Source organism: Pseudophryne corroboree, chromosome 5 (genome assembly GCF_028390025.1).
Source record: "Pseudophryne corroboree isolate aPseCor3 chromosome 5, aPseCor3.hap2, whole genome shotgun sequence".
Classification (NCBI taxonomy): domain Eukaryota; kingdom Metazoa; phylum Chordata; class Amphibia; order Anura; family Myobatrachidae; genus Pseudophryne; species Pseudophryne corroboree.
In genome coordinates this window covers 130170819-130305569 of record NC_086448.1, presented here as the reverse complement: position 1 = coordinate 130305569, position 134751 = coordinate 130170819, and the positions used below count along the sequence as shown (strand labels likewise).

Here is a 134751-nt window from a genome sequence, read left to right as displayed (position 1 = left end):
TGGTGACCGTGGTCACTATATGCATAGATTGGAAGAAGGCGGCACTCAGTCAGACTATCAATGAAAAATGTGGGTCATTTATTTAGACCAAATGGGCCTTTTTTGGTCTAAATAAATGACCCACATTTTTCATTGATAGTCTGACTGAGTGCCGCCTTCTTCCAATCTATGTGTATATATATATATATATATATATATATATATATATATATATATATATACACACACACACACACACACACACACACACACACACATAGATATATATATATATATATATATATACACACACACACACATATACATTATATATATATACATACATATATATATATATATATACACATACATACATACATACATACATATATACACACACACATATATATATATATATATATGTGTGTGTATATATATGTGTGTGTGTGTATATATATGTATGTATGTATGTATGTGTATATATGTATGTATGTGTGTGTATATATATATATATATATATATATATATATATATATATATATACACACACACACACACACACACACACACACATATATATATATATATATATATACACATATATCTGTCCCTGAAGACGGGGCTTGTTCCCCGAAACGCCGTAGGACGTAATTAAACGCTGTTTCTTCATCTACGTCTGACTGCTGAGTGCCGCTGATTTTGCAACTTATTATATATACACACACACACATATATATATATATATATATATATATATATATATATATATATATATATATATATATATATATATATATATATATATAAGATTTTACTTACCGATAAATCTATTTCTCGTAGTCCGTAGTGGATGCTGGGACTCCGTAAGGACCATGGGGAATAGCGGCTCCGCAGGAGACAGGGCACAAAATAAAAGCTTAAGGATCAGGTGGTGTGCACTGGCTCCTCCCCCTATGACCCTCCTCCAAGCCTCAGTTAGGATACTGTGCCCGGACGAGCGTACATAATAAGGAAGGATATTGAATCCCGGGTAAGACTCATACCAGCCACACCAATCACACCGTACAACTTGTGATCTGAACCCAGTTAACAGTATGATAAACGCAAGGGAGCCTCTGAAAAGATGGCTCACAACAATAATAACCCGAATTTTTGTAACAATAACTATATACAAGTATTGCAGACAATCCGCACTAGGGATGGGCGCCCAGCATCCACTACGGACTACGAGAAATAGATTTATCGGTAAGTAAAATCTTATTTTCTCTGACGTCCTAGTGGATGCTGGGACTCCGTAAGGACCATGGGGATTATACCAAAGCTCCCAAACGGGCGGGAGAGTGCGGATGACTCTGCAGCACCGAATGAGAGAACTCCAGGTCCTCCTCAGCCAGGGTATCAAATTTGTAGAATTTAGCAAACGTGTTTGCCCCTGACCAAGTAGCTGCTCGGCAAAGTTGTAAAGCCGAGACCCCTCGGGCAGCCGCCCAAGATGAGCCCACTTTCCTTGTGGAATGGGCTTTTACTGATTTTGGCTGTGGCAATCCTGCCACAGAATGTGCAAGCTGAATTGTACTACAAATCCAACGAGCAATCGTCTGCTTAGAAGCAGGAGCACCCAGCTTGTTGGGTGCATACAGGATAAACAGCGAGTCAGATTTTCTGACTCCAGCCGTCCTGGAAACATATATTTTCAAGGCCCTGACAACGTCAAGCAACTTAGAGTCCTCTAAGTCCCTGGTAGCCGCAGGTACCACAATAGGTTGGTTCATGTGAAATGCAGAAACCACCTTAGGTAGAAATTGAGGACGAGTCCTCAATTCCGCCCTGTCAGAATGAAAAATTAAGTAAGGGCTTTTATATGATAAAGCCGCCAATTCTGACACACGCCTGGCTGAAGCCAAGGCTAACAGCATCGACACCTTCCATGTGAGATATTTTAAGTCCACAGTGGAAAGTGGTTCAACCAATGTGACTTTAGAAAACTCAACACCACATTGAGATCCCAAGGTGCCACTGGAGGCACAAAAGGAGGCTGTATGTGCAGCACCCCTTTTACAAATGTCTGAACTTCAGGTACTGAAGCCAGTTCTTTCTGGAAGAAAATCGACAGGGCCGAAATTTGAACCTTAATGGACCCTAATTTTAGGCCCATAGACAGTCCTGTTTGCAGGAAATGAAGGAAACGACCCAGTTGAAATTCCTCTGTAGGGGCCCTCTTGGCCTCACACCACGCAACATATTTACGCCAAATGCGGTGATAATGTTTTGCGGTTACGTCCTTCCTGGCTTTGACCAGAGTAGGAATGACTTCTTCTGGAATGCCTTTTTCCCTCAGGATCCGGCGTTCAACCGCCATGCCGTCAAACGCAGCCGCGGTAAGTCTTGGAACAGACAAGGCCCCTGCAGTAGCAGGTCCTTTCTTAGAGGTAGAGGCCACGGTTCGTCCGTGAGCATCTCTTGAAGTTCCGGGTACCAAGTCCTTCTTGGCCAATCCGGAACCACGAGTATAGTTCTTACTCATCTCCTTCTTATGATTCTCAGTACTTTTGGTATGAGAGGCAGAGGAGGGAACACATACACTGACTGGTACACCCACGGCGTTACCAGAGCGTCCACTGCTATTGCCTGAGGGTCCCTTGACCTGGCGCAATATCTGTCCAGTTTTTTGTTTAGACGTGACGCCATCATGTCCACCTTTGGTTTTTCCCAACGGTTTACAATCAGGTGGAAGACTTCTGGGTGAAGTCCCCACTCTCCCGGGTGAAGGTCGTGTCTGCTGAGGAAGTCTGCTTCCCAGTTGTCCACTCCCGGAATGAACACTGCTGACAGTGCTATCACATGATTTTCCGCCCAGCGAAGAATCCTTGCAGCTTCTGCCATTGCCCTCCTGCTTCTCGTGCCGCCCTGTCTGTTTACGTGGGCGACTGACGTGATGTTGTCCGATTGGATCAACACCGCCTGACCCTGAAGCAGAGGTTTTGCTTGACTTAGGGCATTGTAAATGGCCCTTAGTTCCAGAATGTTTATATGAAGAGATGTTTCCATGCTTGACCACAAGCCCTGGAAATTTTTTCCCTGTGTGACTGCTCCCCAGCCTCTCAGGCTGGCATCCGTGGTTACCAGGATCCAATCCTGAATGCCAAATCTGCGGCCCTCTAGTAGATGAGCACTCTGCAGCCACCACAGGAGAGACACCCTTGTCCTTGGCGACAGGGTTATCCGCTGATGCATCTGCAGATGCGATCCGGACCATTTGTCCAGTAGATCCCACTGAAACGTTCTTGCATGGAATCTTCCGAATGGAATCGCTTCGTAAGAAGCCACAATTTTTCCCAGGACCCTCGTGCACTGATGCACTGAGACCTGGCCTGGTTTTAGGAGGTTCCTGACTAGCTCAGATAACTCCCTGGCCTTCTCCTCCGGGAGAAACACCTTCTTCTGGACTGTGTCCAGAATCATTCCTAGGAACAGTAGACGTGTCGTTGGAATCAGCTGCGATTTTGGAATATTTAGAATCCACCCGTGCTGACGTAACACTACCTGAGATAGTGCTACTCCGACTTCTAACTGTTCCCTGGATCTTGCCCTTATCAGGAGATCGTCCAAGTAAGGGATAATTAAAATGCCTTTTCTTCGTAGAAGAATCATCATTTCGGCCATTACCTTGGTAAAGACCCGAGGTGCCATGGACAATCCAAACGGCAGCGTCTGAAACTGATAATGACAGTTTTGTACTACAAACCTGAGGTACCCTTGGTGAGAAGGGTATATTGGGACGTGGAGATAAGCATCTTTGATGTCCAGAGACACCATATAGTCCCCTTCTTCCAGGTTCGCTATCACTGCTCTGAGTGACTCCATCTTGAATTTGAACCTTTTTATGTAAGTGTTCAAGGATTTCAGATTTAAAATTGGTCTCACCGAGCCGTCCGGCTTCGGTACCACAAACAGCGTGGAATAATACCCCTTTCCTTGTTGCAGGAGGGGTACCTTGATTATCACCTGCTGGGAATACAGCTTGTGAATGGCTTCCAAAACTGCCTCCCTGTCGGAGGGAGACTTTGGTAAAGCAGACTTCAGGAAGCGACGAGGGGGAAACGCCTCGAATTCCAGTTTGTACCCCTGCGATACTACCTGTAGAATCCAGGGATCCACTTGCGAGTGAGCCCACTGCGCGTTGAAATTCTTGAGACGGGCCCCCACCATATCTGAGTCTGCTTGTAAAGCCCCAGCGTCATGCTGAAGACTTGGCAGAAGCAGGGGAGGGCTTCTGCTCCTGGGAAGCAGCTGCATGGTGCAGTCTTTTTCCTCTTCCTCTGCCCCGGGGCAGAAAAGAGTGGCCTTTTGCTCACTTGTACTTATGGGAACGAAAGGACTGAGTTTGAAAAGACGGTGTCTTTTTCTGCTGATGTGAAGTGACCTGGGGTAAAAAGGTGGATTTTCCAGCCGTTGCCACCAGGTCCGATAGACCAGCCCCAAATAACTCCTCCTCTTTATACGGCAATACTTCCATGTGCCGTTTGGAATCCGCATCCCCTGACCACTGTCGCGTCCATAACGCTCTTCTAGCAGAGATGGACATAGCACTTACTCTTGATGCCAGGGTGCAAATATCCCTCTGTGCATCACGCATATATAGTAATGCATCCTTTAAATGTTCTATAGTTAACAAAATATTGTCCCTATCCAGGGTATCAATATTCTCAGTCAGGGAATCCGACCATGCGACTCCAGCACTGCACATCCAGGCTGAGGCGATTGCTGGTCGCAGTATAACACCAGTATGTGTGTATATACTTTTTAGGATATTTTCCAGCCTTCTATCAGCTGGTTCTTTGAGGGTGGCCGTATCAGGAGACGGTAACGCTACTTGTTTAGATAAACGTGTGAGCGCCTTATCTACCCTAGGGGGTGTTTCCCAACGCGCCCTAACCTCTGGCGGGAAGGGATATAATGCTAATAATTTTTTAGAAATTAGCAGTTTTTTATCGGGGGAAACCCACGCTTTTTCACACACCTCATTTATTTCCTCTGACTCAGGAAAAACTATTGGTAGTTTTTTCACACCCCACATAATACCCTTCTTTGTGGTACTTGTAGTGTCAGAAAGGTTCAATGCCTCTTTCATTGCCGTGATCATGTAACGTGTGGCCCTACTGGACATTACGTTTGTCTCGTCACCGTCGACACTAGACTCAGTATCTGTGTCAGGGTCTGTGTCGACCCACTGAGGTAACGGGCGTTTTAGCGCCCCTGACGGTGTCTGAGACGCCTGGACAGGCACTAATTGATTTGCCGGCTGTCTCATGTCGTCAACAGTTTTTTGCAAATTGCTGACATTATCACTTAATTGTTTAAATACAATCATCCAGTCAGGTGTCGACTCCCTAGGGGGTGACATCACCAACACAGGCAACTGCTCCGCCTCCACATCATTTTCCTCCTCATACATGTCGACACACGCGTACCGACACACAGCACACACACCGGGAATGCTCTGATAGAGGACAGGACCCCACTTAGCCCTTTGGAGAGACAGAGGGAGAGTCTGCCAGCACACACCCAGCGCTATATATATATATACAGGGATAACCTTATATAAGTGTTATTCCCTTATAGCTGCTGTTATTATCGTTATTTGCTGCCAAAAATGCCCCCCCTTCTCTTTTTTACCCTGATTCTGAAGCAGGACTGCAGGGGAGAGTCAGGGAGCCGTCCTTCCAGCGGAGCTGTGAGGGAAAATGGCGCTTGTGTGCTGAGGAGATAGGCTCCGCCCCTTCACGACGTCCTTATCTCCCGCTTTTTTGTGTAAAAATGGCAGGGGTTAAAATACATCCATATAGCCCAGGAGCTATATGTGATGTATTCTTTTTGCCACCTAAGGTATATACTGTTATATTGCGTCTCAGGGCGCTCCCCCCCCAGCGCCCTGCACCCTCAGTGACCGGAGTGTGAAGTGTGCTGAGAGCAATGGCGCACAGCTGCGGTGCTGTGCGCTACCTTAGACTGAAGACAGGATGTCTTCTGCCGCCGATTTCACCGGACCTCTTCGTCTCTTCTGGCTCTGTAAGGGGGACGGCGGCGCGGCTCCGGTGACCCATCCAGGCTGAACCTGTGATCGTCCCTCTGGAGCTAATGTCCAGTAGCCTAAGAAACCCGATCCACTCTGCACTCAGGTGAGTCCGTTTCTTCTCCCCTTAGTCCCACGATGCAGTGAGCCTGTTGCCAGCAGGACTCACTGAAAATAAAAAAAACCTAAACTAAACTTTTATTCTAAGCAGCTCAGGAGAGCCACCTAGATTGCACCCTTCTCGGCCGGGCACAAAAATCTAACTGAGGCTTGGAGGAGGGTCATAGGGGGAGGAGCCAGTGCACACCACCTGATCCTAAAGCTTTTACTTTTGTGCCCTGTCTCCTGTGGAGCCGCTATTCCCCATGGTCCTTACGGAGTCCCAGCATCCACTAGGACGTCAGAGAAATATATATATATATATATATACACATACATATATACACATACATATATACATATATATACATACATATATATACATATATATACATACATATATATACATATATATATACATACATACATATACATACATATATATACATACATACATATACAGGTTGAGTATCCCTTATCCAAAATGCTTGGGACCAGAGTTATTTTGGATATCGGATTTTTCCGTATTTTGGAATAATTACATACCATAATGAGATATCATGGTGATGGGACCTAAATCTAAGCACAGAATGCATTTATGTTTCATATACACCTTATACACACAGCCTGAAGGTCATTTTAGCCAATATTTTTTATAACTTTGTGCATTAAACAAAGTGTGTCTACATTCACACAATTCATTTATGTTTCATATACACCTTATACACACAGCCTAAAGGTCATTTAATACAATATTTTTAATAACTTTGTGTATTAAACAAAGTTTGTGTACATTGAGCCATCAAAAAACAAAGGTTTCACTATCTCACTCTCACTCAAAAAAGTCCGTATTTCGGAATATTCCGTATTTCGGAATATTTGGATATGGGATACTCAACCTGTACATACATACATATATATACATACATACATATACATACATACATACATACATACATACATATATATATATATATCCTGCGCCTAAATTTAGTGCCCCCCCTCTCTTTTTTACCCTTCTGTAGCTTGTAGACTGCAGGGGAGAGCCAGGGAGCTTCCTTCCAGCGGAGCTGTGAGGGAAAAATGGCGCCAGTGTGCTGAGGGAGATGGCCCCGCCCCTTTTTCGGCGGACTTCTCCCGCGTTTTTGAAACTCTGGCAGGGGTATTAATTTACACCTATATAGCCTCTGGGACTATATATGGTGTATATTTGCCAGCCAAGGTGTGTAATATTGCCCTCAGGGCGCCCCCCCCCCCCCCCCCCAGCGCCCTGCACCCATCAGTGACCGGAGTGTGAGGTGTACATGAGGAGCAATGGCGCACAGCTGCAGTGCTGTGCGCTACCTTGGTGAAGACCGAAGTCTTCTGCCGCCGATTTTCCGGACCTCTTCATGCTTCTGGCTCTGTAAGGGGGACGGCGGCGCGGCTCCGGGAACGAACATCAAGGACGGGTCCTGCGGTCGATCCCTCTGGAGCTAATGGTGTCCAGTAGCCTAAGAAGCCCAAACTACCACCTGTTAGGTAGGTTCGCTTCTTCTCCCCTTAGTCCCTCGCTGCAGTGAGTCTGTTGCCAGCAGATCTCACTGTAAAATAAAAAACCTAAATTACTTTCTTTCTAGGAGCTCAGGAGAGCCCCTAATGTGCATCCAGCTCAGCCGGGCACAAGATTCTAACTGAAGTCTGGAGGAGGGTCATAGTGGGAGGAGCCAGTGCACACCAGTAGTCTAAAGCTTTCTTTATAGTTGTGCCCAGTCTCCTGCAGAGCCGCTATTCCCCATGGTCCTTACGGAGTCCCAGCATCCACTTAGGACGTCAGAGAAAGTTATATTTTAATTTATTCTTTGTGCACCTTACCAGTACAACCCCATTCTCTTTTTCCTATATTAAGTGTTGCTATTTGGTTGTCTTAGGTAGCACCCCCAAGATTGATGTACATTAAACCTTAAAGTATGTGTTGGGGTTATCATGAGTGATTTATCTCACTTTACTATTTCCTAATATGTAATTTGAGAGTGCAGATCTTTTTTCCAGTTCTTGTTGTCGGCCCTCAGCTTCCTCGCCAGTAGTCTACCAGCCCTGTTGCCATAGACATAAAATTTTTGGTTCAGTCTATGTAGGTTGCGTTGGACCTCCGCTAGATAGAAAACATTTACCGCCTCCCTTGCTTCTTTCAATGACTTAAGGAGAGCTTTATCGTGTGGATGTGCCTTGGGAGAACTCTCCAGGGAAGCGACTGTGAGCTCAGCTTGTTCAAATTTCTTACGATATGCCCTTTTAAGCTTAGCCGCAGTTTGAATCGCCGTCCCTCGTGTTTCTGCTTTGAGGGCGCACCAGAATGTGAAGATAGATGTCTCCTGAGGAGAGTTCTCATAGAGATAATAATCCAAGGTGGTTTGGATCGCCTGCGTGGTCTCTGGCTGAAGGAGACTGAGTTTACCTAAGCGCCAGGGGGCCGGGGTAACCTTTCTACTATTTATGTCCCATTCGATGTATAGTGGGGAGTGATCCGACCAGGACATGGGTAGAATGGAGATTTTACGGATGGACTGTAGAGTCCACTTGTCTGCTAATGCTAGATCTATTCTAGAATAGGATTCATGCACCGGGGAGAAGAACGTGTAATCTCTGTCCATTGGATGTTTGACGCGCCAGAGGTCTAAAAGATCATATTCCGCCAGTAGCTGGCTAAAGCCCTTGGCATTCCTATGGAGCTGACTGGAGATCGAGGGCCGCTTGCTAGAGTTATCAACTAAAGGGTCCAGGGTCAAGTTAAAGTCCCCCATTAGGAGTAAAGCACCCTTAGCCAATTGTTGCACCTTAGCGCAGAGTTTCCTGCAAAATGCTAGTTGCTTGGTGTTAGGAGCGTAGCAGGAAACTAATGTCACCTCTTTATTTTCAAGAGTACCAACCAGAATTAGAATTCTCCCCTCAGAGTCGCAGTATTGTGAAGTGAGGGAAAACTCGCAGTGTTGAGATATCAAGATTGCCACCCCCGCCTTCTTTGCTGGCCCGTTGGCCAGATAGCAGTGGGGGAATCTCCCATTAGTAAACCTTGGAGGGGCTGATTCAATAAAGTGAGTCTCTTGGACGGCTATGATTTGAGCTTTAAGTTTATGGAAATAATTAAGTGCTAATCTCCTCTTGTGTGGGGAATTAAGACCCTTTGCATTTATAGAAACAATGTTAACCATATTGTAAAACTGTCGGGGATTGCATAACTATCGACAACCAACTGGCAAGTAGAAAGTGTGTGTAACATTTCCGGACAAAAAGAGAGGAAAAAGGAAAGAAAGGACAAAAAAAGATGAAGGATAACAGAAAGAAGAAACAGAACAATAACCCCTCGCGGGGGCACATTTGGACGCCTAACCATGGTGACTCAGAGTTAAACTGTGGGGGGTAGTGGTCAATCTACCCTCACCCGAACCAAAATTAAACAGAATGTAGTTCCTCGGCTCTCCATCTCTGGTCCCCCGACAGCCACCGGGGATAAAGGAAACTCGGGTAGAGTTCCCAGCCGACAAAGAAATGCGGGCGGCAGTCGGGGCAGCAGAGACAGGCAGCAAACAGTAAATCAGCAGAGAGAGGGCATCACTGAAAAACAATCTAATAACACTCAGATATCACATAGACACCCTCATCAAACAATTGCCAAGGAACTGGTGCAACGTAAGAAATATGACACTATAAACCGATCAGGAGACATGAAATCAATGCAAGTGTAGTAAATCAAACAATACTCAAAGTTCTGCAGCCGAAGAGGCCCAGTCCCGCTGAAGGCCCCGCTCGGGCGAGGTGTGTGTAGAAGAGCTTGCAGAGTTCCATGATGCTAGGATCTTTTTACCCTCCTCGACATTCGTTATGACAACAGTAGAACCCTCTCGAGAAATTAGCAACTTAGTGGGATATCCCCATCTGTATAGAATGTTCTCTTTACGTAGCACTGATGTGATGGGGTAAAGAGAGCGCCGTTTCGCTAAAGTAGCAGGGGACAGGTCTCCGAAGATCTGGAGTGAGCCCAAAGCCTCCGATGCAGCATCCGAGGGTCTAGCAGCTTTCAAGATCGCCTCCTTCACACGGAAATAGTGTAACCTCATAAGGACATCCCGGGGGACACCATCAGGAGCGTTCCTGGCTTTACGGAGCCTATGGATACGGTCAAGTAGAAAGTCCACTGAACGGAACGAAGGAAGGAGTTTGCTGAAGAGGTCAACTGCAAAATCTTTTAAAGCGCCATTAGCGACAGCTTCCGGGACACCACGTAGCTTTATATTGTTACGTCTCGATCTGTCCTCAATATCCGAGAGTTTATCCCTGAGCGCCGTGACCTCATTTTGGAGTAGATCATGAGAAGAGATCAGGTCGTTGTGCGACGACACCACTTCACCCATTTTAATTTCTAGGTGATCGGTGCGGCCACCTATCTCGTCAATAGATCTCTGACATTCTTTCATAGTCGCTCTGAATTCTGCCGCGACCTCATCCTTAAATTGTGTTAGGAGATATTTCATAGCACCCACTGTAAGCGAGTCACAGTCATCGATGGAGCTGGGGTGTGCAGTGGCAGGAGCGGATATGTCTCTAGATGGCGAGGGCACAGGGACAGCAGGTTTAGAGGCACCACCCCGTGCATCTTTTGCTTTAGCGGCCTGAGGAGAAGGTTTAAAGAACGCCACCTGGGAGACAGTTTTAGCGGCCTTATATTTCTTGGGAGGCATGGCAGCGCTGAATGACAAAGGTAGAGGAACGGGAGGCACAAGGCTTCTGAGATATCAATCGAGGAGGGATCCACGCAAAAGTCAAGTTGTCATATCATATCATAGGAGCATTCGGGTGTAGGCAGAGTTATCTCAGAGCGATCACTTCATAATATCTTGGTTATTCAACCATGAGGACATCGCGGCCGATCGTCTCGGCAGGTGCCGGGATATCTGCGGTCCTACAAGTTCTGCAGAGCAATATGTATTATATATCCAGCACACTGTGAGAAATGTATGCTATTACATCCAGAGGCCACTAGATGGGGCAGTTGCAGTAGAAAATAATAGTGCCAAGTGTAAGGCTATTTCTCCCCACACAAAAATGCACCAATCTCACCCAGGGCAGGAGCAGGGAGGGGACAATGCAAGAGGGCCACCAAGCTTAAATAATCCCCAACCCAGAGACCCCCACAGCTGCAACTGCACCCTGCTACCTCAGTGCAAGCACACCAGAAGAGTTAAAGATGGCCGCCGAGTCTCACTGGCCGTCCGTTCCACCTCTGTCTCCCGCTGTCCTGCGTCCCTCCACCACAGTGGGGTGTCCGCTCCGGATGGGCCTCCCGGGTGGTCCGGAGTTGATATGTGGGGTCCGCGCCGCTCCCCGGCGCCGCGCTCCCGCCGTGGAGCTCAAGACGCGGGCGCCGGGAGTACGCGAGTCCCCGGCTTCGGCCTGTGTGGAGGCCGCAACCTGCAAGAGCGGTGAAAACTCACCCCCTGGATTTTCTCTCTGGGGGCTCCCTGTCCCTCCCTGTGTGTCCCCTGTGGTGTGTGCTGCGGAGCGCAGCACACACCACAGGGCACACACAGGGAGGGACAGGGAGCCCCCAGAGAGAAAATCCAGGGGGTGAGTGCCCTGAATTAATGCAGTTACGAGCACTGGAGAGAGGAGAGCAGCAGAGACACGTAGGCTAGGGATTGAGTACAGCGGCCGCAGCGGCTCCATTTAAAGTGTATCAAATGTCTTTTTTAAAGTGTTGCTTTTATTACGGATTGTAAATCAACGTTTACACATGGCAGTTAGGAGCCGATTGGCTAGTACTTTATCTCCATCCAAGGCTTAGTACATAGACCCCATAGGGGTATATGCAATTGCGGTCGAATTCCCGAAAATGTCGAAAAAAACATTTTCGCCCCCCAAAAAAATTCGACAATGCAATACAGTACTTTTCGTCAAAAAAACGGACTTTCCAAATTCGACTTTTTGAAATTCGACATTTGACAAATTCGACATTTCTGCAATGTTACAAATGCGGCATTTCGACAAAAGTATATTCAATTGAAGATTATAAATTCGACAACAGTGCTTTTAGACAGTAAATTCGTCATTTTCAATCCGCCACACTTTGCTGGCGGAATCTAATAAATGGACCTTCTGTGACAGGAGTCACGGGGGGTCTCTACATTCGGGGAAAGGGGTCCCATGTGTAAACATGGGACCCCTTTCAGTTCGTCTGGTTCGGGTAAATGCGTTTTTTTGTTTTGCCAAGTACGTGGATTATAATAAAAGAACTGGACACTGGATCAGGTATATAATTTTATTTTCAGGTACCCCGGACGTCGACATTGGAGACGTGGCCAGAGTCGGCGTGTCAACATAGGTAAGTATGTGTGTCGGCATGTGTGAAATAAAGTTGTATTTTCACGGTGTGCGTGTCCTGTTTTTATTTGGGTATTTTTTTTGCAGTAGAACTACAGGTACCAGCGGGCCCGTCCCCCCCCCCCCCCCCCGCATGCTGGTACTTGTGGTTCTCCAAGTACCGGCTTGCAGGGGAGGCTTGCTGGGACTTGTAGTTCTTCTGCAAAAAACAATATTCTTACATTTTCAACAAGGCTATCAGCCCCCCATCCGCAGCCCTTGGATGGGGGGGCAGCCTCGGGCTTCACCCCTGGCCCTTGGGTGGCTGGGGGACCCCTTGATTGAAGGGGTCCCCACTCCTCCAGGGTACCCCGGCCAGGGATGACTAGTTGGGTATTTAATGCCACGGCCGCAGGGCGCTGTATAAAAGTGACCCCCGTCTGTGGCATTATCTGTCCAGCTAGTGGAGCCCGGTGCTGGTACAAAAAATACGGGGGACCCCTACTCTTTTTGTCCCCCCTATTTTTTGCAACAGGACCAGGCGCAGAGCCCGGCTCTGGTTGTTAAAATACGGGGGATCCCCTGTCATTTTTTTCCCCGTATTTTGGCAACCAGGACCGGCTCAAAGAGCCCGAGGCTGGTTATGCTTAGGAGGGGGGACCCCACGCAAAAATTTTTGGGGTTTTTTAAACATTTTTAAAAATCTAATCAAAATCCGTCAAATCGGCCGTTTTTCGACAGCGGGACTGTCGAATTCGTTTTTTATTGAATATGTCGAATTCTGGCACCCACCTGCCGGAATTCGACGGTCGAATTGTGTCGAATTTAAAAACGGGCGAAAAAGTGCCGCAATTCGCCCGGAATTGCATATACCCCCTAGTCTTTAAATAGAAAGCTCAACATTTAGGAGAACCACATTTAAAGCTTGATATACTTACTAGAGGGTCAAATCTCTGTCGGTTTGCCTATCCTGGGCATAATCTTTGGTATGATCCTTGGGGGCCAGTGCAGAATAATGGTTCTGGGTTGAAAAGGATCCAGAAGAAGCACTGGGTTTAAGGTTTCTGTTTCTATCACCAGAAAATTGCCCAAATGACGTCTTGTCATTATCTCTGTTGGTCCATGTCGTAGACTTGGAGTAACCTGGTGAAGCCCATTTTGTTGAACCAGCTAAAAAACAAATGCATAATAAATTGTACATTTAAGAGCTTGTTAAATATACACATGATTACTAGAAAACGTGTGATGCAACATTTTTGCAGTCCAGGTATCATTCCATCGACAGAATCCTGAATTCAAGTTTTCAGTCCACAATTATTATTATTATTATTATTATTATTATTATTTACCTTATATAATAATAATAATAATAATAATAATAATAACCACCAAATTTAGAAAGGTTGTAAGCTGTCCATAGACTGTATATAGTCGTGCATACCAGCGGTCCAAACGACTGCTTTGAACAATGATTGTTTAGTTTATGGACCTGAACTGAAATTGTTCACAGCCTGGATACCAATGGAAAAAATGACCTGGATCGTTGGCTTTGGTTATTATAGTATGCAGTGTACAAAGGCAATCCCATTATTGGGCTGTCACTCTTCTCCTCAGCTGTGCACTTTGCGCTGATCATGCAGTGTATGGCCAGCTTAAACCACCATGGCCCATAAAACATTAACAGGTCTCAGAAGGGAGTAAATAAAACCTTTAATTTTCAAGTAATTATTGTGTAAGCAAGAACCTCGCAGAAAAATCAATGTTAAACAGCTCAGCTGATAGCACTGAAGGAAAAGAGGAAAAATTGTGTTCAATACATTCCTCACTCTTCTTAAACTCGATGACATTTTAGTTAAAATAATCTATATTTCAGCTTTGTTTAAACTCAACCCATATCCGCATTAGAAGTAGTTTCCCAATCACAGCTGAGATATCAAGAGTGGAGGACTATATGTAGAAGGTCACCTGACCACAGTTTTATAATGCAAAAGCTTTTATCTTGGCTTAAGACTTCTGGGGCCCGGTCAATAACCATTGAATTTGAGTGGTGTTTGCCCCAACACAGCACCTGTACCCCATCTGGTCTGCACATATACAGATCGGGTAAGCACTGCACAGACCGCCTTTAGGTAATGCTGGTCAGGGGATGACAGTGTCCCCCTCATTGCAAAGGGGACAATTAGTGGTGGTGCTCCCAAGGCTAGCAATAATATAATCCATCTCAGATCAATATTTTAGGGGATTGGTAAAAACCGGAAAACATTCCAGACCAGCTCCCAGCAGCAATCTCTGCCACCCTGGAACTTGTAGTGTGTGTCCCCGTCCTGAGTGGGGAGGGGGGGATTTGGTTCTGTGACAGGTGTCACAGTGGAGACGTAGAGGGAGAGCTTACAGCCTCCCCGTATGCTCCATGGATGTGGTAAAACTGGAAAGGTCTGGTCCATACGGAGAGGCTGTCACTCCCTCCGCCCCACTGACTGCCGTCACAGACATTCCACCTCCCCCCCAGATCGGACGGAACAGTTGAACACCCCCGGACAGGGACGTGCACTACAAGTTCCAGAGTGGCAGAATTTGCTGCAGGGTGCCGGTCCAGCCTGGCGTTCCAGGGTCCAATGCTTTCCAGTTTTTACCCAAAACCCAGTATTCTATACTGATGCACCAACCTTATAGCGAGAGATGATAGTATGCCTTCATTACACGCACACAAAGGACATAATAATAATAATAATAATAAAAATGACAGCTACATTTTAGGGAATTTATAAGCATAAATCTAACTGATTATAGAGCAGGGTGAGTGGGACCCCGGACATCTACAGCACACCCAGGCCAGCCACTAGTAGCAGGACACCTGGGAAACACTCCATTACACCAAGATTACTGACCTGGGGGGAGCTGCGGCGGAGGAGGCTGCTGGTACCGGCCCTGGCCATGGGGACGTCCGTCTCTCGGGTGCTCGTTCCAGCACCTCTCCCCATACCGGCAGCGACCCTGGAGGAAAAAGTGACATATCGCCATACTCAGTCCTGCGCTAGGGGCTCAGCAGACATGCCATGGGCGAAAGAGGTGACGTAGAAGCTTCGCGACGACCAGGCAACCGACATTTTTGGTTGGTCTAACGGCCGCAGTTAGTCACGTGATGTTGCGCACTTTTAGCCTGTCTGCCAGTCCGTGTCAGTGTTAGTAAACACCCAGTAGGTGGCGCGCTTTATCCCGTCCGTGTCAGTGTTAGTAAACACCCAGTAGGTGGCGCGCTTTAACCCGTCCGTGTCAGTGTTAGTAAATACCCAGTAGGTGGCGCGCTTTATCCCGTCCGTGTCAGTATTAGTAAACACCCAGTAGGTGGCGCGCTTTATCCCGTCCGTGTCAGTATTAGAAAACACCCAGTAGGAGCATACTTGCCTACCTGACCCTCTCCATGAGGGAGAAAATGCTCTGTTCCTGGACTTTCCTGGTAATGTATGATTGCCATCACCTGTGGTGAGCTAGTTAATTGATAAGAAAGGTATTTCACCACAGGTGATGGCAATCATACATTACCAGGAAAGTCCAGGAACAGAGCATTTTCTCCCTCATGGAGAGGGTCAGGTAGGCAAGTATGAGTAGGAGGCGTATCAGTACTATCAGAGTACTGTGTATTATTGGTACGGTTAGTGAACACTGACGTGCTGCCATCCTCCTGGCCGGACAGTTTACATCTAGTATCGGTGTTCCGCGTCCTCACTCCTCACAGTAATAAGGAGGTAATTCCAAGTTGATCGCAGCAGGAATTTAGCAATTGGGCAAAACCATGTGCACTGCAGGGGAGGCAGATATAACATGTGCAGAGAGAGATAGATTTGGGTGTGGTGTGTTCAATCTGCAATCTAATTTGCAGTGTAAAAATAAAGCAGCCAGTATTTACCCTGCACAGAAATAAAATAAGCCACCCAAATCTAACTCTCTCTGCAAATGTTATATCTGCCCCCCCCCCTGCAGTGCACATGGTTTTGCCCAATTGCTAAAAAAATCCTGCTGCGATCAACTTGGAATTACCCCCTAAGTACGGTAGAGCAGGCCTGCAGGTCAGAGCCGGATTAAGGTTATGGGGGGCCCCTAATAAAGAGGCAGGCAGATGAATTATACATATATATATATATATATATATATATATATATATATATACACTGCTCAAAAAAATAAAGGGAACACTAAAATAACACATCCTAGATCTGAATGAATGAAATATTCTTATTAAATACTTTGTACTTTACATAGTTGAATGTGCTGACAACAAAATCACAAAAAAATTATCACTGGAAATCAAATTTATTAACCCATGGAGGTCTGGATTTGGAGTCACCCTCAAAATTAAAGTGGAAAAACACACTACAGGATGATTCAACTTTGATGTAATGTCCTTAAAACAAGTAAAAATGAGGCTCAGTAGTGTGTGTGGCCTCCACGTGCCTGTATGACCTCCCTACAACGCCTGGGCATGCTCCTGATGAGGCTCAGATGGTCTCCTGAGGGATCTCCTCCCAGACCTGGACTAAAGCATCCGTCAACTCCTGGACAGTCTGTGGTGCAACGTGGCATTGGTGGATGGAGCGAGACATGATGTCCCAGATGTGCTCAATTGGATTCAGGTTTGGGGAACGGGCGGGCCAGTCCATAGCATCAATGCCTTTGTCTTGCAGGAACTGCTGACACATTCCAGCCACATGAGGTCTAGCATTGTCTTGCATTCGGAGGAACCCAGGGCCAACCGCACCAGCATAGGGTCTCACAAGGGGTCTGAGGATCTCATCTCGGTACCTAATGGCAGTCAGGCTACCTCTGGCGAGCACATCGAGGGCTGTGCGGCCCCCCAAAGAAATGCCACCCGACACCATTACTGACCTACTGCCAAACCGGTCATGCTGGAGGATGTTGCAGGCAGCAGAACGTTCTCCTTGGCATCTCCAGACTCTGTCACGTCTGTCACGTGCTCAGTGAGAACCTGCTTTCATCTGTGAAGAGCACAGGGTGCCAGTGGCGAATTTGCCAATCTTGGTGTTCTCTGGCAAATGCCAAACATCCTGCACGGTGTTGGGCTGTAAGCACAACCCCCACCTGTGGATGGGCCCTCATACCACCCTCATGGAGTCTGTTTCTGATCATTTGAGTAGACACATGCACATTTGTGGCTTGCTGGAGGTCATTTTGCAGGGCTCTGCCAGTGCTCCTCCTGTTCCTCCTTGCATAAAAGCGGAGGTAGCGGTCCTGCTGCTAGGTTGTTGCCCTCCTACAGCATCCTCCACGTCTCCTGATGTACTGGCCTGTCTCCTGATAGCGCCTCCATGCTCTGGACACTACGCTGACAGACACAGCAAACCTTCTTGTCACAGCTCGCATTGATGTGCCATCCTGGATGAGCTGCACTACCTGAGCCACTTGTGTGGGTTGTAGGGAGGTCATACAGGCACGTGGAGGCCACACACACTACTGAGCCTCATTTTGACTTGTTTTAAGGACATTACATCAAAGTTGGATCAGCCTGTAGTGTGTTTTTCCACTTTAATTTTGAGTGTGACTCCAAATCCAGACCTCCATGGGTTAATAAATTTGATTTCCATTGATAATTTTTGTGTGATTTTGTTGTCAGCACATTCAACTATGTAAAGAACAAAGTATTTAATAAGAATATTTCATTCATTCAGATCTAGGATGTGTTATTTTAGTGTTCCCTTTATTTTTTTGAGCAGTGTGTATATATATATATATATATATATATACACACATATATATATATATATATACATACTGTATATATATATATATATATATATACTGTATATATATATATATATATATATATACTGTATATATATATTTACTGTATATATATATATACACATACATATACACATACATATACAGTGGTCGAAGTGGGAATTTTGAAGTGAGGGTATGGAAACTTTTATGGGGTATAGTGTCCTTTCCAGGGTGTACTGTTGCGCACGTCAAAGGCGTGCGCGCTGAAAAAGGGGAGTATCCTTAAGAGGCACTGGATGAGTGGGAGGACACATGGCGGAGGAAGGACTGAGGGGGAATGGGGCATTGGCTTAGATGGGGGATACAGGGTGGGAGGAGGACATAATGGGGAGAGTGGCAGAGGAAGAGGGACATATTGGAGATTGGGACACTGGGTGGGAGAGTGTTGCAGAGTGGGAGAGGGGCACCAGGTGAGAGGGGGGATGCAGGGTGTGAATTGGACATATTGGGGAGAGGGAAAGAGGAAGAGAATGGGAGAGGGTGGGAGAGGGGCACCAGGTGAGAGGGGGTTGTGCAGGCTGAGAGAGGACACAGGGTGATAGAGGGGTGTGCAGGGTGGGAGAGGACGCATGGGGAGAGAGGGGGTGTGCAGGGTGAGAGAGGACGCAGGGTGAGAGGGGGGTGTGCAGGGTGGGAGAGGACGCAGGTGGAGAGAGGGGTGTGTGCAGGGTGGGAGAGGACGCAGGGGGAGAGAGGGGGTGTGCAGGGTGAGAGAGGACGCAGGGTGAGAGGGGGGGGTGCAGGGTGGGAGAGGACGCAGGGTGAGAGGGGGGTGTGCAGGGTGGGAGAGGACGCAGGGTGATAGAGGGGTGTGCAGGGTGGGAGAGGATGCAGGGTGAGAGGGGGTGTGTGCAAGGTGAGAGGGGGGTGTGCAGGGTGGGAGAGGACGCAGGGTGAGAGGGAGGTGTGCAGGGTGAGAGAGGACGCAGGGTGAGAGGGGGGTGTGCAGGGTGGGAGAGGACGCAGGTGGAGAGAGGGGTGTGTGCAGGGTGGGAGAGGACGCAGGGGGAGAGAGGGGGTGTGCAGGGTGAGAGAGGACGCAGGGTGAGAGGGGGGGGTGCAGGGTGGGAGAGGACGCAGGGTGAGAGGGGGGTGTGCAGGGTGGGAGAGGACGCAGGGTGATAGAGGGGTGTGCAGGGTGGGAGAGGATGCAGGGTGAGAGGGGGTGTGTGCAAGGTGAGAGGGGGGTGTGCAGGGTGGGAGAGGACGCAGGGTGAGAGGGAGGTGTGCAGGGTGGGAGAGGATGCAGGGTGATAGCGGGGTGTGCAGGGTGATAGTGGGGTGTGCAGTGTGAGATAGAACGCAGGGTGAGAGGGGGGTGTGCAGGGTGAGAGGGGGGTGTGCAGGGTGGGAGAAGACGCAGGGTGAGGGGGGGGTGCAGGTTGGGAGAAGACACAGGGTGAGGGGGGTGTGCAGGTTAAGAGAAGACGCAGGGTGAGGGGGGGTGCAGGTTAGGAGAAGACGCAGGGTGAGGGGGGGGGTGTGCAGGTTAGGAGAAGACGCAGGGTGAGGGGGGGGTGTGCAGGTTAGGAGAAGACGCAGGGTGAGGGAGGTGTGCAGGTTGAGAGAAGACGCAGGGTGAGGGGTGGGTGTGCAGGTTAGCAGAAGACGCAGGGTGAGGGAGGTGTGCAGGTTGAGAGAAGACGCAGGGTGAGGGGGGTGTGCAGGTTGGGAGAAGATGCAGGGTGATCGGTGGGGGGGGGGGTGCAGGGTGGGAGAGGAACATATATACAATGTTTTTGATTTAATACTAAAGCCTACCAGTAAGTTCACTGTGTGGCTCCAGCGGCGGCAGGACCCGGGTGCACTGTGCACCCCATGTGAGAGCCCGGCGGCGGCAGGAACCGGGTGCACCATGCACCCCATGTGAGAGCCCGGCGGCGGCAGGAAAAAGAACAAGGAGCACCGTGGGAGTCCGGCAGCAGCAGGGACGAGTGCCGGGCGCATCGCACGTGGGCGCCCGGCGGGGCTACAGCAGGGACAGGAGCAGCATCTATAAGTGCAGCAGGCTGGCCACTTCCTCCGCCTCCTGCTGCACTCAGCTGTCCTGTCCTGACTTCTGTGCGGCGCCGGCGGCTACGAGTATGCCTGCCAGTGCCGAGGGGATCCTGGAGCGCTGCAGATCGGATCGGTAAAGATCCGACCTGTGGCGAATGGCAGGGGGCCCTTTTAGAAAGGGGGGCCCGGGGTACTTACCCCCAGGAACCCCCCCTTAATCCGGCTCTGCTGCAGGTGCTTTAGTGTAGCTTATAAAGTCAATAACAGCAACATGGCATTTGCTGTATATTGCTGCGCAGTGTTTTTCTTTACTCATTGGTGCACATATGCTATGTCCCTTAGGGGCCCATTGATCAATAATCACATAGTGGTATCTGGGCATGGCAATAGCTCCCAGAATCGCATCTCCGTATGTGATTACTGTGGGGTAACACTCAGTGGGGCAAGTAGAAATTTTTTCTTAGTGGTACTTATAGTAAAAATGGGCGTGGTCACACAAAACTAGGGGAGTGGCCACATTTTGCCACACACTGTAATGCCTATTACACATTATGCCATACACCGTAACACCCATTACACATTATGCCACACACCGTAATGCTTATTACATATTATGCAACACACCGTTATGCCTATTACACATTATGCCACACACCGTAACACCCATTACACATTATGCCACACACCGTAATGCCCATTACACATTATGCCACACACCGTAATGCTTATTACATATTATGCAACACACCGTTATGCCTATTACACATTATGCCACACACCGTAACACCCATTACACATTATGCCAAACACTGTAACACCCATTACACATTATGCCACACACCGTAATGCCCATTAAACATTATGCCACAAACCGTAATGTCTATTACATATTATACCACACACCATAATGCCTATTACATATTATGTCACACACCGTAACACCCATTACACATTATGCCAAACACTGTAACACCCATTACACATTATGCCACACACCGTAATGCCCATTAAACATTATGCCACACACCGTAATGCCCATTACACATTATGCCAAACACTGTAACACCCATTACACATTATGCCACACACCTTAATGCCCATTAAACATTATGCCACACACCGTAATGCCCATTAAACATTATGCCACACACCGTAATGCCCATTAAACATTATGCCACACACCGTAACACCCATTACACATTATGCCAAACACTGTAACACCCATTACACATTATGCCACACACCGTAATGCCCATTAAACATTATGCCACACACCGTAATGCCCATTAAACATTATGCCACAAACCGTAATGTCTATTACATATTATACCACACACCATAATGCCTATTACATATTATGTCACACACCGTAACACCCATTACACATTATGCCAAACACTGTAACACCCATTACACATTATGCCACACACCGTAATGCCCATTAAACATTATGCCACACACCGTAATGCCCATTAAACATTATGCCACAAACCGTAATGTCTATTACATATTATGTCACATACAATTATGACACTGACACCATTTTACAAAAATGCCCCTTATAAATTATGCCCCAGCAGTGGGCAGGTGGTACTGCTTATCACCCTCATATTTGTTAATGGTACTCTGTACCACCCTACTTTCAGCACTGGTAACACTAGGCATCCGCAGGGACAGGGGCTCCCTGCAATGTGATCAGAGTAGTAGCGGGGCTCCTGTGAGGGTAGAAGGATTGCGGTAGATATCGGAGATATAACTGTGGTCACTCTGTGCAGGGGTGTCTCTAGAGAGGAGGAGGCCTTGTGTGCACACTTCGTCTGGGCCCCCTCCTTTCTAGCCAGCAGCGCTTAGCTCTGGGCACTAGCGTCCTTAGCGCTATCCCAGAGCCTTCAGCGCATGCACAGATCTCTGGGAAAATGGCGTGGCTGCCATTTTCCCAGTGATTTCTGCAGCACTGCTGAGGTGCCATGGGACTCCAGAGGGTAAGTATTACAAATAATGGGTGCAGGGTGTGCGGCGTGGGCCCCCCTGGACCCCGGGGGCCATGTGCACCGCATCCATTATAAATATGCCTGATACATGGGGGTGATACAAAATATATTGCGAATAAGCTGCAAATATTTTCTCTGTAAAGCGCTGCAGAATATGTGCCCTATATAAATAACTGGTAGTAATAATAATAATAATAATAAATATTTAATGGTAAATGGGCCCTTTAGGGCTCTATTTGGTAGAGAGTGATTGACAGGAAGGGACCATTTAGGGGAGATGACAGGGAGTTTTTGGGGCGCATATCTGATATTTTTGGGGCATGTATCTGTTTTCACATGCGATCATGTATGCAGAGAAACATGGCGCCAGCATCGCTAATGCCACAGCCAGTCTGCGTCACCATAGGATCACTCATTGAGACGCCTCATAAAGCATTTGAATGTTAGTTGGATGGTATTGCACAGCCTCTTCCATGCGTTGTGCAATAGTGTCCAGGTCAGAATCAGCCCCTGAGTCCCTGATCACTGGTAGCAAGACACGGTGTGACTGAATGTATGTATGAACTCCATTAGGTGGCAGTGATAATATAGGGAAGAACTTCGGAAGGGTGTGGTATGGTATGCCGGCGGCAGGGCTCCCGGCGACCAGCATACCGGCGTCAGGAGCCCGACCGCCGGCATACCGACAGCACGGCGAGCGCAAGTGAGCCTCTTGTGGGCACAGTGGCGCGCTACGCTATTTATTCTCCCTTCAGGGGGGTCGTGGACCCCCACGAGGGAGAATATGTGTTGGTATGCCGGCTGTCGGGATTCCGGCGCCGGTATACTGTGCGCCGGGATCCCAACATTCAGCAACCAGAAGACCACCCCTTCGGAATAGTGGCTATGATGCTGCCATTGCAAAATACCTTACAGGGGCATGCAGCCATCACAAGGTAAGCATTGATCATGGATATAATGATATCTGTGTTTGAATAAATGCACAGCAGAACAATGTTATTTAACACCATAAAAGTAATTAATTTATTAAAATAATAAGAAACTAGTGTAGGTGTTCATCCCCAAACAGGAATATGAAGCCTCGCCGCAAATGTCTGGGGAGTACCACGAATTTGACTTGTTCTCCTAGTTCTTTCTTGGATTTCTTGAGACTAGGCGCCAAATGTAATACAGTGAGTTTCAAAAAGTGAGAGATTTGGGGCGTGGCCAGGACACAGTGCTGACCAGACGTGCTGCAGTGGAGCTCCTCACATAAAACGCCTGCAGAGTGCATTAAAGGACCCCCTCTGGCCCCTGCTGTGACCCAGGCAGCTGCTAGCGGCGGTGGGCTAATTGGGGCAGCAAACTGCGCTGCTGTGGACCTTCTCCACGCCGCTACGAGATTGCGGCCTACTCTACCTCCGGAAGCCGGGGCCTCGAGTTTGGAGGCGCCCCGACGGTGGGCTCCGGGGCCTGATCGCGGCCGCGGCGGAACCCGGCTGGCTCCCTACGGGCGCCACTCACACTATAATCTCGGCGGGGACCCGCTCCAGACCCTCAGCTACCTCAGACAGCCGCGAATCACCCTCCTGAGCCCTGGAAAGCAGGTACAATAACTGACCTTCTGCATGTAAGGCTGGCGGCGGCCATCTTGGAAAATCTTTCACTGATAATATTGCTTCAAGCAGCACACATTGGAGACACTGCACAGTGGCTCTGCAGCTGTCTCTTAATCACACAAACCCTCTCTGTTGTGCTTCTGCAAGTGCTCTGAGTTCACTGAAGATACATTATACATTGCTGACTTCAACTGACACAGCCCACTCTGCCGTTTAATTGTACATTTTCTCACTGATTCACGACTGCTCTCCAGCTACGCCTGCGGTCTCCTCCTTCCACAACCACGGTCTGACACGGCCATCATCTCTACGCTTCTGCAGTCCGTCGGGATGTGATCCCTAATATGAGCCCTTTCCACCCGGGGTCCTAATACTAAACATGCTATTACGTTTTAATTCCAGCATCCTGTTTATCTTATAACGCACCGGCCTAGAAGTATCCGTCTGCCGCACCACTGTCCGGCCACTTCTCTTCCTCTTTTATTCTTCTCTCATTATGGCGCCTAAAAAAGCAAAAGACTCGCTACCCCCTCAGGTATCCCTCCCGATCCGAAAACAACAACAGACGTCTCCGACATCTCGAGGAGTGTCGGTTCCTCCAACGAAAAGCCCATACTCGAAGGACCTGATCGGCTCACTTTCAGTATCAGGCGTGGATCCTAACTCTGATGATCCTCTAACTGTGAAGACCCTTTGTCAGGTCCTGACGGCCTTCAAATCAGAACTGACCCACGACCTTACAGCTGCACTACGGGAAGTCAAGGTAGAGTTGACAGCTATCGGAGACAGAACCGACACTCTAGAGCGCAAAGTGGAAGAATTAGTGACGTCACACAACGAACTTATTACAGCGCACGACCAACAACAAAGCGACTTGGAAACGTTCAAAAGCAAAATGGCGGATATAGAGGACCGCTCCAGACGGAACAATATTAAAATACGTGGAATACCTGAATCAGTGGATAACGCAGACCTGTTGGACTATGCCATGTCCCTGTTCAGGAGACTTCTACCAGGTGTTCCCGATGCAGAACTGCTCATTGACCGGATCCATCGTCTCCCTAAACCTCGATTTCTCTCCAACACCTCACCTAGAGATACGTTACTTAGGGTACACTTCTTTACAATTAAAGAGCGCATTCTCCAAGCAACTCGAAACGCAAAAACTCCAGACACTTTGGGAGGATTACAACTGTTTCCGGACTTTTCCGCATTTACCCTTTCTAAACGACGCAGCTTGGCTCCGATTACCTCCGCCCTTCGGGCCCAAGATATTCGATACAGGTGGGGCTTCCCAGTGAAGCTGATTGTTTCCTACGATGGGTCCTCGTTTACAATATCGGAGCTTGAGGCCGGGGCGAAGCTGCTCGAGGACTGGGACATCTCGGTAAAATTTCCATCCCCTACTGAGAGGCGTCCTGCACCTCGTTCGGAATGGTCCACTACTTGAATGTGCTCCACAATTAATAATTGTTTCATTATGTTCTAATATGTTACTCTCTACTCCGTTAGAGATATTGGCCTTATTATGCATATGTTTATTGCTAACGGTCTGTTTATAATAGTATTCTAGGTGAGTTGCATTTGTACACAGCTGGTTTTTGTAGTGTACGCTCTCCTGTTTACATGTGGTTGCTATGATCGCAACCTAATTTATAGGTTAATTGGACTATCTTTTTGACACATGATGGCTTCAATATATGTATATTCCTCATGTGCCTTTTTTTTTGCTTGGATGGAGATGTGTTTGTATTCTCTCTACGCATAAGTTTTCTCTAGTTATCTAATTGACCCCGGGTGGGTGGATTGATGAGTCCGCCTGCCCCCCGTTCATCTACTGCATTCCCCCCCCCCCCCCTGCAGTAGCTATGCAGACCCGATGTACAGGGTCGTTTTGTTTCTTCTTCCCCTTTGTTACTATTTTTCTAATTTTGTTACCCCTTCCTGTTTTTTCCACCCCACCCTTTCCCCCCCTTTCCTGAAGGGATGCCGTCACCTACATGGCAATATAACTGAATAATTATGGTTGGTATTCTTTCATTGAATGTTAAAGGTTTAAACTCCCCCAATAAGCGCAGACTAGCATTGACTTCTTTCCAGAAGTATAAAGCAGATATAGTCGCCCTACAGGAAACTCATTTTTCTTCCCATAACCCCCCAGTATTGAAAGACCATAGATACCCCATAGGATATTTCACTAACGGTCCCTTTAAAAGAAATGGAGTAGCCCTGTTATTTAGAGATGGGGTTCCTTTTACCCTCCACTCCCAAATTGCAGACAAAGCAGGTCGCTACTTGATCCTCACGGGTCTTTTGGAAAATAAATCTGTCACTATAGTCTCATTATACGCGCCTAATTCGAACCAGGTAGCCTTTATTCGGAAGCTTTGCCTGATTATCCAAAAGGTCAGAGTCGGCTCCTTAATTCTCCTAGGAGATTTTAACTTGGTATTAGATCCCAAACTCGATGTTAGGGTCTCCTGCCCTGTGCTGCCACGTCGTCATGGCAACCGGGAGACAAGTGCTAGTGGAGTAACCTGAGCGCAGCTGATACTCCGGTTCGGGTCTTTTGCTGTGCAGTGGTTATAGGCTCTGTGCACGGCAGGGGATCCGGTGCTGGTTTTTGTGCTCACAGTCTGTGAGGTCTGAGTGGGGCGTGGACAGCACCTGCTTTATAAGGCCTCTTTTCAGGGTAAGCAGATGCTGCTGAATCTTTGTTGGTTAGTCAGTTCATGAAAGTTAGCCAGTACTGTGTAGCTTTGTATTTGTTTGTTGCTTACTGCAAATAGGCCTGGGGATTTGGTATTACACTCTGCCAATCCAGACCTAGCAGTAAGACTGGAGTCAGTCGTTTAGCTTGCTGGGGTTCTGTTACCACTCTGTGAACTTAGCAAGTTTGCGGCTGTATTCTAAGACTTGCCTGTCTAATCCTGTCTCACTGTGCTAGGTGTCAGGGGTCAGTTTAGTGGCAGTAAGCTAAAACCTGTGCACTGCAAGTGAGAAATAGGATTGTGGAGACTCTCCTTGTGTCTATCATTCCATCTCTGACCAAGGAGTTTACTGCCACACCCGTTGGTAACCCTTTAGGGTTTTGCTGTTGCCCTTAGCAACAGCATTTCGGGTTCTCTATGTATTAAAACACAACATCTTGCTTTTTCCATCTGTGCAGTTCTAATACAAAGGAGATACCCAGTTCCTTAGCCTCTGGGCTTCTCTGTTCACTTTGTGTGTATTTTGTTACCCTATTACCTTCTGTGTACGTTATGTCATATTCCCCAGTTTGTCTGTGAGTCCATTTGTTTTGCATAACAGTTCAAACACCAGTACATTCCTGCAGACACTGGAGTGCATAACAGTTCTGACACCAGTACTTTCCTGCAGGCACTGGTGTGCATAACATATTCAGCAGCCTAATACTCCTGTTGAAATTTTGTGGGAATATGGAGCATACCCCTCAAAATACGTTGCAACAGGTGGTCGATCAGGTGCAGGTCCTGACTCGACAATTTAATGATTTGTCCATTAAAATGCACACCTCCCAGGCTGCTGGTGGAGCTCCCGCAGCAGCAGCACCTGCAGGGGTTAAGGAGCCGAAAGTAAATCTCCCGGATCGTTTTTCTGGAGATCGCTCGCAGTTCTTTTGTTTCAAGGAGAGCTGCAAGCTATACTTCCGGCTTAGGCCTCAGTCTTCTGGGTCGGAGATTCAGCGGGTGGGCATAGTGATTTCCTTGCTACAAGGAGACCCACAGGTCTGGGCATATGGGTTGCAGCCTGACTGTCCGTCGCTTAAAAGTGTTGATGCTTTTTTTACGGCACTGGGCATGTTGTATGATGACCCTGACAAGACGGCCTCAGCCGAGGCTCAGATTTCGATCCTTAAGCAAGGGCGAAGGCCAGTTGAGGTTTACTGTACGGAGTTTCGGAGGTTGGCCCATGATACCCAGTGGAATGACCCAGCCCTGAGACACCAGTACCGAAGAGGTCTTTCTAACCAGATAAAGGACCAAATGGTACAATATCCCTTGCCTGATAGCTTGGATCAGCTCATGCAGTTATCCATCCGGGTGGATAGACGGCTGAGAGAGCGTAGGCTTGAAAGGGAGACTGAGATTTCCTTCCTTCCCAAGGGAACCTCAGACTCTGAGGAATTTTCTGAGGAGCCTATGCAGATTGGGGCTACCCGCCTCTCCTCGCGTGAGAAGACGCGGAGGAGACAGCAGGGGTTGTGTTTGTACTGTGGGAATAAAGGTCATGTGGTAGTATCATGCCCAGAAAAGCCGGAAAACTTCAGGGCCTGAGGGTGATGGGAAATATCCTGTCAGGCCAGAAGTCAGAATTTCCCAAGAAGACTTTTATCATTCCGGTGACCTTGAAGATCCTCGGTCAAACTGTCAAGACTGAGGCCTTTGTGGACAGTGGGGCCGACGGGGTTTTTATGGACCGCCAATTCGCCCTGAAACACTCTGTTCCCTTAGTACCCTTGGCATCGGAAATTGAGATTTGTGGGTTAAACGGGGAACCATTATCCCAAGGTAAAATTACCTCTTGCACTAGCCAGATTTCTTTGTTTATTGGAGCCACACACTCTGAAAAATTGTCCTTTTATGTGACTGTCTGTACTTTTGCCCCATTGGTGTTGGGGTTACCCTGGTTAAGGGCCCACAATCCTCAATTTGACTGGGTCTCTAGGGAGATTCTTAGTTGGGGTACTGATTGTTTCAGGAGTTGCTTGAGCCTTCCAGTCAGGCTCTCGCAGCTAAGTTTGCCAGGATTGCCAGGGTGTTATGCAGATTTTGCGGACGTGTTCTCCAAAAAAATTGCAGAGGTACTACCTCCCCATCGCCCCTATGACTGTGCCATTGATTTGTTGCCAAATGCTAAGCTTCCCAAGAGCAGGTTGTACTCCCTGTCACGTCCTGAGACTCAGGCTATGGCAGAGTACATTCAGGAGAACTTGGCTAAGGGATTTATCAGACCTTCACAGTCTCCAGTTGGGTCGGGGTTCTTCTTCGTGGGTAAAAAGGACGGTTCGTTGCGACCCTGCATCGACTTCAGGGAATTGAACCGTATCACGATTAAAAACTCATACCCACTGCCTCTCATTTCGGTCTTGTTTGACCAGCTTCGTACTGCCACCATTTTTTCTAAGATTGACCTACGCGGTGCGTACAATCTAATCCGAATAAGAGAGGGGGATGAATGGAAGACTGCCTTTAATACCCACTCAGGGCATTATGAATATTTGGTGATGCCTTTTGGGCTCTGTAATGCCCCGGCAGTCTTCCAGGATTTCATGAATGATGTGCTCAGGGAATATTTGGATAGATTCTTAGTTGTATACTTAGATGACATCCTAATCTTCTCCCATTCCCTGGAGGAACATCGGAAGCATGTACGCTTAGTCCTCCAGAAACTCAGAGACCACCAGCTTGGGGCGAAGCTGGAGAAGTGCGAATTTGAAGTTCAGCAAATTGCATTTCTAGGATATATTATCTCCCCAGAAGGTTTCCAAATGGAGGGTTCCAAGGTACAGGCAGTCCTGGATTGGGTGCAGCCCACTAGTTTGAAGGCGCTTCAGCGTTTCCTGGGCTTTGCGAATTTTTATAGACGATTTATCGCTGGATTTTCGTCTATAGTGGCGCCCTTGGTGGCACTCACTAAGAAAGGGGCGGATGTTGCTCACTGGTCTTGTGAGGCTAAAGCGGCTTTTGCCCGTCTCAAAAGGGCATTTGTTTCGGCCAAGGTGCTGCGACACCCAGATCCAGAGCGTCCTTTTGTGGTGGAGGTGGATGCCTCTGAGATGGGTATTGGGGCAGTGCTTTCTCAGATGGGAGTGTCTGATAATCGCCTTCATCCCTGTGCTTACTTTTCCCGTAAATTTTCGCCTGCCGAGATGAATTATGACGTGGGTAACCGGGAATTGTTGGCTATTAAGGATGCACTCGAGGAGTGGAGACACTGGCTTGAGGGGGCTAAGTTTGTGGTCTCAATTCTCACTGACCATAAGAATCTGGCATATTTAGAGTCAGCGAAGCGTCTCAATGCCAGGCAGGCACGATGGGCTTTGTTTTTTGCTCGCTTTAATTTTTTGATAACATATCGCCCTGGGTCAAAAAACATCAAGGCTGATGCGCTCTCGCGGAGTTTTGCTCCAATCCAGGAGACCACCGAGGAGCCGTTGCCCATTGTTTCCCCATCATGTATTAAAGTGGGCATTACCCAGGACCTCTAATCATTAGTCCTTAGAGCACAGGAGCAGGCTCCTCCAGACCTTCCGGTAGGTCTTTTGTTTGTGCCTCCTAGGTTAAGACAGCGAGTGTTCCTGGAATTCCATGCCAAGAAGTCGGCAGGTCACCCGGGTATTGCCAGAACTCGGGAGTTGCTATCTAGGGCGGTGTGGTGGCCCTCGGTGGCTAAGGATGTGGATCAGTGGGTTCGGGCATGTGACATCTGTGCCCGAAATAAGACTCCTAGAGGGGTTCCTGTTGGCCCATTACATCCACTCTCTATCCCATCTAAGCCATGGACCCACATTTCAATGGATTTTGTGGTGGACTTGCCCAAATCCTCGGGGATGACAGCCATCTGGGTTGTCGTTGACAGGTTTTCGAAGATGGCGCACTTCGTTCCACTGGTTGGGCTGCCATCAGCCAGACGCCTGTCTGAATTATTTATGCTGCATGTTGTGCGTCTCCACGGGTTGCCACTTGATGTGGTCTCTGACCGCGGATCCCAGTTTGTGGCCAAATTCTGGAGGGCATTTTGTTCCGATCTCCAGATTTCTGTCAGCTTGTCGTCAGGCTACCATCCGCAGTCTAATGGGCAGACTGAAAGGGTGAACCAGTCCTTGGAGCAGTTCCTCAGGTGTTATGTCTCCAAGTGTCAGACTGACTGGGTTGCTCATCTGTCCATGGCGGAGTTTGCCTATAACAACGCGGCTCACTCTGCTACAGGGATCTCTCCCTTCCTTTGTGTGTATGGGCATCATCCTAAGGCCAATTCTTTTGACCCCCTGGACTCCACGCCTGGTGGTTCCTCTGTGGTTTCGGTCCTTAGAGGTATTTGGCGGAAAGTGAAGAAAGCCCTTGTGTCTGTGTCATTAGTGACCAAAAGGGTTTTTGATAAGCGGAAAAGACCCTGCAGCTTCAAATTAGGAGACTTCGTCTGGTTGTCTACCAAGAATTTGAAGTTGAGACAGCCATCTCATAAGTTAGGGCCCCGGTTCATCGGCCCTTATAAGATCACCAGGGTTATCAATCCGGTGGCATTTCAGTTAGATCTGCCCCGTTCTTTGGGTATCAATAAAACATTTCATTGTTCCCTTTTAAAACGGGCGATTAGTAATCCTTCTTCCAGTGGAAGACCTTCCCCTCTTCTGATACGTGGCCAGAGGGAGTTTGTTGTTGAAAGGATTCTTGACTCCAAGGTGGTTCGGGGTCGGCTGTCATTTTTGGTGCACTGGAAGGGGTATGGCCCGGAGGAGCGGTCGTGGGTGCGCAGTTGTGATCTTCATGCCCCCAGACTGATACGCTCTTTCTTCTCGCAGTTCCCCGATAAACCCGGTGGTAGGGGTTCTTTGACCCCTCGTCAGAGGGGGGGTACTGTTAGGGTCTCCTGCCCTGTGCTGCCACGTCGTCATGGCAACCGGGAGACAAGTGCTAGTGGAGTAACCTGAGCGCAGCTGATACTCCGGTTCGGGTCTTTTGCTGTGCAGTGGTTATAGGCTCTGTGCACGGCAGGGGATCCGGTGCTGGTTTTTGTGCTCACAGTCTGAGTGGGGCGTGGACAGCACCTGCTTTATAAGGCCTCTTTTCAGGGTAAGCAGATGCTGCTGAATCTTTGTTGGTTAGTCAGTTCATGAAAGTTAGCCAGTACTGTGTAGCTTTGTATTTGTTTGTTGCTTACTGCAAATAGGCCTGGGGATTTGGTATTACACTCTGCCAATCCAGACCTAGCAGTAAGACTGGAGTCAGTCGTTTAGCTTGCTGGGGTTCTGTTACCACTCTGTGAACTTAGCAAGTTTGCGGCTGTATTCTAAGACTTGCCTGTCTAATCCTGTCTCACTGTGCTAGGTGTCAGGGGTCAGTTTAGTGGCAGTAAGCTAAAACCTGTGCACTGCAAGTGAGAAATAGGATTGTGGAGACTCTCCTTGTGTCTATCATTCCATCTCTGACCAAGGAGTTTACTGCCACACCCGTTGGTAACCCTTTAGGGTTTTGCTGTTGCCCTTAGCAACAGCATTTCGGGTTCTCTATGTATTAAAACACAACATCTTGCTTTTTCCATCTGTGCAGTTCTAATACAAAGGAGATACCCAGTTCCTTAGCCTCTGGGCTTCTCTGTTCACTTTGTGTGTATTTTGTTACCCTATTACCTTCTGTGTACGTTATCTCATATTCCCCAGTTTGTCTGTGAGTCCATTTGTTTTGCATAACAGTTCAAACACCAGTACATTCCTGCAGACACTGGAGTGCATAACAGTTCTGACACCAGTACTTTCCTGCAGGCACTGGTGTGCATAACACTCGATAAATCGTCCCAGACTCCCTCAGCCGCATCCAAGACCCGCCTTGGCCCTTCAGTAGCACTACGTAATGTGTTAGCGGAATATGATTTATATGACATCTGGCGCACGCACAACCCCACCGGAAGAGACTATACGTTCTTCTCATCGGTCCATAATTCATATTCACGAATTGACCTTGTGCTATGTGATAAATGGACCTTACAGGATTCTGGTACGATTGAAATCTTACCCATCACCTGGTCCGACCACGCACCGATATATTGGAAGTGGAGGGTAGGATCCGACACTAGACCTCCTAGACCGTGGAGATTATCTCCACATCTCTTGCATGACCCGTTAGCAACAAAGATTATCTCTGATTGCATCTCTCTCTACACAGACACTAATTCCCCTTCAGATACCTCTTTGCCAAACTATTGGTGCGCGTTTAAAGCGGTTGTCCGCGGCTCCGCCATTCAAGCTGGGGCTACGTTTAAAAAACAAGCCAAACAACTCCAACTTGATTTAGAACATAGACTTAAAATAGCCGAAGATAAAAATAAGAAACATCCCACCCGACTCCTCCGTAAGGAACTTTCGGACATTCGCAGCCAGTTGCAAAAACTTTTAGTTTTCAAAACTCAGGTGGCCCTTAATAGGCTACGACAGAAATTCTATTTAGTGGGTAATAGACCGGGTAAAATGCTAGCTCGCAGACTCCGTGTACAAAGAGCTCGCAACAGAATTAAATTTGTTCTTTCCTCTACAGGTACTAAGCTTGCAAATCCTCTAGACATTGCTAATCAATTCGCAGAATATTACACTAAATTGTATAATCTACACTCAGATCCCCTCACGTTTCAACCTACTTCTGATACTATACAGGAGTTCCTCTCCTCTGTTAACCTCCACTCTTTGACCCCCGATCAGTTAGATACCCTGAATGCCCCGTGGACCGCACTTGAGGTAGAATCAGTGATTAAGTCCCTCCCTAGGAATAAGGCCCCTGGCCCCGATGGGTTTATTAACGACTTCTATCTCACCTTTAAGGACCGTCTCTCTCCCATCTTAACTGACCTATTCAATGATATATCTAGTTCGGGTGCCTTTCGTGGGGAAATGTTGGAGGTCCAGGTGGTAGCTAACCCCAAACCTGGGAAAGATTCTGTTCACTGCCACAATTATCGCCCAATTGCACTGCTTAATAGCGATATTAAGATTTATGCCAAACTGATAGCATCCCGACTCAGCGTATACTTACCCTTGCTGGTCCACCCCGACCAAGTGGGATTTGTATCTGGCAGACAGGCCTCTGACAACACCCGCAGAGTCTTTAATCTGATAGACATGGCCCCCGACACAGAGGGATTTCTGTTGCTCTCGCTGGACGCTGAGAAGGCGTTCGACAGACTAAATTGGCTATATATGCGTACTGTATTGGTCAAGTTTGGTTTCTTGGACCGGATTTTGGAGTCAATATTAGCATTATATACTTTACCATCGGCAAGAGTGTTTAGCAATGGATTCCTGTCGGACGCCTTCCCAATTACTAATGGAACCCGCCAGCGTTGCCCTCTCTCGCCCTTGATATACGTGCTGGGCATTGAACCTTTAGCAGCTAAAATTAGATTGGATGCTGCATTCCCTGGAGTGTCACAAGGGGGACTCTCCCATAAGCTCTGCTTATTTGCAGATGACGTCCTCCTGTTTGTATCTCGCCCCTCCTCCTGCCTCCCTCATTTACACTCGATACTACACGACTCTAGCAAGGCCTCATATTATAAACTGAACACAACCAAAACTGATGCCCTACCTGTACACTTGCCAGATAAACTCACGGCTGCCCTACGAACTCAGTACTCATACAACTGGAAACTTAATTCACTAACATATTTAGGGATACATATTCCCCCTTCCTCCTCTAATGTTTTCGATTTGAATCTCCCTCCCCTAATACTAACTCTCCAAACCCTGACATCCTCTTGGCTTCTATATGAAATATCTTGGCTGGGACGACTATCAGCCTTTAAAATGTTCTTACTACCTAAACTCATGAATTTATTTCGCACCATACCTTACTCTTTTCCTAAAATTTATCTCGATAAATGCAGAGTTGTAATGGCAAAATACCTATGGAAATCGCATCCCCCAAAACTGGCACACACTAGAATGATACTCCCTCGACGCAAAGGAGGCCTCGCACTACCCGATTTAAATTTATATCAAGAAGCGTGCTTGCTTGCTCAACTTAAATCTTGGAATCTCTCCAACTCCACATCCCTATGGGCCCATATTGAAAATGCTGGTTGCATCGGTTACCCCTTAGCTGATCTGTTGTGGACACCTAGAGCCCTGCGCCCCAGCGATTTGGTCATGCTTCCCTCTACGGCCTCTTCCCTAAGAATGTGGGATAGTTTGACGAGTAAACTACCTGGCTTTAATGCCCCTTACACTGCCCTTTCACTTAAAGCTGTGAGTAAATGAATCCCAAATCTACATGTTTCTGTGTGGAGTGATTGCAATATCTATACCCTCGGGGACCTATTAGATGGAACTGCCTTTCTGTCATTCGCCCAGTTGCAAGATAGATTCTCCCTCCCGCATACTGAATTATTTCATTATTTTCAAATCAGACACTGGTTTAAGAGCTTACCCACTGTACGAATTCCCCCTAGCGCCATGGCTCAATCTGTTTTATCCTGTGTTGTACTGTTTACATCCACTAAAGATATCACCTATTGGTACAACACACTTGTCGCATTGACTCCATATCAGAAGTCTAATGCCCAGAGGCATTGGGAGAAAGATTTAGGCATCCCTATTGCAGAAGCACAATGGGAGAAACTATATCAGTTAACATTCCGCATGTCACGCTGTTTAAATCACTCAGAAATGCATGTTAAACTATTGAATAGACTGTACTTGACCCCAGATAGGCTCCACACATTTTGGCCCTCCTGCTCACGACTTTGTTGGAGGAACTGTGGTGAAATAGGGCACTTGTACCACATTTTCTGGACATGCCCCCTCCTTCAACCTTTTTGGGCAGATGTTTTTAAGCTGATAAATAAAGTTTTATGTTTGTCTTTGAGCCCATCCCCCGCTTTGGCTCTCCTCCATGTGTATCCCCTGGAGGTCTCGGCCTCCCGGGGGTACATATTGGACATATTTGTATAGCAGCAAGGGCAACTTTGGCCCAGGCCTGGAAACAGGCAACAGTACCTCCCGCCCTAAAAGTATTCCATAAGGTTCATCTCCATTATACCATGGAAACTGAGGCCATGCCTTATTCCTCCTCGGTGTCCTCGCCCATCATGCAATGGTTCCAATGGCATGAATACGTCACAGAGGGGGAGGGCGCAGCTCTCATCTCACATCCAGGGAAAACATCCCCATTACAGTTTAGCTTAAATGAGAAACTAACTACCCCTTAATTGTCCCATCCTACAATTTCCCTATCTCGGTTTAAACTGGTTGTTATGTCCGTAGTAATGTCAGTTCTCTCCCCCCTCCAATATGAGAGATGGAGTTGCTGATCCTTATTACCCTAACTGGGTATATTTTTACCTCATGGTATGAGGATGATACCTGAATACCTGTTCAGTCGCTATGTTACCTGTTTCAGATATATGTTTGATTTAATTGATGTGTACATCCCTCCCCACCCTACCTTTTTCTTTTTTCTGTACCCCCCCCCCTTTCATTTTCTGTATTCGATATAAAACCCAATAAAAACTATTGATGTTAAAAAAAAAAAAAGTGAGAGATTTGGTAAGGTTTTGCAGGTTTTTTTTTTAAAAGTGGCAATCATTTACACAGCAAGATCAACCTGGTTTTGCAGTGTAAATGATTGCCACTTTAAAAAAAACTGAAAAACCTTACCAAATCTCTCACTTTCTGAAAGTCTCACTCTATTATATTTGGCCCATGGAGTCAGGCCTCAGGGTGTCATACAGTATTTCTCCCACCCACTGCATTGTTGGCAAGGCCAGGAAGCTGCCATGCTTCCCAATGCGATCAGTAGATAGCAGCAATCATTCACCAATCAGTTCCTGGGAATCTAGGGTGACTGTCCCAATGATGTTCACTGTTCACTAATCTGAGTCTGGAGGCCATTTAGTTTGATGACTTTTGGATACTGCCAAAGAAGCGTATCCCAATGTGACAGTAAATAAAAAATGGTGCTTTCACCAGGGGATGTAGTTATGTGACAGGCAGTCAGGAAACCGCCGGTCACAATACCGGCACCTACATCCCGCCCCCTCACAATCCCTACAGTTAGCATGCTGACTATCAGGGACTATTCCCACTCATGGGTGTCCACAACACCCATAGAATAGAACCTGTGGCGATCGCAGCTCGCCACCGAGCCTGCGGCGTGGTGAGCGCAGCAAGCCTGCAAGGGGCTTTGTTGCGCTTGCCCCCCCCCCCCCCCCCCAGGATCCCGCCGTCATGCTATACCAACCCTTCACTAGATATATATGATGCACGGTGTCACCACTAAATGATCTGGGTCTGTAATGTACATTGTAGTGCCACTGGTCATTTGGAAGCTCTGCATTGTATATCCACTGGACATTTGGGTAACTTCAATGTAAAACCATCAGAAATCTGAAAATTTACATTGTACAGCCACCAGTGATTAAGTAATCGGCATTGTGCCACCAGATAATGGGCGGCCTACATTGTTTAGCCACCAAGAGTTAGGGGTTGGCATTGTAGTGCCTAACCTTGCTATAATGAATAGGAAATCACAGTTTGTTATAGATACTGTAGCACATAGTCACTGGCCCGTCTCCCACCACTAGATGTGATTATGCCCAGTGACTGGTCAACTCCAGATACAAGACGTGGCAGTGCCCAGTGACTGGCCCACCTGCAGATCCTAGAGGTACCCTAAGAAAAGTGCACAGAAGTAATTTCTAGTAGTCATTTCTAGTGGCCATTGACTGTCACTAGAAGTGACAAAGGGGCCAATGTACTGAGGCTAGCTGGGATATTCAATTTGGCCCGAAGAGACAGCGGGAGTAAAAACCCCCGATGTTTCTTCGGGTGCTGCGGTCGGGTTATTTAATTAGCTCGGCCGGTAACAAGTCCTTTTACACCCGTAAACACACAGGTTCAGTGAAACCTGTGTGTTTTCGGGTGAAATAGCCCCGTTTTCGGATGAAAACGAAGCAAAACCCCCGATAAGCCACAGCACGCGCCGGCTTATCCGGGCCAATTAAATAGCCCCCTGCGGCGATACTTATCACCCGCCAGCTTCGGCCCAAATTGATTATCCTTGTAGGAGAGAGATAAAGTACCAGCCTCCAACTCCTGTCATAAAACAGGCCGTGTTTTAAAAAATGACCGGAGCTGATTGGTTGTTAGTTTATCTCCATCCAATTTACCTCTCCCCAAGGCTTAGTACATAGACCCCCCATGCCCAGTGACCTGCCCACCTCCGGCCACTAGAGGTGACTATGCTGCTATGGCCGGTGATTGGCCCGCCACCTCCGGCCACCAGAGGTAGCTATCCCGCCAGCAGTGACCGGCTCGCCTCCGCTCCAGAACCCCGCCAGGTACCGGAGTCCGGACTTTGAGGTTCAGGCAGCGGCGGCGGTCGGACTCGGGCTGAGGTGATGATGTCATCCCCGGAGGGGCTGGGGCACAATTCTGCACCAATCGCAGCGGCTGTGTACTGAGGCCTCGTCATCGGTAGCCAATAGTGTCGCGGACCCGGCCTGCAGCCTGAGTTACCCCGGCCCAGTCACTTTCCGCACACCGCTGCCTTGTTGTTGTTGTTGTTGTTAGTGGCGGCCTGGGGCCGCTGTGTCTCTGGGTTGGGAGCCGTGACAGGGGCCGGAGGGGACCGGGGGACGGGGCGGGCGGCCCCGGAGAAGGATGGCTGCGCAGGGTGTGGAGAAAAACCCCAACAAGAAGAAAACCGAGAAGAAATTCGCTGCCCGGGAGGAAGCCAAACTGCTGGCGAGTTTCATGGGAGTGATGAACATCATGCGCAAACAGGTAACAGCCCCCTGCCAGGTATCCCGCTGTCTGTGCCAGGCTGTCTGACACCCCGCTGTGCCCGACTGCCTGACACCCCACTGTGCCCTGTGTGTGCCAGGCAGCCTGATGCCTCGCTGTACCCTGTGTGTGCCAGGCAGCCTGTCACCCTGCTGTGCCCTGTGTGTGCCAGGCTGCCTGACACCCCGCTGTGCCCTGTCTGTGCCAGGCTGCCTGATACCCTGCTGTGCCCTGTGACACCCCGCTGTGCCCGGCTGCCGGACACCCCGCTGTGCTCTGTGTGGTCCAGGCAGCCTGATGCCTCGCTGTACCCTGTGTGTGCCAGGCAGCCTGATGCCTCGCTGTACCCTGTGTGTGCCAGGCAGCCTGTCACCCCGCTGTGCCCTGTGTGTGCCAGGCAGCCTGTCACCCCGCTGTGCCCTGTGTGTGCCAGGCAGCCTGACACCCCGCCGTGCCCTGTGTGTGCCAGGCTACCTGACACCCCGCTGTGCCCTGTCTGTGCCAGGCTGCCTGACACCCTGCTGTGCCCTGTGACACCCCGCTGTGCCAGGCAGCCTGACACCCCGCTGTGCTCTGTGTGTGCCAGGCAGCCTGACACCCCGCCGTGCCCTGTGTGTGCCAGGCAGCCTGACACCCCGCCGTGCCCTGTGTGTGCCAGGCAGCCTGACACCCCGCCGTGCCCTGTGTGTGCCAGGCAGCCTGACACCCCGCCGTGCCCTGTGTGTGCCAGGCAGCTTGACACCCCGCCGTGCCCTGTGTGTGCCAGGCAGCTTGACACCCCGCCGTGCCCTGTGTGTGCCAGGCAGCTTGACATCCCGCCGTGCCTTGTCTGTGCCAGGCTGCTTGACACCCCGCCGTGCCCTGTGAGTGCCCGGCTGCCTGACACCCCACTGCCCAGCTGCCGGACACCCCGCTGTGCCCGGCTGCCAGACACTCCGCTGTGCCCGGCTGCCGGACACCCCGCTGTGCTCTGTGTGTCCAGGTAGCCTGATGCCTCGCTGTACCCTGTGTATGCCAGGCATCCTGTCACCCTGCTGTGCCCTGTGTGTGCCAGGCAGCCTGTCACCCTGCTGTGCCCTGTGTGTGCCAGGCTGCCTGACACCCTGCTGTGCCCTGTGTGTGCCAGGCAGCCTGACACCCTGCCGTGCCCTGTGTGTGCCAGGCAGCCTGACACCCTGCCGTGCCCTGTGTTTGCCAGGCAGCCTGACACCCCGCCGTGCCCTGTGTTTGCCAGGCAGCCTGACACCCCACCGTGCCCTGTGTGTGCCAGGCAGCCTGACACCCTGCTGTGCCTTGTCAGGCTGTTGGGCACCCCGTTTTGCATTATCTGTACCAGACTTGCATGCTGTGCCCTGTGTGTGCCAGGCTGCCTAACATTCTGCAGTGTCCTATCTGTACCATGATTCCTGACACCCTGCTGTTCCTTGTCTGTGCCAGGCTGACTGCCCTTTCAGTGCCATGCTGCCTGGCACATGATTGTCTAGTGTCACTCTAGTTTCAGGGTGCTGATCAGTGAAGAGGGCATAATTACATTTGGAGGCCAAAATGTTAGACGTGATGTAGCACTATAGCTGTAGCAATACATCACATCTAACATTTCGCCTTTTAAAATGTAAATATGCCCTCCTCACTAATCCTGCCCCTGCCCCTAGAGTGACACTCATGTCTGCTCTGTGACTAGGGAAATACCTCCTGTTTTCTCTAACGTCCTAGTGGATGCTGGGGACTCCATAAGGACCATGTGGAATAGACGGGCTCCGCAGGAGACAGGGCACTCTAAGAAAGAATTAGGACTACTGGTGTGCACTGGCTCCTCCCTCTATGTCCCTCCTCCAGACCTCAGTTAGAATCTGTGCCCGGTCAGAGCTGGGTGCACTTTAGTGAGCTCTCCTGAGCTTGCTAATAAGAAAGTATTTTATTAGGATTTTTTTTTATTTTCAGAGAGATCTGCTGGCAACAGACTCTCTGCTACGTGGGACTGAGGGGAGAGAAGCAAACCTACTAACTGCGGATAGGTTGCGCTTCTTAGGCTACTGGACACCATTAGCTCCAGAGGGATCGAACACAGGAACTCACCCTTGGTCGTCCGTTCCCGGAGCCGCGCCGCCGTCCCCCTCGCAGAGCCAGAAGACAGAAGCCGGCGAGTGAAGCAAGAAGACATCAAAATCGGCGGCAGAAGACTCCTGTCTTCATATGAGGTAGTGCACAGCACTGCAGCTGTGCGCCATTGCTCCCACACTAACCCACACACTCCGGTCACTGTAGGGTGCAGGGCGCAGGGGGGGAAGGGGGCGCCCTGGGCAGCAATTGAGTGCCTCCTGGCAAAATAGAGCATATATATAGCTGGGCACTGTATATATGCATGAGCCCCCGCCATTATTTTTCACAAAATCGCGGGACAGAAGCCCGCCGCTGAGGGGGCGGGGCTTCTTCCTCAGCACTCACCAGCGCCATTTTCTCTCCACAGCTCCGCTGAGAGGAAGCTCCCCAGGTTCTCCCCTGCAGAAGCACGATAGAAGAGGGTGAAAAGAGAGGGGGGGCACATAAATTTGGCGTAAAAACAATATATACAGCAGCTACTGGGTTAACACTACGTTACTGTGTGATTCCTGGGTCATATAGCGCTGGGGTGTGTGCTAGCATACTCTCTCTCTGTCTCTCCAAAGGGCCTTGTGGGGGAACTGTCTTCAAATAGAGCATCCCCTGTGTGTGTGGTGTGTCGGTACGTGTGTGTCGACATGTCTGAGGTAAAAGGCCCCCCTTAGAGAGGAGAGAGAGCAAATATGTGTATGTGAGGGTGTCTCCGTCGACAACGCCGACACCTGTTGGATATGTGTAATTAAGTGCTGAGGTGAATTTATTGCACAAAAGATTAGAGAACAGACAGGAAATCTACCCATGTCTGTCCCTATGGCGCAGAGACCTTCAGAGTCTCACAATGCTCACTATCCAAAATAATAAACACTGATATTGACACAGAGTTTGACTCCAGTGTCGACTACGATAATGCAAAGTTACAGCCAAAATGGCAGAAAAGTATTCAATATATGATTATTGTAATAAAAGATGATTTGCATATCACTGATGATTCATCTGTCCCTGACACAAGGGTACACATGTTTAAGGGGAAGAAAGCTGAGGTAAATTTCCCTCCTCTCATGAGGAAAAAGAGCGGGAATCTCCAGACAAGAGACTACAGTTTCCCACAAAGAATTCTCAGGCAGTATCCTTTCCCCACTAGGGCCAGGATACGATGGGAATCTTCCCCTAGGGTGTCACGGTACACTACTCAGACCGGCGATTGTGTCGGCATGGGTTTATAGCGCTGGGGCAGCGTGGACAGGTACCTTATCAACAGAGGTTGAGACCCTAGTATGTATGTATGTATATATATATATATATATATATATATATATAAATATAATATAAAACATGCCCAAAGAGACATGAGTATACTGGGTCCTAGAGACAAAGCTATGTCGATTTCTGCTTGACGTGTCCTGTAGAATATGCAATGGACAGATGATGCCGACTTAAGAGGCATATGGAAGGCTGAGGATTGTGTGGAGAAGGGTTCTCGGACCTGGCCTCCACAGCTATAGCTGGTAATTCTGTTGTTTTGCCTTATATTCCTGCACAGCCTAGGAAAGCACGACATTATCAAATGCAGCCTTTAGAACAAAGAAACAAGAAAGTCCGAGGTGCGTCCTTTCTTGCCAGAGGCGGGGGCAGAGGAAAGAAGCTGCACAACACAGCTAGGTCCCAGGAACAGAAGTCCTCCCCGGCCTCTACAAAAATCCACCGCATGTCGCTGGGGCTCCACAGGCGGAGCTAGGCCCGGTGGGGGCACGCCTGCCTAAGTTCAGCCACAAGTGGGTTCACTCCCTGTTAGGTCCCTGGGCAATAGATATTGTGTCTCAGGGATGCAAGCTGGACTTTGAGAAGATGCCCCCTCACCGAAGGCCCTGCCGGCGGCTTCCCCCCACGAGAGGGAAACAGGGTTAACTGCAATTCATAAATTGTATCTTCAGCAGGTGGTGGTCAAGGTTCCCCTCCTTCAACAAGGAAAGGGTTATTATTCGACCATGTTTGTAGTACCGAAACCGGACGGTTCGGTCAGACCCATATTGAATTTAAAATCCCTGAGCATATACCTGAAAAGGTTCAAGTTCAAGATGGAATCGCTCAGAGCGGTCATCGCAAGCCTGGAAGGGGGGGATTATATGGTGTCTCTGGACATAAAAGATGCATACCTTCATGTCCCCATTTATCCACCTCATCAGGCGTACCTCAGATTTGTGGTACAGGATTGTCATTACCCATTCCAGACGTTGCCGTTTGGTCTGTCCACGGCACCGAGAATATTTACCAAGGTAATTGCAGAAATGATGGTGCTTCTGCAAAAGCAAGGAGTTACAATTATCCCATACTTGGACGATCTCCTCATAAAGGCGAGGTCCAGAGAGCAGTTGCTGATCAGCGTAGCACACTCCCGGGAGGTGTTGCAACAGCACGGCTGGATTCTGAATATTCCAAAGTCGCAGCTGATTCCTACGACGCGTCTGCCCTTCTTGGGCATGATTCTGGACACAGACCAGAAGAAGGTTTTTCTCCCGGCGGAGAAGGCTCAGGAGCTCGTGACTCTGGTCAGAGGCCTCTTAAAACCAAAACAGGTGTTGGTGCATCAATGCACGCGAGTCCTGGGAAAGATGGTGGCGTCATACAAAGCCATTCCCTTCGGCAGGTTCCATGCGAGGACCTTTCAGTGGGATCTGTTGGACAGGTGGTCCGGATCGCATCTTCAGATGCAGCGGCTGATCACCCTATCCCCCAGGGCCAGGGAGTCTCTTTTGTGGTGGCTGCAGAGCGCTCACCTTATCGAGGGTCGCAGGTTCGGCATTCCGGACTGGGTTTTGGTGACCACGGATGCAAGCCTCCGAGGGGGGGGGGGGGGGGGGGCGGCAGTCACACAGGGAAGAAATTTCCAGGGTCTGTGGTCAAGTCAGGAGACTTGTCTGCACATCAATATCCTGGAACTAAGGGCCATATACAACGCCCTAAGTCAAGCGGAGCCTCCGCTTCGCTACCAACCGGTGCTGATATAGGCAGACAACATCACCGCAGTAGCTCATGTAAACCGCCAAGGCGGCACAAGGAGCAGGGTGGCGATGGCGGAAGCCACCAGAATTCTTTGCGGGGCGGAGAATCACATAAAAGCACTGTTAGCAGTGTTCATTCCGGGAGTGGACAACTGGGAAGCAGACTTCCTCAGCAGGCACAACCTCTACCCGGGAGAGTGGGGACTTCATTAAGAAGTCTTCACACAGTTACAAGTCGTTGGGAACTGCCACAGGTGGACATGATGGCATCCTGCCTCAACAAAAAGCTACAAATGTATTGCGCCAGGTCAAGAGACCCTCAGGCGATAGCTGTGGACGCACTAGTGACACCATGGGTGTTCCAGTCGGTTTATGTGTTTCCTCCTCTTCCTCTCATACCCAAGGTGCTGAGAATCGTAAGAAAAAAAGGAGTGAGAACAATACTCATTGTTCCGGTTTGGCCAAGGAGGACTTGGTATCCGGAATTGCAAGAAATGCTCACAGAGGACCCATGCCCTCTGCCTCTCAGACAGGATCTGTTGCAACAGGGACCCTGTCTGTTCCAAGACTTACCGCGGCTGCGTTTGACGGCATGGCGGTTGAACGCCGGATCCTAGCAGAAAAAGGCATTCCGGATGAGGTTATTACTACGCTAATAAAGGCTAGGAAGGACGTGACGGCTAAGCATTATCACCGTATATGGCGAAAATATGTTGCTTGGTGTGAGGCCAGGAATGCCCCTACGGAGGAATTCCAGCTGGGCCGTTTCCTTCACTTCCTACATTCGGGAGTGACTATGGGCTTAAAATTAGGATCCATAAAAGTCCAGATTTCGGCCCTATCCATTTTCTTTCAAAAGGAACTGGCTTCTCTTCCTGAGGTTCAGACGTTTGTAAAGGGAGTGCTGCATATTCAGCCCCCTTTTGTGCCACCAGTGGCACCTTGGGATCTTAACGTGGTGTTGAGTTTCCTGAAATCTCAGTGGTTTGAGCCACTTAAGACCGTGGAGTTAAAATATCTCACGTGGAAAGTGGTCATGCTATTGGCCTTGGCTTCGGCTAGGCGTGTGTCAGAATTGGCGGCTTTGTCATGTAAAAGCCCCTATCTGGTCTTCCATATGGACAGGGCAGAATTACGGACTCGTCCGCAATTTCTGCCGAAAGTGGTGTCATCTTTTCATTTGAACCAACCTATTGTGGTGCCTGCGGCTACTCGTGACTTGGATGATTCTAAGTTACTAGATGTAGTCAGGGCTTTGAAGGTTTATGTAGCCAGAACGGCTGGAGTCAGGAAAACTGTCGCTGTTTATCCTGTATGCATCCAACAAGCTGGGTGCTCCTGCTTCAAAGCAAACTATTGCTCGCTGGATCTGTAACACGATTCAGCAGGCTCATTCTGCGGCTGGATTGCCGCATCCAAAATCAGTGAAAGCCCATTCCACAAGGAAGGTGGGCTCTTCTTGGGCGGCTGCCCGAGGGGTCTCTGCATTACAGCTTTGCCGAGCAGCTACTTGGTCGTGTTCAAACACGTTTGCAAAATTCTACAAGTTTGATACCCTGGCTGAGGAGGACCTTGTGTTTGCTCATTCGGTGCTGCAGAGTCATCCGCACTCTCCCGCCCGTTTGGGAGCTTTGGTATAATCCCCATGGTCCTGACGGAGTCCGCAGCATCCACTAGGACGTTAGAGAAAATAAGATTTTACTTACCGGTAAATCTATTTCTCGTAGTCCGTAGTGGATGCTGGGCGCCCGTCCCAAGTGCGGACTTCTTCTGCAATGCTTGTATATAGTTATTGCTTCATAAGGGTTATGTTATGGTTGCATCAGGTTGGTCTGATGCTCTGTTGTTGTTCATACTGTTAACTGGGTAAATTTATCACGAGTTATACGGTGTGATTGGTGTGGCTGGTATGAGTCTTACCCTGGATTCCAAAATCCTTTCCTTGCACTGTCAGCTCTTCCGGGCACAGTTTCCTTAACTGAGGTCTGGAGGAGGGACATAGAGGGAGGAGAAATGCACACCAGTAGTCCTGATTCTTTCTTAGAGTGCCCTGTCTTCTGCAGAGCCCGTCTATTCCCCATAGTCCTTACGGAGTCACCAGCATCCACTACGGACTACGAGAAATAGATTTACCGGTAAGTAAAATCTTATTTTTGGTCACATGTGTTATGTTTTGCTTCATCTCCATGGATATGTGTAGTTCAGTAACAGCTAGAGGTGTCAGCAAATTGTAGCAGTCCTGCTGTAGAACTACAAGTGACAGCATGCCAGACTCAAACTGTAAATCCACAATAACCAAAGAGTCACGGGTTTCCTAAGCCCTCCCTAGCAGGATGGTTGCATTCTACCGATCACCTCAATCAGGACAGTCAGGTCTGTCAACTCTACAAATGTATAAATATTTTTTTGCTGACGCTTTGAAACGCAGCACCAAGAGACAATGTTTATTTACTGACTCGTTTCATAAATGGGTAATCGTAAAGTTTTGCGTTCTAAATGATTCGTCAATGCTATTGTCAGCATTGCATTGTAATCTTTATAATAAAGGATTACAAAGAGAGTAGAAACTGGATACAGAAATAAAGTTTATTTAACCAATTGCAGCTTACAACTCTAAACTTCATGATATTCAGGTCTCCGCCCTAACCTCCCCTTGGATGTAGCTCTCCATCATTCCCAGAACCCCTTATGTCTGTCCCTTACTCCCATCCCAGACGACTGGTACTGCCACTGCCTGCCAACCGTTGCTCTGTCTCCCTCCTCTCCTGATCTGTTGTTTCCGTCTATTCCCAAACACCTGATGCACTGTTGTCACATATAGCGTGTCCCCTGGCACCCCCCATCCTCCTGTGCTCTTCTGTAGTAAAGGACAGGAGAGAGAGATGGAGTATGACGGTATTGTTTGTCAGTAGGTGACTGTATCATCTTCTATGCTAAGGTGACACACATTAAACCAGAAGAATGCAATTATGGACATCATAATGTGTCAAAGCAACATCCAACAGATGCAACTGAATTGTTCCGTAATAACCTGTGAGGTCCATCATGATGGGCAAAGTCCTTTTTCCTTTTCTAGGGTGGAGCGTAGGTCCAAATAGAGTCCTGTTGGTGACCATTGTTATATCATTACTAGGGTTTATAAAATGTTACAGAACGGACATGACTTGTTTATCGTATGTCTTCCATATTGTTCTGGATTCACATTGTCCTTTTTACAGTGGTGGTATTTTATTTCTCCTTATTTTTGTCTATTACATTTTACTCACGCATATCTGTACTTTCATTGTAGAAAACCTTGTGTGACGTCATTCTTATGGTGCAAGATCGAAAGATCCCAGCTCACCGCGTTGTTTTGGCAGCTGCAAGTCATTTCTTTAATCTGATGTTTACCAGTAAGTATCCTCCCGCTGTAAGGTACTCCTCAGTACGGGTTCAGCATGATTTGCCAATGGACGGGATGCTGGCTGTCAGTATACCGACAGCGGCATCCCGACCATCAGAATCCCGACAGTCCAGCAGAAAGCCCTTTAACCCTCCTCTGCCCCCTACCCTAACCCTCCCCGGTGGTGCCTAACCCCAACCCTTCATTCCTTGCTGCCTAAACCTAACCCTCCCTGCTAGGTGCCTAACCCTGACCTCCGCTTCTTTGTGCCTAACCCTCCGTCCCTGGTCCCTAACCCTCCCTTGTGGGTGCGTAACCCTAACCCTCCCCGGTGGTGCGTAACCCTAACCCTCCCCGGTGGTGCCTAACCCCAACCCTCCATTCCTCGCTGCCTAAACCTAACCCTCCCCGCTAGGTGCTTAACCCTGACCTCCGCTTCTTTGTGCCTAACCCTCCGTCCCCGGTCCCTAACCCTAACCCTCCCCGGTGGTGCCTAACGCCAACCCTTCATTCCCTGCTGCCTAAACCTAACCTTCCATCCCCGGTCCCCAACCTTCCCTTCCCTGCTTCCTAACCCTAAGCCCCTTCTCCAGCCTAAACCTAACCCCTGCCCCCCCCCCCCCCCCCTTCCCCCTGCAACAGGACGCCAGCACGTCCCGCTGTTGGGACGATCGGGATGCCGGCTGTTGGTAATGTGACGCCGGCATCCCAAACGGCGTCGATATGTACACGCCGGCATTGCGTCCTACTTCGAGATCCCGCCGTTGGTATATTGACCGCCGGGATCCCGTGTGTTGGGAAGCTAACTGCTTCCCCTCAGTACTAGTTGTATATAGAGGATTGATAGGTATTCGGGCTAATATTAAATATTATTTTCCGCAATCACTGGCAAGTACAATAAATGTTTCCTTTCTCGGGAATTTGTTTTGCAGTGGTATCTGTCATATAGATGACAGTTTTCATTGCCCTGCCTCTTCCTTATCTGTATTCCTGACCAGTCATATTAAACATAACATGGCATATTTACCGAGGTACATAGTAATCTTTCCCTGTACATGAGGAGTCTGGGAAAAGATACCATCTGGTGGTCTGTGAAATAAGAGCAGCTGCTGCTGAAAAAACCCCACTTGAAGTGCCCATTGTATTCTCTGACTCCCCCATGAATTTAAAAGTGTTGTTTTACATATGCAAATCTTTTAAATCTTCCTTTTTTTTTCAGCGAACATGATTGAATCAAAGTCCTTCGAAGTAGAGCTGAAAGACGCAGAACCTGACATTATAGAGCAGCTAGTGGAGTTTGCGTACACCGCCAGGTACTGCCCCCTGTCTTTTACTCTGCTCATCTCTCCTCGTCCTTGTATGATCAATAAGATGTATCAGTGTGGCTGATGTGAGATAAAGAGAAGCTAGCACATGCTGTTGTGATCTGCTTTTGATTATTGTGTCATTTAAATATCATGCGCCTAATTCAGATCTGATCGCAGCAGCAGATTTGTTAGCTAATGGGCAAAACCATGTGCACTGCAGGTGGGGCGGGTGTAACATGTGCAGAGTAAGTTAGATTTGGGTGGGGTGTGTACAAACTGAAATCTAAATTGCAGTGTAATAATAAAGCAGCCAGTATTTACCCTGCACAGAAACAATATAACCCACCCAAATCTACCTATCTGCACATGTTATATCTTCCCCACCTGCAGAGCACATAGTTTTGCCCATTAGCTAACAAATTTGCTGCTGAAATCGGGTCTGATTTAGTCCTATGAGTGATGTCATTTACTGTATGTCCTACTTGAAAAAAAAAACTTAAATTGAAATTCACAAAAACATTTTTTTAATTTATTTACTGCAAGTTATTTATGTAGCACACACATATACCGAGCATTTTACAGAGAATATTTGGCCATTAACATCAGTCCCTGCCCCAGCGGAGCTTACAATCTATTTTTCCCTTCCACATGTACACACAGACACATTCACGCTAGGGTTAATTTTGTTGGGTTCCAATTAACCTACCATGTGTTTGGATTGTGGGAGGAAACCGGAGTACCCAGGGGAAACGGCACGCAAGCACATGGAGAATATACAAATTCCACCCAGTTAGGGCCATGGTGGGAATGGAACCCATGACCTCCGTGCTGTGAGGCAGTAATGCTAACCATTACAACATCCATACTGCCCACATTTGTTAAGCTATTAGATCTGTTCTGCCATTATATTTAAAACCTGTTTTGTTTTTTTTTCCTTAAGCAACTCACAAACAGTGATGGTATGTCTGCAGCACAATCTTACATGGTGTATAATCATATACTACTAAAAATACAATTTGTGTTTGCTAGAAAAGTTTTGAACAGAACAATATAATCCATATTTAATTATGTTTTTATGCATGTTCTCTAGATAATATGAATTGTAGTTTTCTCTAGCATCCATAAGGGATTTTGGGGAATTAGTACGATGGGGGTATAGACTGGGTCCAAAGGAACCAGTGCACTTTAAATTTCTTCAACTGGGTGTGCTGGCTCCTCCCCTCTATGTCCCCTCCCACAGGCAGTTTAGAAAAAAGTGCCCTCAGGAGAGGATGCACGCTCTGGAGCTCCAAAGAGCTTTTCTTCAGTTTCTTTTAAAACGTTATTATTTTTATTATTTTCGGTATGCTATTTGAGCAACAGCATACCTGCACCGTGGGGTTAGGGGCGGGGGATCGTTACCGGTATCTTCAGGCGTCAGAGCTGCTTCCCCACTGTAGGACCACCGTCCTGAGAGGTTGTTGTACAGCGGGGCACTGCGCCTTAGAGGTCACACTGCGCACCCCTAACAAAGGTGACAAGAGTGGTGAGTACAAACCGGGGGCCCCGCTAGGGGGGTCCCCCGGTTCTTGGTGTGGCACAAACGCAGGGGCGGCATACGGGACCCTCCCGGGAGGGACCTGCTATAACCCCCCTGTGTACACTGGCAGCGGTAATGAAAACTAACACTTCTATGGAGACTTTGCCAGTATAAATATCTATGAAGCTCCGGTGCCATTACAGGGGGCGGATCTTCCTCAGAGCGGGGGCCAGCAGCGTTTTGGCGCCTTCCTCTGCTTACAGCTGCAGCAGCAGGCACACACAGTTCCTCCAGACACTCAGGATACGCAGGAAAACTGGTACAGGGGTGTAGCAAAGGGGGAGAGCTGATACTGTACACAATCTGTGTCCTGAAAAGGACAAAAACTCTGGTGTTACACCATGATATAACCGCTTACAGTCTCATTGGGGCTGTTTAGCTTGGGTGTGCTATTCCCTTCTCTTTGTCTCCCTCTCACATACAGTAAAGGCAGGCTTGCTATTATATTACTTGTCTGTGTGTATGTGTTTTTTACTGTAAACATGGTAAAACAACAATTATGCAGTGTATGTCACACCAGATTCTCTCCCTCTACATCTGGTTCCATATCATGTGAACAATGCAGCCAGTCCTCACAACTCAGTGAGGGGGCGGGAAGGGGGAGGGTCAAGAGCCTTCCTGGCTAGGTGCCATAAAATCCATGATGTCAGATATGTTATCTCAGCTCACTGCTAGTATTCAACAGCCCCCCTCTAGATCAGGACCACAAAAACGTGGATTATCTGCTTTGCTCTCAGACTCTGGTGAGGAGATACAGGAGGAGGGGGAGGACTTGGATCTTGTTACTGGGGATTCCCTTTCTGCACAGGGTATTGAGCCCCTCATTCTGGCTATACGGGATGTGTTAAAACTCCCTCTAGAGGACACTGTAGCACAGCAGTCGTTTTTCTTAACACAGACAAACTCAGTGTCCGTTTCCCTGATTCTGCAGAACTGGATGGCCTGTTTAAGTTAGCCTGGAAAAATCCAGATAAGAAATACCAAGTGGCAAAACGGTTTTTGCACACTTTCCCATTTGCTGCTGAAGGCAGGAAACTCTGGGAAGAACCCCTGGCTGTAGACGTATCAGTCTCTCGCCTATCTAAAAAGGCGGTGCTGCCAGCTCCGGACTCCTTTACCATAAAGGACCCTGGGGATAGAAAAATAGAGACTACACTAAAGTCTATCTACACAGCAGCTGGAATATCACAAAGACCGGTCATAGCGAGTTGTGGATGACTCATGCCATTCATACGTGGGCTACTCAAATTCAAGAGGGCCTCTCGGGGGATATGTCCCTGGTCACTGCGGTGACTCTCCTAAAACACATTCAAGACATTGCATGCGTCCTGTGTGACTCTCTCAAGGAGATAGGCAATATTAATGCTAGGACCACTGCTATGGCAGTGTCGGCTCGCAGAGCTTTGTGGTTGCGTCCGTGGATAACGGACGCACCGTCCAAGCGCAGTGTAGAGTCTGTTCCTTTTTCAGGAGATGGCTCTTCGGGGGTTTGAATTGGATACGTGGATTTCGAAAAGTTACTGCGGGGAAATCCACGTTTCTCCCCTCTGGGGCCCTGCCGGCTAGACGTTCCTATTCGGGGCCGTCTGCCCAGTCCTTTCGGTCTAACAGATTTAGATCTAGGGCTAGAGGTGCCTCCAATGCAGCTAGAGGCACCAGAAGTAAGACAAGAAAACCAGCAACCGCAGGTTCTCAGGAACAGAGCTCCAGTTTAGCTTCCTCTAAGGCAGTGATTTTCAACCTTTTTCAATTCGGGGCACGCCGAACAAAATTCAAAAATTGCCAAGGCACACCATCAGTACCCCACGGACAACCCCCCCCCCCCCCCAAAAAAAAACCAACAACTCACTTTGGCCCACATGGGGAATTAAAACACACGTTGGTCCCCACAGTAATTACACATATTGCCCCCCCACACACATTAATTGCACATATTGTCCACCCACAGTAATTACACATATCGTCCCCGCCCACATTGCCCCCCCCCGCACACAGTAATTACACCCCCCCCCCCCACACACACACACACACACACAGTAATTACACACATGGGCCCTCCACAGTAATTACACATATTGGCCCCCACATTAATTCTGCACACTGTTCACACAGCTATTACTGTAAAATTAATGCAAATACACTGGACCTTACCTGTAAGGTTCCAGTATCACTTTTCCTTTTGCCTCTCCCTCCCTCAGCGTCAGCCGGCAGGGGTTAATGCAGCCGTGAGCAGTGAGGTGCAGCAGGGAGCAGCACTTTGCTGGCGGCTGGCAGGCAGGGGTTAATGCAGCCGTTAGTAGTGAGGAGCAGTAGGGAGCAGCACTTGCCTGGCGGCGGCGGGCGGGCAGCCTGGCGGCGGCGGGCGGGCAGCCGGGCTTGCGGCGGGCGGGTGGGCAGGCGATGTGTCACGCTGCGCTGCCAAAGTTCACCAGCGTGATGACGGCCAGCGCATCTCTGGCGGCACATCTGAAAGCCACTGGCGGCACACCAGTGTGCCGCGGCACAGTGGTTGAAAACCACTGCTCTAAGGCCTCAGCATGACGGTGCCCACCCAACCTGAGGGAATCTCGAGGTGGGAGCTCGGCAGCGTCACTTCAGCCGCTTCTGGGAAAGCTCCTGCCAGGATACCTGGGTAAACGACCTAATTTGTCAGTGCTACAAGCTGGAGGTCGACGGCGCTCCTCCCCAACGACTTTTCAAATGAAGCTTACCAGCTTTGGAGGATACGCGTGTTACGCTGCAACAGGCCATCCTAAAATTGGTTCAGTCCCGAGTCATTGTTCCAGTGCCACTGCAGCAACAGGGAAAGGGTTACTACTCCAACCTGTTTGTGGTGCCGAAACCGGACGGTTCGGTAAGGCCCATTTTGAATCTAATATCCTTGAACCCTTACCTAAAGGTTTTCAAGTTCAAGATGGAATCCTTGCGAGCAGTGATTACGGGAGTGGAAGAACGGGAGTTCATGGTCTCACTGGATTTAAAAGACGCCTCTCTCCATATCCCGATTTGGCCACCTCACCAGGCTTACTTGCGGTTTGCTCTGCTGAAGATCACTACCAGTTCCGGGTGCTACCATTAAGCGTGTCCACAGCTCCGAGGGTGTTCGCGAAGGTGATGGCGGAGATGATGTTCCAACTCAGGATCCAGGGGGTCAATATTGTCCCGTATCCGGACAATCTCTTGTTAAAGAGATCCAGGGAGCTTTTATTGCTCCATATAGACCACACTATCCAACTTCTGTCACACCATGGGTGGTTCTTCAATTTACAGAAGTCCCACCTGGAGCCAACTCAGTAGCTCCTGTTCCTGGGGATGTTACTGGATACTGTGGCCCAGAAAGTGTTCCTCCCAGAGAACAAAGCGAGAAAACTCCAGGATATAGTCAGAATGGTTCTACGGCCTACACGAATATCCATCCATCTTTGCATAAGATTGTTGGGGAAAATGGTAGCCTCATACGAGGCGATCCAGTATGGAAGGTTCCATTCAAGAACATTTCAGTTGGATCTCCTGAGCAAGTGGTCCACGTGGATCACGTCTTTAGATGCACCAGATAATACGGCTGTCACCTCAGGCCAGAATTTCCCTCCTGTGGTGGCTACAGTCCTCAAACCTACTGGAAGGTCGAAGTTTCGGCATTCAGGATTGAATCCTCCTCATGACAGATGCGAGTCTGAGAGAATGGGGAGCTGTCACCCAGGGGGCTCGGTTCCAGGGCAGGTGGTCAGCCCTACAAAGCCCTACTTCCGATCAACATTCTGGAGCTTCGGGCGATCTAAGTGCTCTGCTTCAGGCCTCTCCTCAGGGATCACGCGATCCAAGTTCAGTCGGAAAACGCAACGGCGGTGGCGTACATCAATCGACAAGGAGGGACAAAAAGCAGGTTCTGCATGCGAGAAGTGTCAAAGATACTCCTCTTGGCAGAAAGAAATGCAAGAGCAATGTCAGCATTCTTCAGTGGACAACTGGGAAGCGGACTTCCTGAGTCGTCCCAATCTCCACAAGGGTGAGTGGGGGCTCCACCATCAGGTGTTTCAGCAGATCATCGACCAGTGGGGCTGCCCACATGATGGCTTCTCGACTCGACAAGAAGCTCCACTGGAATTGCTCATGAACCAGGGACCCTCAGGTGAGGGCAGTAGATGCACTGACGTCGCTGTGGCCTTACCGGTTGGTCTACCTATTTCCTCCGATTCCATTGATCCCAAGGCTGGTACTTTATCTCTGTCCACTTTATCTCCATCCAAGGCTTAGTAAATAGACCCCACAGTTTTATGACAATCATATTTCACATCCGTATTAAGTTACTCATTTACTATCTGCATGTAACAGTATGAGGGAATAGTGATCCCGGGACCGACGGGATCCCGGCAGCCGGCATGCCATACCCAACGCGTGATATACACAGTATTCCGATATTTGCTAAGTTGCATTAGTGCAAGTGCATGGACTAGGAGACTGTGCATATCGTTTCTAAAACAGTAATTATTAGATATTATCTAATGTGGAACATGCATATATTTTAGTCGCGTGTGGTTCAATGAAAAGAAGATGCTGAATGTGGAAGTGAAATTGCTAAATTGTTATAAATGTGAGGCCTTACTGTATGTAGGCTTACCCAATTCCTGATATCCTCCCTATCTATACTTGTTTGTAATCTACACAGATGTAATCAGACACTGTTCATTTGGAGGCCTGCACGATAAGTGTACTATAGAACAGAGGTTCCCAAATCCACCATTCCTGTCCAGATTTTAAGGATATCCATGCGTGAGCATATACAGTATGACTTAATGAATGCCTAGGTCAATCTAATTTAACCATGTAAGCATGGATAATCTTAAAACTAGGACTGTAATGACAGATTATTGGGGATTTTGGTACCATTGCCTTGAAATGTAGTTGTCAGACAATTGCTTTGTTTAATATTCATATTGTAATCGTATTGTTTATAATTATACTGAATTTAGGAACTCATGTTTTTTGTGGGTGTGGTTCATCAAATCGACAGTGTCTAGGTCGACCACTATAGGTCGACCACTATAGGTCGACAGTCACTAGGTCGACATGGATGGAAGGTCGACAGGGTTTCTAGGTCGACATGTGCTAGGTCGACAGGTCTAAAGGTCGACATGAGGATTTTTTTATTTTTTTTTGGTGTTTTTTTCTTCGTAGAGTGACCGGGATCCCAAATTAGTGCACCGCGTTCGCTCGCCATGCTTCGGGCATGGTGCCTTCGCTCCGCTACCGCTTCGCTCGGCACACTTTACCGTTCCAATCGTAGTCCACGTGGATCATTAAGTATGAAAAAATTCAAAAAAAGAAAAAATTTTTGAAAAACTCATGTCGACCTTTAGACCTGTCGACCTAGAAACCCTGTCGACCTTCCATCCATGTCGACCTAGTGACTGTCGACCTATAGTGGTCGACCTAAACATTGTCGACCTAGACACTGTCGATCTTCAGACCGGATCCCGTTTTTTGTAACACTTGCCCAGCCCGCATAGCTTGCAATCCTGTCAACACGCTCTCTGAACTTTGCATATATATGCGCCCTGTTCCGACTTAGTTACGTCCCTTCGGATTCAGTATGGGATCCCGGCGGTCATAATTCCGACGCCGGAATCCTGGCGGAAAGCTCAGTGTGTCCCCTCGAGGGCTTGCTGCGCTCGCCACGATTCGGACCCGGTATTATTTCCGCTCGGGGTTCCGACCACCGGGTTTCCCTTGGCTGTCAGCATTCCGGCGTCGGTATTCTTACCGCCGGGATCCCAACAGCCAGGAAACTAACTGCTTCCCATCCCTTCAGCCACAAGCAGACATTCAGTTGAGCTGCATATGATTCTACATTGGCCAAAAGCAAGCTAGATACGGCCGCAAAACCAAATTACATTCAGCTATGGGTAAAGTCTTCTAGTGCTCTGACACATAGGGGGCGAGTAATGCTCACCTCTGTCTTCTAATAGAATTGGCCTCCTTCACATTACCTGCGTTATAATGCTGTATGAGGGAACTCGCACCTAACAGAATGTCCGCCTGAAGTTACGAAATGCGTTTAGCTTCATGTTATATTGATTCATCAGAATTTATAGCTATGTACTAAAAGTATATATTTTTATTTATTTTCAGAATTTCTGTAAATAGTAACAACGTACAGTCCTTATTAGATGCTGCTAATCAATACCAGATAGAGCCTGTCAAGAGAATGTGTGTGGATTTCCTAAAAGAACAGGTTGATGCCTCTAACTGTTTAGGTAAGCATGGGACTTGTAAATGTAAAGATAGACACTGTGATCCAGATTTATCAAGCCTTGGAGAGAGAGAAATTGCACAGTGATAAAAAGCCAACCAACCAACTCCGAACTGCCATGTTACAGGCTGTGTTTGAAAAAATGACAGTTGGGAGCTGATTGGTTGGCACTTTATCACCATGCAATTTGTCACTCTCCAAGTTTTAATAAATCTGGGCCTGATTCTATTTGAAATCATAAAAACAACACTGTATCTTGAGTTTTTGTTTGTTTGTTTGTTTTTAATTACTCTTGGAAAAGAGTTTGAAAATAATAGGGACAATTTGCCAAAGTTGACAAATGTTCTAGGAAAAAAATAGTAATTGAATATGTGAAACATGAGGTCATTTGCAGTGAAACATTCCCATATTACATTAAATCCACATATCCAATTTGTTTTTTAGGCATTAGTGTTCTAGCAGAATGTCTTGATTGTCCAGAACTAAAAGCCACTGCGGATGATTTCATTCATCAACATTTCACTGAAGTTTACAAAACAGATGAATTTCTACAGTTGGATGTGAAACGCGTAACTCATCTACTAAACCAAGATACCTTAACTGTTCGTGCAGAAGATCAGGTAATCCTATTTGACCATTGTAATTTTGGTTTGCCTCTAATAATACATTTTTGAATTTTTTTTGTTGCTGTTTGTCAATCAAGTGTGTTTTTAATAAATGTTTACAAATTTAATTCTTTTTTTTTTTCAAAATATTTTTAATCCGACTTCTCACATTACAAAAATGAAAATATAGCAATTCGAGACGGGGAATATTGAAATAGTAAGGTATAACAGTGCGAACATTGGGTTGTCCTGCCAGAGGACAGTAGGATATGGAATATCAGTCTTACAATAGAACAAGAAGAAATGAGAAATCAAAAACACATTTTCAAAATTTTCCACAAGTAAAACATTTAAACATTCCAATAAAAAGAACGTGTGTGTAACAGATAATAGCGGAGAATAGAATTTGTGAGCACAATATAAATGAAAAAGAGAACATATAGAGTGATAATTTTCACCAGTACAGATACATTGCATCAATTTCTCCAGATATAAACACTATAACTAAAATAAGATAAAACTGAAAACATTTAAAACCTGCCAGAAGTCACGGGCCGTCGATCCATCCACAGAGACCTCTCCAAATCTAGGAGAGCAATCTCCCAAGCAGCCTGGTATACAAGAAAACATAGAGAAAAGCAGAAAGAAACCTAAAGAAGAGGTATGAAGGTATAGTAATCAAAGGCCCAAGGGGTTTGGATGGTCTATAGTGTGAAGTAAATACCATGAAGTATATTGGAAGCAGTTTTGAATTGCTTGTTTAGTGTGTACGGGGAGTGTCTGAATGTAGTTATCCCAACATTGGAATAGAGTTGGAGTGAGTGTTTCCTTATGGATAGATGCCTCCAGCCAGTCCATGGTAAATAAAAAAAATTATCTAGATGTTACCATTGAGAGAGTGGGAACAGAGTTATGAATCCACTGTTGTAGGATTGCTTTCCTGCTAACCGCTGACAATATCACAAGGTTATTTATTGGTCCTAGGGATGTCCGTCTGGTCCGCTAAATAACCAAACAGTGCCCAGGATATAGTAAAATGAAAAGATATGCAGAGTGTCGCAGTGCCATATCGATGTACCTCATGCCAAAACTTTCTTACCGAACTACAATCCCAAAAACAATGTAGAAGGTCCGCCCCATCTGTTAAACATTTAGTACATCTCGCCTCTTCCGAGATGCCCATTAGATGACGGCGTTTAGGTGAGATATAAGCTCTATGAAGTATTTTATAGGCCATTTCTTGATATGAGCTAGCTGGAATAAGTTTCAGAGTTAACTGAAAATGGTTTAAGAGGGAGTCAGGGGTGACCGATGGAATATGGGAGGACCATTGGGACAGTTCCGGAAGATCCGTGTCTGGGTCAATTTCTGTGCGGATACGTGCATATATAGTCGAGATGGAGTAGAAACCAGAGTGGAGAAGTGTGGTAAGGGGATCAAGAAAGTCATGATCTGTCAGTTTGGGCAAAACAGTTTTAAGGTAGTGAATTGCCTGAAAGTAAGAAAACTCCTGTCGAGGGTGTAAGCCATATTTATCCTTTGCTTCTGCAAAGGATAGTGGGAGGCGGGATGCATTAAGTAAGTCGCGTAGGTTGCGTACACCAGAAGAATGCCAGGTAGTGAAGGGTCTTAAGGCCCTCCCCTCCTGAAACTCCAGGTTGCCTACTAGGGGTAGCGAAAGTGAATAAAAACATTGAAGCTTAAGAGGTTTCCGCGCCATTCTCCACGCCTGTTTAATAGGAAATAGCAATAGATTATCAGTTATATTCAAGGTCAATTTGGAAGGCCGGGCATGGAGAAGATAACTGAGGGATAGAGGAACGCAGAATTGAGAGTCCAGAATGGAATCCGTGTAGTAGTTGTTATCACCAAGCCAATCCATGGCAATGCGGAGGAGACAAGCAAGGTTGTATTGTTTGATATTAGGTAGGTTAACTCCACCTCTGGATACCGTTTGGGATAGTTTTTTTCAAACTGATCCGGGGTCGCTTGCCAGACCAGATAAATTTGGTAATGGAGGCATTTAGTGAGGATAGATCCGGACTAGATAATAATAAAGGAGTCATCTGTAAGATATAGAGAAGTTTTGGGAAGCTGGCCATCTTGAATAGGTTGCAGCGCCCCAGCAAGTTAAGAGGGAGGGCCTGCCAAAGGCCAAGCTCATTTTTTATCTTAAGCAAGACTGGGGTAATATTGTATCGGTATAAATGAGAGGGATGAGAGGGGAGCGCCACTCCTAGAAAGGTTATATAAGCAGTTGCCCATTTAAAAGGAAATGTGTCCCCCCATCCCGTTCTCGCCTGTCCAAACATGGACAATGCCTCTGACTTCCCATAATTAATAGAAAACCCTGCGAAAGAAGAAAAGCGGTCAATCGCGTTAATCAACCGTGGAATCGAAAGGTGAGGATCGGACATAAAAAGGAGAAGGTCATCAGCTAACGCCACCACCTTCAGTTCCTGAGTGCCCACTGCAATGCCCCTGTAATCCCTATGCAACAGAATATATCTTATAAGGGGCTCTAACGCCAAATTAAAAAGAAGGGGAGATAAAGGGCATCCTTGTCTGGTGCCTTTTTCCAGCGTGAAAGGGGCGGATGTCACATTGTTAACTAAAACTTGCGCTACAGGGCTAGTGTATATGGTCTGCACTAAGTTACAGAACAACGTGCCAAAGCATTGGTGTGCAAGTACTCTAGTCAGATGAGGCCAGGCTATCTTATCAAACGCCTTTTCTGCATCTAGATTTATAATAATATTACTTTTGGCTTGACTGAGATGAGTGTGAGATATTGCAGCTAAGGCCGCTCTTATTCCCCGGGTGGATTGTCTACTCTTGACAAACCCCATCTGTGCAGGTGAAATCAGGTGGGGCAAGCAAGACTGCAATCTGTTAGCCATTATTTTAGTTAAGATTTTAAAATCCTGGTTGAGGAGTGAAATAGGGCGGTATGACCCTACCAGGGTGGGATCCTTACCGGGCTTCGCAAGTACGATGAGCCGTGCCTCATTAAAACAAAGGGGAGTCTCACCGGTCGTAAGGATATGGTTATATAGCTTTGTTAGTACCGGAAGAATATCAGCACTCAGCATCTTATAGAATTCGGCATTGAAGCCGTCAGGACCAGGGCTCTTTCCATTACGGAGAGACTTAATGGTGGCCTGAACCTCATCATCGGTGACAGGAGCATCCAACAAGTCTCTCTCTTCCGACGTGAGCTCCGGCAACTGTGTTTCGTTCAAAAAGGGCTGGCCATCGATCGTATTGTCGGTGCCCATAGTATACAGAGATTTATAAAAGCGCATAAAAGCAGAACACATATCATTGGGATTAGAAAGAATATTTCCAGAACTGTGTAATGCATCTACCCATGTTTTGTTCCGAGGTCCCCTGACTAGATTGGCCAAAAGCTTCCCTGACTTATTCCCCCATCTATGAAACCTATTCCGGCCATAGTCATAACTTGTTTGGGCTTGTTCGGTAAGAAAAGTGTCATAAATTTGTTTTGCCATGAGGTACGTTTCCTTGTGAATCGGACTATCGCATCGTATATAAGCACGATAAGCACGTGTGAGCTCCGCACTCAGCTCCTGCAATTTAGAATTACATTTCTTACGCTTAGAGTTGACATAAGAAATAATGTGTCTTCTGAGGACAGCTTTAGAGGCCCCCCAGAAAAGTGGAACATTAGGTTCTTGTTCCAAATTGTTAGTGACATAGTTAAGCCAGGTGTGTTTAAGATGAAGTAAAAAATCCTCAGAATGCATGAGATATGCCGGGAACCTCCAACATTTGGAGACACACTGGGGTAAAAGCTAAATGCAGGGACAAAGATATGGAGGCATGGTCTGAAATAATTATATCCTTAATTGAAGTGTGAGAGACTTTAAAGAAAAGGTGTTTAGATAAGAATAGATAGTCAATGCGAGAGTGAGTGGAGTGTGGGTGTGAGTAGAAAGAGTAATCTCGATGGAGGGGGTGATGGATATGCCAAGGGTCTAGTAAAGCAAGTTGAGAACAGAAAGAGAAAAGAAGATAAGGAGATGGTCCGGTTCTTTTAGTACTCATCCCCGATCTGTCCATGGATGGATTGACGACCGTGTTGAAGTCACCCCCTAAAATCAAATTCTGACCGCCCCAAGTTAGAACTCTCTGGAGAATATCTGCAAAAAAGAGGTTGTTAGATCCGGTAGGTGCATGAAGGTTCAAAAAGGTATATACTGTATCAGCTATGGAGACATCTAACAAGATAAATCTACCCTCCGGATCAATAAAGTTTTTAAGGATTGAATACTGGAGAGTCCTGTGAAAGAGAATAGCAACACCTCTGGTTTCGTTGGTATAAGGAGCAGAGATGCAATCTTCAATCCAAGGGGCTTTTAGGGAAATATAGGACTCATGTACCCTTTGTGTCTCCTGTAAAAACACAACGTGAGGGGTCATACGAGAGAGGTGTTTGAGTACCTTTTTGCGTTTAATGGGACTATTAAGACCTTCTACATTCCAGGATATTATGTTAAAATCAAAAAGTGGGGTAACTACCGGGCTAGATGATTGGGGAGCAGTATGGTCAGTCATGCTACCCTATCCCTATAGATGGAGAGTAAAGCATCAAAATTATATAGGTAAAGCGGTGTCCCTCCCAGTCCCAGCGAGCAAGGAGGGGACAACCTATGGAGGATCGAGACCTATCATCCAGCAGGCACAAAAATTACTAAAACTAACAAACAATAACATCAAACCGACAAACATGAAACAAGTAGAGGCATAACCGCTGGCATACATAGATGGTATGCCACCATCATACCCCTAACACCATGTGACCCGTAGGTGATAGCAATTGAACGGGAGAGCAAACGTCAATAAAGACTCAATAGTCAAGAATCAGGAGAAGCAAAATGGGCCTTCGCCGCCAGTGGATCATCGAAGAAGAGCGGTTTGCCATCAACAAAGACTCGAAGGCGGGCTGGATACAACAGTGAGAACTTGACTTTATCTTCAAATAGTTGTTTGCACAGTGGGGCGAACTCTCTGCGTCTGTTAGCGACATAGGTGGAAAAGTCCTGGAATATAAGTACTCTTTCTCCCTTGTAAAGTAGACTTTCCGATTTGCGGTAATGATCTAAGAGCCTGGTTTTGTCCGCATAATCGAGTATTCTCATAATAACAGGGCGAGGGCGTCCAGCAGAATCTCTGCACTCAGGTCCCAGTCTATGAGCCCGTTCAATGGCTAACGGCGAACCGTGCAGATCCATGTCCAATTTTTTTGGCAGCCAGGTGGAAAGAAGGTCAATCAGTGCATGACCCCTTATCGACTCCGGAATGCCCACCACCCTCAGGTTATTCCCACGGCTCTGATTCTCCAAGTCATCGAGCTTATCAGCGAGGCCTCTAATTTCCTTAGTTTGGGACTCTATAGTGGCCTGCGCAGATTGCAGGTCGTCCTCCAACGTTGAGACCCTCTGCTCGACTTCATCCAAGCGGCCATTATGTTGGGTCAGTTGGGTCAAGGTGGAGTCTATGGCCTCCTTAATGCCTGCCAGCTTCTCATCTAGGAGAGGCCCCAACACCGCTGCAATATCTGTAGGTTTCATTTTATGTTGTTTAGTAGTCGCAATGTTAGTACGTTTCCGTTGGGAACGATAGCGAGTGGTGGAGCAGTCAGAGTCGGAAGAGTTTCTGTGGAAGGTGTCCTCGCGAACGCCTGGAGTAGGACCAGAGGAGGACATAGGTGTGGACACCAGGAACTTTTCCATGTGAGGTCAGAAGAGGCAAAAATACATTACATGTGGTAATGGTCGGTGCAGAGAGTAGATTAGGAAGGTTCACATCAGCGAAAGGGGTAATCTAGAGAGCTACATCACACAGAGGTCGATAGGCATGTCAAAGTTCCATGTGGCAGAGGCACGCAGGAGCAATGTGTCTGAGGCATACACGTTATATCTCGACGTGATGGAGCGTTATAACTGGAAATGATGACAATGCATCTAGTTGTAGTGGCTCTGTACTCCGTGAAATAAAGCAGGTGTACCACAATGCCGGTATCGCCTAACCTTTTCCCAAGGTGCTGCGTGGCGTGCTGTGCTGGCGGCTCCTCTCCAATGCCCCAAATATTCACAGCGAAGCCTGTAGAGATTCCAGTCCCGGCAATCTCCAGCAGACGTTCGGGGAAAGATGTTGCCGGATCACAAATTTGGTATAGCTGGAGCTGAAGGGAGAGCAGGCATCAGGGAGCTCAGGGTCGACTTGGAGGGCAGGCCCTGTCAGGGGGCCGTTCAGCTGGGCAGGTGTTTGCCCAGTGCTTCCCCAGGGCTCCAGATTACCCACTCACAAATGTAATTCTTGTAAATTTGGAAATGTAATTGTTAAATATCTTTTGTCTATTTCCATGTGTTCTCTAGGTTTATGATGCTGCAGTGAGGTGGTTAAAATATGATGAACCAAACCGACAACCATACATGGTGGATATTCTTGCCAAAGTCAGATTTCCGCTTATTTCCAAGAACTTTCTTAGTAAAACAGTGCAGGCAGAGCCTCTGATACAGTATAATCCAGAATGCCTGAAGATGGTGATCAGTAAGTGAAGGCTTTTGTGCATGTACTATTTTATTAATATTAAAGCAATTGGCCTTTCTCTGACGTCCTAGTGGATGCTGGGAACTCCGTAAGGACCATGGGGAATAGCGGCTCCGCAGGAGACTGGGCACAAAAGTAAAGCTTTAGGACTACCTGGTGTGCACTGGCTCCTCCCCCTATGACCCTCCTCCAAGCCTCAGTTAGATTTTTGTGCCCGACCGAGAAGGGTGCACACTAGGGGCTCTCCTGAGCTTCTTAGTGAAAGTTTAGTTTTAGGTTTTTTATTTTCAGTGAGACCTGCTGGCAACAGGCTCACTGCATCGAGGGACTAAGGGGAGAAGAAGCGAACTCACCTGCGTGCAGAGTGGATTGGGCTTCTTAGGCTACTGGACACCATTAGCTCCAGAGGGACCGAACACAGGCCCAGCCTCGGAGTCCGGTCCCAGAGCCGCGCCGCCGGCCCCCTTACAGAGCCAGAAGCAAGAAGAGGTCCGGAAAATCGGCGGCAGAAGACATCCTGTCTTCACCAAGGTAGCGCACAGCACTGCAGCTGTGCGCCATTGCTCCTCAGCACACTTCGGTCACTGAGGGTGCAGGGCGCTAGGGGGGGGCGCCCTGAGCAGCAATAAAAACACCTTGGCTGGCGAAAATACATCACATATATCCCCCAGGGCTATATGGATGAATTTTAACCCCTGCCAGATTCCACAGAAAAACGGGAGAAAAGGCCGCCGAGAAGGGGGCGGAGCCTATCTCCTCAGCACACTGGCGCCATTTTCTCTCACAGCTCCGTTGGAGGGAAGCTCCCTGGCTCTCCCCTGCAGTTACTACACTACAGAAAGGGGTTAAAAAAGAGAGGGGGGCACTAATTAGGCGCAGTATAACAATACAGCAGCTATAAGGGGAAAAACACTTATATAAGGTTATCCCTGTATATATATAGCGCTCTGGTGTGTGCTGGCATACTCTCCCTCTGTCTCCCCAAAGGGCTAGTGGGGTCCTGTCCTCTATCAGAGCATTCCCTGTGTGTGTGCTGTGTGTCGGTACGTTGTGTCAACATGTATGAGGAGGAAAATGATGTGGAGGCGGAGAAATTGCCTGTAACAGAGATGTCACCCCCTAGGGAGTCGACACCTGAGTGTATGAGCTTATGGAAGGAATATGTGACAGTTGTCAGCTCTTTACAAAAGATTGATGACATGATACAGCCGGCGACTCAGCCTGTGCCTGTCCAGGGGTCTCAAAAGCCATCAGGGGCTCTAAAACGCCCGTTACCGCAGATGGCAGATACAGACGCCGACACGGATACTGACTCCAGTGTCGACGATTAAGAGACGAATGTGACTTCCAGTAGGGCCACACGTTACATGATTGAGGCTATGGAAAATGTTTGTACACATTTCTGATAATACCAGTACCACTAAAAAGGGTATTATGTTGGGTGAGAAAAAACTGCCTGTAGTTTTTCCTGCATCTGAGGAATTAAATGAAGTGTGTGATGATGCGTGGGTTTCCCCCGATAAAAACTGTTAATTCCTAAAAAGTTATTAGCATCATACCCCTTCCCGCCAGAGGATAGGGCACGTTGGGAAACACCCCCTAGGGTGAATAAAGCGCTTACACGCTTGTCTAAACAGGTGGCACTACCGTCCCCGGATACGGCCGCCCTTAAGGAACCTGCTGACAGAAAGCAGTAAAATGTATATACACTCACACGGGTGTGATACTGCGACCAGCAATCGCCTCAGCCTGGATGTGCAGTGCTGGGGTGGCTTGGTCGGATTCCCTGACTGACAATATTGATACCCTAGATAGGGACAGTATATTACTGACTATAGAGCATTTAAAAGATGCATTTCTATATATGCGTGATGCACAGAGGGATATTTGCCGACTGGCATCAAGAGTAAGTGTGCGGTCCATTTCTGCCAGAAGAGGGTTATGGACAAGACAGTGGTCAGGTGATGCTGATTCCAAAAGGCATATGGAAGTATCGCCTTATAAAAGGGAGGAGTTATTTGGGGTAGGTCTAACAGACCTGGTGGCCACGGCAACGGCTGGGAAATCCACATTTTTACCCCAGGTAGCCTCTCAACATAAGAAGACGCCGTATTATCAGGCGCAGTCCTTTGGGCCCCATAAGGGCAAGCGGGCAAAAGGCTCCTCATTTCTGCCCCGTGGCAGAGGGAGAGGAAAAAGGCTGCAGCAAACAGCCAGTTCCCAGGAACAGAAGCCCTCTCCCGTTTTCTGCCAAGTCCTCAGCATGACGCTGGGGCTTTACAAGCGGACTCAGGCACGGTGGGGGCCCGTCTCAAAAATTTCAGCGTGCAGTGGGCTCACTCACAGGTGGACCCCTGGATCCTTCACAAGCTGTATTCCCAGCAGGTGATAATCAAGGTACCCCTCCTACAACAGGGAAAGGGGTATTATTCCACGCTGTTTGTGGTACCGAAGCCGGACGGCTCGGTGAGACCTAATTTAAATCTGAAATCCTTGAACACTTACAAAGGTTCAAATTCAAGATGGAGTCACTCAGAGCGGTGATTGCAAACCTGGAAGAAGGGGATTATATGGTGTCTCTGGACATCAAGGATGCTTATCTCCATGTCCCAAATTACCCTTCTCACCAAGGGTACCTCAGGTTTGTGGTACAGAACTGTCACTATCAGTTTCAGACGCTGCCGTTTGGTTTGTCCACGGCACCCCGGGTCTTTACCAAAGTAATGGCCGAAATGATGATACTCCTTCAAAGTAAGGGAGTTTTAATTATCCCTTACTTGGACGATCTCCGGATAAGGGCAAGATCCAGGGAACAGTTGGTAGTCGGGGTAGCACTATCTCAAGTAGTGTGCGGCAGCACGGTTGGATTCTTATAATTCCAAAATCGCAGCTGATCCCGACGACACGTCTTCTATTCCTAAGGATGATCCTGGACACAGTCCAGAAAAAGGTGTTTCTCCAGGAGGAGAAAGCCAGGGAGTTATCCGAACTAGTCAGAAACCTCCTAAAACCAGGCCAAGTGTCAGTGCATCAGTGCACAAGGGTCCTGGGAAATAATGGTGGCTTCCTACGAAGCAATTCCATTCGGCAGATTCCACGCAAGAACTTTCCAGTGGGACCTGCTGAAAAAATGGTCCGGATCGCATCTTCAGATGCATCAGCGGATAACCCTGTCACCAAAACAAGGGTGTCTCTTCTGTGGTGGTTGCAGAGTGCTCATCTTCTAGAGGGCGCAGATTCGGCATTCAGGACTGGGTCCTGGTGACCACGGATGCCAGCCTGCGAGGCTGGGGAGCAGTCACACAGCGAAGAAATTTCCAGGGCTTGTGGTCAAGCCTGGAGACATCACTTCACATAAATATCTTGGAGCTAAGGGCCATTTACAATGCCCTAAGCCAAGCAAGACCTCTGCTTTAAGGTCAGCCGGTGCTGATCCAGTCGAACAACATCACGGCAGTCGCCCACGTAGACAGACAGGGCGGCACAAGAAGCAGGAGGGCAATGGCAGAAGCTGCAAGGATTTTTCGCTGGGCGGAAAATCATGTGATAGCATTGTCAGCAGTGTTCATTCCGGGAGTGGACAACTGGGAAGCAGACTTCCTCAGCAGGCACGACCTCCACCCGGGAGAGTGCGGACTTCACCCAGAAGTCTTCCACATGATTGTAAACCGTTGGGAAAAACCAAAGGTGGACATGATGGCGTCCCGCCTAAACAAAAAATTGGACAGGTATTGCGCCAGGTCAAGGGACCCTCAGGCAATAGCTGTGGACGCTCTGGTAACACCGTGGGTGTACCAGTCAGTGTATGTGTTCCCTCCTCTTCCTCTCATACCAAAAGTACTGAGAATTATAAGACGGAGGGGAGTAAGAACTATACTCGTGGCTCCGGATTGGCCAAGAAGGACTTGGTACCCGGAACTTCAAGAGATGCTCACAGAGGACCCGTGGCCTCTACCTCTAAGAAGGGACCTGCTCCAGCAAGGACCCTATCTATTCCAAGACTTACCGCGGCTGCGTTTTGACGGCAGGGCGGTTGAACGCCGGATCCTGAAGGAAAAAGGCATTCCGGATGAAGTCATCCCTACCCTGATCAAAGCCAGGAAGGATGTAACCGCAAAGCATTATCACCACATTTGGCGAAAATATGTTGCGTGGTGCGAGGCCAGTAAGGCCTCGATGGAGGAAATTCAACTAGGTCGATTCCTGCATTTCCTGCAAACAGGAGTGTCTATGGGCCTAAAATTGGGGTCCATTAAGGTTCAAATTTCGGCCCTGTCAATTTTCTTCCAGAAAGAACTAGCTTCAGTTCCTGAAGTTCAGACGTTTGTAAAAGGGGTACTGCATATACAGCCTCCTTTTGTGCCTCCAGTGGCTCCTTGGGATCTCAATGTAGTTTTGGGGTTCCTAAAGTCACATTGGTTGAACCACTTGAATCTGTGGAGTTAAAATATCTCACATGGAAAGTGGTCACGTGTCAAAATTGGCGGCTTTATCCTGTAAAAGCTCTTATCTGATCTTCCATTCAGACAGGGCGGAATTGAGGACTCGTCCTCATTTTCTCCCTAAGGTGGTTTCAGCGTTTCATCTGAACCAACCTATTGTGGTACCTGCGGCTCCTAGTGACTTGGAGGACTCCAAGTTGTTCGACGTAGTCAGGGCCCTGAAAATATGTTTCCAGGACGGCTGGAGTCAGAAAATCTGACTCGCTGTTTATCCTGTATGCACCCAACAAGCTGGGTGCTCCTGCTTCTAAGCAGACTATTGCTCGTTGGATTTGTAATACAATTCAGCTTGCACATTCTGTGGCAGGCCTGCCACAGCCAAAATCTGTAAAAGCCCATTCCACAAGGAAGGTGGGCTCATCTTGGGCGGCTGCCCGAGGGGTCTCGGCTTTACAACTTTGCCGAGCAGCTACTTGGTCAGGGGCAAACACGTTTGCTAAATTCTACAAATTTGATAACCTGGCTGAGGAGGACCTGGAGTTCTCTCATTCGGTGCTGCAGAGTCATCCGCACTCTCCCGCCCGTTTGGGAGCTTTGGTATAATCCCCATGGTCCTTACGGAGTTCCCAGCATCCACTAGGACGTCAGAGAAAATAAGAATTTACTTACCGATAATTCTATTTCTCGTAGTCCGTAGTGGATGCTGGGCGCCCATCCCAAGTGCGGATTGTCTGCAATACTTGTACATAGTTATTGTTAACTAAATCGGGTTATTGTTGTTGTGAGCCATCTATCAAGAGGCTCCTCTGTTATCATGCTGTTAACTGGGTTCAGATCACAAGTTGTACAGTGTGATTGGTGTGGCTGGTATGAGTCTTACCCCCGGGATTCATAAATCCTTCCTTATTGTGTACGCTCGTCCGGGCACAGTATCCTAACTGAGGCTTGGAGGAGGGTCATAGGGGGAGGAGCCAGTGCACACCAGGTAGTCCTAAAGCTTTACTTTTGTGCCCAGTCTCCTGCGGAGCCGCTATTCCCCATGGTCCTTACGGAGTTCCCAGCATCCACTACGGACTACGAGAAATAGAATTATCGGTAAGTAAATTCTTATTTTTACTTCTAAATTTCACACTATAACATAATCCAACAAACATCATTCTTCCTGTACAAATACTCTTGCATAATTTGGCACGTTTAATGACAACAGTTTACATACATGTCGACGTTTCGGCTCAGTTGAGCCTTTTTCAAGACAGCCTCAGGAGACATCTGCTCAGCATGCCAGGAGTAAGCCCATAATATCTGCTCGCCCATAATATCTAAGTGCATGGGCCTCCCTACGAAGTGTTCTTGTTGAAACAAGACATTAGTGGCCATTGGAAACTCTCGTGCAGTGGTGTGCATGAGACGACCCCTATTCTTTCGCAGTTCCCTGGTTAGCACACTTTGGTCCCTGGGTTGCAATTTCGGGGGGTCTTCCAGGGCGAGGTGCAGTCCTTCAATGACCGTTGTTCTTCCATGCATTAATGACAAAAAACACAGTAGATTTAGGAACCTTCCTAACATCCGTAATGCTTCTCACACTCCTACCTCCAATCGAGCAGCCTTTCCTTAGCAAATGATCTACTTAGTCCCCACCTGCCCTTTTTATTCCTTCATTCATGCTTGCACGCAATAGTGATGTTTTCGCATGGATCAATTACCAGCCGTCTGCACATGACATGACAGAGCTCACACTGACATTTTATACGCAGAGGGTGATTGACAGGAAGGGACCATTTGGGGGAGTTAACATGACAGTGGTGGCAATAACACAGGCATGTCATTCCGCCCAGGAAAGAAGACAGACGCCTACCGGAGCCATCGCAAAGTCCTCCGCAAATGAGTACGCAATTGCTGAGGACTTTGCAGTGGCTCCGATGGGCGTCTGTCTTCTTTCCTGGGTGGCAGCTTCACTTGTGATGATTAGTAGTTCCATGACCTAGAAAAACCAGGAGTAATGCCATATAACGTTGTACAGTATATCCTACTTCCACTGCATGCTCGCACAACAGATAACCTTTGTGTTGTTTCCTTCAGGCGGGATGCGTTATCACCTGCTGTCCCCGGAAGACAGAGAGGAGCTCGTGGAGGGCACCAGACCTCGGAGGAAGAAGCATGATTATCGGATTGCTCTATTTGGAGGCTCACAGCCTCAGTCCTGTAGATACTTTAACCCCAAAGTACGTTCTATTTATTGGTACAATCCACAGCTCGTGTGTCCTCTTAGCTTATTTCATACACAGGTTATACTGTTTGGTTGTGACGCTGTAGCCCTGCACTTCTCTCCGTGTTTTACTTGCTGTGTGTACAAAGTAGTGGGCATATGATTAAGGTCCAGTGTTTTCATCATTGCAGGATTATAATTGGACTGACATCCGGTGCCCCTTTGAGAAGCGCCGGGATGCGGCGTGTGTGTTCTGGGACAACGTTGTTTACATTTTAGGTGGCTCTCAGTTGTTTCCTATAAAGAGAATGGACTGCTATAATGTTGTGAAAGACTCCTGGTACTCCAAATTGGGACCACCGACACCAAGAGACAGCCTGGCGGCCTGTGCTGCTGAAGGCAAAATCTACACGTCGGGGGGCTCGGAAGTGGGTGAGACATCATTACTTTGTGGTTTACTAGTAAATAAATTCGCCCATGCCCTAACATAAGTATGGTACACATACATCGGGTACATCGGATTCAGAGCTACAGGCCTGAGCGTAATATTAACATTAAATCCCCAGCACTGGACAGCTGTATGTACACCTGTACCAAGCACCTTAGTTATCTATTGGCCAATGCAGTGGTGAACATAAGTCAGCTGTAATTACTCCAGCATTGCGCGCATGTATGCAGTGATATACACACCCCTGCAGCTGGACCGCCCCTGTCCGTCCACTGGGTTTGATATCAATCATCAGCACTCACTTGCACCAGTGCTGTACTTGGTGCAAGAGATATGTCTGATACTTACATCTTCGCACACCTCTACATCAGCATGCCCTCAGTGTACAGTACTTTGCCTATGTGAGGATGCCCTGTGCGGTTACGTGGCTCCAGTCACAAACAGAGATGCATTGGTAAAGGCTCTCTAGTTGTATACACTTTCTAACTTGCGGTATTCAGTATTCAAGTTAATTGCATCCAAAAACGGTTTGATTTTTTTTTTCTTCAGTTTTTATGTTGCTCAGCTAAAAGGTATCTGGTCTATAGATCTACCCTAAAAAGTTCTACAGTCAATAGGTCAACCACTAATGGTTCAACTAAAGGTCAACATGACATGGTGCTACACCAGAGGTTCTCAAACTGTGTACAGTGGCACCCTGGGGTGCCGCGGGACACTTGCAGGGGTGCCTCAGGTTGGTGGTCCAGGCCCAATTCAAACCATTTATTGTCAATGTAATAGGCAAAACCAGTGCTTGATGCTGCCAATCATAAAACATGTGGACAGACAGAAGCAAATCTCGTCCCTCACCACATAACTGAACCTAAGGATGACATATAAACACAGTTTACTTCATTTAATATTTTCTGAATTTCTCAATAAGAAACTTTTGGCCTACAGGTGCTGGGGTAAAAAAAAAATCTGATCCTCTAGGGTGCCGTGATTTTCTGTGCGCTCCCGGTGTGACTAGGTGGACGGATCGCCTAGTCACGCCGGGAGTGCACACCTGCTATGGAGTCGCCTCAGATGAGCGCGGCTCCATCTGTAGCTGATCACACTAGCCGGGTACCGCACAGCTTTTTCTGCCAGGGGGCAGAGAAAGCTGGACAGAAGTAGGGATCTCACAATGCTGCCCTGTGATTTCGCCAGCCTGAGTTGGTGTTAATATCACAGGTCACACTGTGGTGTTTTTTTACATTTTTCTTTCCTTAGTAAATTCGGCCACATCGCATTTCCCATTATAAGTATGGGGAATGTGATGTTGGTTACTAAAAAAATGATAATTAAAGGGTTTGGAGCAGTTTTTCACGAAAACTTCTCCAAAAGCTCTTCAGTACATTTCAGTGATACGAAAATAATGTGAAAAGGGTGTGAAACGCACGTTTTCACATCTGTTTTGTGAAAATAATGTTAATAAATATCTCTGCTGGGTCCCTAACACTGAGTTTAAGTCCGGGGCATGGGACCCCACCAACCCAGCGAATGCCAGTCACGCCAGGGCAGCACACTAGTGAGAGGCTTAAAGTGTTAGTACTTATTTATAAGACAGAAGCAAAATCTGCGTGTTAAAAAGTGCTACATAGGTGAGTGGTATATTAGTATGCCCAAGGGGGTGGGATGATGACATGGCGAGCCACGATTGGCTCACTGCAGACATCTTGAATTTAAAAAATGACGCAGCAGGCTCACGGTGCGCAGTGCCATTTTTGAAGTGGACACGATACCTCTATGGCTGCTGATGTTTCCCTCTCACCGTCTGAGATTGCTGCTGCTTCCTATGACCTAAAGGAACCTTGGACTGCCCCTTCTCCTTCTCCTCTCACACTTATCGCCTTTACTATCATGAACAAACTGACCCAAAAGGAGCTCCGTATTGTGACTTCTCAGGTCTTAAAATGTCCCTAATTATTCTCCAAAACTCCTGTCATGTGAATATACCCCTCACTGGGAGTAATTCTAATTAAAGGCGTTAATCCTTACCTACATCAACCCTCTCCTCCACCTTAGTATTATTTTACTCTGAACCTGTCTGCTGTGCCTATCATCTTGGGTACAGATTAAGCCAGAGATGGTTTTCTGTAAACTTCCATGTGTATATATTGTTCTGTGTTGTCCTATTATGTCTGTAATGTTCTTTTGATACACTATCTCTGGTTTGCACTTTTGCATTCCCTTCCTCTGCACTCCTTCTACCCCCTCCTCTGATCTGCTCTCCTTCTTCCCCCTCCTCTGATCTGCTCTCCTTCTTCCCCCTCCTCTGATCTGCTCTCCTTCTTCCCCCTCCTCTGATCTGCTCTCCTTCTTCCCCCTCCTCTGATCTGCTCTCCTTCTTCCCCCTCCTCTGATCTGCTCTCCTTCTTCCCCCTCCTCTGATCTGCTCTCCTTCTTCCCCCTCCTCTGATCTGCTCTCCTTCTTCCCCCTCCTCTGATCTGCTCTCCTTCTTCCCCCTCCTCTGATCTGCTCTCCTTCTTCCCCCTCCTCTGATCTGCTCTCCTTCTTCCCCCTCCTCTGATCTGCTCTCCTTCTTTCCCCTCCTCTGATCTGCTCTCCTTCTTCCCCCTCCTCTGATCTGCTCTCCTTCTTTCCGCACCCCCTTTTTCCTTTGAACTGCACCACCGCTTCCTTTGATCTGCACACCCTCTTCCTATAGTCTGCACTACCTCTTCTCTCTCCTTCCTTGATCTCCACCCCCTCTTCCTCCGATCTGCACCCTTTTTTTACATTCCTCCTATCTGCACTGCTTCTTCCCCTTCTTCTTATCTACACCCCCTCTTCCACCGATTTGCGTTCCCTCTGCATCCTCCTCCTATCTGCTCTCCTTCTTTCCCCTCCTCTTATCTTCTCCCCTCTGTCTCATCCTCTTCTGCTGATCTGCACTTTTTCCTCCTATCTGCACCCCCTCTTCTCCCTCCTCCTATCTACACTCCTTCCTCCTCCTCCTCCAGTCTGCACCCCCTCTTTCTCTTCCTCCTTCTTTGATACACTTCCAATTCTTATCTCCACTCCCTCTTTCCCCTCCAGACTGCACTCTTCCTCTTAAAACTTAAGCTATATTAAAGAAAAGTCTGTAACAGCCTAGTTGGCATCGTATTGAATTTTATAAAGTGGTAAAACAATTTTTATGTTTTTCAAGGGAATTCTGCGTTATACTTATTTGAGTGTTACGATACAAGGACAGAGAGCTGGCATACGAAGCCCAGCATGCTGACCCAGCGCTGCAGTCATGGGATGGTGGAGGCTAATGGACTGATCTATGTCTGCGGAGGCAGCTTGGGAAACAATGTATCTGGGAGGGTGCTGAACTGTTGCGAAGTTTATGACCCCAAAACAGAAACGTATGTATGACCAGCGTGATATGTGCTTACAGGGCGCTTGTGTTGATATCTGCACTGCACATGTATTACAACTGCTGTAAAAATTTCAGTAAATTAGAATATGAAAGCAAATTTGTGGTTGCTATGGGTTATTTATTAATGTCAATATTTAGTATTTGTATAAATTTAGTTAAAATAATACTTAATCATAATGCAGAGATTCTGGACAAGTAACTACTAATTAACAAAAGGTTTGAATATTTAACAACTATCTAGATTAGTGTATACTGGGGGATATTCAATTGTTTGAAAAGTCGGTTGGGTGTCTGTTATTTCCTGTCTATTAGATAGGAAAAAACAGACTCCCAACTGACTTTTCAAACATTTGAATTCCTCCCAATGGATGCAAAGGGGGAGATTCAAATGTTTGAAAAGTCAGTTGGGAGTCTGTTTTTTCCTATCTAATAGACAGAAAAAAATAGCATCCCAACCGACTTTTCAAACATTTGAGTCTCCCCCAAAGAGTGATATAACGAACACTGGGGCAGATGTATTAAGCCTGGAGAAGTGAGAAATTGGAAGGTGATAACTCACCAGCCAGTCAGCTCCTAACTGTCATTTTTCAAACTGTAGTTAGGAGCTGACTGGTGCGTTATCATCTTCCACTTTCACACTTCCCCAGGCTTAATACATCTGCCCCATTATATTAGATTATTTTATAAAATGGTGTGTTATAGTGCCAGAAACCCACTAACATGATTGGACACACTAGATCACATTACCGTGCATTATTTCAACCACACAACTCCCAGTGTTATCGTATGCATTACCTACTTCTGTCACACTACCATCTGTAAACAAATCCAACTGTAATCAACAGCATCACTCTCAGAGACACAGCGCGTCCCCGCCTCCCTGACTGCAGCGCGTCCCTGCCTCCCTGACTGCAGCGCGTCCCTGCCTCCCTGACTGCAGCGCGTCCCTGCCTCTCTGACTGCAGCGCGTCCCTGCCTCTCTGACTGCAGCGCGTCCCTGCCTCTCTGACTGCAGCGCGTCCCTGCCTCTCTGACTGCAGCGCGTCCCTGCCTCTCTGACTGCAGCGCGTCCCTGCCTCTCTGACTGCAGCGCGTCCCTGCCTCTCTGACTGCAGCGCGTCCCTGCCTCTCTGACTGCAGCGCGTCCCTGCCTCTCTGACTGCAGCGCGTCCCTGCCTCTCTGACTGCAGCGCGTCCCTGCCTCTCTGACTGCAGCGCGTCCCTGCCTCTCTGACTGCAGCGCGTCCCTGCCTCTCTGACTGCAGCGCGTCCCTGCCTCTCTGACTGCAGCGCATCCCCGCCTCCCTGACTGCAGCGCGTCCCTGACTGCAGCGCGTCCCTGCCTCCCTGACTGCAGCGCGTCCCTGCCTCCCTGACTGCAGCGCGTCCCTGCCTCTCTGACTGCAGCGCGTCCCTGCCTCTCTGACTGCAGCGCGTCCCTGCCTCCCTGACTGCAGCGCATCCCCGCCTCCCTGACAGACATATACAAAATTAAAAAACAAAACAAAATTACTAACCTCGAAGGACCTGACCTAAATCCTCACCAAAGGCTTGGATGGCATTCCGTTGATCTCTGCAAATAACTTGAACAGGACTAGTTTGATAAAGATAAACTAACACAGCCTATGACATGGTAGTTATGAGCTGAATGGCTGGTACTCTATCACCGTCCACTTTATCTCTTTCAAGGCTTAGTAAATAGAACCTTTTGTCCTCTACTGGATTTATTGCTAATTCAGATAACATTTAATCCTTTTTACATGTGTTTTACTGTTACATTATTTGGGGTTTTAGTGTACTGTGCACAATTTATTTATTTTGTGTTATCACTTATTTTTATTGAACAAAAGCTTTCATGATTAAGTTTTACGTAGTAACCAGGGTTTTCATATATTCCTGGTTGTACACTATCTATTCCCGGTGCTTTCAGTGGCAGTTCTGTAGGTGGCAATCTATTTGCTGCCTATTTTAAATGTAGAATAGTAAGGTGAAAAAAGTTACTCTTCCCTCTGCTTTTCTGAGCAGAGATCGGTATCTGTTTCATGCAGCCATTTATCCCAGAGCTAACATAGTAACATAATAACATAGTTAATGAGTTAAAAAGGCAAGTTGTCCATCGAGTTCAACCTGTATTATATTTCATACCCTATTCTATATGTAACTATAATGACCCAGGTTTTACGTTTATAGTCTAAATGACTGCTACAATCCATGCTGTTACTACAATATCATTTTAAATGTTATGGGGTATATTCAATTAAGGTCGAAACTTCCATCTTATCGAAAAGACATCAGTTTTCGGGTCGGAGGGGTTCCGACCTATTCAGTCCCGAGCATTTTTATTCGACAAGTCGGGCAGACGGGGGAGAGCCGCGGGCAGACAGGGGACAGCAGCGCTATATCACAGCGCTGCAGGAGGATGTGTCATAGCCGCCGCTCACGGCAGCGTCCACCCAGCTCCAGCAAGTGAGGTCCCGCTTGCTGGAGCCGGGTGGACGCTGCCGCGAGGTCTGGCGTCTGTGCCACATCCTCCTGCGGCGCTGCTGTCCCCCGTCTGCCCGTGGCTCTCCCCCCTCTCTGGTCCCTCATCTCAGTTCGACTTTTTTAAAGCCGAATTGAGATGGGCATTGAATAGCCCTTGTTGGATCCATTCCTACAAATGCATGTCAGAATGGATCCACCTTAATTGAATATACCCCTATATCCTTGAATTTCTTTTTCAGTTAGAAATTGATCTAACCCATTTTTAAAAAACTGCGTTCACCATTACCACCTTCTCTGGCAGAGCACTCCATATCCTTACTGCCCTTACTGATGAACCTCTTCCTTTGCTTGGTATGAAATTTCCTCTCCTCTAACCTCAGAGGGTGTCTGTGTGTCCTGTGTAGAGATCTCTCAATAAACAAGTCGCCTAATAGCTCCATGTATTGTCCTTTTATATATTTGTACATATTAATCATATCTCCTTTTAGACGCTTCTTTTCTAGTGTAAACATATCTAACCTAGTAAACCTTTCCTCATAATCCAGTTCCTCTAACCCCATGATCAGTTTGGTGGCTCGCCTATGAACCCTTTTGAGTTCCAAGATATCTTTTTATAGTGCGGTGCCCAGAACTGTACACAATATTCAAGATGTGGCTGTACCAATGACTTATACAGAAGGATGATTATACTTTCATCCCTTGTCTCAATTCCCTGTTTTATGCATGCTAATACATTATTTGCCTTTGTTGCTGCACCATGACATTGGTTACTGCTGCTAAGTCTAATATCAATGAATACCCCCAAATACTTTTTCTATTACTGTGTCCCCTAAATTTTCCCCATTTAATTTGTAGGTTGCATGTTTATTTTAAGTCCCAAAGTGCATAACTTTACATTTTTCTATATTAAACGGCATTCTCCATTTAGCTATCCAAACTTCCAGTTTAAATAAATTGTTCTGAAGAGACTCAACATCCACATCTGAATTCATTACCCACAGTTTAGTATTGTCTGCAAAAATTGACACTGTGCTCTCCAGACCTTCTGCTAGGTCAGTGGTGGCCAACCAGTCAGAGGCAAAGAGCCCAAAACTAGTTTAAAGTAAAGTTAGAGCCAATATCATGCACGCGCCATAGGCACAAGGCCACGCCCCATTTTTGTGCACCTCCCTTCACTCTGAGCTGTCAGCCTGCCCCCCCCTTCACTCTGTGCCTCTCAGACTGCCCCCCTTCACTCTGTGCCTTTCAGCCTGCTCCCCCTTCACCCTGTGCCTTTCAGTCTGCTCCCCTTTCACTCTGTGCCTCTCAGCCCGCTCCCCCTTCACTCTGTGCCTCTCAGCCTGCTCCCCCTTCACTCTGTGCCTCTCAGCCTGCTCCCCCTTCACTCTGTGAATCTCTGCCTGTCCCCCCCTTCTCTCTGTGCCTCTCTGCCTTCCCCCTTTACTCTGCCTCTCAGCCTGCCCCCCTCTTCACTGTGTCTCTCAGCATCCTTCCCCACTCTCTTCCCCCCCCCCTCCCCCCTTCCGCACTGGTAGCTAGCCGATTCACCTGTCACCAGCTATTTCACGCTAATCAGCAGGTCAGACAGGGCAAGGAGCGTGGCAGCAGGTCAGACAGGGCAAGGAGCGTGGCCATGATGAAATGCTGGCATCGCACTCCCACCTCATCTCCTATCCGTGCAGTAAAGGAGGGTCCAAGTGAAGACTGGCAGGAGCGGCGAGTCTCCAGTGATTAGGACCTAACCCAGTCCTGCTGCTTTTTGAAATTGCTGCAAGAGTTATACTTCTTCAATTACACTAATATCCGGCGGTTTGTAGCATATCCCGATTAATAGCTTCTCTGCAGTGGGGTACACTGTGTTTTACAGGGAATACATCGGGGTGTAGAGATGGATCTTGATCCAGAGGCACCAACAGGCTAAAGCTTTAGACTGTCCCAGGATGCATTGCGGGGCCTCCTCTATATAACCCCGCCTCCAGACACTGTGAGCTCAGTTTTAGAGTTGGTGCCTGCATAAGCAGGTCACTTAACAGGGGGCTGAAAAAGCTATTTAGAAGACTTCAAGGGCTGCAGCACTTCATATATCGTGACATACTGTGCTGCCTGCGGCTCCATCACCTCCCCAGCGGCATCGCATACTCCCGCTGACTCTGTTCCCGAGTACTCGTGGCGGAGGCGCTCCGGTTTCTAGGCACACCACTGCAGACGTTCTCCTGGATCGCGTGGCTGCTTCTATGGGAGGAGGTAAGAGGGTCCCCCAGGCGGGACCCGCCGTTAAATCGCGTTCCGGTCGCGGTCTCAGGAGACGGACTGCGACTCTGGCGTGGACACTGTGGCCGTACAGGGACCCCACTATATCCACCAGGGCAGCGGACCACAGGTTGGATAATACATTATCCATTTTAACAAAGGCTCCATAGAACCCGGTGGTGAGGACCAGCATAGGGAGTAAGGCGCTGGACCTGTAGCCCCTCCCCCAGCTCCGGGCGCCATCTACTGCTGGTGTTCCCGCCCTGGAGCTGCCTCACACTCTCCCTCACTCCCTGACTTTGGGCGCCATCTTATCAGTAGCTGCTACTGGTCTCCAGGACTGCAGGGCAAGGTCTCTTCTGTAAATCCGCCTAATTTATCAGCGCTGTGATTCTACAGACAGTTAAGTATTCTACATGTCATTTTAAGACCGCGTTAGCTAAGAACAAGTGTACCTCTACCAGAATATAGTGTATGAGTATTCTGATATACACATCCGGTCTCTGCATTGCGACTGTGTGTGCCTGTGTGAATTTCACTTTCAGTGTATCACAAGCTATAGCTATCACTGTATTCTGTACCCTAAGGGACTAGGTGCGTCAGGGTCTATTATATAGTGTTGCGCAATATTTACAGTTAAGTGTATTTTACTGTGTATTTCAGACACCTCATACCGCATTTATTCTCTGCTTGCGTTTTGCATTTTTTTGCCACACAGGGGATTTATTTGCAGGTATTTGTCTGGCTATATTGTACTGTTACGTTCTAAGGTTACATTCACTATAATGTCTACCACAAAGGGCGGGAAATCCGTGGACGCTCCTGCATCATGCAGCGCATGCATCAAGGATTTGCCTAAGGGGGACGTTTTGAAGGATGGTCTGTGTAATATGTGCCATACATCTCCCAGTCAGCCCGCTGCTCCTGTTGCCAATCAGGAGCCACCTTGAGCGGCGTTCTCGAATATGCTTAATACGCTTGTGACACATCTTACGCCCCCTATGGGACCTCCTGTGCCATTGCAGCCACATATTGTCCCTATGGTAAATCCGCCCTGGGCGGATACTCTGTCTACCCAGATACAACAATTGAATCAATCTTTGGTTAGACAAAAACCTAACCCACGTCCCTCTGCGGTCAAAGGTTCTTCTAAGCGGGCCTCCTCCTCCTCACAATCCACTAATATCTCAGATGATACTTCTGATGAGGATGGGGAGTATGCTGATCCGTCAGACACTGACAGTCGCTTCTGACGAGGAAACTACAACGCAAGTTGATGTCCATGACCTAGTGGAGGATATTAAGCTGATTCTACAAATCGATGATGATGTAGATCCCACTACTGCGTCTAAGAAACCTGATCATTTATAACGTCAGAACTAAACTAGTCTTACCACATTCTGACCATTTGGTAGACATACATCAGGAACCCTGGTCTTCTCCAGGAAAGAAATTCCCTCTTTCTAAAAAGATGCTAGCTCGTTATCCTCTCTCTCTGCTGAGTTGTGTAACAAGTGGGAAAATCCACCGCCGGTGGATTCCCATGTCACCCGTCTTGTGGTGTCATCTACTCTGCCTGTCACCACTGTCACCTCACTGAAGGAACCGACAGATAAGCGTGTCGAAGGATGCCTGAAGTCTATTTACTCCCTTACAGGTGCTGTACATAGACTCACTATAGCAGCCTCCTGGGCTGCAAAAGGAATTGAAGCATGGGTTCAGGCAATAGAGGAAGAGCTGCCTCAGGATATATCTGACACTGCCAGACAATATCTGTCTTATATTACCACCGCCTCCCACAACATTCAGGAGGCATCCTCTGAGGCAGGTGTAATGGCGGCCAAGGCGTCGACTGCGTCCATCCTGGCTCGCCGAATTCTGTGGTTGAGGTCATGGAAGGTGGGCCTGGACTCCAAAAAAAAACCTGGGAGGTACTCCATTTTAAGGGAGACATCCTATTTGGGGAGGATCTGAATAAGATTGTAACTGGCTTAGCGGCTGCTAAGACTGCGTTTCTCCCAAATACTAATCTTACTGCACAGACGGTAAAGAGTACCACACTTAGACCCTTTCGACCTCAAGGGAATGCAAAATGTCAGGCATACCCGAGACAAGCTCATGCTCCCAAAACCACTAAGCCCAAAGCAAAACAATCCTGGGCTGCCTGTCAGCCTGCTTCCAAACAAGACAAGCCTGCTGCATGACGGAGCGGGCCTCCCCCTGGGGGATCCCAGTGTGGGAGGCCAACTTCTGCAATTCACCCAGGTCTAGTTAAAGACCACTTCAGACGCATGGGTGCGAGAAGTCGTCTCTCACGGGTACACAGTCTTTCAAGAGACGTCCCCCTCTCCACTTCCGAACGACGGTTATCCCTTCGGACCCGTTGAAGGGATACAGGAGTGGTAGGGCCGGTACCCCTGTCCCAGAGAGGCAGAGGATACTATTCGACCCTGTTTCTGGTCCCAAAACCAAATGGGTCTTTCCGGCCTATACTCGACCTCAAATCACTGAACAAATTTGTGAGAGTGTCCAAGTTCCGTATGGAAACGCTGCGCTCCATTGTACTTGCCATGGAACCCGGAGAGTATATGATATCCCTGGATATACAAGATGCGTACCTGCATATACCTATTGCCATATCGCATCAGCAATATCTGCGGTTTGCTATTGGTAAACCTTCACTATCCATTCCAGGCTCTGCCGTTTAGACTGGCCACAGCTCCTTGGATCTTCACCAAGGTTATGGCCGTGATGACGGCTTATCTCCGTCGTCAGGGAATCGGGATCCTGCCGTATCTGGACGACTTGCTGATCCTGACAAACTCCCAAGACGTCCTCCTCAGTCATCTGCAACTGTCGGTCCACTTCCTACAAGCCCACGGGTGGCTCGTCAACTGGAAGAAGTCCTCGCTGGTCCCTGCTCGGAGCATGGTGCACTTGGGGGCACTGCTGGACACACACAGCCAAAGACTGTTTCAGATCAGGTCTCAAATGATCTCGTTGACTCCGGAGGTTCGTCTGTCACTGAGCTGGTGGCTACAGGACCAGCAGTTGAACAGGGGCAGTCCCTTCTGGATTCCCAACTTGGTCCTCCTGACTACGGACGCCAGTCTGAGGGGTTGGGGCGCGGTGCTGGAGCAACACTCTCTCCAGGGTCGGTGGACCAAGGAGGAATCTCTCCTCCCGATAAACATTATGGAATTGCGGGCAGTGTTCAATGCTTTGACTCTTGGCCTTCTGATACAGAACAGGCCTGTTCAAGTGCAATTAGACAACGCCACAACGGTGGCTTACATAAATCATCAAGGCGGCACTCAAAGCCGAATGGCAGTGATGGAAGTGTCCAAAATCCTTTGTTGGGCGGAACGCCATCTGCCAGCAATATCGGCAGTGTTCATTCCGGGAGTCCTCAACTGAGAAGCGGACTTACTCAATCGTCAGGACGTGCTCGCCAGAGAGAAGTCTTCATCCAGAAGTCTTTCAACTCCTAGTGGACAAGCGGGGCCTACCATATGTAGACCTGATGGCGTCTCAACACAAGCACAAATTTCCGGCCTCCGGATCAAGAACAAGGGATCCTCAAGCAGCGTTCGTGGACGCACTGGCAATTCCATGGAACTTTCGGCTGCTCTATGTGGTCCCACCAGTGTCACTCCTGCCCAGGGTTCAAGCAAGAAGGAGGAATACAACTTCTAGTCGCTCCAGCGTGGCCCAGACGGCATTGGTTCTCAGACCTGCAGGGTCTATCGAGCGAGCGACCTCTTCTACTTCTACTTCCACTTCCTCAACGCCCAGACCTTATCGTTCAGGGCCCTTGTGACTACCCGGACCTAGCCAGACTGGCTTTGACTGTGTGGCTCTTGAAGCTTCACTCCTGCGGGCCAAAGGATTTTCCGAGGCGGTTATCCAAACTATGCTAAACACCTGCAAACTGGCTTCTGCACTGATTTACTATATGGTCTGGAATTCTTAATTCACCTGGTGTGCTGCTAATAATTACGATGCTTACAAGTTTAGTACTTCCAGACTTTTGGCTTTTTTGCAACCAGGCCTGGCTTTAGGACTTCGTCTGGCCTCCCTCAAGGTTCACATATCTGCCTTGTCAGTGTGGTTTCAGAGTAAAATTGCGTCTATACCTGACGTTCATACATTAACTCAGGGCGTATTGCGGATTCAGCTTTCCCATGTCCCTTCTGTGGCTCCATGGGATCTGTCTGTTGTCCTGAATGCCCTGCAAGAGTCTCCATTTGAACCTCTTGAGACAGTGGACCTTAAATGGCTCACGGCCAAGGTCCTGTTTCTACTGGCTATTTCCTCTGCTCGAAGGGTGTCGGAGTTAGGCGCTTTGTCGTGTCGCCCACCCTTTCTAATATTCCATCGTGAACGGGCAGTTCTAAGAACTTGCTGAGGTTATTTACCTAAGGTGGTGTCATCTTTTCACCTTAACCAAGAGATTGTGGTTCCGGCATTTATCTCTTCTGACTTGTCCTGTATATATGTGGAGAGGACTGCCTCTATTAGGTCAAATGCCTTTTGTGTACTATTTGGTTTCCACAAACGTGGCTGGCTTGCAAGTAAGCAAACTTTGGCCAGATGGATTAGAATGGTGATTGTGCAAGCTTATGCGCAGGCTGGGCTTCCAGCTCCTGCTGCTATTAAGGCCCATTCTATTCGGTCTGTTGGACCTTCTTGGGCGGCCCGCCTGCAGAACAATTGTGCAAGGCGGCTACGTGGTCCTCCGTGAACACGTTCATTAGGTTCTATGCCTTTGATACTTCCGCCTCCCAGGATGCTTCCTTTGGACGCCGGGTTCTCATACCCGCTATGGTGCGTCCCCTCCCTTGAGGAACTGCTTTAGGACATCCTCGATGTATTCCCTGTGGAACACAGTGTACCCCGCTGCAGAAAAGGAGACTTATGGTAGACTCACCATGGTTAAATCTCTTTCTGCGAGGTACACTGGGTTCCACTTAGCTTCTTTGAGTTTGTGTGGCATTAGCTGCTAGTCCCTTCTCCTGTCTTGAGAACGTGGTTCTATGTGACTAACATCTGCCTTATCTTTTTACCTGCTTCTGCATTGGACTGGTTAACTAAAACTGAGCTCACAGTGCCTGGAGGTGGGGTTATATAGAGGAGGCCCCGCAATGCATCCTGGGACAGTCTGAAGCTTTAGCCTGTTAGTGCCTCTGGATCAAGATCCATCTCTACACCCCGATGTATTCCCTGTGGAACCCAGTATACCTTGCAGAAAGGATATAACCAGAGCCGGCCCTAACCAATATGATGCCCTAGGCAAGATTTTGGCTGGTGCCCCCTAGCACCGCCGCTAGTTCTGAAGGAGATGCCTGGCATGAGTCAGCTGGCAGCTCTGCTAATGTCGGGCGCCTTTTGTTTATGAAAATGCATCTTATTTGCATTACTATGTGGCTAGGATGCACAAGCAGCTTCTGCTGATTAAAATGATATGCAGCATGCCTATATACTGTGCACGACTGTGGCTGTATCTGCATACGAAATGCTACATTACAGTGATTTCCAGCAATACACTGCAACGTAGCATTTCTTATGCAGATACAGCCGCAGTCACACACAGAATATAGGCATGCCGCATATCATTTTAATCAGCACAAGCTGCTGGTGCCCCTAAGCATACCAAATGCCCTAGGCATTTGCCTAGTTTGCCTATACCTAAGGCCGGCTCTGGATATAACCATGGTAAGTCTACCATAAATCTCAGGTTTTTTTTTATACCTTTACCACCGCTTGAAATTTCGACCCAATGACTCCACTTTATCCCCAGTCCCTTCGTAAATAACCTCCTTTTAAACATGGTTTTAAAAATGGCTTAACATAAAGACATAAACCTCCTCCCTTTTTGTTAGCCCTGTCCCTTCTGAAGAGATTACAGCCCTCTAAGTTTGCTGTCCAATCATGAGTCATCCCACCATGGGGTATATTTACTAAAAATCGTATTTGTGTCGATTTGGAGAAAGATTAAACACGAATGACATCGAATGTGTGCATTTGCAACTTTTTGAATTTTTTACGCCACATTTACTATGCTGTCGTATTCTGCATTTTAGTTTTTTCCGATGTCGATGTCATTCGTAATTTCAGCCAGTGTTTTACGGGAGTGAATAGTAAAACACTGCCGACATTAACACAATGAATCTCGGCCGGATCTGTGAGATCCGTGCAGGGCTTCATTGTGCACCTTTAAAAAAATAAAAATAAAGTGTTAAAAATCAAGAAAAAATTGCGTGGGGTCCCCCCTCCTAAGCAAAACCAGCCTCGGGCTCTTTGAGCCGGTCTTGGTTGTAAAAATATGGGGGAAAAATTGACAGGGGTCCCCCATATTTGAACAACCAGCACCAGGAGCGCACAGCCAATCAGGAGAGTGCCAAGACGTGGCGCTCCCTGATTGGCTGAAGGGACCCTCTTTGATAGGAGTCACGGGGGTCCCGGCAGTCGGGGAAAGGGGTCCCATGTGTAAACATGGGTCCCCTTTCAGTGCGTGGTTCGGGTTTTTCGGTTTGTTTTTTTGCCAAGTACGTGGATTACAACATGGAGAAGTGGACCGAGCCTCGTGTGAACATAGGTAAGTATGTGTGTATGTAGGTGTGCATGTATGTAATAAAGTTTTACTATCACGGTGTGTGTGTTCTGTTTTTTGTTGGGTATTTTTTTGTAGTAGTACTACAGGTACCAGCGGGCCCGTTTTTCCACCGCATGCTGGTACTTGTGGTTCTCCAAGTACCAGCTTGCGGGGGAGGCTTGCTGGGACTTGTAGTACTGCTACAAAAAACAATATTCTTATTTTTACACCTGGCTATCAGCCCCCCCATCCGCCGCCCTTGGATGGGGGGGGAGGGGGGCAGCCTCGTGCTTCACCCCTGGCCCTTGGGTGGCTGGAGGAGGGTACCCCTTGATTTAAGGGGTCCCCACTCCTCCAGGGGTGACTAGTTAGTGATTTAATGCCAGGGCCGCAGGGACCTATATAAAAGTGTCCCCCGGCTGTGGCATTATCTCTCTGACTAGTGGAGCCCGGTGCTTGTGTTAAAAATACGGGGGACCCCTACACTTTTTGTCCCCCGTACTTTTGGCACCAGGACCAGGCGCAGAGCCCGGTGCTGGTTGTTCAAATATGGGGGAACCCCTGTCAATTTTTTCCCCATATTTTTACAACCAGGACCGGCTCAAAGAGCCCGAGGCTGGTTATGCTTAGGAGGGGGGACCCCACGCAATTTTTTTTTCTGATTTTAAACGCTTTCCCACCCCTTCCAACTGATAAACATGCACGGATCTCATGGATCCGTGTATGACTATCAGAACACGGTAAAAAAAAGCAGGTCTGTTTTAAACCTGCTTTTTTTTACGATTTGTATTTTTTCACGGCAGTGTTTGGCTATTGCCGGCAGTGTTTGTGAAATAGAATTTTTTGTAAATTACCGAGTTGTATCAAATAACTGGCGTATTTGACCGACGGTGTATTCATTCGTTTTTTTTTTTCTTTGACTTCCAAAAAAATACGAATGCCCTCATCACTGCCGAGATTTTAGTTTAGTAAATTCCCGAGATGACACTTTGAAGAAAAAACACCAAATCGGTCAAAATCGGGACCTTCGTAAATATACCCCCATGTCTATGTCATTAATCTTGCAGCCCTTGCTAAAAGTGATTGGGTAGTTGGCTGTTCCTGCCAGCATCTTTTCTACCGATCCTTAGTGGAGATTTTAAAGTGGGCAGATGGACAGGCCAGTGAAATGTAACGTATTCTTGCGAATGTAGTTTTAATTAATTTCAATTTTATTTTTTTCGCATACAACAGAGTTTTTCATTTAGCAGTTTCTATTTATATTTATAAAGATATTCATAGAACGTAAATGTGTTTTTATTTCCATTTACTCAACTAGGTGGACTGAACTGTGTCCGATGATCGAAGCTCGAAAAAACCACGGACTGGTGTTTGTGAAAGATAAAATATTTGCGATTGGTGGGCAGAATGGCCTGGGTAAGATTAAACTTCCAAATAACAATTATTTACAGATATTTTGTGAAAGAAGATATTTTAAAGATCTGAAACTGACATTGTTTGGATGTTTTCTGTTTTTTAAATGAAACTTATTTTTGAATTTTTATATTAACACCCACAGTAACAGAATAAACTTGAGACATAATAAACCTATGTAATTGGAAAGAGCAATTCAGAGGTCTGGCATAAATGAGGACAAGACCACAAAGGAAAGTGAACATAAAAATAAGAATTTACTTACCGATAATTCTATTTCTCATAGTCCGTAGTGGATGCTGGGGACTCCGTAAGGACCATGGGGAATAGCGGCTCCGCAGGAGACTGGGCACATCTAAAGAAAGCTTTAGGACTATCTGGTGTGCACTGGCTCCTCCCACTATGAACCTCCTCAAAGCCTCAGTTAGGATACTGTGCCCGGACGAGCGTACACAATAAGGAAGGATTTTGAATCCCGGGTAAGACTCATACCAGCCACACCAATCACACCGTATAACCTGTGATCTGAACCCAGTTAACAGCATGATAACAGAGGAGCCTCTGAAAGATGGCTCACAACAATAATAACCCGATTTTTGTAACAATAACTATGTACAAGTATTGCAGACAATCCGCACTTGGGATGGGCGCCCAGCATCCACTACGGACTATGAGAAATAGAATTATCGGTAAGTAAATTCTTATTTTCTCTAACGTCCTAAGTGGATGCTGGGGACTCCGTAAGGACCATGGGGATTATACCAAAGCTCCCAAACGGGCGGGAGGGTGCGGATGACTCTGCAGCACCAAATGAGAGAACTCCAGGTCCTCCTCAGCCAGGATATCAATTTTGTAGAATTTTACAAACGTATTTGCTCCTGACCAAGTAGCTGCTCGGCAAAGTTGTAAAGCCGAGACCCCTCTGGCAGCCGCCCAAGATGAGCCCACCTTCCTTGTGGAGTGGGCATTTACAGATTTTTGGCTGTGGCAGGCCTGCCACAGAATGTGCAAGCTGAATTGTACTACAAATCCAACGAGCAATAGTCTGCTTAGAAGCAGGAGCACCCAGCTTGTTGGGTGCACACAGGATAAACAGCGAGTCAGATTTCCTGACTCCAGCCGTCCTGGAAACATATATTTTCAGGGCACTGACAACGCCTAGCAACTTGGAGGCCTCCAAGTCCCTAGTAGCCGCAGGCACCACCAATAGGTTGGTTCAGGTGAGACGCTGAAACCACCTTGGGGAGAAACTGAGGACGAGTCCTCAATTCCGCCCTGTCCGAATGGAAAATCAGATAAGGGCTTTTTCAGGATAAAGCCGCCAATTCTGACACGCGCCTGGCCCAGGCCAGGGCCAACAGCATGACCACTTTCCATGTGAGATATTTTAACTCCACAGATTTAAGTGGTTCAAACCAATGTGACTTTTGGAACCCAAAACTACATTGAGATCCCAAAGTGGCCACTGGAGGCACAAAAGGAGGCTGTATATGCAGTACCCCTTTTACAAACGTCTGAACTTCAGGGACTGAAGCTAGTTCTTTTTGGAAGAAAATTGACAGGGCCGAAATTTGAATCTTAATGGACCCCAATTTCAGGCCCATAGACACCCCTGTTTGCAGGAAATGTAGGAATCGACCCAGTTGAATTTCCTCCGTCGGGCCTTACTGGCCTCGCACCACGCAACATATTTTCGCCAATTGCGGTGATAATGTTTTTGCGGTTACATCCTTCCTGGCTTTGATCAGGATAGGGATGACTTCATCCGGAATGCCTTTTTTCCTTCAGGATCCGGCGTTCAACCGCCATGCCGTCAAACGCAGCCGCGGTAAGTCTTGGAACAGACAGGGTCCTTGCTGGAGCAGGTCCCTTCTTAGAGGTAGAGGCCACGGATCCTCCGTGAGCATCTCTTGAAGTTCCGGTTACCAAGTCCTTCTTGGCCAATCCGGAACCACGAATATAGTGCTTACTCCTCTCCATCTTATCAATCTCAGTACCTTGGGTATGAGAGGCAGAGGAGGGAACACATACCCTGACTGGTACACCCACGGTGTTACCAGAGCGTCTACAGCTTATTGCCTGAGGGTCCCTGGACCTGGCGCAATACCTGTCGAGTTTTTAATCATGTGGAAGACTTCTGGGTGAAGTCCCCACTCTCCCGGGTGGAGGTCGTGCTGAGGAAGTCTGCTTCCCAGTTGTCCACTCCCGGAATGAATACTGCTGACAGTGCTATCACATGATTTTCCGCCCAGCGAAGAATCCTTGCAGCTTCTGCCATTGCCCTCCTGCTTCTTGTGCCACCCTGTCTGTTTACGTGGGTGACTGCCGTGATGTTGTCCGACTGGATCAACACCGGCTGACCTTGAAGCAGAGGTCTTGCTAAGCTTAGAGCATTGTAAATGTCCCTTAGCTTCAGGATATTTATGTGAAGTGATGTCTCCAGGCTTGACCGTAAGCCCTGGATATTCCTTCCCTGTGTGACTGCTCCCCAGCCTCGCAGGCTGGCATCCGTGGTCACCAGGACCCAGTCCTGAATGCCTAATCTGCGGCCCTCTAGAAGATGAGCACTCTGCAACCACCACAGGAGGGACACCCTTGTCCTTGGTGACAGGGTTATCCGCTGATGCATCTGAAGATGCGATCCGGACCATTTGTCCAGCAGGTCCCACTGGAAAGTTCTTGCGTGGAATCTGCCGAATGGGATTGCTTCGTAGGAAGCCACCATTTTACCCAGAACCCTTGTGCATTGATGCACTGAGACTTGGCTCGGTTTTAGGAGGTTCCTGACTAGCTCGGATAACTCCCTGGCTTTCTCCTCCGGGAGAAACACCTTTTTCTGGACTGTGTCCAGGATCATCCCTAGGAACAGAAGACACGTCGTCGGAACCAGGTGCGATTTTGGAATATTGAGAATCCAATCGTGCTGCCGCAACACTACCTGAGATAGTGCTACACCGACCTCCAACTGTTCCCTGGATCTTACCCTTATCAGGGAATTGTTCAAGGAAGGGATAACTAAAATTCACTTCCTTAGAAGGAATATCATCATTTCGGCCATTACCTTGGTAAAGACCCGGGGTGCCGTGTACCATCCATACGGCAGCGTCTGAACTGATAGTGACCGTTCTGTACCATAAACCTGAGGTACCCTTGGTGAGAAGGGTAAATTTTGACATGAAGGTAAGCATCCTTGATGTCCCGAGACATCATGTAGTCCCCTTCTTCCAGGTTCGCAATCACTGCTCTGAGTGACTCAATCTTGAATTTGAACCTCTGTACGTAAGTGTTCAAAGATTTTAGATTTAGAATCGGTCTCACCGAGCCGTCCGGCTTCGGTACCACAACAGTGTGGAATAATACCCCGTTCCCTGTTGCAGGAGGGGTATCTTGATTATCACCTGCTGGGAATACAGCTTGTGAATGGCTTCCAAAACTGTCTCCCTGTCAGAAGGAGACATCGGTAAAGCCGACTTTAGGAAACGGCGAGGGGGTGACGTCTCGAATTCTAATTTGTACCCCTGAGATATCACCTGAAGGATCCAGGGGTCTACTTGCGAGTGAGCCCACTGCGCGCTGAAATTCATTGAGACGGGCCCCCCACCGTGCCTGATTCTGCTTGTAAAGCCCCAGCGTATACTGAGGGCTTGGCAGAGGCGGGAGAGGGTTTCTGTTCCTGGGAACTGGCTGATTTCTGCAGCCTTTTTCCTCTCCCTCTGTCACGGGGCAGAAATGAGGAACCTTTTGCCCGCTTGTCCACGAAAAGACTGCGCCTGATAATACGGCGTCTTCTCATGTTGAGAGGCGACCTGGGGTACAAACGTGGAATTCCCAGCTGTTGCCGTGGCCACCAGGTCTGAAAGACCGACCCCAAATAACTCCTCCCTTAATAAAGCAATACTTCCAAATGCCGTTTGGAACACGCATCACCTGACCACTGACGTGTCCATAACCCTCTACTGGTAGAAATGGGCAACGCGCTTAGGCTTGATGCCAGTCGGCAAATATTCCGCTGTGCATCACGCATATATAAAAATGCATCTTTTAAATGCTCTATAGGCAAAAATATACTGTCCCTATCTAGGGCATCAATATTTTCAGTCAGGGAATCTGACCACGCCAACCCAGCACTGCACATCCAGGCTGAGGCGATTGCTGGTCGCAGTATAACACCAGTATGTGTGTAAATACCTTTTAGGATACCCTCCTGCTTTCTATCAGCAGGATCCTTAAGGGCGGCCATCTCAGGCGAAGGTAGAGCCCTTACAAGCGTGTGAGCGTTTTATCCCCCCTAGGGGGTGTTTCCCAACGCACCCTAACCTCTGGCGGGAAAGGATATAATGCCAATAACATTTTAGAAATTATCCGTTGTTATCGGGGGAAACCCACGCATCATCACACACCTCATTTAATTTCTCAGATTCAGGAAAACTACAGGTAGTTTTTCCTCACCGAACATAATACCCCTTTTTTGGTGGTACTCGTATTATCAGAAATGTGTAAAACATTTTTCATTGCCTCAATCATGTAACGTGTGGCCCTACTGGAAGTCACATTCGTCTCTTCACCGTCGACACTGGAGTCAGTATCCGTGTCGGCGTCTATATCTGCCATCTGAGGTAACGGGCGCTTTAGAGCCCCTGACGGCCTATGAGACGTCTGGACAGGCACAAGCTGAGTAGCTGGCTGTCTCATGTCAACCACTGTCTTTTATACAGAGCTGACACTGTCACGTAATTCCTTCCAACAGTTCATCCACTCATGTGTCGACCCCCTAGGGGGTGACATCACTATTACAGGCAATCTGCTCCGTCTCCACATCATTTTTCTCCTCATACATGTCGACACAAAAGTACCAACATACAGCACACACACAGGGAATGCTCTGATAGAGGACAGGGCCCCACTAGCCCTTTGGGGAGACAGAGGGAGAGTTTGCCAGCACACCCCAGAGCGCTATATATATACAGGGATAACCTTATATAAGTGTTTTTCCCCTTATAGCTGCTATATAGTTAATACTGCGCCTAATTAGTGCCCCCCTCTCTTTTTTTAACCCTTTCTGTAGTGTAGTGACTGCAGGGGAGAGACAGGGAGCTTCCCTCCAACGGAGCTGTGAGGGAAAATGGCGCCAGTGTGCTGAGGAGATAGGCTCCGCCCCTTTTTCGCGGACTTTTCTCCTGCTTTTTTATGGATTCTGGCAGGGGTTAAATGCATCCATATAGCCCAGGAGCTATATGTGATGCATTTTTTTTGCCATCCAAGGTGTTTTTATTGCGTCTCAGGGCGCCCCCCCCCCCCCCAGCGCCCTGCACCCTGCACCCTCAGTGACCGAAGTGTGCTGAGAGCAATGGCGCACAGCTGCAGTGCTGTGCGCTACCTTGTTGAAGACAGGACGTCTTCTGCCGCCGATTTTCCGGACCTCTTCTGCCTTCTGGCTCTGTAAGGGGGCCGGCGGCGCGGCTCTGGGACCCATCCAAGCTGGGCCTGTGATCGTCCCTCTGGAGCTAGTGTCCAGTAGCCTAAGAAGCCCAATCCACTCTGCACGCAGGTGAGTTCGCTTCTTCTCCCCTTAGTCCCTCGATGCAGTGAGCCTGTTACCAGCAGGTCTCACTGAAAATAAAAAACCTAATCTAAAACTTTCACTAAGAAGCTCAGGAGAGCCCCTAGTGTGCACCCTTCTCGTTCGGGCACAGAGATCTAACTGAGGCTTGGAGGAGGGTCATAGGGGGAGGAGCCAGTGCACACCAGATAGTCCTAAAGCTTTCTTTAGATGTGCCCAGTCTCCTGCGGAGCCGCTATTCCCCATGGTCCTTACGGAGTCCCCAGCATCCACTTAGGACGTTGGAGAAATACAAAATACAATATAAGAGATCATGTACACATAAAACTAGCATATTCAGTGACATAATATGCAGCAGGATGGGTGGAGAACATATTAAGGAAAACAAAATATAAATGAGAAATTGAAGAAACCTTAGCACAGGGTTGCTTCATACCACAGACAATCAAGAGCAAATATTAATGTATAATATACAGATGGCCCAAAGGTACATAAACAGCAAGACGCCATTCAGGCTCCTACAACAGAAAATCACGAGGACAGTAGAAGTACCAACAGAATGAAAAGAAGATTCAGCCTGTACAGAGGATCAGAGTAAATTTGTGTGTGTATGTATGCGTGTGTATATATTATATTTTATATATATATATATATATATATATATATATATATATATATATATATATATATATATATATATATATATATATATATATACACTGCTCCAAAAAAATAAAGGGAACACTAAAATAACACATCCTAGATCTGAATGAATGAAATATTCTTATTAAATACTTTGTTCTTTACATAGTTGAATGTGCTGACAACAAAATCACACAAAAATTATCAATGGAAATCAAATTTATTAACCCATGGAGGTCTGGATTTGGAGTCACACTCAAAATTAAAGTGGAAAAACACACTACAGGTTGATCCAACTTTGATGTAATGTCCTTAAAACAAGTCAAAATGAGGCTCAGTAGTGTGTGTGGCCTCCACGTGCCTGTATGACCTGCCTACAATGCCTGGGCATGCTCCTGATGAGGTGGCGGATGGTCTCCTGAGGGATCTCCTCCCAGACCTGGACTAAAGCATCCGCCAACTCCTGGACAGTCTGTGGTGCAACGTGGCGTTGGTGGATGGAGCAAGGCATGATGTCCCAGATGTGCTCAATTGGATTCAGGTCTGAGGAACGGGCGGGCCAGTCCATAGCATCAATGCCTTTGTCTTGCAGGAACTGCTGACACACTCCAGCCACATGAGGTCTAGCATTGTTTTGCATTAGGAGGAACCCAGGGCCAATCGCACCATCATATGGTCTCACAAGGGGTCTGAGGATCTCATCTTGGTACCTAATGGCACTCAGGCTACCTCTGGTGAGCACATGGAGAGCTGTGCGGCCCCCCAAAGAAATGCCACCCCACACCATTACTGACCCACTGCCAAACCGGTCATGCTGGAGGATGTTGCAGGCAGCAGAACGTTCTCCTTGGCGTCTCCAGACTCTGTCACATGTGCTCAGTGAAAACCTGCTTTCATCTGTGAAGAGCACAGGGCGCCAGTGGCGAATTTGCCAATCTTGGTGTTCTCTGGCAAATGCCAAACGTCCTGCACGGTGTTGGGCTGTAAGCACAACCCCCACCTGTGGACGTCGGGCCCTCATACCACCCTCATGGAGTCTGTTTCTGATCGTTTGAGTAGACACATGCACATTTGTGGCTTGCTGGAGGTCATTTTGCAGGGTTCTGGCAGTGCTCCTCCTGTTCCTCCTTGCACAAAGGCGGAGGTAGCGGTCCTGCTGCTGGGTTGTTGCCCTCCTACGGTCTCCTCCACATCTCCTGATATACTGGCCTGTCTCCTGGTAGCGCCTCCATGCTCTGGACACTACGCTGACAGACACAGCAAACCACCTTGCCACAGCTCGCATTGATGTGCCATCCTGGATGAGCTGCACTACCTGAGCCACTTGTGTGGGTTGTAGACTCCGTCTCATGCTACCACTAGAGTGAAAGCACCGCCAGCTTTCAAAAGTGACCAAAACATCAGCCAGAAAGCATAGGAGCTGAGAAGTGGTCTGCAGAACAACTCCTTTATTGGGGGTGTCTTGCTAATTGCCTATAATTTCCACCTGTTGTCTATTCCATTTGCACAACAGCATGTGAAATTGATTGTCAATCAGTGTTGCTTCCTAAGTGGACAGTTTGATTTCACAGAAGTGTGATTGACTTGGAGTTATATTGTGTTGTTTTAAGTGTTCCCTTTATTTTTTTGAGGTGTGTGTGTGTGTGTGTGTGTGTGTGTGTGTGTGTGTGTGTGTGTGTGTGTGTGTGTGTGTATGTGTATATATATATCTATATCTATCTATATATCTATCTATCTATCTATCTATATATATATATATATATATATACACACACACACGGCGGCACTCCAGGACTTTTCAAACAAAATTTTATGTATTTAAAGCATCACAAAATACAACATGTGACCGACGTTTCGGGGCCCGTAGCCCCTTCTTCAAGGTGTATGTGATGTGTGTCTAAAGCTTACCTTATAAGCCATGAACTACCCGCCAAAAGAAAGTGAGGACGGATGCCTCCGGCCACTCTGTCTCCGCTGCGCTCCCTGGACTTCCAGGGTCCGCTACGGATGACGTCACGCGTCCATGCGTCGGGTTGCCATGGTAGCAGCCGACGCGTCGGATCGCGCTGGCCGGGGCTGTCAAGAAAACAAACGAGTGATGTAAATTACAAGAATGTGGAGCACCCATGCACTATGTGACTAATAAGGTTCATCTAATAAAGTAAGGAGAGATATTCTCTAGAACACAGACGTAGAGGTGGACTTATTGATGGGGATGTAATGTAAGTGTTGGTGCACAACCTATTAATATCTAAAACCATTGTCACCAGTTATTAAGTTATGCTGATGGCAGTAATGGTTAAGAGTGATCACGCTCCCCAAATGTCTACTGGTTAAAACCCTTATGTAAAGTCACCATGTGTGGTAGGCAAGATATCTAATAACCATACACATAAGCACCAAGTGCACACCAGATATGATAGTAAGCAAACAATGACATCCCCTCTATTCCCCTTAGTGTTGGATCATCTGTAGAAAAGTCCATCATAAACACACCATCAAATGTCCCTATTGATATTCTGTCCAACTTAATGAAGGGAATTCCATGCTATATTCTCATTTAGGCCCATAGGGCTTATCGTGTTGAGTTTAAAGATCCATCTCGCTTCCAATGTGAGGAGTTTACCACCTCTGTCTCCTCCACGAATGGTGTCTGGTACGTGGTCTATAAGGATATGCTTAAGAGAGTTCAGTGGATGTCCCATCTCAGCGAAATGCCTGGCTATTGGTTGATCAATTTTCTTCCCAGACAGGGCTTGGCTAATGGCAGATCTATGTAAGGCCATACGTTCTCTTGCTGTCCTGATAGTCTTCCCCACATAGCCTTTGCCACATGGGCATATTATTAGGTATTATTTGTCCTACTTTCTCAGACAGGGGGAATTTGAAAGAAGATCCAGTTAACATGTGTGTACAAGTGGTGCACCCTAGGCACCTATAGCACCCGGGCATTTTGGTTAGAAAATTGGAAGAAGGAGTGTTACTAAACCCTGTTATATCTGGGTGGACTATATTGTCCTTGATATTCTTTCCTCTCAAGAAGCAAGACATAGGTCTCTTGGATCTAAAACATTTAAGATTTTCATCTGACGCCACTATGGGCCAGAGGGCTCTCGCTGCTCTCTGGACCACTGGGCTGGAGGTAGTATATGTGGTTTTCCATGGAATCACCTGTTGGGCTGGTTCTTTAATCTTAGCAGATAATATGGATTGACTGTCCATTGATAGAACTTCTTCCTTCTGCTGTATTAATAAGGACCAGTCGTATCCTCTTTGGACAAATTTGTGAACTACAGAATTGAGTTGGGTTGCCAAGGTCGTTCTATCACTGTTGATCCTGGCTATTCTCAGCATTTGAGATTTAGGTAGACCTTTGATCAGAGATCTCGGGTGGTGGCTGTTTGCCCTCAGGAGATTATTCTTGTCAGTCGGTTTTGTATACACTGTCGTAGACAAGACCTGATTTAAGCATGTGACATGGACATCCAAATAGTCAGCCTCTGTGTTACTGCATTTAAAGGTGAACTTAATTGGTGAGTTGGTGGAATTGATATGGCTCATCAGTTGCATGAACTTTTCTTCACCACCTGTCCATACCATGAAGATATCATCTATGAATCTTGTGTATAGCAAAATATGCTCCGATATGTTGTCCTCATTAAAGAAAAATTTCTTCTCCTCCTGAAACATAAAAATGTTAGCATAAGACGGGGCGACTGAGCGCCCCATGGCGCAACCCGACCGCTGTTCGTAAAATTTCCCATTAAATAGGAAATAGTTTCTCTGCAACGTCAATTCCAGTAGTTGTAAGAACAACCCCTGTCCAATGCAATGGACATCTTCCTGTATCAGGAACCTCTTCATCGCCTCTAATCCCTCAGCATGAGGGATACTTGTGTATAGATTACACACATCCATCACACACAGTAAGGTGTTAGGGGGGATGTGTTGAAGGCTCTTGAGTGCGTGAAGGAATTCCGTTGTGTCCTTAATGAAGGTGGGCTGTTTCTTAACAAGAGGTTGTAAAATGAAGTCCAAAAACTGGGATATTGGCTGATATAAAGAAGTTTGTGCGGAAATAATGGGGCGCCCGGGGGGATTGTCCAGATTTTTATGAATTTTGGGTGTAGTGAATAAGATTGGTACTACCGGAAATTGCTGGGTGAGGGCTTTGTGAAGTTTATTCGAAATCTCTTGATCTTCTTTTGCTCTATTCAAGATGTCATCCAGTTCCCGTTTGTATTGGACAGTAGGGTCCACTTTTAATATGGAGTAAGTGTTTGGATCTGCCAATTGTCTGTCAATTTCTCTGATGTAATCGGATAAATTCTGAATTACGATCCCCCCTCCCTTGTCCGCTGACCTAAATACCACATCGGTGTAGCCACTTAGGTCTTTAAGGGCTGCTTTTTCTGCCCTCGACATGTTGTAGTGGACTCTCTTCGATGCTTTGGAGTATTTGTCCACCGAGGTGTCCAAGAGACGTGTAAAGGTCTTAATTGAAGCGTTTGTTGAGGGGGGGTCAAACATAGAACATGATCTATTATTGAGAAATCCAGAGAAGATGTCCGGTGTCAGATCAGGTTGCCTGTCTTGATAAAATTCTTGCAGGCGCAATTTTCTGGAAAATCGATGGGATTCCAGGTTCCATGTGAAATTATCATGTAGGTTCGTTGGCACGAAAGAAAGTCCTTTGTTCAGGACCGCCATCTCGATGTCACTGAAAGTCCTTGTGGACAAATTGAAAACTAAAGTTTCTTCTTGGCAACCAGATTTCTGGTGCCTTTTGTTCTGGCCACCCCTGCGGGTGGGAGATCTTTTGGGAGGCTTGATTTCGAGGCCCCTTCAGCTTTTTCTAAAGGGATGTCGGTGGTCTGTACAGAATCTTCTGAATCCCCCGCCGCAAATTCACTGTCACTAGTAGTGGAGGCTTTTCTGAGCGATTGACCTTCTCTCCGCCTCCTCCATCCAGGATTAAACCTGGGCTGTCTCTGGCCCGGGGCAGACCGCTCTCCCCCCCATGATCCACTTATAAACTTTGTTTTCTTCATAGTCAGTTTTGACTAGATCCAATTTGTTGTGTTTAAAACGGATCAATTCCCGCTTGTAGCTATCACACTGATTTTGCAGCTTGGGAATCCAGTCCTGAGTTTGGTCCTGCTGGAGAATAGGTAAATGTACACGTTCAAACTCGGCAATCTTATCTCTGGTGTGTTTCAACTCCCGACCCACCTCTTCTACGACTAAGAGTATGAGGTCCATACTGCACTTGTTTAAGATGCCGATCCATCTTGCACAGAAATGCGGGTTATGTCGGCCCAACGTGGGGATGTTTTTAACTCTAAAACCCCTAGGAATCATATGGTCTCTGTGATAATCTGACAGTGATATGCCGTGAAGTAGGAAATCAGTTTCTTTTTTCTTTAATTTGAGAAGTTGCTGGTATATGTCCTTCGAGTCCAGTATGGATTCAGTGGGAGGTAAACACTCTTTAAATCGTAGCCGATCAGCATCTTCCTCTGTAAAGCTGTAAGTGTCTCCTTTGTTGGCAATCACTCCCCTGTGACCCCTCTGGTCCATGTTCTTTTGCAAAGTGCTGGGTGCTTCCATAATGTTAAAGTGCACTGTGCCCAAAAAAAGTGCTGTGTGAGTTAGTGTCCTATGTTAAAACGAGAATTCACCTGAAAAAGTTCATTAAATGATGAGGGGTGCCTTGGCCCGAGAGAAGCAAATGCCTCAGATAATGTATACAGTGAAGCAGCCCGGCACTCCCTGAATGCGTTGATTTCTTTCTGCATATCATCACCAAAACCCCGGAGGGCACCCAGGCCAGTTATTCAACGCATTCAGGGAGTGCCGGGCTGCTTCACTATATGTGTGTGTGTGTGTGTGTGTGTGTGTGTATATATATATATATATATATGTGTGTATATATATATATATATATATGTGTGTATATATATATATATATATATATGTATATATATATATATATATATATGTATATATATATATATTTCTCTTACATCCTAGAGGATGCCTGGGACTCCGTAAGGACCATGGGGTATAGACGGGCTTCGCAGGAGACATGGGCACTATAAAGAACTTTATATGGGTGTGCACTGGCTCCTCCCTCTATGCCCCTCCTCCAGACCTCAGTTGGATCATGTGCCCAGAGGAGACTGGGTGCATTACAGGGGAGCTCTCCTGAGTTTCTCTGAAAAAGATTTTTGTTAGGTTTTTTTATTTTCAGGGAGCACTGCTAGCAACAGGCTCCCTGCATCGTGGGACTGAGGGGAGAGAAGCAGACCTACTTAAATGATAGGCTCTGCTTCTTAGGCTACTGGACACCATTAGCTCCAGAGGGTCGGAACGCAGGTCTCACCCTCGCCGTTCATCCCGGAGCCGCGCCGCCGTCCCCCTCACAGAGCCGGAAGATAGAAGCCGGGTGAGTATCAGAAGAAAGAAGACTTCAAAGGCGGCTGAAGACTTCAGATCTTCTCTGAGGTAACGTGCAGCGGTAACGCTGCGCGCCATTGCTCCCACACACGCGCACACACAGCGGGCACTGAAGGGTGCAGGGCGCAGGGGGGCGCCCTGGGTAGCAATATTAAACCTCTTGGGACTGGCTAAACTATATAGATATACTGGGGAGGCAGTATATAAAATAATCCCCCGCCAGTATTGTGAATTTGAGTGGGACCGAAGCCCGCCGCTGAGGGGGCGGGGCTTGATCCTCCAGCACTAACCAGCGCCATTTTCTCCACAGCACACTGCAGAGAAGCTGGCTCCCTGGACTCTCCCCTGCTGAACACGGTGACAGAGGGCAAAAAAGAGGGGGGGGCACATTTAATTGGCGCAGTGAGTGTATATACATATATTGGTATAAAAGCGCTGTTTAACTGGGAATTCTGTTTCCAGAGTCAGGTGGCGCTGGGTGTGTGCTGGCATACTCTCTCTGTCTCTCCAAAGGGCCTTAGTGGGGAATTGTCTCCATATAAATATATCCCTGAGTGTGTGGGGGTGTCAGTACGTGTGTGTCGGCATGTCTGAAGCGGAAGGCTCATCTAAGGAGGAGGTGGAGCAAATGATTGTGGTGTCGCCGTCGACAACGCCGACATCGGATTGGTTGGACATGTGTAATGTTTTGAATGCAAATCCAGTGTCGACTACGAGGATGCGAGGTTACACCCAAGGGTGGCCAAAAGTATTCATTACATGATTATTGCAATAAAGGATGTTTTAAATATCACAGATGACCCCTCTGTCCCTGACACGAGGGTACACATGTTTAAGGAAAAGAAACCTGAGGTAACCTTTCCCCCATCTCATGAGCTGAATGAGTTATTTGAAAAGGCTTGGGAAACTCCAGACAAGAAACTGCAGATTCCCAAAAGAATTCTTATGGCGTATCCTTTCCCTGCACAGGACAGGTTACGGTGGGAATCCTCGCCCAGAGTGGACAAGGCGTTAACACGCTTGTCAAAAAAGGTGGCGCTACCGTCTCCAGACACAGCAGCCCTCAAGGATCCTGTTGACCGCAGACAGGAAACTACCTTAAAATCAACTTATACACATACGGGTGCTTTGCTCAGACCGGCAATAGCATCGGCTTGGGTTTGTAGTGCGGTAGCAGCTTGGACAGATACCTTGTCAGCTGACATTGATACCCTAGATAGGGATACCATTTTATTGACCTTAGGTCATATTAAAGACGCAGTCTTTTATATAAGAGACGCTCAAAGAGACGTTGGGCTACTAGGTTCAAGAGCCAACGCCATGGCAATTTCTGCTAGGCGAGCCCTGTGGACCCGCCAATGGACGGGTGATGCCGACTCAAAGAAGCATATGGAAGTTTTACCTTACAAAGGTGAGGATTTATTTGGGAAAGGTCTCGCGGACCTGGTTTCCACAGCTACCGCGGGTAAATCTACTTTTTTACCTTAGGTTTCCCCACAGCAAAAGAAAACGACGCAATATCAGATGCAGTCCTTTTGGTCGCATAAGTCCAGAAGAGGTCGGGGCTCTTCCTTCCTCGCCAGAGGTAAGGGTAGAGGGAAAAAACTGCCGGCTACGGCTAGTTCCCAGGAGCAGAAGTCCTCCCCGGCTTCTACTAAATCCACCGCATGACGCTGGGGCTCCACTGAGGGAGTCTGCGCCGGTGGGGGCGCGTCTTCGACTCTTCAGCCACGTCTGGGTTCAGTCAGACGTGGATCCTTGGGCAATTGAAATTGTATCCCAGGGTTACAAGCTGGAATTCGAAGACGTGCCTCCTCGCCGGTTTTTCAAATCTGCTTTACCAGCTTCTTCCCCAGAAAGGGAGATAGTTTTAGCGGCAATTCAAAAATTGTGTCAACAACAAGTGGTTGTCGAGGTTCCCCGGGTTCAACAGGGAAAAGGGTACTATTCAACCCTATTTGTGGTCCCGAAACCGGATGGCTCGGTCAGACCCATTCTAAATTTAAAGTCCCTAAACCTGTACTTGAAAAAGTTCAAATTCAAGATGGAATCGCTCCGGGCAGTAATCTCCAGCCTGGAAGGGGGGGATTTTATGGTGTCACTGGACATAAAAGATGCATACCTTCATGTCCCCATATATCCCCCTCATCAGGCGTACCTGAGATTCGCTGTACAACACTGTCATTACCAGTTTCAGATGTTGCCGTTTGGGCTTTCCACAGCCCCGAGGATTTTCACCAAGGTAATGGCGGAAATGATGGTGCTCCTGCGCCGGCAGGGAGTCACAATTATCCCGTACTTGGACGATCTGATAAAAGCGAGATCGAGAGATCAGTTGCTGAAAAGCGTGGCGCTCTCCCTGGGAGTGCTGCAGCAACATGGCTGGATTCTAAATCTACCAAAGTCACAATTGGTTCCAACAACTCGGCTATCGTTCTTAGGCATGATTCTGGACACGGAACAAAAGAGGGTTTTTCTCCCAACGGAAAAAGCCCAGGAACTCCAGAACATGGTCAGAGACCTGTTAAAACCGAAAAGAGTGTCGGTCCATCAATGCACTCGAGTACTGGGGAAAATGGTGGCGACCTACGAGGCCATCCCCTTCGGCAGGTTTCATGCAAGGACGTTTCAGTGGGACCTTCTGGACAAGTGGTCCGGGTCCCATCTCCAAATTCATCAGAAAATAAGCCTGTCCCCCAGGGTCAGGGTGTCTCTCCTGTGGTGGCTGCAGAGTGCTCATCTTCTAGAGGGTCGCAGGTTCGGCATTCAAGACTGGGTTCTGGTGACCACGGACGCGAGCCTCCGAGGTTGGGGAGCAGTCACACAAGGAAGAAACTTTCAGGGGATATGGTCAAGCCAGGAGGCTTGTCTACACATCAACGTACTGAAATTGAAGGCCATATACAACAGCCTACGTCAAGCGGAGAATCTTCTTCGCGACCTACCGGTTCTGATTCAATCAGACAACGTCACAGCCGTGGCTCATGTGAACCGCCAAGGCGGGACAAGGAGCAGAGTGGCAATGGTGGAAGCCACCAGGATTCTGCGATTGGAGGAAAATCACATAAGCGCTTTGGCAGCAGTCTTCATTCCGGGAGTGGACAACTGGGAAGCAGACACGATCTCCATCCAGGAGAGTGGGGACTTCATCAAGAAGTTTTTGCAGAGATAACAAGTCATTGGGGACTTCCTCAAGTAGACATGATGGCTTCACGTCTCAACAAGAAGCTTAGGAGGTATTGTGCCAGGTCAAGGGACCCTCAGGCAGTAGCAGTGGACGCCCTGGTGACACCGTGGGTGTTTCAGTCGGTCTATGTGTTCCCTCCTCTTCCACTCATCTCAAAGATATTGAGAATCATAAGACGAAAAAGAGTGCAGACAATACTCACTGCTCTTCAGGAAATGCTCACAGAAGATCCGTGGCCTCTTCCTCTCAGAGAGGACCTGTTGCAACAGGGGCCCTGCATGTTCCAAGACTTACCGCGGTTGCGTTTGACGGCATGGCGGTTGAACACCGAATCCTAGCTGGGAAAGGCATTCCAGAAGAAGTCATCCCTACTTTGATAAAGGCTAGGAAGGAAGTGACGGTGAAACATTATCACCGTATCTGGAGAAAGTATGTATCTTGGTGTGAATCCAAGAATGCTCCTACTGAAGATTTCCATCTGGGCCGTTTTCTCCACTTTTACAGACAGGAGTGGATATGGGCCTGAAATTAGGCTCCATTAAGGTACAGATTTCGGCCCTATCAATTTTCTTTCAGAAGGAATTGGCTTCTCTCCCAGAAGTCCAGACTTTTGTAAAGGGAGTGCTGCACATACAGCCTCCTTTTGTGCCTCCAGTGGCACCATGGGACCTTAACGTGGTGTTACAGTTCCTAAAATCTCACTGGTTCGAACCTCTTCAAACGGTTGAGTTAAGATTTCTCAATTGGAAGGTGGTCATGTTGTTGGCCTTGGCATCTGCAAGGCGGGTGTCTGAATTGGGGGCTTTGCCGCACAAAAGCCCCTATCTGATTTTCCATGTGGATAGAGCAGAATTAAGGACTCGTCCTCAATTTTTGCCTAAGGTGGTTTCATCGTTTCACATGAACCAACCTATTGTGGTACCTGTGGCTACGAATGACTTGGAGGATTCCAAGTCCCTGGATGTAGTCAGGGCCTTAAAAATTTATGTAGCCAGGACGGCTCGGGTTAGGAAAACAGAGGCACTGTTTGTCCTGTATGCAGCCAACAAGGTTGGCGCTCCTGCTTCTAAGCAGACTATTGCCCCTATGTGATTTTCCATGCGGATAGAGCAGAGTTGAGAACTCGTCAACAATTTCTGCCAAACGTGGTTTCATCTTTTCACGTAAACCAGCCTATTGTGGTGCCAGTGGCTACTGAGGCCTTGGCGGAGTCAAAGTCTCTAGATGTGGTCAGAGCTTTGAAAATCTATGTCGCCAGAACGGCGCAGATTAGGAAAACAGAGGCTCTGTTTGTCCTGTGGGCTCCCAACAAGATTGGGACTCCTGCTTCTAAGCAGACTATTGCGCGCTGGATCTGTAACACGATTCAGCAAGCTCATTCTACGGCTGGATTGCCGTTACCAAATTCGGTAAAGGCCCATTCCACTAGGAAGGTGGGCTCTTCTTGGGCGGCTGCCCGAGGCGTCTCGGCGTTACAGCTTTGCCGAGCAGCGACTTGGTCGGGTTCAAACACTTTTGCAAAATTCTACAAGTTTGATACCCTGGCTGATGAGGACCTTATGTTTGCTCAATCGGTGTTGCAGAGTCATCCGCACTCTCCCTCCCGATCTGGAGCTTTGGTATAATCCCCATGGTCCTTACGGAGTCCCCAGCATCCTCTAGGACGTAAGAGAAAATAAGATTTTAAACCTACCGGTAAATCTTTTTCTCCTAGTCCGTAGAGGATGCTGGGCGCCCGTCCCAGTGCGGACATTTTTCTGCAAGGCTTGTATATAGTTATTGCTTACATAAGGGTTATGTTACAGTTGAGATCAGTCTTTGGCTGATGCTGTTTTGTTCATACTGTTAACTGGTTACGTATATTCCATGTTATACGGTGTGGATGGTGTGGGCTGGTATGAATCTTGCCCTTAGATTAACAAAAATCCTTTCCTCGTACTGTCCGTCTCCTCTGGGCACAGTTCTCTAGCTGAGGTCTGGAGGAGGGGCATAGAGGGAGGAGCCAGTGCACACCCATCTAAAGTTTTTTATAGTGCCCATGTCTCCTGCGGAGCCCGTCTATACCCCATGGTCCTTACAGAGTCCCCAGCATCCTCTACGGACTAGGAGAAAAAGATTTACCGGTAGGTTTAAATTTTATTTATATATATATATATATATATATATATATATATATATATATATATATATATATATATATATATATATAATTAGAAATATAGAGGAATAGGGATAACGGTGACCAGTGTTGCTAAAATGGTTTAAAATTCTTATGATGTAAGAGCCAAAACGAATGTAAAAAATATTAAAAATATTTAATACATATGAGAGTAAAAAAGTTACACGATTACATAAAAAAACCATAAAAAAGTTTTTAGACAAAAGACCACAGTATGTACCAAAAGGAATTAAAAAAGGATAGGAGATCAAAACTTAGCTTAAAATCAGTAGGGGGTCAGTGCAGGAAACCCAACGCGTTTCGTCTCATCAGACTTCTTCAAGGGGTGTGACCCCCCTACTGATTTTAAGCTAAGTTTTGATCTCCTATCCTTTTTTAATTCCTTTTGGTACATACTGTGGTCTTTTGTCTTTTATCTAAAAACTTTTTTATGGTTTTTTTATGTAATCGTGTAACTTTTTTTACTCTCATATGTATTAAATATTTTTAATATTTTTTACATTCGTTTTGGCTCCTAAATCATAAGAATTTGAAACCATTTTAGCAACACTGGTCTCCGTTATCCCTGTTCCTCTATATTTCTATACGCCCAGCAGTACTATACCGATACTGCGTTTTTAGGGTTTGGCTGACACCTATAATAAGGTTATGTGTGCTTTGTTTATGGTAATTTTAATTTAACTCTTTGTAGATTACCTACATAATTTTACTGAGATCACACCTCACAAGTGGCGCAATACTCCCCCCTCTTTGTATATATGTGTGTGTGTGTGTGTGTGTGTGTGTGTGTGTGTGTGTATATATATATATATATGTATATATACAGATATATATATATATATATATATATATGTGTATATATAATACTGTATAATATATTTAGAAACCCCTCCGTACCCAATACTAGACTAGGCCAAATGGATATCAACCTACCTCTAATAAACAGTTGTGGAGTAGTCGGGTACCAGACCAAGAAAAAGAAGAAAAACACACAGGTCAGTGTCTCTAAAGCATGGACGACTTTAAGAACACCTGCCCCCCAGTTCCCCACACCCTGAATAACCATACCCCAGTTTATGGTATACCTGGATACCTTAACTGACATTCCCCTAACTACACTAAACTATCTAACCCCAGACTCTGTCAACCAAGAACAGTGAGGACAGTTACACCCATGAACCCCAAGGCTAGGGAACAATCAATAGGCTGACAATGAGACTCCAAAAGGAATAAACAAGACCTAAGAATCTGCCTCAGAATCTAGATTGATGACAAGCAGACAGGAAAACATAATGTAGAAAACAAGGGATCGAACCTTGGAAGCAATTGAATATTAATAAAGGAGAAAAAATGTACACATGGGATTTAATAGAAGCAAAATCATAAAAAGTACACATAGCAGAATATCAGTAAAATTGAAATAAAGAGCAAATAAGAATAATATCTATTCGGTATAATCAGTCAAGGAGGGTCATATCCCGTTCCATGGTTTGCAGGTGAAGCCGTGCAGCGAGATCCTGGTGAGAGACAGAGAAATAAAAGCGGCCCCTCGTGATCATCCAGAAACTAATCGAAAATAGCTAGATGGAGAGCCGCAGATCACGTAGTGGCCTCTGAATGTGGGCAAATTGTAAACGAGTTTTGGACCACCACAGAAATATCCCGGAAGACAGACACCTCCCAACAGCTAAATCCCAATCCGTCCCCAATTCTGGTAAGGTGAAGAACAGAAGCAGGATCTTTGTAATACAGAAATGCATAGGTATGCTGTGGGTCCATACAATAGCAAACTGAGTAGAAAGGGAGACTTCAGCAAAAGCAGGTGTCAATCAGGAATCCAGAAACTACCTCAGAAAAGGCCACTCCTGCCTTCACATGCAAATCAGCCGAGCGGATAGTATCGTGGCACAAATCTTGCCGGGTAAAGGACAAATCACGATGTAGCTCCACCACACGAACTGACGACCTTTGTTCCGAATCAAGGATAGCCTGAAGGAGCTGCTCCATGGAATCCACAGGAGGTTCAGTTAAAGAAGAATTGGACTGCAGAGGATCCATAAATACCAGATCTTCCAGCATAACACAACTCATAGGTAAGTATAAATACAGATAATGGCACAATTCACAATTATAGATAAGGAAGTGGTGCTGGCAGGGACAGAGCAGCATTGTAACCCTCCTCAGGAACCAAAGAACAAGCCAGCAGTATACACAGGGGGGTATTCAATTAGTTATTTTTGCCCTTATATAAGTTGAATTTGCATTCGACCTTTTCAATGCCGTGCCTGTTTGAAAACCACGTGCATCGGCGAATTCCCCGCAGATGCACGCATTTTGTCAAATTTGCAGGTGTTTTCGCCTGTTTTTTTTTTCCCATGCAGATTCAACAAAAAAAAATACAATGAAAAGGCATGTGCGAAAATGGATCCAAAAACGGGCGAAAACGCCCGCTATTGAATACACATAGGTCGAATTATTGCCTATTTTCTGACTGTCGGAAAATTTTGCACTAATTGAATATCCCCCACAGTCACTAAGTCAACAGCAGAAAATGAAGACACTTCAGAAGTTTCAGTCAGGCACAGGGGGTGATTAGAATAGTGTCTTCTCTCCCCAAATATTATAGTCCCACTGAATGAACACTTACCATCACCTTTATGGCTGAGAGGAGAGGAGACAAATTCAACTGGCACTAAGATCCAGCAGTCGCCCAGGGAGGCACTTCTAAGATAGCAGTCGTTGGGCAGCAGAGGGGAGACCTCAACACACCCACTTCTAAAGGTACAGTAGCAGTAGAAGATGAACCGCTCACGCAGCCAGGACCCCAGCGATGGCAGAACCGCGCTGGGGAGACAACATTGTAGTCCGAGGATCCAGACCCAGGCAGCAGAGGCAAGAGAGAACACCCCAGGACCTCAGCAGAGACAGCCGAGCCAGGTAAGGTAGAGTTGGGAAACCTGAGTGGGCTACAGGATCATTGTAAAGGAGATTAAGGCCGGACAGTGCTGAAATCAGCGCCCTATTCCCTGACCATCTAGGCCACGTCCCCTTTTTTGAGGATGGTTTCTATTTGCTGAGGCTGAAAAATAAAACTGCATCTGATGTGTTGTAGTTGGCCAGACTTCAAGGTAAAACATTGCTTTCCATTGTGCAAGAACCCAAGGCTAGTGTGTGTCGATCCTCGTCCTCTAGAGGTGATAGGGCAATTCCTGAGTAGCACTGGATCCCTGGTACTCCTGACTGGTCTATGCTTGGGGGGAAAATAATGGTCTTGTCTCACTCCAAGTGCCAGCATGCCCTGATAGCTCATGTTGGTGATTGTAGAATTACAAACACCAGCTCATTCTGATAGACAAGATAGTTCACAGTGTACACTGAGCTATCTCACCTGTATGAATGCCTATTTTTTTTTTATAAGTAAAAACTTGGATGCAGAGGATGAGTGGGGTTCATCCTAAGCATTTGCAGAGGTTCAGATGGTGGTGGGAACTTACTAAAATCCCCCCCTCCCCCATTTGTAGTTGGCTATGCTTGGATTCGGAAGGGGGGACTTAATGACGCCATCACGTTGGACTTGCGATTGCGTCATTAAGCATTACTGTACAATATACTCTGTAGACTATTCCAGGGTGGGTCCACATATTACGGTAAAGGTGCCCATCCACTAGTGCGATATGGCCATTATTTCACACTCTTTCGACTCATCGGGCTAATAAATCACGTGAAAAGTGTCAGATTGTTTGTGTTTTACCTCCTGATTCAGATCCGATGCGCGGTCCCATGTGCATCGGATCGGATCCGGAGATTGTCACTGCTGCACCAAGGATTTGTCGGATCCCGCAGTCATGACTGGGATCGAATACGATACATTGTATGTGGTCCACCCACCCGGGACCGGCCAGGTGAGTTGGCAGGGTATCACATGCGATACCTCACACTAGTGGATGGGCACCTTAAGGTAAATGGTTCCCTATGCTCAGCCCTCTTTTTCCCTGTACTTGTTCACCTCTACTGCTGTGTATTAAATTGAAAATCCTGCACCAAAATCCTTAGCCAAGCTAACCTGAGAATACAAAGTATTTGTTTTACTACTAGGAATCTTTGGTATGATAACTGCATACTACTAAAATATATATATAATTTACTACTTGCTTAGGAGTGCATCAGTTGTTTTAGATATACTGTTAATAAATATTGCCATACTGTGTAATGGAAATTAATCTTATTCATAATGCTATTAGCAACGACTGTACTTTGTTTTATATTGGTTTGGGCAGAGGTACAATCTGAATACAGCTGCCAGTTTTCTCACACAGTGCTTTTGCTATTGTTTCAGGCGGCATAGACAGCGTTGAGTACTATGATATAAAACTGAATGAATGGAAGATGGTGTCACCCATGCCATGGAAAGGGGTGACTGTGAAATGCGCAGCAGTGAGCTCGGTCATTTATGTTCTGGCTGGATTCCAGGGAGTGGGGCGATTAGGACATATCCTGGAATACAACACAGAGACTGACAAATGGATTGCCAACTCCAAGGTCCGAGCCTTCCCCGTCACCAGCTGCTTAATTTGTGTTGTGGACACCTGCGGGGCAAATGAGGAGACACTGGAAACATGAACATTCATGATGTGCTTTCAGTTTGTCCTCGTAATCCATTTGATGTTCCATATTAGAAAAAACATTCAGTGGACAAAGTGGCCTAGACCTGTGTATTTGTGACTCCTACATAATCTTACAGGATTTTAAGTTGCTGTTATCACTCTTAGGAGCATAATATACTGGAGCATTAAAGTTATGGTTTTTAATGTTACCTAAATGCGGACTTTAAAAATGACCATCAAGATGCATCTGCTTAGGTATGTATACTAGTCCTGGCACCCTGTGATGGACTTTTTAAGAATCTAGGAAGCGTTGTCTTCATTGTGTTAACTCTGTGGCATGTCACATTAATCTGTCTCCGATTTGATGTTTATTATTTTGGTTTGGTTTTTTTAAATACATTGTAAACCACAATTTTCTCAGTTCTTTATTGCTGCTTCGGGATCCGGTCATGTGACTGGCGCTCGGGATCCCGGTGGTCACCATGCCGACACCGGGATCCCAAACAATCAAAATGCAGGCAAACAGAATGCCGACCCATGGGCACTATTCCCACTCGCCAAGGGGCTTTGTTGCATTTGCCCCCCCCCCCTGCTGGCATTCTGCTGCCGGGATACCGGGGTCGGTATGCTGATCACAGAGATCCCCAGCGCCGATCTCCCAGCCCCAACCCGCTATTCCAGTATATTCTTAATATCTTTTATTTATTATATGCCACAAAGTGTATGCAGCACCATGGGGTATACGTAAATGCAATAAATATAGGACACAACAGCTAATCATCTCATAAGTAAATACAAGACATTGCAGTAAAACCACAGACAGGAAAGGACGAGTACAGGGGCCAGACTAGGGCAACTCGCTCTGGCTTGAAGGTTCAGGCGTCCTAGTTTAGATTCTGAGAGGATTGGGTGTCATTGAAGCCAAATTAACAGAGGACAGGCAGATGCGTAGAACGAGAGGGGAACGTGAGATCAGCAGCAACATTAAGAATAGATTAAAATGGGGAGGGGCAAGTGTATTTATTTATTTTATTTATTTATTTATTAACAGTTTCTTATATAGCGCAGCATATTCCGTTGCGCTTTACAATTAGAACAGCAGTAATAGAACAAAACTGGGTAAAAACAGACAGACAGAGGTAGGAAGGCCCTGCTCGCAAGCTTACAATCTATAGGGAAATAGGCATAGATACACAAGGATAGATGCTACCTATTGCATAATGGTCCACCAGATTGCTAGGTTCTTAATGGGTTGTATGATGATACCCCACAAAGTTATCCAAGTGTCAGGAGGGTGTGAGACTAAAGAAATACAAGATATGTGATGTTATGAATACTCTATAGAGGATGTAATTAGATAGGGAAGCACTGAAGGTTATGTGGGTGGGTCTGGAATTTGATAGGCTTGTCTGAAGAGGTGAGTTTTCAGGGAACATTTAAAGGTTTGGAGACTAGAGGCGAGTCTTACTGTGCGTGGGAGGGCATTCCACAGAGTGGGTGAAGCCCGGATAAAGTCCTGTAATTTTGAGTGTGAACAAGTAATGCGTGTGGATGAGAGACGTAGATCTTGTGCAGAGCGGAGAGGTCGGGTAGGGAGATATTTTGAGATGAGTGAAGAGATGTATGTTGGTGCAGTTTGGTTAATAGCCTTGTATGTGAGTAAAAGTATTTTATATTTAATACGGTAGAATACCGGTAACCAATGGAGGGACTGACAGAGCGGATCTGCAGACGATGAACGTCTGGCAAGGAAGATTAGCCTCGCAGCTGCATTCAAAATGGATTGTAGTGGTGAGAGCCTATGTTTGGGAAGACCGGTCAGGAGACTATTACAATAATCAATGCGGGAGATAATGAGAGCATGGATTAGAGTTTTTGCTGTGTCTTGTGTAAGATAAGGGCGTATTTTGGATATGTTTCTTAGATGTATGTAACATGATCTTGAGACAGATTGAATGTGGGTAACAAAGGACAGTTCAGAGTCAAGAATGACACCTAGACAGCGAGCTTGTGGGGTAGGGGTGATTGCAGAGTTCTCAACAGTGATAGAGATATCAGGTTGGAAACTACTATTGGCCGGTGGAAATATAATTAATTCTGTTTTGGAAATATTAAGTTTGAGGTGGCGAGATGTCATCCAAGATGAAATGGCAGAAAGGCATTCAGTGACACGGCCCAATACAGATGGTGACAAATCAGAGGAGGATAGGTAGATTTGAGTATCATCCGCATACAGATGGTACTGAAATCCGAAAGAGTTGATTAGTTTGCCAAGAGATGTGGTATAGATAGAGAAAAGCAGAGGACCTAGGACTGAGCCTTGCGGTACTCCAACTGAGAGAGGTAGCGAAGGAGAGGTGGAATCAGAGAAACGAACACAGAAGGAGCGATTAGATAGGTAGGATAAGAACCAAGAAAGGGCTGTGTCCTGAATACCTAGGGATTGTAGTGTTTGCATGAGAAGAGAGTGGTCAACAGTGTCAAAAGCAGCAGAGAGATCAAGGAGAATAAGTAGAGAGAAATGTCCTTTAGATTTAGCAGTGACCAAATCATTCACTACCTTAGTCAGTGCTGTCTCTGTGGAGTGTTGGGCACGAAATCCTGACTGAAGTGGGTCCAGTAGGCTGTGTGAGTTAAGAAAGTGTGTGAGGCGAGTGTAGGCAAGTCTCTCCAGTAGCTTGGAGGGGCATGGGAGCTGAGAGATGGGACGGTAGTTAGAGAGAGAGTTCGGGTCAGAGTTTTGTTTTTTCAGAATGGGAGTAATCACTGCATGCTTGTATAGAGAAGGAAAGATACCAGTAGACAGGGAGAGATTACAGATTTTCGTTAAGGTTGGGATGAGCACAGTAGACAGAGCTTTACTAATTTGTGAGGGTATAGAGTCAAGGGGAGAGGTATTAGAGTAGGCAGATGAAAAGAGTGCAGATACTTCATCTTCATTTGTAGGATCAAAGGAAGAGAAGGTGTTAGAGGGTTCAGGCAGGGAATTGAGCAGGTCACTTGCTGTGGAAGAGCATACCATTTCATTTCGGATCTTGTCCTTGAAATAGGAAGCAAGATCTTGCGCACTGACAGTGGCTGGTGGGTTAGGTGAGGGAGGTACAAGAAGTGATTTAAATGTATTAAAAAGTCGCTTGGGGTTAGAGGCTTGAGCAGAGATGAGAGATTGAAAATATGTTTGTTTGGCAGTGTCCAGAGCAGTACGATAAGAGTGGTAGGTGGTCTTATATGTGAGAAAGTCACTTGAACTACGAGATTTACGCCACTGGCGTTCAACTTTTCGTGAGAGTTTTTGTAAGTGTCTAGTGTATTTAGAGTGCCACGGTTGACATCTAAGTCTACGTGGAGTGTGATGGGTAGCTGGAGCCACTTCATCAAGTGCTGTTACTAGAGTTTGGTTAAGGTGTGACACAGCAGTCTCTGGAGAGGTGAATGTAGAAATTGGTGAAAGCAGTGGTTGCAGAGAGGTAGATAGTTGTTGAAAATTAATAGCGTTAATATTTCTGCGGGTAAGAGGTGTCCTTGTAGACTTTAGGGACATGGAGTTTGAAGTAATGGAGGAGAGCATGCATGTGATAAGGTTGTGATCTGAGAGAGGGAAAGGAGTGTTAGTGAGTTCAGAAACAGAGCATAGTCTGGTGAATACAAGATCCAGGCAGTGGCCCTCCTGATGAGTAGGGGAGTCAGTCCATTGGGAGAGGCCAAGAGAGGAGGTTAGAGAGAGTAGTTTAGAGGCATGGGGAGATTGTGGACTGTCAATAGAGAGATTGAAATCACCCATAATGATGGTGGAGATGTCAGAGGGTAGAAAGTGAGGGAGCCATGCAGAAAATTCTTCCAGAAACTTTTTGGGTTGCCCAGGTGGGCGATAGATAGCTGCAACACGCAGAGAGAAAGGGGTGAAAATCCTAATAGAGTGTACTTCAAAGGATGTAAATGTGAGTGAGGGAACAGGTGGTAAAACAATGTGCGTGTAAGATTTGGACAGTAATATTCCAACACCCCCTCCTTTGATGTTACCAGGCCTGGGGGGGGGGGGTGAAGTGGAGGCCACCATGTGACAGTGCTGCAGGGGAGGCAGTGTCTGATTGTGTGAGCCAGGTTTCTGTTATAGCCAGCATATTGAATTTTTTTGCTATGAAAAGATCATGAATAGCTGTTAATTTGTTGCAAACAGAGCGTGCATTCTATAAAGCACATTTTAGTGACTTGGAGGTAGATGGGAGACAAGTGATGTTGATAAGGTTTGTTGATTTTATATTCCGTTGTGAATCAGCTGAATGTGAGCGTGGTATGTGGATGGGACCTGGATTTGGGGATATGTCACCAGCTAGTAGAAGCAGAAGAAGAGAGAGATAGATATAGTTGGGGGAGGTGTGTGATAGTTTCTTATGGTGACAGGTAGAGGATGTGACAGTTAGTGTACATAGATAGGTTAAAAGCTCACGAGTGTTAATAAGAGGGGAGTGGATTAATGAGGCTGCAATGTGTACAGAGCGATACATAACAGGAATAGTGAAGGACAATGTCATTTTATAGAGGATACCATGAAGTGCTATGAGGAAAAACAGTTTGTGGAGCATGGTGTTTATAAAGAGAAAAGTATAGATAGGAAAAGGCTTATGGAAATTGTTAATTAAATTGTAGATTTACCTGCTTTCCAATGTTTTTCAATGTTTGTTCAACTGTTGGTTTAACTGTTCTTTTTAAAATTTCCTAACTTTGTAATTTCCAAACTTCATATATTTCTAAACTTCTGACAACTGCCCCGCAGACAACTGCCCCATAACTGAATGCTAACATATACTAGTTCTAATTTACAAAGGCTTCAGCTGAAGCTAATTGGACATCTAATCAAAGGGCTTATATTACCCTGTGTTAAGTAAACACCAGTCCATGTATGCTAATAAACTCCACTCCACTGACCAACATCAATACAAGAGATAATATCAGCTATAAGCAAGTACTAATATTCTACAAATACAATTACATACACTGCTAAAATATACATTGGTGTGAATAGAGATCAAGAGTAATAGTTTGCAGGAATCAGCAAGCAGAGATCGACATACATTTGAAAATATAGCATGAAGATGTCTGTGGGTTAATGCAGAGGTGTAGGGATCAGCAAGCAGAGATCGACATACCTGTGAGTGTATTGCTCCTGGAAGGAGGATGTTACAGTAAGCTAAGGCGACAGATGAGAGTTTTGAAGGTATCACGGATGAGAAAGGACTGGAGATGTTAAGTTAGTTGGCTTGAATGTGGGGAGTGAAGGAGACGGCAGATTCGAGGATGACCTCAAAGCAGCAGACATGGGTGACAGAAGAGAGGGTGAAGTTTCAACACGGAGTAGAGAGGAAGGTCCATGGAAGTGGAGAAAACAATAAGTTCAGCCTAGCCAGTGAAGAGGTAGAAAAGGGTTGGACAAGAGCACCAAGGTTCTGTTTGGCGATAGTAATCTTATAGAAGGGTGACAATGCTAGGGAAAGGCCAAAGGAGAGAAGATGGTGGAAGTTAGTGAAAGAGAGGTCACAGAGGTGTGAGAAGACTGGGTGAAGGAAGTAACTGATGGTTTGGTATGAGGGAGTTTTCTTGTTTCATCCACTCCTGGACTGCCTTACTATATACCCTGTGAGGTCAGGGAAAGTAATTGTGGTAATTTTCATATTTCTCCTTTCCCCAAAACAGTTACAGATTGACCTGATGGGAATCTGCTCATTTTACTGTTGGGCCAGCCATTTTATGATTTCTCTGTAGATGGCTTCCCATCCTGATTTGCAGTATTATTGCAGTAAATACATAAATACCTTTATTTTTCTTGCTATTATTCCTCTTCTACAGTATTTGTTGTGATCTGCTGCCATCTAGTGTCATAAACCGCTATTGCTCAGTCCTCTTTAGGCTTTCCAGGTTTGAGACACATAACCTACTTACAGTATGTACAGTAGATATTGCCTCCTCCACTCTGGTGTGTTTTCAGTAAATCTTGCATGTGACAAACTTTTGATATTTTCCTGCTTATGTTATTGACTATTTCTCTATCGTCCTAAGTGGATGCTGGGGTTCCTGAAAGGACCATGGGGAATAGCGGCTCCGCAGGAGACAGGGCACAAAAGTAAAGCTTTTACAGGTCAGGTGGTGTGTACTGGCTCCTCCCCCTATGACCCTCCTCCAGACTCCAGTTAGATTTTTGTGCCCGGCCGAGAAGGGTGCAATTCTAGGTGGCTCTCATAAAGAGCTGCTTAGAGAGTTTAGCTTAGGTTTTTTATTTTACAGTGATTCCTGCTGGCAACAGGATCACTGCAACGAGGGACAGAGGGGAGAAGAAGTGAACTCACCTGCGTGCAGGATGGATTGGCTTCTTGGCTACTGGACATGAAGCTCCAGAGGGACGATCACAGGTACAGCCTGGATGGTCACCGGAGCCACGCCGCCGGCCCCCTCACAGATGCTGAAGCAAGAAGAGGTCCAGAATCGGCGGCTGAAGACTCCTGCAGTCTTCTTAAGGTAGCGCACAGCACTGCAGCTGTGCGCCATTTTCCTCTCAGCACACTTCACACGGCAGTCACTGAGGGTGCAGGGCGCTGGGGGGGGGGGCGCCCTGGGAGGCAAATGAAAACCTTTAAAAAGGCTAAAAATACCTCACATATAGCCCCAGAGGCTATATGGAGATATTTACCCCTGCCTAAATGTACTAAATAGCGGGAGACGAGCCCGCCGAAAAAGGAGCGGGGCCTATCTCCTCAGCACACGGCGCCATTTTCTGTCACAGCTCCGCTGGTCAGGAAGGCTCCCAGGTCTCTCCCCTGCACTGCACTACAGAAACAGGGTATAACAGAGAGGGGGGGCAAAATAAATGGCAATATATTAATACAAAAGCAGCTATAAGGGAGCACTTAATCATAAGGCTATCCCTGTCATATATAGCGCTTTTTGGTGTGTGCTGGCAGACTCTCCCTCTGTCTCCCCAAAGGGCTAGTGGGTCCTGTCTTCGTATAGAGCATTCCCTGTGTGTCTGCTGTGTGTCGGTACGTGTGTGTCGACATGTATGAGGACGTTATTGGTGTGGAGGCGGAGCAATTGCCAAATATGAGGATGTCACCTCCTAGGGGGTCGACACCAGAATGGATGCCTTTATTTGTGGAATTACGGGATAGCGTCAACTCGCTTAAGCAGTCGTTTGCCGACATGAGGCGGCCGGACACTCAATTAGTGCCTGTCCAGGCGCCTCAAACACCGTCAGGGGCTGTAAAACGCCCCTTGCCTCAGTCGGTCGACACAGACCCAGACACAGGCACTGATTCCGGTGGTGAAGGTGACGAATCAACCGTATTTTCCAGTAGGGCCACACGTTATATGATTTTGGCAATAAAGGAGATGTTACATTTAGCTGATACTACAGGTACCACTAAACAGGGTATTATGTGGGGTGTGAAAAAACTACCAGTAGTTTTTACCGAATCAGAAGAATTAAATGACGTGTGTGATGAAGCGTGGGGTGCCCCGATAAAAAACTGCTAATTTCAAAGAAGTTATTGGCTTTATACCCTTTCCCGCCAGAGGTTAGGGAGCGCTGGGAAACACCTCCTAGGGTGGACAAAGCGCTAACACGTTTATCAAAACAAGTGGCGTTACCCTCTCCTGAGACGGCCGCACTTAAAGATCCATCAGATAGGAGGATGGAAAATATCCAAAAAGGTATATACACACATGCAGGTGTTATACTACGACCAGCTATTGCGACTGCCTGGATGTGCAGTGCTGGGGTAGTTTGGTCAGAGTCCCTAATCGAAAATATTGATACCCTGGACAGGGACAATATTTTACTGTCGTTAGAACAAATAAAGGATGCATTTCTTTATATGCGTGATGCACAGAGAGATATCTGCACACTGGCATCACGGGTAAGTGCTATGTCCATTTCGGCCAGAAGAGCTTTATGGACACGACAGTGGACAGGCGATGCGTAGAGGAGTTATTTGGGGTCGGTCTATCGGATTTGGTGGCCACGGCTACGGCCGGGAAATCCACCTTTCTACCTCAAGTCACTCCCCAACAGAAAAAGGCACCGACCTTTCAACCGCAGCCCTTTCGTTCCTTTAAAAATAAGAGAGCAAAGGGCTATTCATATCTGCCACGAGGCAGAGGACGAGGGAAGAGACAGCAACAGGCAGCTCCTTCCCAGGAACAGAAGCCCTCCCCGGCTTCTACAAAAGCCTCAGCATGACGCTGGGGCTTCGCAAGCGGACTCGGGGGCGGTAGGCGGTCGTCTCAAGAATTACAGCGCGCAGTGGGCTCACTCGCAGGTAAATCCCTGGATCCTGCAGATAATATCTCAGGGGTACAGGTTGAAATTAGAGACAGAGCCACCTCGCCGTTTCCTGAAGTCTGCTTTACCAACGTCCCCCTCAGAAAGGGAGACGGTTTTGGAAGCCATTCACAAGCTGTATTCTCAGCAGGTGATAGTCAAGGTACCTCTTCTACAACAAGGGAAGGGGTATTATTCCACTCTTTTTGTGGTACCGAAGCCGGATGGCTCGGTAAGGCCTATTCTAAATCTGAAGTCCTTGAACCTGTACATAAAGAAGTTCAAGTTCAAGATGGAGTCACTCAGAGCAGTGATAGCGAACCTGGAAGAAGGGGACTTTATGGTATCCTTGGACATCAAGGATGCGTATCTCCACGTTCCAATTACCCCTCACACCAGGGGTACCTCAGGTTCGTTGTACAAAACTGTCACTATCAGTTTCAGACGCTGCCGTTTGGTTTGTCCACGGCACCTCGGGTCTTTACAAAGGTAATGGCCGAGATAATATTTCTTCTTCGAAGAAAAGGCGTATTAATTATCCCATACTTGGACGATCTCCTAATAAGGGCAAGGTCCAGAGAACAGCTAGAGATGGGTTTAGCACTATCTCAAGAGGTGCTAAAGCAGCACGGATGGATTCTGAATATTCCAAAATCCCAATTAATGCCGACAACTCGTCTGCTGTTCCTGGGGATGATTCTGGACACAGTTCAGAAAAAGGTTTTTCTTCCCGAAGAAAAAGCCAAGGAGTTATCTGACCTGGTCAGGAACCTCCTAAAACCAGGAAAGGTGTCTGTACATCAATGCACAAGAGTCCTGGGAAAAAATGGTAGCTTCTTACGAAGCAATCCCTTTCGGCAGATTCCATGCAAAGGGATCTGTTGGACAAATGGTCAGGGTCGCATCTTCAGATGCACCTGCGGATAACCCTGTCGCCGAGGACAAGGGTATCCCTTCTGTGGTGGTTGCAGGAGGCTCATCTATTGGAGGGCCGCAGATTCGGCATGCAGGATTGGATCCTGGTGACCACGGATGCCAGCCTGAGAGGCTGGGGAGCAGTCACACAGGGAAGAAATTTCCAGGGAGTGTGGTCGAGCCTGAAAAAGTCTCTTCACATAAGCATTCTGGAACTAAGAGCAATCTACAATGCTCTAAGCCAGGCGGAACCTCTGCTTCAAGAAAGACCGGTGTTGATCCAGTCGGACAACATCACGGCAGTCGCCCATGTAAACAGACAGGGCGGCACAAGAAGCAGGAGGGCAATGGCAGAAGCTGCCAGGATCCTTCGCTGGGCGGAGAATCACGTGATAGCACTGTCAGCAGTATTCATCCCGGGCGTGGACAACTGGGAAGCAGACTTCCTCAGCAGACACGACCTTCACCCGGGAGAGTGGGGACTTCATCCAGAAGTTTTCCACATGCTATTAAACCGTTGGGTAAAACCAATGGTGGACATGATGGCGTCTCGCCTCAACAAAACACTGGACAGGTATTGCGCCAGGTCAAGAGATCCGCAGGCAATAGCTGTGGACGCGCTGGTAACACCTTGGGTGTACCAGTCGGTATATGTGTTTCCTCCTCTGCCTCTCATACCAAAGGTATTGAGGATTATACGGCAAAGAGGAGTAAGACTAGTGGCTCCGGATTGGCCAAGAAGGACTTGGTACCCGGAACTTCAAGAGATGGTCACGGACGATCCGTGGCCTCTACTTCTGAGAAGGGACCTGCTTCAGCAGGGTCCTTGTCTTTTTCAAGACTTACCGCGGCTGCGTTTGACGGCATGGCGTTTGAATGCCAGATCCTAAAAGGAAAAGGCATTCCAGAAGAAGTCATTCCTACCTTGATAAAGGCAAGGAAGGAAGTCACCGCGAAGCATTATCGCCGTATTTGGCGAAAATATGTTGCGTGGTGCGAGCAGCGGAGTGCTCCGATGGAGGAATTTCAACTGGGTCGTTTTCCTACATTTCCTGCAATCAGGATTGTCTATGGGTCTCAAATTGGGATCTATTAAGGTTCAAATTTCGGCCCTATCAATATTCTTCCAAAAAGAATTGGCCTCAGTCCCTGAGGTCCAGATTTTTATCAAAGGAGTACTGCATATACAGCCTCCTGTGGTGCCTAAGGTGGCACCGTGGGATCTAAATGTAGTTTTAGATTTCCTCAAATCCAATTGGTTTGAACCACTAAAGAATGTGGATTTGAAATATCTCACATGGAAAGTGACTATGTTACTGGCCCTGGCTTCGGCCGGGAGAGTATCTGAACTGGCGGCTTTGTTTTATAAAAGCCCTTATTTAATTTTCCATTCGACATAGGGCAGAGCTGCGGACGCGTCCGCATTTTCTCCCTAAGGTGGTATCAGCGTTTCACCTGAACCAGCCTATTGTAGTGCCTGCGGCTACTGACGACTTGAAGGACTCCAAGTTGTTGGACGTTGTCAGAGCCTTAAAAATATACATTTAAAGGACGGCTGGAGTCAGAAAATCTGACTCGCTGTTTATACTGTATGCACCCAACAAGTTGGGTGCACCTGCTTCTAAGCAGTCGATTGCTCGTTGGATTTGTAACAAAATTCAACTTGTACATTCTGTGGCAGGCCTGCCACAGCCTAAATCTGTTAAGGCCCATTCCGCAAGGAAGGTGGGCTCATCTTGGGCGGCTGCCCGAGGGGTCTCGGCATTACAACTCTGCCGAGCAGCTACGTGGTCAGGGGAGAACACGTTTGTAAATTTTTACAAATTTGATACCCTGGCAAAGGAGGACCTGGAGTTCTCTCATTCGGTGCTGCAGAGTCATCCGCACTCTCCCGCCCGTTTGGGAGCTTTGGTATAATCCCCATGGTCCTTTCAGGAACCCCAGCATCCACTTAGGACGATAGAGAAAATAAGAATTTACTTACCGATAATTCTATTTCTCGGAGTCCGTAGTGGATGCTGGGCGCCCATCCCAAGTGCGGATTATCTGCAATACTTGTACATAGTTATTGTTAACTAATTCGGGTTATTGTTTAGGAAGCCATCTTTCAGAGGCTCCTCTGTTATCATACTGTTAACTGGGTTTAGATCACAAGTTGTATGGTGTGATTGGTGTGGCTGGTATGAGTCTTACCCGGGATTCAAAATCCTCCCTTATTGTGTACGCTCGTCCGGGCACAGTACCTAACTGGAGTCTGGAGGAGGGTCATAGGGGGAGGAGCCAGTACACACCACCTGACCTGTAAAAGCTTTACTTTTGTGCCCTGTCTCCTGCGGAGCCGCTATTCCCCATGGTCCTTTCAGGAACCCCAGCATCCACTACGGACTCCGAGAAATAGAATTATCGGTAAGTAAATTCTTATTTTTTAAAACCTATTTCTCACGTCCTAGAGGATGCTGGGGACTCCAAAAGGACCATGGGGTATAGACTGGATCCGCAGGAGCTTGGGCACACTTAAAAGACTAATCTTGGTGTGAACTGGCTCCTCCCTCTATGCCCCTCCTCCAGACCCCAGTTAGACTTTGTGCCCAGGAGTGACTGGATGCACACTAGGAGAGCTCTCCTGAGTTTCTCTAGAAAATACTTTGTTAGGTTTTTTATTTTCAGGGAGACCTACTGGCTACAGGCTCCCTGCAGCGTGGGAGTGAGGGGAGAGGAGCAGACCTACTTCTTAGTGAGGGGTTTGCTTCTCTGCTACTGGACACCATTAGCTCCAGAGGGTTCGATCACTTGGGGCGCCTAGCTGCTTGTTCCCGGAGCCGTGCCGTCACCCCCTCACAGAAGCCAGAAGAAAGAAGTCGGGTGAGTATGAGAAGATCAGAAGACTTCAGGACGGCAGAAGACTTCAGTAACGGAAGGTACAGCACAGCGGTAACGCTGTGCTCCATGCTCCCACACACATCACCAACGGTATTTACCGGGTGCAGGGCGCTGGGGGGGGGCGCCCTGGGCAGCATGTTACTGGAGTTTTGGGGCTAGCAGAGAGCTTTTCGGTGCCTCGGCACCGTTTCCAGAAACCTCCGTCTGCATTTTTCATTTTTAAATTTGGCGGGCCGAAGCGCGCCGGGAAGGGGGCAGAGCTTCGTCCCACGGCTCACAGGCGCCATCTTCTCCTTCAACACGCGGCTGAAGGGAGACGCTGCCGGGACCTCCACATTCCTCAGACAAGTAACGGGGAGATATTCAGAAGGGAAGGGGGGCCGCAGTGTGGTGCTTATTATCATTACAAAGCAGCGCTGGGTACATATATCTTTTCTTGGGATATATGGGCGCTGGGGTGTGAGCTGGCATACTCCCTCTGGGTCCTCTATCTGGGCTTCATTGTGGGCCTGTCACCTAGCTGGGACGTTCTGTGTGTTGTTGTGTGTCGGTACTACGTGTCGGCATGTCTGAGGCTGAATGTTATTCACCAGAGGAGGTTATTGGGGGAGCAGATGCGGGGCTAGATTTGGGACTGTCGACGCAGCCGACACCTGGTTTACTCGCATTGCTCAGTACGATAAGTTCGAATGTTGCTTCTTTATCAAAGAGGTTAGATAATTCTGAGTCACAGACGCAGGTGTGGAAAAAGTCCATGGAAGAGGCTTTGTCTCAGGTTCAGACCCCATCCGGGTCACAAAAGCGGCCATTTACTCAGGTGGTAGATACTGATACCGACACGGACTCTGATTCCGAGGTCGATTTCACTGAGGCTGCTTTACATCCACGGTTAGTTAAGAGTATTCAGTACATGATTGTGGCTATAAAAGATGTTTTACACATTTCTGATGAACCTGAGGTACAGGAAACAAGGATTTGCTTGTTCAAGGGAAAAAAACCTGAGGTGAAGTTTCCCCCCTCTCATGAAATGAATACTCTTTGTGAAAAGGCTTGGGAGTCGCCGGATAAGAGGTGGCAGATTCCCATGAGAATTTACATGGCGTATATCCTTTCCCCTCTGATGACAGGGGAAAATGGGAGGCGTCTCCAAATGTTGACAAAGCTCTATCTCGTTTGTCTAAGAAACTGGCACTTCCGTCCCCTGACATGGCAGCTCTCAAGGATCCGGCGGATCGTAAGCTGGAGACGTCTTTGAAGTCCATTTTCGCTAATTCGGGTGCATTGCTCAGACCTGCTGTGGCGTCGGTATGGGTGAGTAGTGCTATTGCTAAATGGGCTGAGAATTTAGCTAATGATATGGATACCCTTGATAAAGATAATGTCCTTTTGACTCTCGGTTATATCAAGGACGCTGCAGATTACCTGAAGGATGCGGCGAGGGACGTCTGTCTCTTGGGTTCAAGAACCAATGCCATGTCGATATCAGCCAGGAGGGAGTTGTGGATCCATCAATGGAACGCTGATGCCGACTCCAAGAGGGCTATGGAAGCGTTACCCTTCAAAGGTACTGTCTTTGGGGACGGCTTGGCTGACCTGGTCTCGACCGCGACTGCGGGTAAGTCCTCTTTTCTTCCTTATGTTCCCACACAACAGAAAAAGGCACCACATCAGCAAATGCCGTCCTTTCGTCACAATAAATACAGGCGTGGAAAAGGTTCGTCCTTCCTTGCTTCAAAAGGTAGAGGAAGGGGAAGGAAACCTCCTGCAGGCTCGGGCGCCCAGGACCAAAAGTCCTCCCCTGTTGCTACCAAGTCCACCGCATGACGCTGGGGCTTCCCTGGGGGAGTCCGGACCGGTGGGGGGCCGCCTACAAATATTCAGTCAGGTCTGGATTCAATCAGACCTGGATCCTAGAGATTGTGTCTCAGGGATACAAACTGGAGTTTCAGGAGATACCCCCTCACCGGTTCTTCATTTCGGCATTACCAGTAGCTCTTCCGGACAGGGAGGTGGTGCTGGCAGCGATTAAAAATTGTGTCTACAGAGGGTCATTGTTCCCGTTCCCTCGTCCCAGCGGGGGGAGGGGTTCTACTCGAGCCTCTTTGTTGTGCCGAAACCGGACGGTTCGGTCAGACCAATTCTAAATCTAAAATCCCTCAATCCATACTTGGGTAATTGCCAGCCTGGAAGAGGGGGATTTTATGGCGTCAGTCGACATAAAGGATGCCTACTTACATGTCCCGATATATCCTTTGCATCAGGCCTTCCTCAGGTTTGCGATACAGGATTCTCATTACCAATTTCAGACGTTGCCGTTTGGGCTCTCCACGGCTCCGAGGATTTTCACCAAAGTCATGGCGGAAATTATGGTTCTCCTTCGCAAACAAGGGGTTACAATTATCCCGTACTTGGACGATCTCCTGATAAAGGCGAGGTCCAAGGAACGGTTGCTGAGAAGTGTAGATTTGTCACTGTCGGTTCTGCGACAGCATGGTTGGGTACTCAATTTGCCAAAATCTCAGTTGATTCCGACCACTCGGCTGCATTTTCTGGGCATGATTCTGGAAACGGATTTACAGAAAGTATTTCTTCCAGAAGAAAAGGCTCTGGAACTGCAGGCGATGGTCAGGGAACTTCTGAGGCCGACGAGTGTGTCAACCCATCACTGTACTCTGGTTCTGGGGAAGATGGTTGCGGCGTACGAAGCCATTCCATTTGGCAGGTTTCATGCCCGGGTGTTTCAGTGGGACTTGCTGAGCAAATGGTCCGGGTCTCACCTGCACATGCACCGGAAGATAAGTCTATTTCCCAGAGCCAGAATTTCTCTCCTGTGGTGGCTACAAGATCATCACCTCCTAGGGGGACGCCGGTTCGGTATCCAGGATTGGGTGCTTCTAACAACAGATGCAAGTCTCCGGGGCTGGGGCGCAGTCACCCAAGGAAGAAACTTCCAGGGGAAATGGACGCTCCAGGAAGCCTGTCTCCACATAAATGTTCTCGAGTTAAGAGCCATTTACAACGGCCTGCTGCAAGCAAGAAGCCTTCTTCAGGGTCGACCTGTCCTGGAACAGTCAGACAACATCACAGCGGTGGCGCATATAAACCGTCAAGGCGGAACAAGGAGCAGAGCGGCAATGGCGGAGGCCACAAGAATCCTTCAATGGGCGGAACAACACGTGAGCGCCCTGTCAGCAGTCTTCCTACCGGGAGTGGACAACTGGGAAGCAGATTTCCTCAGCAGACACGATCTCCATCCGGGAAAGTGGGCTCTTCACCAAGAGGTATTTGCAGAGGTGACAAAACGTTGGGGAATTCCGTTGATCGACATGATGGCGTCTCGTCTCAACAAGAAGCTCCCGAGGTATTGTTCCAGGTCAAGGGACCCCCAAGCCAGTGCAGTGGACGCCCTGGTGTCTCCGTGGGTTTTCCAGTCGGTGTATGTGTTCCCTCCACTTCCTCTCATTCCAAAGGTACTGGGGATCATTCTATGAGCAAGGGTTCAGGCGATTCTCGTCGTTCCAGATAGGCCAAGAAGGGCCTGGTACCCGGATCTTCAGGAATTACTGGTGGAAGATCCTTGGCCACTTCCTCTAAGAGAGGACCTGTTGTTGCAGGGTCCATGCGTGTTTCCAGACTTACCGCGGCTGCGTTTGACGGCATGGAGGTTGAGCGCCAGATCTTAGCTCGTAAGGGTATTCCCAGGGAGGTCATTCCAACTCTTATTAAGGCTAGGAAGGAGGTTACGGCGAAGCATTATCTCCGTATTTGGAGAAAGTATGTTTCCTGGTGTGAGTCTAAAATGGCTCCTGCGGAAGATTTTCACTTGGGTCGCTTTCTCCACTTTTTACAGGCGGGAGTAGATGCAGGCCTGAAATTGGGTTCCATCAAAGTGCAGATTTCGGCTTTGTCTATTTTCTTTCAAAAAGAGTTAGCTGTCCTCCCAGAGGTTCAGACTTTTGTGAAAGGAGTAAAGCATATCAATCCTCTGTTTGTGCCTCCTGTAGCTCCATGGGACCTTGATGTAGTCTTACGGTTTCTCATGTCTTCCTGGTTTGAACCTTTGCATAAGGTTGAGTTGAAATTTCTCACTTGGAAGGAAGTTATGCTATTGGCACTGGCGTCTGCCAGGCAGGTGTCAGAGTTGGCGGCCTTATCTCATAAGAGCCCGTACTTGATTTTTCATTCGGATAGGGCAGAATTGAGGACTCGTCAACAATTTCTGCCGAAGGTGGTTTCTTCATTTCACATTAACCAACCTATTGTGGTCCCGGTGGCTACGGAAGCTGTGGCGATTCCAAAATCTCTGGATGTTGTAAGAGCAATGAAGATCTACGTCACTAGGACAGCTGTTGCTAGGAAAACTGAGGCGCTGTTTGTCTTGTATGCTTCCAACAAAATTGGTCATCCTGCTTCAACTATTGCACGCTGGATTTGTAGTACGATTCAGCAGGCTCATTCTTCGGCCGGACTACCGGTGCCGAAGTCAGTAAAAGCCCATTCTACCAGGAAAGTGGGCTCATCTTGGGCGGCTGCCCGAGGCGTCTCAGCTTTGCCGAGCAGCTACTTGGTCGGGTTCAAACACTTTTGCTAAGTTCTATAAGTTTGATACCCTGGCCGATGAGGACCTTGCGTTTGCTCAGTCGGTGCTGCAGAGTCGTCCGCACTCTCCCGCCCGTTCTGGAGCTTTGGTATAATCCCCATGGTCCTTTTGGAGTCCCCAGCATCCTCTAGGACGTAAGAGAAAATAGGATTTTGGTACTTACCGGTAAATCCTTTTCTCCTAGTCCGTAGAGGATGCTGGGCGCCCGTCCCAGTGGGGACTAATACTTGCAGTGTTTTCTTGCTGGTTAAATTAGTTTATACACGGGTTGTGTATTTCTTATTTCAGCTTCTTGCTGGTGTTAATTCATACTGTTATCTGGTTTAAAGTTACTCCGGTTGTACGGTATGTTTGTGGTGTGGGCTGGTATGTTTGTAGCCCTTAGTTTAAACAAAAATCTTTTCCTCGAAATGTCCGTCTCTCCTGGGCACAGTTCCTATAACTGGGGTCTGGAGGAGGGGCATAGAGGGAGGAGCCAGTTCACACCCAGATTAAGTCTTTTACGTGTGCCCAAGCTCCTGCGGATCCCGTCTATACCACATGGTCCTTTTGGAGTCCCCAGCATTCTCTACGGACTAGGAGAAAAGGATTTACCGGTAAGTACCAAAATCCTATTTTTGCTGCTATTACTCTTTTTTTGATGTAATTGAAAAATATGAGTAATCCCAATCAACAGAGGTCAAAGAGTGCAAAACAATGCCCTGAGCCCTTGGCTTTATTGCCTGAATAAACTAAACCCGAAAGAGCCTGTTGGATTGTGAAGCATAGTCGGGCGAATCTGTATCTATTTTTTACTCTAATACTGTGGAGGCCATTAGGAAGACAGCTATGCAAGTTCAAGCCACTAAGATTTACCTCTGCAATTCAAGACCTGAAGGAACATTTTCTTCAGACCTCTAAACGGACCACTGCAGATGCACAAAAGCTAAATGAGGCTTTCCATGGCATTTCCAGGCTCCAGCAACCAACTAACTTTACCCACAAACTACATCAACAGCTCTTGAATAGAGTTTTCAATAGAGAAGATACGGTCAAGTAGAAAGAAGCTACGCTTGAGATCAAATAGAATTAACCTACACTTGCCTGGAAATCCCAAAACAACTAAAAGAGGATCCTCTAATACAGTTTCTCTGTTCAACGTCGCCCAACCTTGTACCTATTTCAGATTAAGCAGTTACTATCATTGAACATGTACAACGTTGGATCCGACCAGAGACAACCTGAAAGAAAGTCCTTAATCCTGGGAAGTTTCACCTCTGTCAGACTTTTCTGTGAAAGTCTCTAAAGGTGAAAGGGACTTATGTCAAGTTTGTTTTACTCTTATGAAAAATATAGGTAAACTATCCCTCCTCCATCCTGCAGTCCTTTGTCTTTTCTGTGGTGATGAATACAAAGATTTTCTCTTAGCTGATGATGCCCAAGGCTTTTAGAAGAATTTATTCTGGCTTTGTTGTCCTGGATTTCCTGACACATCTTCATGCTCTTCACACCTTTGCTGGTTCAGAGGCTGGAAATTGTGCCTCTCATATTAGTGGTGTCATTACATGCTATGCTTTCTGGTTCTCTTTGCTTCTCTTATTTCTCATACGTCCTAGAGGATGCTGGGGATGCTTCAAGAACCATGGGGTATAGACGGGATCCGCAGGAGACATGGGCACACTATAAGACTTTGAATGGGTGTGAACTGGCTCCTCCATCTATGCCCCTCCTCCAGACTCCAGTTAGATTCTGTGCCCAGTGAGACTGGATGCACACTGAGGAGCTCTCCAGAGTTTCTCAGAAAAATACTTTTATTAGGTTTATTATTTTCAGGAAGACCTGCTGGCAACAGGCTCCCTGCATCGTGGGAGTGAGGGGAGAGAAGCAGACCTACTTCTTCTGAGTTCAAGGGCTCTGCTTCTTAGGCTACTGGACACCATTAGCTCCAGAGGGTTCGATCACTTGGTATGCCTAGCTGCTTGTTCCCGGAGCCGCGCCGTCACCCCCCCCCCCCCCCCCCCCCCTTCCTCACAAAGACAGAAGACAGAAGCCAGGTCAGTAGGAGAAGATCAGAAGACTTCAGTGACGGAAGAAGACAGCTTTGAAGTACCGCGCTGCGCGCCATGCTCCCACACACAACTCGGCACTGCAGGGCGCAGGGGGGTGCCCTGGGCAGCATGTATACCAAAAACGCCACTGGCATAAGACATAACCGTGCTGAGGCACTAGTTAAGGGACCCCCGCCAGTATAAAGATAATTTTAAGCGGGACTGAAGCGTGCCATGTAGTGGGCGGGGCTTAGCCCACAGAACTCTGACCAGCGCCATTTTCTCTTCACAGAAGCTGCAGAGACGCTGGCCCTGACCTCCACACTGCTGTACAGGTAACAGGGTGCAAAACAGGGGGGGGGGGGGGCACAAGTAACTTTGGTGCTAAATTATATATAATAATAATAATTATTTTATTTATATAGCGCTCTTTCTCCAATAGGACCCAAGGCGCTTAACAGATACATAGCATAATATAGTACAGAAAATAATGAAGTACATTTTCATAAAATACAGAAGCATGAAGATACTAAAAGGGACATTATGGAAATGCTTGAGTAAACAGAAAAGTCTTGAGTCTACTTTTGAAGGATTCTATAGTTGGGGCCTCTCGCACTGTGCGGGGAAGTGAGTTCCATAGAGTCTGAGCCGCATGACTAAAAGCTCGACCCCCAGATGAATTACGGTAGATTCTAGGTACTGCTAAAAGTCCTTCATCTACAGATCGCAGTAATCGAGTGGGGCAGTATGGGGTCAGAAGCTGTTTCAGGTACCTTGGGCCTTGGTCATGTAATGCTTTGAAACTCAGTAAGCCAATCTTGAAGATGATTCGCCATCGTACAGGCAGCCAGTGAAGGGAGTAGAGGATGGGTGTAATGTGGCTAGAACGGGGCTGGTTGGTTAATAGCCTGGCAGCTGTGTTTTGCACCAGCTGTAAGCGCTGCAATTCTTTTGCTGGTAGACCAAGGTAGAGGGCATTAAAAGCGCTTACAGGTCTGGGCAGTCTTGTTACTTGCTCCAGTACCGGGATTGGCGCTGGGTGTGAGCTGACAGAACTCTCTCTGTGTCTCTCTTGCAGGCTTTATTGTGGGTCTGTCTCCTATAGCCCCAGTGTGGTTGTGGGTGTCGATACATGTGTGTCGACATGTCTGAGGCTGAATGCTCTTCCCAGGCTTACAGTGGCTGCGTTTGACGGCGTGGCGGTTGAACGTCAAATTCTAGCCCGAAAGGGTATTCCCAGTGAAGTCGTTCCCACACTTCTTCAGGCTAGAAAAGAAGTAACGGCAAAGCATTACCACCGTATTTGGAGAAAATATGTGTCTTGGTGTGAATCCAAGAGGGCTCCTACGGAAGAATTTCACCTGGGGTGGTAATTTGCTCCATTTCCTACACGCAGGTGTGGATGCGGGCCTAAAGTTAGGCTCTATTAAAGTACAGGTTTTGGCCTTGTCGATCTTTCTTTTTTCAGAAAGAATTGGCTTCTCTTCCAGAAGTTCAGACCTTTGTAAAAGGCGTGCTGCACATCCAACCTCCATTTGTGCCTCCTGTGGCACCGTGGCATCTTAATGTGGTGTTGCAATTTTTGCAATCACATTAGTTTGAACCTTTGCGAAAGGTAGAGTTAAAATTCCTTACTTGGAAAGTGGTCATGTTGTTGGCCTTGGTGTCAGCAAGGCGCGTGTCTGAATTGGCGGCTTTGTCTCACAAAAGCCCCTATGTGATTTTCCATGCGGATAGAGCAGAGTTGAGAACTCGTCAACAATTTCTGCCAAACGTGGTTTCATCTTTTCACGTAAACCAGCCTATTGTGGTGCCAGTGGCTACTGAGGCCTTGGCGGAGTCAAAGTCTCTAGATGTGGTCAGAGCTTTGAAAATCTATGTCGCCAGAACGGCGCAGATTAGGAAAACAGAGGCTCTGTTTGTCCTGTGGGCTCCCAACAAGATTGGGACTCCTGCTTCTAAGCAGACTATTGCGCGCTGGATCTGTAATACGATTCAGCAGGCTCATTCTACGGCAGGATTGCCGTTACCAAAATCGGTGAAAGCCCATTCTACCAGAAAGGTGGGCTCATCCTGGGCGGCTGCCCGGGGAGTCTCGGCGTTACAACTTTGCCGAGCAGCTACTTGGTCGGGATCAAACACCTTTGCGAAGTTTTACAAGTTTGATACACTGGCTGAGGAGGACCTCTTGTTTGGTCAATAGGTGCTGCAGAGTCATCCGCACTCTCCCGCCCGTTCTAGAGCTTTGGTATAAACCCCATGGTTCTTGAAGCATCCCCAGCATCCTCTAGGACGTATGAGAAAATAGGATTTGAATACCTACCGGTAAATCCTTTTCTCTTAGTCAGTAGAGGATGCTGGGCGCCCGTCCCAGTGCGGGCTGTATCTGCCGTTTGGTTATAGTTACGCTCATGTTGCGTTGAGTTCAGTCATCTGTGACTGCTGTTGGTCATGCCGTTGCATGCGTTGTTGTTGAATGCCATGTTGTAATGCGTGTTGGTGGTGTGAGCTGGTATGTATCTCACCTTGGTTTAAAATAATTAAATAAATCCTTTTCCTCGAAATGTCCGTCTCCCTGGGTACAGTTCCTATAACTGGAGTCTGGAGGAAGGGCATAGAGGGAGGAGCCAGTTCACACCCATTCAAAGTCTTATAGTGTGCCCATGTCTCCTGCGGATCCCGTCTATACCCCATGGTTCTTGAAGCATCCCCAGCATCCTCTACGGACTAAGAGAAAAGGATTTACCCGTAGGTATTAAAATCCTATTTTTTTGTATCGGTAACCATGCGGTCAGGGGCCCATTGGCTGTACGCCTGACCTCTACATGGGGGTGCCATACCCCCTTTTCTGTAATGCATATGTACTTTTTAGAACTGTTTGAAATACTTCTGCTTAAGCCCCTTTCACATCTCCAATGCCAGATCCCACCTAGGAATTGGAAACTAGTCCTTCTCGGGTGGGATCTTGCATTGGAGCCTAAGATCTGGCTTTGGGTCGGGTTGCTGTAGCGGCAGGGGGTGGAGTCGATATCGGGAGTGGAGGCGGTGCTGGGATATGGGCTTATCTCCGCACAGTCTCTCCCTATGTAGTGAACGGGTCCCGGGTCGCATTGACCTCGCAACCCGTTCACACTGCCATTGACCTGATATTCAACCCAGGAATAACCCTTGTTATAACCCGTGTTTAATTACCAGGTCAGGTGAATTCTCCATGGGCACTTTCACATCGCACAGTGACCCGTGTCGACCCAGCAATATACCGGGTCGATACCGTGTTATTTGTGCGATGTGAAAGGGGTATACAATGGATTTCAATTTTGTAATTTATTGGTGTGCTTGGTTGATAGAACCATTATGTATCAAATTTTATACTAATTGTTTTCATGTAATTCCTCCTGCTTTCCCTCTCCATTCTGATTTTCACAATTTCTTCCCCTGGAGGGTCGTGGGGTGATACCTGTACAGATGGTATTTTTAAGGGTACAAATGCTTGACTGTCCATATCTATCTTTGTCTTTATCTTAGACCATGGGTCTTCAACCTGTGGCCCTCGAGCTGCTGTGGAACTACACATCCCAACATGCCCTGCCTTAGTTATAGCATGCCTTCATAGCAAAATTGTGGCAGGGCATGCTGGAATGTGTAGTTCTACAGCAGCTGGAGGGCCATAGGTTAAAGACCCATGTCTTAGACTATTGTGGAAGCTGGAACTCTGCTCTCTTACTCGCTTAAGTCGCACCAGCTGGGCTTTCACGGTTGCATCCCATGTGACCGTGCCGTCCTGCTCCATACCCTGGCTGTTGAAGAGAAATCCATTCTGCCCATTCTTCACCTCGTCTGGTCCCACAGAAGTGATGTCGCTCTCACTGGCAATTTTGCGCACATGTAACAAAAGTGCAAGGAGGGAGGGGAACTTCAGTCCTCCCCTGAGCACTGTTATGTTGGGTACACATTTGCCGATATATCAGCCGTTAGCGCAAAATGATCAAGCAACAGCAGGGGGGATGGTGAGTAGGAGGAGGAATTATACCATAGTGGGTAGGTACTTGGGGATCTATTGGCAATGTGTTTGTGGTGGGGGGAATAAGGTGGTTAATTCCTCGTAAATGTTTATTGGCCCTAGAGGGAGGGAGGTACTATACATATATAGTGACACAAGGCAGGCAGGGGCCTGTTGAGTTGTAATGCCAGAGTGTACTTCTATGGACACTGGTGGGTGAGGGGATTATGTCACTGGGAATCTATTACCTCTAGATGGGTGGGGGATAGTGTCACTGCAGATCTATTGCCACTAGGAGGTGGGAGGTACTGTTACAATGGGGACATATGGACATGGGAGGTGCGAGACACTCTAAGCATATTTTTTGTTTCAATAAAATATTTTAAACTATTTTAAAAATATGTTCTTAACTTGATTAGGAGATAATATTAGCAAGTTAAGTGGTTAATGTGAAGGAGGGGGGGATCCATTACCCAGCCAAAGTTAAAACAATTTGCAATTATCTTAAAACAATGCTGATATCAAATTGTCCACGATGAGGCAAAAGTTGTTGGCTTGTGCCCCCAGTAAATCAAATTTATACACTCAGTACTTGGACCCAGAATGGCACTACATGATTATACTGTAGGTGACACTTAAATTAAGTCTTACACTGCGAAACTTCTATACGCCTAATATTTAGAGAGAAAAAAACGTTTCCTATTGGCTCTTATAAACAAACTATGGGTAAGAAAAGGTGAGCATTTAAAAAAATACAAATCTAACGGGGAAGCGGAGTCATTTCAGCACTATAAGGACTGTAACAAAATATGCAAAAAGGAAATAAGAGCGGCTAAAGTAGAAACTAGTAGCAAAGGAAAGCAAAGTGAATCCCAAAAAATTCTTTAAATACATTAATAGCAAGAGATTAAAGAAGGAGAGTATAGGCCCTTTAAAAGACAAGTTTGGAGTCTTAAGCAAAAATAATAATGACATAGCGGACACACTAAATGAGTTTTTTTCAACAGTATTTACTAAAGAGGACTCAATTCAGGGACTAACACATAATCTCAATAATGAGAATATCCCACTGATAGGTACTTATTTAAGCGAGGAGGTATTCTGTGACGATTAAAACATTTAAAGATTAATAAGTTACCGGGTCCCGATGGAATTCACCCAAGGGTTCTAATGGAGCTTCACTCTGAACTTGCAAAACCGCTATTTTTGATCTTTAAGGATTCAGTACTATCAGGTATGGTGCCCAAAGACTGGCGTATAGCGGAAGTAGTGCCTTTATTCAAAAAGGGAAGTAAAGCTGAACCAAGTAATTACAGACCAGTTAGTCTTACATCTGTAGTGGGGAAAGTATTGGAAGGTATTCTAAGAGATAATATTCAGAAGTTCCTTGAAGTCAATAAGGTCATTACACGGAATCAACATGGATTTGTGAAGGACAGATCCTGTCAAACCAACTTACTTGGTTTTTATGAAACAGTAAGTGCAAACTTAGATCAGGGTAAAGAGGTGGATGTAATCTTTTTAGACTTTGCGAAAGCTTTCGACACTGCACCACACATGAGACTTATCTACAAGCTACAAGAAATAGGGCTAGGAAGCACAATATGCACTTGGATCAAAAATTGGTTAGATAATAGGGAGCAGCGTGTTGTGGTTAATGGATCCATTTCAAATTGGACTGAAGTGTTAAGTGGTGTGCCACAAGGCTCAGTATTAGGACCACTATTGTTCAATATTTTCATTAACAACCTAACAGAAGGTCTAGAGAGCATGGTGTCAATTTTTGCTGATGATACCAAATTGTGTAAAGTTATAAATACGAAGGGGGATGCTGAGTTGCTTCAGAATGACTTAGTTAAATTAGAAGCATGGACAGCGAAATGGAGAATGCGCCTCAATACAGACAAGTGTAGGGTAATGCAATGTGGTAACAAGAACAAAAATAACACCTACATACTAAATGGGGTAAAATTAGGGGATTCTGTACTGGAAAAGGAATTAGGTGTCCTCATAGATAGCAAACTAAGCAGTAGTACCCAAAGTAGGATTGCAGCAAAGAAGGCTAATAAGATATTAGCATGCATAAAACGGGGAATTGATGCTAGGGATGAGAGTTATACTCCCGTTGTATAAATCACTAGTAAGGCCACACCTTGAATACTGTGTACAATTCTGGGAACCATACTACAAAAAGGATATCCTGGAGCTAGAAAAGGTGACCAAACTAATTAAGGGCATGGAGACGCTGGAATACGAGGAAAGGCTTGCAAGGCTAGGCATGTTTACATTGGAAAAGAGGAGACTAAGAGGGGACATGATCAACATCTACAAATATATAAGGGGACAATACACAGATCTTGTGCAGGACCTGTTTTTGGTTAGATCAATACAGAGAACTCATGGACACTCGCTCAGGTTAGAGGATAGGAAATTCCGCACAATACGGCGTAAAGGCTTTTTCACGGTAAGGACGATACGTGTTTGGAATCCCCTGCCTGAGGGAGTTGTAATGGCGGACTCAGTCAACACCTTTAAGAATGGATTAGATAAATTCCTAATGGATAAGGATATCCAGGGTTATGGTGCACAGTCACGCACTATGGGGGTAATTCCAAGTTGATCGCAGCAGGAAAAATTTTTAGCAGTTGGGCAAAACCATGTGCACTGCAGAGGGGGCAGATATAACATGTGCAGAGAGAGTTAGATTTTAGTGTGGTGAGTTCAATCTGCAATCTAAATTGCAGTGTAAAAATAAAGCAGCCAGTATTTACCCTGCACAGAAACAAAATAACCCACCCAAATCTAACTCTCTCTGCACATGTTAAATCTGCCTCCCCTGCAGTGCACATGGTTTTACCCAACTGCTAAAAAATTTCCTGCTGCGATCAACTTGGAATTACCCCCTATAGTTGTTATAAAAAAGATGGATAAAACGTAACGTAACGGTAGACATCAGCATCAGTCAAAATTTTAT

The 134751-nt window shown here is 47.3% G+C and overlaps 2 protein-coding genes across 2 annotated transcripts in view; one reads left to right on the top strand and one right to left on the bottom strand.

Moving 5' to 3' along the window:
• Window positions 1–15736, bottom strand: part of NUP42 (nucleoporin 42) — a 119034-nt gene extending 103298 nt beyond the window's left edge. Inside the window, exons 1-2 of the mRNA XM_063921718.1 lie at window positions 15376–15736; window positions 13426–13657 (exon numbers count right to left, since the gene is read on the bottom strand). Of these exons, the coding sequence (XP_063777788.1) occupies window positions 13426–13657; window positions 15376–15508 (365 nt within the window). The 5' untranslated portion in view covers window positions 15509–15736. The remainder of the gene's footprint in view (window positions 1–13425; window positions 13658–15375) is intronic.
• A 22157-nt stretch (window positions 15737–37893) lies between these two features.
• Window positions 37894–109456, top strand: KLHL7 (kelch like family member 7). The gene is made up of 11 exons (XM_063921717.1): window positions 37894–38388; window positions 46777–46879; window positions 48089–48182; window positions 55885–56009; window positions 56450–56625; window positions 63012–63186; window positions 69708–69850; window positions 70026–70266; window positions 73456–73657; window positions 86319–86416; window positions 108777–109456. Exons 1-11 carry the CDS (start codon window positions 38266–38268, stop codon window positions 109058–109060), a joined length of 1764 nt encoding a protein of 587 aa, XP_063777787.1. The 5' UTR covers window positions 37894–38265; the 3' UTR covers window positions 109061–109456.
• Window positions 109457–134751: the final 25295 nt, after the last annotated feature.

Excerpts from the sequence above, each read along its gene's own strand:
- KLHL7 (XM_063921717.1), top strand. The coding sequence starts at position 38,266 with ATGGCTGCGCAGGGTGTGGAGAAAAACCCCAACAAGAAGAAAACCGAG. Across the intron at positions 56,010-56,449 it reads TGATGCCTCTAACTGTTTAG|GCATTAGTGTTCTAGCAGAA; the intron begins GTAAGCATGGGA and ends TTTGTTTTTTAG. Across the intron at positions 70,267-73,455 it reads GTCGGGGGGCTCGGAAGTGG|GGAATTCTGCGTTATACTTA; the intron begins GTGAGACATCAT and ends ATGTTTTTCAAG.